Source organism: Triturus cristatus, chromosome 5_1 (genome assembly GCF_964204655.1).
Source record: "Triturus cristatus chromosome 5_1, aTriCri1.1, whole genome shotgun sequence".
NCBI classification, from domain to species: Eukaryota; Metazoa; Chordata; class Amphibia; order Caudata; family Salamandridae; genus Triturus; species Triturus cristatus.
Window position 1 is genome coordinate 596861308 of NC_140587.1, and position 144179 is coordinate 597005486.

Consider the following 144179-nt stretch of genomic DNA (forward strand, 5'->3'; position numbering starts at 1 on the left):
CAGCATAATCCATCCCAATGTCAGGGATAGGTAAGTCTGCATTTTAGCAGACATTATTTTATGGAGAAAACAGCGGTTTTCTCCAAAAACTAACATGTGCTAAAATCCCGTGGGCTTCCTTGTAAATATCGTGATGTGAACATCAGCGATATTTTCAAGGTAGTCCATCCAGGGTACTCCCAGTGACGCACACTTTGCATCTCATTAGAGATGCAAAGGTAGGCGTTGGGAAAAAGGGTACTAACATGCGATTAGGCATGTTAACACCCTCTTGTAAATAGGGCGATAGTTTTATCCCCACTTTTTTTTAGATAAAGCACTTGTAAATATACCCCTAGATGCTTAACCAGAGTTAGTGCACTCGATTTTCACACGATTTGTCTCTGTTCAAGTACTTTTCCCCTTTCATATTGTGTGAGGATTTTTGTGGTGTAAAATATCTGGAAATAATTCAGATATCTAGTATTTACCACAAAGCTCAGAATCCCAAATCGGGCTCAGATGGGCGATTGCATCTGAATAGCGATTTGAAGGGGGAAACAGTTGTAACACCGCTGCCTTAGCCTTGCGTGTTTCGACATCGTAACCATGTTTGCCTTGACCACGCATATGCCTTAACCACGCATGTGCGTGGATAAGGCATATGCACGGTCAAGTGGCTGGCTGCAGCTCGGTGAAAGAGGAGGAAGCAGGAAGAGCAGTTGGGCTAGGGCAGGGGGGAGGTGGGGTAGATTTTATTGGGTAGAGGCTGGTTTTAGGGCTCAGGGAGGGGAGCTCGGGTCAGAGTAGTTTTAAGGGGGCTGTGTTTTAGAGCTCAGGGCAGGGGACATGAAAGAGGCAATTTTTAGGTTGATGGGGCAGTTGGGCTGGGGCAGAGGAAGTGGGGATATGTTTAAGGGGTGGGGGCTGGTTTTAGTTTACAGGGAGGGGGGCTGTGGTCGGAGTATTTTTTAGGGGCTGGGGGTCGAGTATTAACGTTCAGGATACAGGGTCGGGAGGTTTATAAGACAAGAGCGGGTAGAATAGACCACAGGAGGGCCACATTTTAGGTCTCATGGCAGAGGCGTTGTAGTGTGATCTTTATCACACATGTCCCTTTACCAATCATGTCTTTACCACGAAATTGCATGGTCAAAGGCATCCATGGTAAAGACACGGTCATGGTTAAGACCATGTGGTTCAGGCATGCATTGTTGAGGCATGAGTTGTTCCATCACACGACCATTTGAAGGTTATACTAATGGAAACTCTAAAATACCCTAACGTTGCACAATAAGTAAACAAGGAGAATAGGATGTGACATGCCAATACAATTCTAATCACCTTATTTAGAGTTTGGCAGAAAGATGCTGTCACAAACATGGCAGATGTCTTGATTGCTGTATTACAAGTGCAGTATTGCCTATGGCCCCTGATAATAGGGTGAACGTGATAATTGTTAGGTGTTGACGGAGTGTCACAGTTGCCAAAGTGCAACTAAGACCCTAAATCTCTCTACAGACGAAATGCTGGAAATGTTGGAATTCCTGCTTACTACTACCTTGCTAATTTGAATAGCAGTTGCACACGTTGGCACCAAATGAGTTAAAATGTTCACACCCAAGTCTATTCATGATGCAAGTGTCAGAATGTGCACAGGCTGTTACCACCGTAGGCAAGCTACTAAGCATCTGGATTTTAAAAATATATAGATATCTTCATTTGGAACTGAACTACAGTGTCAACAATTTACACATGCTCATTAAAGAATTACTTCACATCTGCTAGTATGGTAGCACCAGAGAGATGCAATGTAGGCACAGCTAGTTAGCAGGAAGCAAACTGTTTATACACTCTGCGCAGATGTCACACAATGGCACCAAGGCCGTGCTCCAACAGAACACATCTGAAAGCAACAGTAAAGGCGCAGATGCTTATGATTAAATAAACAACCACATTAGGAGACCAGAACAAATTCATCTCAAAATTCACACTCAGCATAATTTCAGTGGAAGCAAATAACTTGGCCCATTTTGCAAAAGCCGCTTCAGCCGTGGTTCACAGCATTGCACAAGCCGATGAAAGTGGACAGAGTTGCACACAGCACGTCCATGTCATGCTAAGTGTTAACAGTACAGCGGCCAGATCATGAAGCCAGTCATACCAATACGCAGATTTGTCATCACCAGAAGAAAGTGCAGCTTATCGTGCCCACGCGGCATCTGCAGAATGGGGCTGAATCACCATCTCTCATCCTTGAGCTATTATCACTCATCATCTGCAGATTCACCATATTAGATGATGGTAATGCTTGAGAGCCTACCATCCAGGAACGTCAAGATTATTGCAGCTAGTACTAAGGCCTATGCCGATGCAGATTGCGGACTGTTGTTCTATATGAATGTATTTACTGACTGTGCATGCCATGCCGCCATAAGCGGGTGATTAGGTCCCAGAGCAATTAGCGAATGCAAAATCATCACACCACAAATAACATTTGCTTTGGGTAGCACATTGCTTTTTACACCCGATTTACATCCAATGCATATTTGTACACAAATTATTTGGGGGAAAAAGGTCACAACTGTATTTGTTCCCTCTTGCTCGCAAGATAGCATGTTCAGTTGTGGGAAAGTGCCTATTTTTGCATGGTTAGCCCCCCGTTTTTGTCTGATGCCTGATGTGATTTTGAACTGTAAGTGCACTGAGTCCCTGCTAACTAGGTCCCTAATGCCAGATTTCTTTCCCAAAACAATGTACCACGATTAGCACAACTTCAGTTACCGCTGTAAGTCCCTAGTAAGTGGTACCCATGGTACCTAGGGCATGGGTACTAAAGAGGGTCCTCTGGGGCTGCAGAACTGGTTGTGCAACCCCAGGCCCCCCTCACCAAGACTTTTCACTCCAGCATTGTAGGCTGTGTGTCTTGGCTTAGGAAAATCCGAAGAGTCATCATGGCACACTATGAGCCATGGGAACCCTACACTGCCTAAGATATAGCTAAGTCACCCCTACTGCAGGCATTTAATCTTAAGGCAGGCTGCATTATATCCTATGTGTGCCATATCAGAAAGAGCAGATATGCCCTACAATGTCCAGACCGCTCTGTGATGTTGTACGTGAACAGAGAAGTCATAAAGTGTACATGGGCTGGATCCTTGTCAGCACGGGGTTCCTAGCTCCATGATGGCTTCACTGATTTCTAAGATGTCTGGTAACAAACATCTTGTCTCAATAAATCCTCACTAATGCCAGTGTTGGATTTATTAATACATTCATACAGGAGACCCTTTTAGAGGATCCCCTGAAGCCTAACAAAACACTAGTGGGGTGTCAGGATGGTTTTCACAGGCCTGCCACCACCAGACATGTTTCTGACCTCATGGGGGAGAGCCAGCGCTCTCAGAGGACAGAAACAATACCTGCTCTGGACGGGGCTGTTACACAGCTCCTCCAGGACAGGATGGCGTTCCCCGGCAGGAAGTTAATACCACCTTTGAAATCCAACCCAGGTACCCCCAGATAGTGGGGAGGCCAAGCTCCCATCCTGATCCACTTTTGGCAGGAGGAGAGGCAGGACAATTAGTTAGATGAGCAGGAGGGTCCCCCTTCAGCCTGCAGCACCCTTAGGGCAGGGCAGGCAAGGAGAACATCTCTCCTGAATTCCCATCATCTTGAGATGGTGAGAAAACCTCCAATCAGGGCTAGGGTAGTGCCCCTTCCCACAGGAAGTGATCACTATAGGGTGTAAGCACCCTAAAGGTAGATAGCCCATTGGATATTACCTGTCTCCCCTTTTAACGCCCCTGAATCCACCATTTAGGTTGCTCCCCGAGACCTGAACCTCAGATTCATCAAACCAAAGAAGACCTGCTGCACGAGAACTGAAGTCCAGCTGCAGAAGAAAAAGGCGCCAAATCCTGCCAGTTGCTCCAAGGACTTGACAATTTTACCTGCTATGTTGTCTTGAACCTGCAAGTACTCCAAGAACTCCAGATCACATACAACCTTTCAGAAATCACCGAGAAGCTTCCTTGGAGTGAAGGTAGAACTCTCCTGCACATTGCAGACACCGATCTCATGAAGTCAGGTTTGTCGACTTTCTGCTCCCCATTAACCTCGATGCAGCACCAAAGCAAGAAGAGGTACAACAGCTCTGGAGCATCAGATCTGCCTCCCCACCAAGTTTGGCAGCACCAGGACCTACTGGAGCCATGGTGTACCAATACCTGGAGTGCCAGACCCCCAACTGTAAAAACCAAGAAGAAGAGTTCAGTCCGGACTTCCAAAGCACCAGAAGCAAGTACCTATCAAGAGACATCAAGGCATCTGAGAGTCACTTCCTGAGTGTCCCTGTTGTCCAGAGATTGCCTCTCACAGTTGCCTGCTCCTGACTGCGAGAACCCTGAAAATGCATGAAGCCTGGCTGACCTGTTTGTTCTGCACCCAGCTCCACCGGCCCCAGCTTCGACTAACCAACTCTGCTCCGGGGGTGCCCAGGCCCTTGTGACCTCCTCCCTCTAAGGAGACCCACCGAACTTACCTGTAAGTCCCCCTGTGCAGTGCATTTTCAAATTTTCAAATGTCGGTTTCCATGACTCTTAGCACTCTGCTCCCGCCAGATCTGGAACACTCCTGAACTACTCCTGCTGGAACTTTGGACCTGGTCCCGACATCGACCTAAAACAAGAAGGTGAACTTCGTGAAAGTATTGCCTGACTTTGTATGCATTTTTTTCTCTTTCCCCATTGGTTCCTATGGTGCATAATTGCGCATAAAAGTGATATTTTTTCTAAAATTTTAAAAATCATAAGTCCAAAAGTACTTAACTTAAAAACTTTTTTCCTGGTCATGAAAAAAGAGATACAAATCGACTTTATTTTTACAAATTAGTCTCAGATTTATCCTTGTCTGTCTCATTTATTGCCTCTGTGAGTACAACGCATGCTTAGCACTACCCTCTGATAAGCCTAACTACCACAAAAAGAGCATTATAATTATCTGCTTTTAGCTCTGTGTACCATTTGGGGATTCTCTGGTGTCTCTGCACAGTGTACTTCTTTTTAGTACACAATATAGGAGAGCCAGCTTCCTATATCAGTCATCATCAGGTCCAATCTTATCGTGCTTAACAGTATACACCAAGGAACAGGTTTAATTTATGCTCCACGCCAACATAAATATTCTAATGTTGGCAATTTTCAGGTCTTGAGCAGGATCTTCCCTTCCTCTTTGACTCTCCTTCTTTCCTCATTTTCCTCTTCTCTCCTCTCCTCTAAGTTTTCCTCATATCAGCCCAGCCTCCCTCAAACGTCTCAACCTGGGGGTTTGGCACTTGAGACGTTAGCTCTAGTAGCCCAAGGTTGTTCTTCTGAAGTAGCTGCCAATCTCCAGTTGTCAAGAAAACCTTCTACTTTGCAGTTACATGACCGTCACTGAAAGCATTTTGCATTTTCGTGCAATACCAAGAATCTTTCCCCACCTGCATGTGATCCATTCAGAATTTTGGAATTTCTAAATGATGGCTGTGGCCTGGGTTTGGCACCTTCCAAGGTAAGGGCTCAGTGGGCAGCTATTCAGGTTATTTTTGGAGAGCTGTCATTGCCCCTTTGGCCTCTTGTTTTCTTAGGAATTTGTCTTCAGTGACCTATGGTTCATTGTCCTGTCCTGCCTGGGATCTCCCTTTGGTATTACAGGCCTATGATGAATCCATCATTTAAGCCTTTACAGTCTATGGAACTCAAGTTTCTTTCTATCAAGATCCTGTTTTTAGTTGCTATTTGTTCGGGTAGAAGGATTGGGGAGTTAGGGGCCCTTTTGTCTTCCCATCCTTTCCTTTTTTGTGTTTAAATTAAATTCACAGTAGAAATGTAGCTTTTTTTTATCCCTCTTGTGTGTAATGAACATGATAGAGCTAGACATCAAGGATTTAACTGGTTTGTAGGGAAGGTTAATGGTGTGACCATGTATTATAAGTAATACAGTGCCCTCTGCAATACATTGACCCCTTCGCTGCTAGGCCTTTCCCCCCTCCCCCGTGCTAAGCCTTTTTTTGGCTATTTGGGGTAGTTCGTGCTTAGGCCCTTTTAACTTTTTGACCACATAAGGTAGCCAAGCCAAATTTGTGTCCTTTTCTTCCAACATCATGGGGATTCTAAAGGTACCCAGGGTTTGTGGATTCCCTTGCAGGGGACCCAGAAATTGAAAATTAGTTGAAAAAATCAGCCTTTTGTGTCAGTGTTTTCACCTGTAACTTCTTCTAATTATGACAACTTTTTGAATGCAATATATCATTACATCCGCTGGGCCTTACTGGTTGTGGGGATATATAGGACTTGGAGGTTCACCAAGAACCAAACAAACCTAGAGCCAAAAACTGAGCAGCGTCTTGCAATGTTTTTTTATTATGTACCGGGTATATAGCAATTATTCTGGGAAAATGTAAACATGGAAAAATCGGTATGAAAGACACCTATCTATTTCTGAAATGGGAACAAAATATAGAGTTTAGAAACAGTAAATATTTGCACATTTCCAAAATTGGGACTACTCATACTAGCATGAGAATTATCGGTCATTTTTCAAAATGACTTCTTTTTTACACATTGTCTTTCATTTGGAAGGCAGAAATGCATCGAAAGTCAATGGGTAATAACAGTTGCTTTACAAATCTGAATTACCCGAAGTCTCCCGATAAAAATGGTCCCTCACTTGTGTGGGAAGGCATAGTGCCCACGACAGGAAACGGCTCAAAACGCAACGTGAACACACCACATTTACACAATGAAAAATTACCCTTTTTTTGCAAAGTGCCTAGCTGTAGTTTTTTAACCCTAGCTCTGCCGGCACCTAGAGAAACCTAGCAAACCTATACATTTTTGAATACTAGACACCCAGGGAAATCCAGGATGGGGGGACTTGACTGGCTCTCACCAGGTTCTGTTACCCAGAATCCCTTGCAAAGCTAAAAAATTGTCAAAAATACCACTTTTCCTCACGTTTCTTTGGTGGAAAGTTCTGGAATCTGCATGGATCCACAAATTTCCACCTACCCCGCATTCCCCAAAGTCTTCCAAGAAAAATGGTACCTCACTAGTGTGGGTAGGCCTAGTGCCCGCAACAGGAAACGGCGCAAAACGCAACGTGGACACACCACAATTTCACAGTGAAAAATGACGCTTTTTTGGCAAAGTGCCTAGCTGTAGGTTTTTAACCCTAGCTCTGCCGGCACGTAAGGAAACCTAGCAATCCTATACATTGTTCAAAACTAGACACCAAGGGGAATCCAGGATGGGGTGACTTGACTGGCTCTCACTAGGTTCTGTTACCCAGAATCCCTTGCAAACCTAAGAAATTATTTTAAAAAAACACACTTTCCTCACATTTCTGTGGTGTAAACTTCTGGAATCTGTGTGGATCCACAAATTTCCACCACCCCGCATTTCCCAAAGTCTTCCAATAAAAATGGTACCTCACTTGTTTGGGTAGGCCTTGTGCCCGCGACAGGAAACGGCGGAAAACGCAACATGGACACACCACAATTTCACAGTGAAAAATGAGCCTTTTTTGGCAAGGTGCCTAGCTGTAGTTATTTAACCCTAGCTCTGCCGGCACCTAGGGAAACCTAGCAAACCAATACATTTTTTAAAACTAGACACCCATGGAAATCCAGGATGGGGTGACTTGACTCGCTCCCACTAGCTTCTGTTACCCAGAATCCCTTGCAAACCTAAACAATTGTAAAAAAAAACCATACTTTGCTCACATTTCTGTCGTGGAAAGTTCTGGAATCTGCGTGGATCCACAAATTTCCACCCACCCCGTGTTCCCCAAACTCTTCCGAGAAAAATGGTAACTCACTTGCGTGGGTGGGTCAAGGACCCGCGTCCGGCAAGGGCCCAAAACCTATTGAGGCAACATCAAAATTACCTTGAGCAGTACATACGAGTCTCCTTTAGCGTACCTCTTCGCCAACAGACTCTACATCTCCTACTGGGAAAGTCTTTTGAGGGTGTGGGAGGAATGTGATCAGGAAAGTGGCGATCTTTCAATCTAGCCACATCCTCCACCACTCCAACTGTAGGAACACTTGCCTGTTCCACTAAAACAAGGCTGCCTATTACAGACTCTTGAAACTTAGAAAAACTCATCTTTGACTCAGGACAAGAATCCTTGAATATAACAAAAGCATTAAAGGTTGCCAAGAGGAAAAGATGGATAACCAACTTCTTATACCAAATGTAAGCCTCACGAAGAGCAGCATAAGGTTCCAACCTGTGATCTACTCTGTCAACACCACCATGTGCCTATTATAGTCTAAAATGCTCACAGGTTTGCGCGCTTCAGCAACCTGACCCCAAACAGTCACAGGTGAAGTGCTGTCATCATGGATGGTAGTCAGCATGTAGACATCTCTCCTGTCTGAAAACTTCACAGCTAGAAGCTCCTTGCAACGCAATGCACTGCACTGCCCCGCTCAAGCTTTTGACAAACAAGTTCTTTTGGGAAACCTTTACGGTTAGAGCGGATTGTACCACAAGCAACAGTGTCCACTTTGGCCAATTCCCTGAACAACCACATACCAGTGTAGAAGTTATCTACATATAAATGGTAGCCTTTGTTACAAATTCCTCTACCAAGTTCCCGCAAAATTTTCTCAGTCACTCCAAAAGTGGACGGACAACCAGGGGGGTTAATCCTGGAATCCTTACCGGTGTGCACCCTGAAATTAGAGACATATCCAGTCTTACTGTCACATAGCATATACAGCTAAATTCCATAGTGTGCCCTCTCACTAGGAATGTATTGCCTAAAAACCAAGTGGCCCTTGAACAACCCCAAAGACTCATCCACTGCTATTTCTTTACCTGGAGCATAGATCTCAGAAAATTGATCAACAAAGTGATCAATGACAATTCCGAATCTTAAAAAGACGGTCACAATCAGGGTGATCTTGTGTCAATGCTAAACCATTATCGACAAAATGCAGCATCCGAAGCAGAAGCAAATACCTAACACGACTCATGACTGCTGGAAATATAGCTGTTGCCATCAAGGGACTAGTAGACCAATATGAAGACATTGATGGCTTCCTTAGCAAGCCCATCAAAAAAGTTAAAGCCCAAGAACTTCTTCATCTCTTCCAGATTTGTGGGAGTCCACTGTGTAGCTCTAGAGGGGGGTTTAAGGCTGGCACTGTTGTCCCTCAAAAACTGTTTCGTATACAAATTAGTCTGCTCAACAATATGTGCCAAAAATACATCGTCCATACACAACTGAAAAAATTTTATCGGCAAAAGGTTTTCAGTATTCACTCTACACCATGGAACACCAGTAAAGTCTGGCAATGCCGGCTGCACCATGCCTGGGGCAACCCAGAATTCAGCCCTTTCAACGGGAAGCCTTGCAGCCCCAGGCTACAGCCCAGATGCCTCTTGCCGCACTACACCAACGGGAAGCATTGCAGCCCCAGGCTGCAGACCAGATACTTCTTGCCGCACTATCGGCACATCAATGTCGTCCTCTAACACAGGCACTTCATCCGCACTAAGAGTAGCTTCATCCGCACTGAGAGTTGCTTCATCCTCTGATGATTCCATGTGGAGAGAAAACTCACTGCCTGAATCTTCCCCTCCCTCCTCTGCCTCAGATGCAGAGTCAGTCTCTGAACCATGGTCAGAGGAAGACTCAAAAAGCATACCAACAACCTGTTGAGCAGTAATCCTGCGGCTAGCCATTATCCTTACTAAGAAAGGAGACTACACACACAAGTCAACAACAACCAACACTGTGCAAAATAAGTAAGTAAACAAATGTGTGCCTTTATCACAAAGATCAATATACTCAAAAACTATACGATTCACTTGCAAGAGAAAGCTACACTCACCAGTACCTACTCTGCGACACAGCAAAAACCAACGATATGCCACTAGAAAGAAAAAAACAAAACCAATTACTCACAAGACAACAAAATACACATCGAGCACAAATGCAAAATGTTTTTGACACTCAAAAAACAGAAGCCAAACATACTGCTATTATTACACCATTTGCAAAAAACACATTCATGCAGAGAAATGAAACTAATTTACATTGTACCAAAAAAGTCTCTTACCAAACACATGCAACTACACAAACAGCAGAACCACCAGTAACAAAACTGCAACCTGTAATAGTCTAAACAGCAAAAGACTTGAACTACAACAAAAAGGGAGAAATAAAGCATTACAATTGCAATTCACAAGAAATAAAACAATTAACATTATAACACGCTATGTCACTACCCAAATGGTCAATCAGCGGGATCAGTATTCAAATAAGCTGAGAAAAATGGGAGGTGATCTTGCCCAAGGGATCGGGTGAGGTTGTCTGCCAGGCCATTCTGTCCCCCAGGTAGGACAGAAAACAGCAGACAGAAATGTGCCCTCCTTGCAAAAGTAATAAATCCCTGGTGCCTAGTAGGGTTTTCTGCCTCCCCCCTCCCGCCTAAGGTAGAAAGGTAAAAAAAAGGGGCAGATCTGTCCCCAGGAGGGGCAGAAAAAAAATTAACCAAATGTTACCCCTTGGAAGCAACCATGTCACTTCCATTACACAAAAAACAAAATCCCTGGTGCCTAGTGGGGTTTCCTACCCCTCTGGAGGTAGAAAGGGCAAAACAATGGGCTGATCTGCCCCCAGGCAGAACACACATATAAAAAAATCTGCCCCCTGGAAGCGACCCTTGCCCAAGGGGTCGCTTCCATTTTAATTTTAAAATGAGTCCCTGGTGTTTAGTGGGATTTTTTGCCCCCCCCCCCCCCGGAGCAGAAAGACCCCAAAAAACGCTGATCTGCCCCGGGGGGGGGGGGGGGGTCACTTCCATTTCAATTTAAACTAACTCCCTGGTGTCTAGTGGGGATTTGGGCTGATCTTCCCTCCGGGGGGGGCACTATTCCCATAGTAAAATAATTGTCCCCCTGAAAGCGACCCTTGCCCAAGGCTTCGCTACCGTTTTAATTTTTTAATAATCCCGGGCTCTAGTGGGCTTTTCTGCCCCCCTCCAGGGCCAGAAACGCCAGCAAATTCAGGCAATCTGTCCCGGGGGGGGGCAGAAAAGTCTGAAAATAAATTAGCCCCCTAAGGAAACAAGCCTTGCCCAAGGGGTCACTTCCTTTAACTAAATAAGGGATCCCTGGTGCCTAGTGGGGGCATTCCTGCAGCACGATCGCGATGCTGTGCGCGAATGTGCTGCAGGAATGCCCTGCATTGAGACATCAGGGGAGAGGAAATACTCTTTCCTCTCCCCCAATGCCTCAATACACTGAAAAAGGCCCCACCAGAGCACACAAACTTGCCTGCTCCTCCTGGACGCGCTGGAAACAAATGGTTTCCAGCACGTCTAGCGCTTCCTGATGACGTCGGCGCGCGCTGTGCATACTGATTTCATGGGATTGCGTGGGGGGGTTGGGGGTGGCTGCCATCACCCTGTTCTGTTGAGTATAACATGGCAGAACAGAATGCATTTAAATAGTGTTTCTGTAGGTAGATGCATAACAAAATCATTAATTGTTGTTCTACAGGCCATTCATTTTATTGCCTGCCTGCCTGCTGTGTCCCGCTGTGACATCCGCAACACCGCATACCGTGCCTGAGAGAGGGGAGAAGGACTGAAATTCCCGGCACCATCGAGTGGTGCGCACGCCGCTCCGTCACATTTTTGTGCCTGGAGGCACCTTATCACCGGCCAGGGCTCCCGCACCGCAGGAGCCCGTTAATTTTATTGCCTGCCTGCCTGCTGTGTCCCGCTGTGACCACCGCAATACTGCATACCGTGCCTGAGAGAGGGGAGAAAGACTGCAACTCCTGGCACCACCAAGCGGTGCGCACGCCGCCTCCTTCACATTTTCACGCCTGGTGGCGCCTTATAACCGGCTAGGGCTTCAGCAGCGCGGAATGCGTGCAGGCGTGCCCGGGCCGGGCACAGGCAAAGCCCGGCCCAAGGGCGGGCCCGTCCTCACCCGTCTGAGACCATATGAGGCTGGGCTGGGCCCACACTCTTGGTCCTACACTGGAACTTCCCTCAAAAGAGAGCCCAACTGTTTTACCCCATTGATGAGCCTTGCCCCTGTTCTGCTGTGGCCGTGTCTCTGCGATACACACATCGGTTGAGGCGGTTGAGGTGGTAGGACGGAGTTGTTTATTGCCCCCTGTTTACATCTGCTCTTGTTCTATCTACATGGACTGTAGGGAAGCTTGTGTCTAGAGTGTTTGTTTTGTGTCCTGGGTATCCCAGCAAGACATTTTGTTACACCCAATTTGGCTTGTTCTTTTATTATTTATGGTGTAACATTGGAGTTTTCTTTGGCAAGCTGTAACGTTCTAACCCACTAACTTTGAAACTTTATAAACTGGACAATGGTTCGGCGCAAGGCAACGCTGGCACCTGCAAGGGCTAAGACTGGTACCACAGCTTCAGTGTCTACTATGGACTCCTTCCTTGAGCGGGTGGCAGCGGTGATAGACAAGGAGATCGTGTTGGTTAATAGACGCCATTCTAGGTCACCAACCATTGCCTCTTATCCCTTGCATGTTGACACACATGTGTCCCTGATTGGGGTTGATGATGAACTTTTGAATCTGTCTAACAAAGATGGGTATCACAAGATCACTCAGGACTATGTCGGGATATTTAGCCAGCCAATAGTCCACCCCCGCCCCTGCCCCTTTCTCCTGCTGTTATAATATGTAACAAGGGGGGTAATGAAGCACCTTTAAATCAAGCGAACCCTGCGATCACCACCAGTAAGCAACCAGAAACACCAATAGCTACTAGGCAAGGGAACTTTTTTCTGGTTGAGAAGGGGGGGCCCATGGTCAGGTGTAGGTACCAAAAGGAAATCCCAGGTAATAGGGGGTAAAGCTAAGAAATTAAAACCCAACATGTTACTAAAATCTTCGGAATCCTCCCAAATATCACCTATAACGGATCTGACGGGTGCATTGGAATCCTTCCAGGTAGAGATAACAAAACTTGCTGGACTCAAAATTGGGCCCTATAATCGATAGTTTGACATTGATAAAAAAAAGCTTATCAGCCCTTAAACACAGTGTCTCTCCTTGACCAACGGTAGGGACAAGGGTCCAACCTGGACAGGGTATTCCAATGGGTCCCCTTACACAGACAGTGGTCAAACACAGCCACAGCCTCGATCACGAGGGGGGGGGGGCAAGTAATTAAGAGCCAGGCAGTATCCACACAAGGTGTAAGCCAAGGCCCAAGCGATAGCAGGGACAGATTGCCAATGCAGGCTCGGGCAGGAAATCAACCTACAGGTAGTCGGACCCCAAAGGGGAAGTGAGGCCCAGCTGCAACGCCTACCAGTTATCGATGTGCCACCAGAATCTACCCCCTATGTAGTGGTTTTGGGGAACGTACCAACTCTCCCACAGGGTACAAAGGAGGATTTTTTCCAGTTGAAGAATAAAGTTCTTCACTGATTATCGCACAACACAACATTGGGATTAAGGGTGGAGAAAAATATGAACATGGTGCGCAGAGTTAGCTGGATATGTAGTACCCATAAATTAAGCATGGGGGGCTGTGTCATTGTAAATTTTAAGAGAAAACATTTAGCAGAAAGTATTCTGTTTACGGACTCAATCCTGTTCCTTCTGGCTTCAAGTCGACCATTATGGTTTTACCACTTGGATACTTTTATAAACCAGATTTACCAGGGTATACCCACATGAATACCAGCATCGCGTCCCCTTTATACGGTTTGTCACAGAGATTTCCATCTGTTCACTCTCATCCGCTCCCTCCTATAGCTCACCTAAACCAGATGCCCACATGTTCACAGCATTTTGTCCCTCCATCTCTGGAGCTGACTAACATGTTTTCCCCACTGGCTTTGATGGAGGAATGTGATCGACTCACTAGTGCCCCACTGACTGACCCAGTGATTCTGTCAAACCAGAAGGATTCCACAGTGCAAAACAAGCGGTGTTCATGTGTAACTGACAATATTATAATATCCTGAAATATTGCAGGTCTGGCTAATATGTTTTCTGACCCTATCTGGATGCAATTTGTGAAACAATTTTGTGTGATTTGCCTTCAGGAAATGTGATTAGTGGATTGCAGTTATTTCTGGAGGGCTATAAGGCTTTCTTTGTTCCAGCCTCCCCTTCGATGGCTGGCAGTCCTAAGGGTGTTCTTGTTATCTATATCTCCCTGGTGGTAGATTGTCAGATACAGGTGCTGCCGTCGACAAGCCCAGGTCTACAGTCTTTGGTTCTAAGAAGGGGGCTAATAAACTGGGTCTCATAAACTTTTATAATTCTGTATCAAGTTCCCCAGGTGGATGTAACACCACATTGCTGGGTTCTTTTATAAGGCAACATCGCACCGCCGAACTACAAAATCTCATGGTTTTGGGGGACTTTAACATACAGCCATGCGGAGACCCAAGGACCACAAGCTCAGCTGAATTAGGCTGCCCACGGGTGAGGGGGATCCATTTTGAACATTCTGTTCAGGGTGAAGCATTGAATTACCTCCTACATGAATTCAATTGAATATCCCTCATGTTATTAACTGACCTGTGTAGTAAGGCGCCTGCCCCTTCCTTTAAAGGGAGAGGTAGTGGCACTTTCATAGATTTTATTTTAATCTCATCCATTCTACAATCTTTATTTTGAGGTTTTATTATCCTGGAAAGTGCCTATAGTGACCACAAACCTCTCTGCGTCCAAATTTGTGGACCAGTATTTTTTTTCTTTATAAAACTTTTTATTAACATACATTAGCTTATTGATTTCAATACAGAGAAAGTAATAAATCAGGCATCATGGAGACAATAGGTAAAATCAGTTAATGCAATATATCACTTGGAGGATCTAGGGGAAAGGGGGGGTCATCACAACTGACAGTGAGGGGTGGTTGACATATATCCCCACAATAGGAATTCCACAAACCCCATATGCGGGTCCACTTCTTAGGGCAACCCTGAGCCATATACACTGTCTTCTCTCTAAAGATGGACCAATCCAGGTCTTTGTTCCAGTTTCCTACTGTAGGAGGATGTGATGCTCCCCATAACTGAGCGATGTTTCTCTTAGCGAGCATAAGCCCCAGAATGACCCACTGTGTCAGGTAAACATTCAAATCTGTTGGTTCCCAAATATTCAATAAACATCTACGAGCTTCAGGGCCGAGTTGGGTGGATAGAACTGTGTTGATGGTGTCATGTATCTTACGCCAGTAGGGTTGAATAATGTCGCATTCCCAAATAATGTGCATAAAAGTACCCACCTGGCCACATCCCCGTCTGCAATCCCCCCGTCCACTTTACCCATCCGCTCCAGCTGGGGTCCCATCACATATACCCTATGGAGGATTTTAAGTTGTACTAGTCGGAGTCGCGCTGGTATTGCCACGAATCTGGGTGAGGAAACGGCCTCCTGCTATTCTTTGTCATCCATCTCAATACCGCCCCTGACCATTTTTCCCGGAGTGAGTGAAGAGGGCCTAGCATATTATTTATCATTTTTTTATATATCAGAGAGATAGTTTTATCAGGGAGGTGTCTATCTAGTACCCTATCCTCCAACGGGGAAGACTCAAGAAGGGTGGTACCACGCGATGAATGGGAGTGCAAAGCGTGTCAAATCTGCGTGTAACGAAAGTATTCTGTGTCAGCTAGTTCGAATTGTTATTGCAGGGCGATGAATGGTTTGACATCCGACTTTTCCCATAAATCACCTATATGTGAGATACCAATAAAGTCCCACTTGTCAAACCCCTTGGATTTCCATAGGCTACCCAGCTGCTCTGAATCCCATAACGGAGTCGCAAGCGTAAGTCTGCGATCCCAGCCAAGGCATTTAGTGGCAGTATGCCAAACATGTACCGAATGTTTGGTGGGGCCCGTGAGTTTAGAGTGCTGAGGTTTGGAGTAAAGGGCTCTATTGTAGTTCCCACCGGAGAGAAGCCATTTGTCCATGATATAGCCTGGATCTCCCGGTCGGGCGTAGGTGCCATGGTTGATGGCAACTAGGTGGGCCACCAGATAATACTTTTTAATATCAGGGAGGCTAATGCCCCCATCGTACCAGTTCAGAGTGAGCTTATTGAAAGCAATACAAGGCTTTCCATCCCACAGCAGGTCCCACTGAAGGCCCTCTACCTCCCTGAAATAAGACGACAGAACAGGATCTAGGGAATTCTGCAGGGCGTACAAAAACCGAGGCAAGGACATCATTTTAATAAGAGCCGCTTTACCCAGTAGGGAAAGGGGGAGAGACTTCCAATTATTTATATCTTTCCTCAATCTGGTCAGAGCCGGGAGCAGGTTCTGAGTGTATCGGAGTGATGAATCTAAGGAGAGAAAGATCCCGAGATACTTAAAGCCCTCCGTACGTATTTGTATAGGGCACCCCTTCGGTGGGGTAGGCGGTTCTCCCACTATAACAAACAGCAGGGATTTACTCCAATTATTAGAATATCCAGAAAATCTACCAAAGATGGCCAGGATATCCAAGATGACATTCAGGGACCGTCTTGGGGAGGACAGATAAAGTAGGATATCATCGGCATAGAGTGAGATGCGGTCTTCCCACTCCGGGGACCAACGCAGGCCCCGTACTGCCGGGTCACTGCGTATCCAAGCTGCTAATGAATCCAATGCCAAGGCAATAGGAAAACTAGGAAGCCGTCTGCCTATACAAAATGATATAAATAAGCCCAAAATAGGGTCAGGATTAAATAAACAACCAAATACCACGACTGACACAGGGGGCTAAAAGGACAAGAATAAAAGGATTTTCAAAAACAATTTATTTCGATATAGAGAATCAGGATGATTATCAATTAAGAGACAAATAAATAACAAATAGCACAATACAGGAATATATAGGTCCCACACAAAAACACTCATACACACAATCATTCCCACAACATACTCATTTAATCAACAAACACAAAATTCAAAGACAGATCATTTCATACAAGGCTTAAAACCAACAAAATTCAAGGCATAACAATTCCAAGGGATAACAGTTCCAGTGGATTCGTGCTCTCCCGATTGTATATGTAGACGGGTTCTTCAGGTAGGCACTAAATAATATAAGCCAACGCACATTTCGGTGTTACGCCCGGGGAGGGCTACAGCTTCATCAGGGCAATGGTAATTACAATCGTGTGGGACACACAATGAACACCTAGGATCAGGTGATTCGCTGCTAATAGCCCTCAGAAAGAGGGAAAAATAAACTTTTCATGGCCTCAAAGGCTCAGAAAGGCAATTCCAGGGACTGAAGGACACTGCAAGCAACGAGTTTGTTAATAATATAGCAGTATCCAATCGAATATCCAGCGAAAGAGGCAAAAGAACCCCCGTATCTAATACCGATGGAAATGATTGAAGGGCGTCTGTCAAACACCTCGTAGGACGGAATATGGTAGATCCCTGGGATAATCTAGCATCGACATAAAGGATAATCGAAAGGCGTCTTCAGGGTGAAGGCAAAGGCTCCAATGCCAAGGCAAACAGGAGGGGGGACAGCGGACATCCCTGCCGGGTCCCCCGGCTAAGCTCAAAAGTGGCCGACTTCTTATTATTAACCACCACCTGCGCCAGAGGTTTAGCGTATAGGAGCTGTACCCATTGAATATATTTCGGGCCAAACCCCATTTTTTACAAAACTGCCCATAGATATGGCCATTCAATGGTGTCAAAGGCCATGGTTGCATCAAGGGAGACTATTATAGGTGGTTCCTGGATGGAGGCTGCTCTGTCTAGTACCCCTTGCACCCTACGCAAATTAAGAGCCGTGTTGCGATGAGGAATAAAGCCAGATTGGTCTGGGTGAACTAGAGTCCCAATAACAGTGACCAGGTGGTTAGCCAGGATCTTAGCCAGAATCATGGGCTCAGCATTCAAGAGAGAAATTGGTCTATACGACGCACAGTCAGTTTTAGGTTTCCCTTCCTTGTGGATAGTGATTATGGTGGCCGTCCTCTGATCAGCCGGGAGGATCCCCCTGATTCTGGATTCCTCAAACATGGACTGAAGATATGGGGCCAGTTTGTCCGGCCGAAGTTTGTACAGTTCGATCGGAAGACCGTTTAGGACCGGAGGCCTTCCTTGAGTTTAAGGACCTGATTGCTTTCGCTATTTAGTCGTTAGATATGTCGCTATCCAGAAAGTTACAGTCCTCTACAGGTAGCTTGGGCAGCGTTATGTCAGCTAACAGTTCACGGGAGTCCTCTACAGAATAGGGAGCGACAGAAGAATAAACAACGCTGAAATGGTCCGCAAACATGTCCACAATGCCTTGCGGATTCATGAGAGGGCTGCCTCCCTACCCATTTAGTTCTGGTACTAGCCGGCTCGCCCATTCTTTTTTGTCCAGCCACGCTAGTAATTTGCCTGCTTTATCCCCCAGATCATATAACCGTCCTTGCGTGGCTCTCCCCAAGATTTTGGCCTGTTCAATCGCTAATGCCTTATATTCCTGCTGTCGGAGCTTAAGATAGTGAACCTTGTCTGGCATGACCTCTGATTCCAGGTCAGTCTCTAGTCAGCTAATCTCAGCCTCAATGGCAGCTATCTCTTTCTGGTGTTCTTTCTTTGTTCCGGAGATCAAAGATAAGGCTTGACCCAGGATCACCGTCTTAAAGGCCTCCCATAGCGTCTGCGAGGAGTCCACTGATCCATAATTGTCAGTAAAATAATTATCTATGGCTGCGAGTAGTTCCTTGCGAATTTTGGGATTCCGGAGATACCATGGGTTGATAGGGGCCACCCTTCCCACCTGTTTATAGTTAAGAACTAAGCGAAGCCAAACCGGTGAATGGTCAGAGATACCCCTGGCCAGGTGTTTAATCTCATGAATATGTGTGACCTGAGATGCAGGGACTAAAAAGTAGTCTATGCACGAAAGGCTCCCATGGGCCCCCGGATGAAAGGTGTGCTGCACTGTGTTTGGGTGATAGGCCCGCCACCCATCCACCATCCCCATGGTCTCAAGGAATTCAGGAAGCCAACCTGTTGTTGTACCCACCTCTTGGGGGGATGACGATCTAGCTCGCCCGAGACCACCGAGTTTAAGTCACCCTCAAGTATTAGCAGGCCCTCTGGAATAGCAAGCAAGATAGTCCCTAGGTCACTGAAGGTGGTGGCTTGGAAACCAGGCGGTATGTAAAGCAACAGAAGTGTGATGGGGTGCCCCTCCCATTTGCCCGAGACCCCAATGTACCTGCCCCGGTCATCTGTCCAGGTGGCCTGTACCACCAGCAGGAAGGATTTTTCTCATAATGATACCCACTCCTAGCGAGCTGGAGGTGAATCCCGCATGAGCCAACATGGTGTAACCCCTCTGTGCATTGCTTTGCATGCATTTCTGATAAGATGTGTTTCTTAAAGCAATACAAAATCAGAGGCCTAACGCTTGATGTATTGGAGGGCAACACTGTGTTTGATTTTATCCCCCAACCCGTTGACATTCCAGCTTAGAATTTTTATCCCACGGTGTAGTCATGATGGATTAGAGAATGTCCCTACTTCCTCTAAGAGAGTTGCAGTATACGTTGCTGATGCAATAATTTCAACAAAAACCAAACAACACACCCCCTCCCAACGACCCCCTCCGCTGCCCTGCACTCTGGGCTTAGAACTACCCATTTGAAAGTTGCAGAGTGCCTGTCGCCCTCGTATGGAACTAAAAGTAGAAGAAAAAGAGGGGTAGAGCGCTCCGCTTCCCTGTCCCCAACAGATTCAAGTGTACTTCCCCAAGTAAGTAAATATGTCTAGTCTGTAGGAGTCCACCACTGTAAAAGTCCAGAAACAAGGTAACCCCCCTCCTGAGCCCACCCCGCTCCAGGCCCCATTTACTCAGTTCAGGTTCAGCTGCAGGCTTGATCTCATCCTCAGGAAGGCTGATTGATTTCACCCTCCCTGTTTTTGCGGTCGTTTGGGCTTCTAACTCCCTGGTGTTCAATCCAATCTGCCACTGCTTCCAGATGTTCGAAGAACCAAGCTCTCCCCTCTGCTTCGACCCGGAGACGTGCTGGGAATAACATCGAATATTTCAGGCCCCTTTCTCTGAGATCTCGTTTCACCGCAAGGAACGATCTCCTCTGCCTTTGTACCCTCTGTGTGAAGTACGGGAAAAAGGTTATGTCAGCATTTTTGTAGCGAAGGGAGGCCCCCATCCTGCCGTTCTGAAGGATAATATCTCTGTCTCGGAAGTTCAGGACTCTAGCTAACATCAGTCACAGGGGAGCACTCGGCTTGGGACGGCCGCCCGGGACCCTATGAGCTCTTTCAATAACAAAGAATTTGCTGAGGCCTTCAGGTTGCAAATGTTTCAGGATAAGGGCTTCAACAAAGAGGTCGGGGGACTGTCCCTCCGACTTTTCCAGAACTCCCAAAATGCGTAGGTTGTTACGCCGAAGGCGGCCTTCATAATCGTCCAGCTTTAATTCTGTAAATTTGAGGAAATCTTGTAGTTCGCGGACTTCTCCTTAGAGCTGTGTGAAATCCCGACGAGACTGGTGGCAGTGATTTACACCTGTTTGACTTTCTCGTTCAGTTTAGCTAGATCAGCCCTGATGAGATTCACGTCCATTTTGTGCTCTAGGGAGGTTTTGACTCCGGTAATGGCATCCATGACATCCTTCAGTGACAATTCCTGCTCCTCTTCTCCCAGGCCGCCTAGGGAGGCATCTCTCGACATTCAGTTCGGTTGCGTGTCCTTGGGTATAGTGTAGCGGTCAAGTTTGTTGGTTTGTGCCGCCTTGAGCCCCCGGGCCCCTGAGGCCTTGCCACGGTCCATTGCACCGCCTACCGTCGACACCGACCCTTGCCAGGGTCAAACAGGGGAAGTGGCGGTCACTGCACCTCACCGCACTCCCACAGTTGGCGATCCTGAGTGTTTACTGACCCCGATGTCCAGATGCAGGGTGAACCAGTCCGATCTCTGTCCCTCTAAGGGACGCCTGCCGCTGTTCGGCTTAGCCTCCATCAATTGATGTAAAATGGCACTTAGATCTGGGCCTCCCCAGTCCAGGCAGGCCCTTCCTTGCGGATCACCGCCGGCACCTGGCCCTGCACAGCACGGTCTTCCCGGGGGGACCTCTCACACCTCTCTCAGAGGCGATGGTCCTCCAGGTCCCACGTCGCCGCGGGAAACAATCCGCCAAGCTACGTCACTCCCTTGGCCTCTGGCAGGACTGCAGGTCCCGGCTCCAACACGGGGAGTAGGCCCCGATCCGGAGGTCCCCGCAACTACGGCCCTTGACATTGGCCGCGGGCAAAGGAGCAGAATGAGGTGCCACTCGGTCCCCAATGCACAACACCGCTATCAGCGGAGTTTCCGCCAATTGAGTGAGGATGGCGCTCAGGTCCGGGTCACTCCTGCCCAACCAGAGCCCTCTCATTGGATTTCTGCTGGTGCTAGGCCTCGAAGAGTCTCAATCCGCGCAAGGAGATCTCGCACTCCACCCTCTATGGCGATCACCCCCAGGGTCCCGCGTCGCCGCGAGAAACCGTCAGTGCGGCCGAGTCACTTCCTCGGCCTCCGGCGGTACTGTGGGTCCCAGCTCCCGCTCAGTGAGTAGGCCTCACTCCACGGTCTCCGCAACTTTGGCCCCAGATGTCGGCTGCGAGCCGGGGTGGCAGGGATAGGCACCGCTACTTCTCCGATGAACAGAACAATCTTTGGGAAGTTCGGATAAAAGATTCGGATAGACGTGGGGAAGATTAGGGTGACAGAGCTTCACTCTACATGGCCATCAAGGTTCGATTCTTGACCACGCCCCTTGTCGACCATTATTGACTAACAAAAGAGGAGCTGTATATAAAGGGACGACAAGACCAATGGACGGTAGAAGACAGCTAAGATGGACACAGATCTCTCCAGAAGTTTTTTATAAATCAGTAAAAGAATCCCGTGTCAATGAACTAGCACTGTGCACCTCTACATGTACAGCACCGGAGGAGGTTAGCAGCACTTTAAACATCATCTCCACTAAAGTAGGCAAACTCTTAAGTGCTCCGGCCTGTAGAACAGCTATCCGGACCCCAAGATGGTTTGATACGACTTGCTCTCTGGCGGCAAGAAAGCTGAGGGAAGCCCTTGATGAGAACCCTAGAAATCAAGCCCTGGTTAGAGCGTGCTGTAAAGAGTTTAAATTGACACTGGCAAAACGCAAATCGGTCCTGAAGGAGGAGACTTGGAGGGAGCTGACTAAGGCAAGTACCCTGAGGAACAGCTCTAGGATTTTTGAGTATCATTAATAGACTGTTTTTAGAGTATGACTAAGGCAGCGAATTGGGCACACATATCACTGAGGATGAATGGGTCCTCTACTTTAAAACCATGTTTGATAGCCCGCTTGAGCAAACATGTCAGCCAGGCCGAGAGGTAAATTCCCCCGTATTAACCTTTGGACAGGGGGAGGTTGAGATGGGCATTGCTGGACTAACAAGTAATGAAGCGCCGGGAACTGATGGCACCCCCCCGGATCTTTTTAAATGTGATCCATCTTTTTGGGCACCGGTCCTTGTGGCCGTAATCAATGCGGCGGCCAGGAAAGGCTGCCCTGAGTCCTGGGTCACATCGATGACAGTGCCCATTTTTAAAAAGGGTTATCGTGACAGCACACATTGCTACAGGCCGATTTTACTGTTGGACTCGGTGGTCAAGGTTGTGGGCCACGTGTTACTCGACAGACTGGCCACCTGGGCAGAGGAATATAATATACTTTCGGACGTACAGTTTGAGTTCCGACTAGGTCGGTCAACCGTGGCCCAATGCCTCAACCTAACCATGATACTCAATAAATATACGGTTGCAAGTTCCGTTACCATTTATTTAGCCTTCATGGACTTGTCCTCTGCGTTTTACTGCGTGAACAGGGTAAAACTGTGGCAGTCCATGAAGGACATTGGGGTTGACAGTAACATCGACCATTTTTTAGAGGACCCTCATAGGGCAAACAAGGCCAACGTCAAATTTTCGCAGGACCTTTGCGTGTCACGGAATTTCGATATAAAGAGGGGTGTACACTAAGGATTTATCCTGGCCCCCTTCCTGTGTAACCTCTATATCAATGACTTAAATAAAGTCCTATTATCTACTGGGGTAGACTATCCGTATGCAGGGCGACGAGGTCTCCCTGTATTACTTAATACGGATAATGCAGTTCTTATATCTAGGACTGCTAGCAGGCTTCAAACCCTGCTTGAAGCTTTTTCCGACTTCATGTCAACAACTCCAAATCTTACGTCATGCAGGTGGGGACACGCCCCAAAAAATGTTTCCAATTTAGGGTAGGGCCTGCCAAGGTACCCCGCACAGATGTCTTTTCATACCTGGGGGTCATACTGGATGATCAAATAAAATGGGGGCCCCTAAAACAAAGAAAAAAGGGGGATTTGGTGCTGGTGAACTTTGCCTCTAAATTTGGAAACAGACCTATTGCCGCCCTGTTGAAAGTATATCAAGCCAAGAGCATAGCTTCAGCCTTTACGGGAGCGAAATTTGAGGGTATGTCTCCACTAACGTTTTACAGGTGGTTGAGAATTCATTTTCGAAGCGCCTGCTTGGAGTTCCCCCATGGTTCGTCTAACCTAGTGGTACACAAGGAGTTGGGGGTGCCCTACTTAAGCGATACTCTGGCACTTCACCCCCTCACGTTCTGGCTAAATAGTTGGTTGAACAAGGGATTAACGGTGAGCCAGCTGATTTTAAAAGAGTGTATGGCCGTCGACATAGTGCTCAGCATACCCTGGCTCAGATACATTAAGAGCTGTTTTGAGAAGCTAGGATGAGCCGATCTATATACCAATCCTGAATTAATAACTAAAAAGGATGTGGGGATAACAAGTGTATCCTACAGCAATCTAAGGAAAGGAAACTGGAAAGGGAAGAGCTGGAATTGCGGAAACCTAGTGTACGCAAATTTTTAATGCTAAAGACAACTCCACTAGCCGAGCCTTATCTTCTGAGGCTTTTATCTGTTTATGAGTGTTTTTTATTGAGCAGGTTTCACCTGGATCTTTTTCACCTCCTGCTTGCCATACCCAGAGGATTCAGTAGAGGCCAGTTGTTAGCACCCTGTGGCTGCGACGGAGAGTCTCCAGAGGATCTGCTACACTTCGTGTTTTTTTGTAAATTTTATGAGGTTCCCCGTAAGCATTTTTTAGTCCCAATTTTAAAGAAGATGAATTTTAAGCAGGCTAGTCCAGCTCTCCTGTACCTACAACTACTGAAGGATGAATGTATCTTCTTTGTTGTTGGCTATCTGAAATCTGCTATGAAGTCTAGGGCTTGTCTCGACTAAAAGCTTATAAGGCCCAGGATTTTAGATCATTTTTATGACACATATGTTTTGTGGGACGGGATAATTTTACTTGAGTGTGTCGATCAAAGGGAAAGATTACCTGTACTTGAATTTAGCTTTTTATTGTTATTGATTGCTATGGGATGTTGTGCAATATATTTTAACTATGATTAACTAGGTTTGTTATTTTATGGAATCATGTAATTTTATGTAATTCGGATGTATTATTAACTTTTATGGTTTTATATCTTTGAAACCATATAAAGTTTATTTGACTTGACTTGTTCTACAACGCTTGATTCGTTCCTGTTTCTTACGTAAAGGTTGTCTACTTAGGATACCTGTACATATTCAGGAAAATTGAAAACTATTTTTTAGCACAGGCAAAATCTTATAAAAACTCACCTTCAATCACATAATACCCCATACAATTTGACTCGTCTTTAGAGCACACTTCATCAATTCTGCTACAACCTTAGTCACGTATTTCGACATACTTCCAGTTACCCTGGGCATAACAAGATTCTATAGTTAAATGGTAAATTTCTTGGGTTAACCCTCTCTTAGTCTCACACTCACAGAAGTAAAGAAAATTAAATCCCATCTCGTCTTCCAGAAAACAGGAACCTGCAAAAGAGGAAAACGTGTCATGATGTTCATGACTTAAAATATCGGCAAAATAACTTAGCTTTCAAATGACCTTCCTTACTACTTTACATGCTTAGGTCTGCACTCCACCTGTCTCTCCTCAACAAAACCCAAAAGAGAGGAAAGTTAAAAAATATTTAATTAAAGATCATTGAATCCCAGGTAATTAAACGGTTTATGACTTAGCTCACACATTTGTCAAGAATAGCCAATGATTTTTGGTTGCTAAGATGAGTATATTATCAATGGAGATTTTGCAAAGGCTACAGATCCTCATTTTTAAAGTTGTTTGTAATATATCCTTGCAGGATGACTGAGTGAGTTAAACGTTTGATGCTGAGGTATGTGGTTGTTTGCAGGTCACAAATTCAAATCCCAGGAAGACTAACTCCGGCTTCCAACCCGCAGAGGCCAGTAAATTAAGTACCATTACCTTTGGAAAAGAGTAACACATCTCAACTAGAGCACATGGAAATGGTAGAAGTGTAATTTTTCAAATGTTTCACATAGAGTTGATAATGTTCTACTACTGCTGAAACTTGCACCTCATTTCACAAAGGGGAATTGGTCCAAATAGGACCTTTTCCCCTTTGTGACTACGTTACCGACCCACCTTGGGAGTCGCTAACTTTTCCACAGTTTGCAACTGCAATTCAATTTGGAAATCATTAACACATCTGGTATGTAATGGGAATTTAAATTGGATTCCTACAACACGCCTCATCTAAATCGTGATTCAGTATACAGTTGCAAACTCAATTTAGATGTCAGTAAAATTTTACCAGCTCCTAAACTGAATTTTGTACATGGGGAACAACTTTTTTTGCTGTTGCAAACTCCAAATTGGAGAATTTGTGCCCTCATATAGTTTACCACATCTCTCCCCATTAACAAAAAAAATACTGGATGTACTCCCTGCTTACCTTTGTATTAAATCAAGTGCTGCAAAGAGAATGGGAATGTACCACTGAGGAACCAAATAATAAAGGAGATCCTAATATGGATTTGGCAGTTATGGGTAGACATGATTGCAATGTTCAGAAAAGGCATGTAGGCATTCACAAGATAAGTCCATCCTCATTTTCGTCTTCCTATGATATCCAAATACTTTCAGAAATGGCACATGGTTCAATTGTTGCTTAAGTTACGACTTTGATGTAACTCTATATGGGGCGCTTTTCTACCCACAGGTGACACAGATGGACTCGGTTCAATGCACCAGCGATGGATGTGAAAGACAAGTTAGTGTAGGCCCCACAAACACTCCTCAATGTGTAATTGATATAGAGGTATTGCTTTTGGGTTACTAACAATCCCATATAGGGATCGGGGCACTGTGGAAAAGCAACAAACCTTATTTCATTATTCACAGTATCACACACACTGTACTAAGAAGAATGAACACTTTTAAGTTAGAAGTATTTATTACTTCAGGAACAATCTGTTTCTCAGTACATCTAAACCATTTACACAGAATATCATAAAAACAGCAACGAGACACGTTATCAATAATGGGAATTAAATAAACAATTATAGCATTGATACAATGTCATTAAAATGTCAGCTAGAACCTAATACCATAATGCCAATGTCTTTGCGCTATACTATGAGAGCTTGAAAGGCAGAGCAGCTTACAGACCATACCACTATCTGCACCTACGGAGATCGCTCAGAGCGTGCTGCGATTATTACTGCCATTTGAACGCCGCTTTCACGCGCAATTCGCGCTTTTAAAACAACCTGTTTAGCTATTTTATTTAATTTGAGTTGTTTACCCTTGTTTTTAATTGACGCCCCTCACCTGCACAATAATTGTACTGGTAGTCAAAACTCGGCGGCCATCTTGGGTGAGTAGGACGCCTGACGGCACCACTTTGCTTGACGGTCTAGACGTCACAAGGACGCTAGACCTCTACTTAAAGGGGTCACGCTAACGCGCAGTGGATCGCTGAACTTCCGCCAGAGTTACGCCTGAGTTCAGCCCGTCTGTGCCCGTCCGTGCCAGACCGGGCCCAGGGGCCATGACTCTTACCACTAGCTCCTGTGGTAGTTTCTTCTATTCAGGTGAAGTTTTAGAATCCCTACGTCCCACTCCTCATACAAACTGTACTGTCTGCTCTCTCCCGACTCATAATTTTGAATGTGCTGTCTGTAGTTTTCTTACTGGCAGAATGTCCAATTGTAAAGCAATACGTCGTTGTCACACTTGTGGTAGACGGAGGAGATTGCATACACATCTTAACAGCTTTACACTCCAATTTTGGAGTATTAATTGCCGATCCCTCCCGGAACACAAACATTACATCTACGACTTCATTGTCGAAGAGCAGCCCGATGCGTTGTTTCTTACTGAAACTTGGCTTCAGGATTGCTCCGGTCCTGACACCGCCGTTGCTGTCCCTAACAACTATGTAATGGTGAGACTGGACAGAAACTCCGGAAAAGGTGGGGGGATTGCCATAATTTTTAAGTCTACCTACACATGTAAGCTTGAAGCCCTTCCCATGTCTGGAAGTGAGACCGCACTTTTTAAATTAGTCATCAATCCCCAATTCACTTTATCGGGCCTCCTGATCTACCGCCCTCCTGGCAATGCTCTTCCTTGGGTATCTTCACTAGCTGATACTATAGCTCCCCTACTCCTCAGGGCAGCCAATTTTACCATTCTTGGCGATCTCAACTTGCATCTTGAAGACCCACAGTGTACCACCAGCAAATGCTTTTTATCTGATCTGGAGGCTCTCAACCTTTCCCTGCTCAATGTTGGCCCCACTCACTCTGCTGGACACCAATTGGACCCCATTCTCTCTAATCTCTCTTTTGATTGCTCTCAGAGTGCTCGCCCTTTGGAGTGGTCCGATCATTTCGCAGTCCACTTCTCCTTACTCTATACCAAGAACCAGGAAAATAGTGGCCTCGACAAGGGTGCACCAACTCATTGTTGGGGTAAACTTGATATTAATAAGTTGAACCAGCACCTCTTGAATACCCGTCCTGAGGAATGCGAGGCTTCAGTCGCGGAGTTGAACACCGCTGTTTCCCACTGGCTTACTAACGCTGTAACTACCCTTCTCCCGCTCTCTTCGAAACATTCCAGGTCACACCGCCTTCCGGCACCATGGTTTTCCACCGACCTGAAGGCCTTGCGTACCAAATGCAAGGCCCTAGAACGGAAATGGAGGCACTCTTACTCAGTCTCACGGAAGACTGTTTATAAAGAGGCTCTAAAGGAATACCACTCAAAATGTAAAATCACGAGAGCTGCCTATACTGTAGATACAGTAACACAAGCTCAGAACTGTCCTCGCACTCTTTTCTCCGTCGTCAAAAAATTGACAGGAGCGGACACTATCCCGACACCTCCAGTTTTAGAGGAGGCCCAGTGTAATTCTATTGCGAAATTTTTCATTTCCAAGGTTGAGCGCATATACGACTTTATGAGCACTCCCTTGAACGCAAAGGAACTTCATTCGGGACAGGTCGCAGGGACCGAACAGCCCCCTCCTACGGTGAAGGTAACGCACTGGCAATTGTTTGATGACACTCGTTCTTCAGCTGCTTAAGCAGTATAAGATCTGGCTCACCTCATGATCCTGTACCTGCCAAAATCCTTAAATTGCTGGATCTTGAACCTCGACGGGTTCTTATGAGACTCCTAAATGCCTCATTACTTAAGTCCCATGTGCTACAGGATTGGAAGCACGCAATGGTCGTTCCTCTCCTAAAAAAAGCTGGAGCCGATGTGTCCAATCTCGCCAATTTCAGACCGATATCCTTGCTGCCTGTACTTTCCAAAGTGCTGGAAAGGCACGTTAACACTCAACTATACCATCTAGTGGAATCTTCGGGATTTTTACACCCATCCCAGTCTGGCTTTCGTGCTCACTACTCCACAGAGACCGCCCTTCTCGGGGTGACGGAGAGTTTAAGACACGGTATCGACCGCGGGGAAACATCTGCGCTCATCCTTTTGGATTTGAGCGCGGCGTTCGATACCGTGTCCCATTCCATTCTTTTGAACTCTCTTCGATCCCTGGGAGTGGACGGTCCGGCTTTGGCCAGGATTGCCTCCTTTTTAAGTGAGCGCACTTTCCAAGTCATTTCCGCGAAAGCCACATCTTCCACTTGTCCATCGGCATATGGCGTTCCTCAGGGGTCCATACTCAGCCCTTTGTTGTTTAACATCTATGTGAGACCCCTGGCCTCCATTGCGGAGGACGCGGGGCTGTCTATTTTTTCATACGCCGATGACACCCAAATTGTTTTCTCCCTTTCCAGCAGCGAGAGCAACGATATATCGGCTCTGAAAATTGGACTGTCACGTATAGCTGAGTGGATGCAAAGGCATCTCCTCAAACTAAACGGTGACAACACCGAAATTCTTATCTTAGGGAAGCATAAAGATCTATGGGGCCCTCAACATTGGCCTAGTGAGATGGGACCCCTTCCTCAGCCATCTTCTGTGGTCCGCAACCTCGGTTTTCTTATAGACGACAAACTCTCCATGAGACAGCAGGCCACAAAGGTGGCCGCCATATGCTTTGCCATCCTGCGATGGCTCCAGAAAATTCTTTGGATGCTGCCTCTTGCCACCAGGAGAACCGTTGTCCAGGCGTTAGTAACATCTCGCCTGGACTACGGAAATGTCCTCTATCTCGGCGCCGATGTGGCCACCGTAAACAAACTCCAGGTTGTTCAGAACTCGGCAGCCCGACTTCTCTGCAATATCCTGAGGAGATCATCGGCCATACAGGCTCTGCGCGATCTACATTGGCTCAGGATCCCCATCCGCATCAATTTCAAAGCCATATGCTGTCTTTTTAAAATCAAGCAGGGCTCGGCCCCAAAATACTTGCAAAGTCTGGTCCAACCCTACAAGCCTAGTCGCACACTTAGATCCTCTGCCAATTGCGACTTTGTTGTCCCTCGATTCAAGCTTGTAAGGATGGGGGGACGGGCCTTTTCCTATCTAGGTCCTAAATATTGGAACGCGTTACCCACCACTCTGAAAACGGAAACCAATTTTCTCATTTTTAGAAAAAAACTGAAAACTTTACTTTTCCAATGATCTTCATGCCGCCTTAGTTAATTCACGGTGCTGTCTGAGAGGTTTGTTTTCTCCTTGAGTCTATCCCTTGCGCCGGGAAACCCACTGCGGGTAGCTGATGCGCGTTATAAGTTTAAAATAATAATAATAATAATAATTAAGGAGAAAAGTTGCACTGCATATCTTGTTGACAGCAAAGGCTGTCCTTATTGGTGGAGGTGTGAAGACAGTGTTCCCCGTGAAGTGCAAGCACCCAATGAGGTAGCAGTGAGTAGTCAGTCAGTCTTCCTCCGGGACTTGACTTTATCAGCTTCATTCTTTAGGCGAGATGCATCATTTGTGTAGTGCGAAGTGTGTTGGCAGCAGGTGCGACTGACCCTGCAGAATCACAGGCGATAATCTGGGTGAAGGACCTATCCTGACAAGTGGTCGAGTAGCAGTCCTTATATCCTAAATCTTATCAGAAGTTGGAATTTCTGACATAAGTTTAGGAATGTCTGACATAGGTTATGTAGATCAAGATTTGCATCCCAGACGTTTCCTTATGAATTTATAAGGTAAAAGGACGTCAATTCCTAATACATTATTTTGGTTATATGTCTGTTTGTAATCTTATTAAACCATGACATGGTGAAGAGGAGACATTTGACCCAGACAAATGTCACAGTAGATGTATCTATGTCATTAATCGAAGAACTTGATGATATCACAGTTCTTAGAAAGATAAGGTCTGGCAACATCTGCGTTAAAAGGCAGACATGACTATGAATGTGCAAAAACCAATGATTATTGTGATGTCCATTGTTTTAGTTGAGGAAGATGGTGACTTCCATGGACTAAAATGGAGTTGCGGCCTACATAAGATAAAGTTGGACCTTAGAGATTTTAAGTCACAATGACCTATTAGCCATAATAGTGAGAGGGGTGATGATGTTCAGGGTTATCTTTGGAGTGCCTCAGGGCATGTTTCTGGCACCACTATTTTTAGGTCGAGTATTCGAGACCTCGTGTATATACTTTAGTATATACTTATATAAGTATGTACTTTGTGAGGTCTGGAGATCAGCCCTAGGACTTGTCTTCTTCCGCTTAGGGAATTTTTTTTTCTGTTCAACTGCCTCAATTTAACTGTTTTGATAGAAAACAACCAGTAGAGGCCAGTAAAATACAAGAATTGCTTTCTGCTTGTTCAACTGCCTCTATTTAACTGTCTTGATAGAAAACGACCAGTAGAGGTCAGTAAAATACCAGAATCACTTTAGCATTCTCTAGATTCCAGTCCATAGAAACTGTCTTCCACAAGCACCCATACACAATATTATTTTCAAATCTTTTATTCTCAGTGATATGACCATCGAAGGCCCTGATTTTATATTAAAAACAGAGCTTTGAACTATTCAATTTCCCGCTGAAAGGCAATATTTCTCTCCATGTGTTCCCATACCTGGCGTGTCACGCAGTTTGGTGCTTACTTTCCCTCCATGTTAAAGAACAGTAGATTTTTCAGCACTCAGGCTAATGTGCTGCATAGCTAAATACATATAAGGTCCCAAAGGCGAGACCGATTGCATTGCAAATGCTTGTTTTACATTTATATTCTGCATGTGTCTCTCTAATAAATTCGTATAGGGGGAGTTTTTATAATTAATTGCATGCTTTTGGAAATATAGAAAATAGTCGGATATTTTGAAACTATGTTTCATAACAGCAATAATGTGTGATAAAGTATAAATCTGTCATAAAATATCACAAGAGCTGCAATGTTATTTCTTAGTCCATAGCTAAAAAGTTATTTGTGTTACGCAGCGAGGATTATCAAGTTACAACCATATGCCAGACGTCAACGTTGTCCTCCTCCTTTTAAATCATGGATACTTGGATATGAATCACAAAACTAAAACACAACTTAAAGCAAACAGCTCATAGAGATCCGGGTTTAGCTGCTGACGATTGACTTATTTTAATCTTTGGTATCATCAGGGTGCAGGAGGTAGCAAATTGAAGCACACAAAATAATTGGTAAAACTGGAAGAGTTCAGAAAATGGTCTTTCACTAGAAGAATGTATATTGTTTCTGGCTCATGCAAAGGCATTTGAATGCAGTTTTTTTGCCCATGGGTAACCAGTGCAAAGTGGTGGGGAAATTTGAATTCAGTGAGGCATATTTAATAGAATTCAGGCAGCACGTTTTTGGAAACTCTGAAGCCGATTAATGAAATATTTGAGGAGTCCAAAATATAGCCAATTGCATTCATCTGAGGCGGCTCAATTGTTGGCTTGAATAGCAAAGAAATGTGTCTCCTTTGGTTAACATTTACAGGGGATTTTTATCAGTGAGAAACAGTGGGTGTATATTTTGAAAATATGATTTGCAAAGGAAGGAGCATCAACAAAAATGATGCCAGAATTACTTGCAGAGATAACCGATGATAGTAGGCATATCACGTGCTATTCATCTCTAACACTTTTGGCCCCTTTTTCCCACCACAAAAGCACCATACAAATGGTTGGTCTTCACTGCGTAGTCTTTTTTAATTCTCAGATAACGCCATCTTTATTTGCTGATGCACTGTCAACATTAGACCAATTTTTTATTAGACCAAACCAATACACATTGATAAACATAGGGTTGCCAGTATTCATTTGAGTCACAGGTTACAATTTTATTTACAATTCTGGATCTCCCGAGCCACACTTGAAGCGGGTTACACCAGCAGGCCACAACCCGTCTCCATTGCTTCCATTTGAGGTAACTGTCCAACATCTACCCCCTAGATGCGGCCACCAGGGCACTGCTTTGCGCTTTTCTTGAGCACCAGCTCTTACAAAAGTGCGTCCTCCAAGCACCGGCATCTAGGGTAGGGCCGGAGAGTCCAGGACCACCAGCAGGACAGCCCCTCTCCAGCCGGCCCAGAGCCCCATTGACTGCCCTCCCTGTTCCTGGATCAGACAGTCGCCACCAAAAAAGGAGTCCCTGCCATTTCTCTTGCCATGGACCCCTCCACAGGACGAGGAGACTACTGGCGCTCTCGCCCTCCCCCCAAAGCCTGCTTCACCTTCCAGATCTGAAGCTATGGCCCCCAATATAGGTTGGAGGAATTATTCCAACCCTGTGTTGGAAAGCTACACCCTATCTGCCAAATACAATTCCGATTTTGATGCCTGTATCAAGGTGCCTAATGGAGCGTATCGGCGAACTTGCCAACAGCTTAGCCACCTCCCGATTTAAATTCCTAACAGACCTGTTCACCGCGATTGGTTGCGCATTGTCCCCCTAAACTTGATGTGGGGTCACTTCTGACCAAAATATGGTGGTGCCCGGCAGGTAGCTCCTTACCCTGGAGAGTGTAAAGAAGAGTTCCTCCTTCACCCCCCTTCCGCCTGCCGGGATCATGTTATTGTCTCCTGCATGAATCACCAGCACGTCTGGAATGGCCATGCCCTTATCAAGCGCTCCCCGTAAATGGGTCGTGAGATCCCCCAACTGTTGCTCCCTAATCCCTATCCAATGATGATCAATTCCCTTCACCCTTTGTGCGCTTTCCTCCCCGGAATTTGCCGAAAAATTGCCCTGCTCTGCATATACCTCAGATACAAGAATCTCCACACCAGCACACCTGCGTCTGATGCCTTGAAACCACTGTTTGAAAGACAACAGAATAAAAAGAAAAAGGCACTGTTAAGACGCCGCTGTCCCTCGGCCGCCGTTCAAGCTAGCTGTGGTCTCACATTCCGTTCAAAACAAGAAGACCTCCATCTGCCCACCCTTTTGATGGTTTCTGATGACAGACCTAAAGTGGATGCTGTTGTAGCAGTCCCAATGCAGAATGAATGAGATGTGAAATGGGCAGTCTCCTCCCCACCAACCCAAGAGAGCGCTTGACATTCGCATGAACTGAAATCTTGTCAAAGGTCTTCCATCCGCATGCAATAAAAGACTGCCGTCCCTCTTACCAGGCCGGATCTGCATGAACTTCCCCATCAATGCCACTGGGCAATAACAAACCCCTATCACTGCCCTTAGCTGGACCCAAACACTTTTCCCTAATGGGTCTGTCTTTGACTTCCTCACTCTAACCTGGAATAAGTCACCTACCAGTAACAAATCTGCCATGCTGATCCCCCCCTGTCTATCCACCTTTGAGGCAGGTATAAGTTCCAATATTTGGAAGGCACCAAAAAATGCCAAAGAATAAGCCAATCTCAGCAGATGCGCCTCATAATGGGATATGCAACCCTGCGGCAACATTCCCAAGATGCTTGCAAGCCTCCTGGCGTCTATGGGTCTCCTGTTGTCTTTCACCCCTGAGGCCAGACGTTCCCAACCTTTCACTGCACGCCTGACCCTAGGATCTTTAGTCGGATCCGCCACCCCTTCCAATCCTGCAAAGAAAGCAATTGCTGACAACTGCCTCCTAACCAGAGACAGTGACCTTCCATTCTCTCTCTGACGAACTGTGAAAAGAAGCACCCCCTGCGGTGTAAATTTCTCCACACTCCCTGCCCCCTCCAAGACTTCTAAGTATACCTGCCATGTCTTCTCATACATACTCTTAGTCTTGGGTGCAATAGAAGCCGCTATCAGGTCAGGAGCCATGGGGCACCATGCTTCCACAGGCTTTCCGGAAAGAACATCATCTGATCATCCGATTGCAGCCATCGAGCTGTGAATTTTGTCAACTTAAAACGAGACAGGGTGTCAGCTACTGCGTTGTCCACTCCATGGACATGTTTGGCAATAAAATATACATTGTAACTGAGGCATCCCTGCACTAATTTCTTAAGCAAACGGAGCACCCACGGACATTTTGCCCTTTGACTGTTCACTGCCATCACTACAGACATACTGTCAGACCAAAACAAGATGCGTTTATTTTCCAGCAAGGTGCCCCATAACTTCAGTGCCACAATGATGGGGAATACTTCTAAGAATGTGATGTTGCGCATTCTGATGGCCAGTGCTTCATACACCACTTTGAGCCAAGGACTGCCCCGAAACCAACACTACCAGCCGCGTCTGTGTAAAGCTCTAGTTCTATGCTCACCTGTGCTGGTTGTTGCCAAATCACTGATCCATTGAACCGCACTAGAAATTCTTTCCATGTGCCCAAGTGGCCCTTCAGTTCCTCGGACAGCCTAGTGTGATGGTGTTTTGCCCTTAATCCTGACATTGCCTTGACGATATTTCTTGAAAAGGCCCTGCCCATGGGTATCACCCGTAATGCAAAATTCAACTGCCCCACCAAGACCTGAAATTGGTGCAAGGTGACCTTGCGTGACGCTAAGCACTCATCTATTGATGCTTCAAAGGCCCTTACTTTCTCTTGGGGGAGTCTGCATACCCCCTCTACCATGTCTATCTCAATGCCCAGGAAGGTTAAGCGAGTCGTTGGGCCTTCAGTTTTTTCCCCCGCAAGGGGTACCCTGACCTGAATACCTCTGCTAACCGCTGGAAGCCCAGCAGGGCCTTCCGAGAAGCAGGTGATCTAGGAGGACCCATAATAAGGAAATCATCAAAGTAATGCACCACATCTTGTGTTACCACCAGGACCTGCACTGCCCATTCCAAGAAACGACTGAAAGTTTCAAACACCGCACACGCGATGGAACACCCCATTGGCATGCATAGGTCCGCGAAAAAATTACCCTCAAATGTAAAACCTAGCAACCTAGTGTCTTCTGGGTGCACCGGCAGGAGTCGAAAGGCATCCTCAATATATGATGTGGCCATCAGGGCACCCTCACCTAATCTCTGGAGTTTCTGAATAGCAGTATCAGAAGTGGTATACCAAACAGCACATAGTTCCGGATCCAACCTATCATTGACTGACAGCCCAGGTGGACTTGATAGGTTATGGATGAGGCGCTATTTCCCCGCCTCCTTCTTTGGCACCAGACCCAGTGGTGAACACACCAAATCCTGCCTCGGTAACTGCTGAAATGGCCCAGCCACCCTCCCCAGCGCTACTTCTTTCATGATTTTTTCTCTGGCCGCCCCTGGATTTTGGAGAACTGAGCGCTGATTGAGTGGGGGCACTGCGGAAGATGGAGCACTAGACAGGATTTGGAAGCCAAATTTAAAACCTTGATACAACAAATGAGCCTCTTGCCGCCTCTCGTATCTGCTGAGCAGGTGTGCCAAAACATGCAGGCATATGGGAGTGGACAGGCCTTTATGATGACTGGGCAGGGCGGCCCTTGCTCTGTGCGCTGGCAGGGGTGCGCTGTTCCTTAGGTTTCCCCACTTTTTTATAACAATTATTCTCTGGGTGACCTTGCATTCCACAGAAGGAACATATATGTCTGAACTTGCATGCTGCTCCCCTATTGCATTCGTTCTTGTTGAACTGCCAGCACGCTTGTTTCTTATCACCTGCTCCCTTGTCCCCTGAAAGGAATGAGAGGGCTTGCTGACTGGCGCAGCCAAATTAAATTCAGCATGCCATATATTGATCTCCCGCTGATCCCAAGCCACTTCCAGCCGTACTGTCTTCATTTGTTTGAATTTGATGTCGTATTGCAGCCAGGCCATGCCCTGAAATTCGGAAGCTGCCCCATGAATCAATGATATGAAGCAAATTAATTGGGCCCCCAGTTTTGGGAACCGTTCTACCATAATTGCAGCGTAAATAGCAAAACCAGTCATCCAATTCTTTATTGACCATTCCACCCAAACTTTCTTCTGTTTAAATTCTCCCTCTTTGCCTGCTCTGCTCTTCCCTGGAACCACTCCCGCATTGATCATATCAAATATATCTACAAATTCTCCCCTGAAAATCTTTTCTCTGGTTTCCGCCGGCACATGCCATGTAATACTTGCTGATGGTGCCACAGCGAGTCACGCAGGACCATACAGCATTGGGCTCTGTGACAGGGGAGCTTGCTCTGATACCACTGCCCCCGGGGGCACTGGTGGCACCGTTGTGGTAGATCCAGTCCCTGCTGAACCCATATTATTGATTGGACCTTCTGACGTCACAGCGACTACCAAGGGAGCTTGCGCCACCCCTCCTGACTGGACCCACACCTGTGCCACCCCACTACCTTGATGCGCTACTACTGGGGCTGGAACCTGCGCGGTAAGTGGCATGGTGGTCACTCCTGCCCCCTGTGGGGCCTTGATTTGGTATGTATGCACCGCAACCGGTGTTGGCATTATGGAAGGAGCCGCGGTCTGGGAAAGACCCCCTACTGGTGGCAACTCTACATCCGTCTGACCCTTCTGCGCAGCTGCGTCAGAAACCTGATTATTGTCTGTGCACAACAGGGGCTGGCCCACTGCCACTGCCTCACCTGAGGTGCTCGTCTGCGAGTCCGCGACCTGTTTAACCTTTTCCTGCTGCACATCCTTAAAGCATTCGGGCATCCGCCTTGTGCGTTTAGTCAACGGGGCCTCCTGCTGCGAACTTGTTTCTGTCCCCTGCGTTAACGTCTTCAGCACCCAATCGATGCTGCCTTTCTTCGCAACCTCCCACAGTGCTGACAAAGATCAAAATTCCTCCGCTGTCGCTGGGGCCTCCTTGCCCCCCCGTGCAAGCTTTGACGGCATCCTACTGACTAGAGAAATAAAAGACAAGGAAAGTTACATGCTGGCCAATATCTCTTTCCCTACCCCTTGTTGCTGGGCCTTGGGACTGCGTGCTTGCATCCCTTCACATCCACATGCTTGTCTTTCCCCTTTGGCTGGGCACTAGGGATACTTACTCCCCCAGTGCCCCCCTTGCGCTTCTCTCATTCATTAAGCTGCATCTCCCCCACCTCAGGATACTCAGCCTACTCACTAGCTGAATGGCCCGGGTTGTCATGCTCTTCTCCCAAGCATCCGCCTTTCCCTGCCATGCTCCACATCACACCCCCTCTTGGGCGCGCTCAGTCTGCTAACTAAATGAGCGCCCCCTGATGTCATGCTTACATGCTGCGCTTCCGACCCCCAAAGCCATGCGTGACAAATCCAGGCCCCTTTTACTGTCTTTGCTCCTTTTCCCCCTTCCAAGACATTAAATTGAAGTTGACCAATACGCGCCTCGCGCCTCTACCACTGCGATACTTAATGTCAGTATTGATGCTCGAATCTCTTCCGCTTTGCACATACTTCCTAATTAAAGATGGGACTGATGCTCGAGTCCCTTCTGCCTTTGCCCATGCTTCAGAATTAATGATGAGATTGACGCCCGAATCCCTTTCCCTTTTGTGAAAGGTGTGCTGTGACCCACTAGCGCTGCAAGCCCCTCCCTTTCTCAGCACGAGCGGGCGCGTTGCATCTTTCCTGCTCGCAATTCCGCAATCTGCATCAGCTTGCTCTTAAATAATGCACAGGTGTGCTGCGCCTTTGAATTTCCCCCGCTCGCAAGTCCCTTTTGCTTTTGCGAACGTGCGCTGAGCGCTGCTGGCGCTGCGAGTCCCTCCTTTTCCACCGACGAGCAGGCGCGTCGCACCTTTCACGCTCTCAATCTCTTGATCTGCATCAGCTATGAAGACCAGCACCCTTTGCTTCCATTATTGCACCGCTAATAGGCGAGCCCTTCACGCCTTTAATGCTCACATCTATTTTGCTGCGAGCACTTCCGCATGTTCCCCCTACAAGCATCATTACCTTGTGTGCTTTATGTATTTGGGATTTTTACTATGCGGTGCGCCTCCTGCCGCTACCACTTTCGTCTCCAACGAGCGGGCTGCTATCATCTGTGACTTTAAAAAGGCGTGCGCCTTGCGCCACTACGGCTTTCCCTCTCCCTGGGCTTCACGCCACTAGCGCTCCGAGGCAACCCACGTAAGATTCCTTACTTCCTATAAACAGAGCTCCTCCATCCCCATGCTACGCTCTGAGGCCCCTTACCTGGGTAACCAACCGCGAGCACCGCACACCAGCGGCTCAACTTGCTTCAGGGTGCGACCCGCTGGGCACCCGAGGCAAGAGGACAAAGAGGGCTTCTCCCTCGTGTCTCGTGTTTTTATCACTTTCTGTGGGGGGTCACCCTGCTCTGACTTCTCACATTTCCTGGCGACCCCTCCCACTCCCCTTGACCAGATGTAAACTAAACTGACCCAGCCTCTTGCAGGAAATGCCACTAACGGCACCCCGCCCCTAGGTGTGGGGGTGCCTCTCAAGGGCAATTTCCAAATTCAACTGAACGCTATTTGTTGACCAATTAGTAGGCTTAAAACCAGACTTAGCATTTCGCAGACAAGGTATCTCATCACAATTTTTTTGGGGCACTCTGTCCTCCAAATCCTTGGTCTGTGCTCAATCCTGAGTCGGGCAGACCATCCGTTTTCCTTTGGCGGTGCCCCCATTGGCTCAAACATCGAAACTCCGACGGCCCAATGGAATAGAGACTGTCAGAGTGAAGGTACCAGGCTGCCTGCCATATTTAGAGAAGATGGATCTGATGTCATTTTTGTTCCATCTGTCTCCTCCAGTTAATATTTGGCAGTCACAAACCGAAAAAAACAAAATAAACACATCACTCCCTGGGACAAATCTCCCAGAACATGGTGACCATTAGATTTTTCCTTTGGTAAACAAACTTCTGCTATGTTAGTATGTTTGTGAACCACAAAAAGATGGCACCATACACCAAACTTCCAGCGCCTACACTATGAATGCACATAGAATATGGCAGTCCTCTCACCTCATAATAATACCCTCCACCACCATAATGGACAGAGGTGAACCACAAAACAATATATATCTGTCCTTCAGAGCTGAAGGTGTTTCCCACTGTCTTATCTAAAGATGGTTGTTGGTCATCCAACTAAATACAAGAAACATACTAGTTTGAAAATTAGTCCTAAGGAGATTTTAATTTCCATTAAGCTATAGGGCTATCTGTGCATCGACAGAATAGCATCTGAGTACAAATCCGAAAAACAAATCTGCTTTGTTAAAGGTGCTACGTAGACTTTGAAAAGGGTGCAACTCAGAAGGGAGCCATATAAAACCCACATATAATGATTAGCACCAGAGAAACATAGGGGCATATCAGCAACAACCGGTGATAATTATCCCTAAGCGCACTTAGCCTTAAGATAATTATCGCTGGCTAATGTGGATTTTTATCGCTGAGATAGCGTGCTGTTAGCAACGCTTATCTCAAAAGCGATAAAAATCCTAGCGCTAATTGCCTAACGTGAGATTATCGCTGGAAACCCGGCAATAATCTCAAAAAATGTGGCGTTAGCTTGTTGATAGGGCCTCACAAACTTAGCCATGATATCCACCTTCCATAGGATATCTTGGCTAAGTCAGTCTTGAAGCAGGCATAAGGAAAGTAACGATGACAGGGGTTATCGCTACTTTTCTTGCCGCTATGCTTCATAGCGTGGGGCTTGATGATAGGAGAAGTGTCGCTTAGCGACATTTCTCCTGTCATGTTAGGTCAGGAACGCCCACTTTGCATCTCATTAGTGATGCAAAGCTGGGCGTTAAGATTTCGTGCGCTAAAGCAAGGTTTCACGCGTTAGCGTGACATTGCTAATTAGGCGATAAAATTATCGCCGCTTTTCGGCCGAAAACGGCCGCAAAAGCGGTGATAATTTTCTATTGCTGCCTTGTAGATATGCCCCATACTGTTCAAGTTTAATGGCTTTCCTACGTTCAGATAAAAATGTCATAAGCCAGTCTAAGGCATTTGCATCCAAATCCGATGTCTGAGAATCGATTTATAAGAGGGATACTGTATAAAAGGCAGCTGACCAATATAACAGAATCATGTCTGCTGAGCTCCTTTTAAACTGTAGCCAGAACAACTTCATTTACTACGAGCCTCTCTGAAGCCTAGCAGTGCAGAGTCAAGGCTCTCATAATCCTAAACATCACAGAAAGCACAGGCACCACTTTTCCTCCAGGTCTAGTGAGTCTTCCTTTGCTATGGCCATGTTAATATCTATGATTGATTATATGTTTTCTTCTGCTATAGATAAGCACCACCCACCACAGTCTCTTCTCATTAAACCGTCCATGGAACCTCAGAGGGAAATATCCCATTCAAGATCTGGCCAAAAAGTTAAGTATAGTGGCATAATATGCATAATATCAGGATTTTATGTTTTTCCTGAAATTACGCCATTACGTCACATCATGTCATTACAATAAAAGTTTACCTCAAACACACGCAAGCAACAAAACGATGCCCATAGTGCCTTTGTTTTTTGTACTACTTTTTAGCATGAAAGGATTCCTCGCATCTAAAATTAATGCCAGGACACATTTTGCACTAAACTATAGTGATAAATGATAGATTCTGGTTTCTTGCAATTATGTGAAATTTGGCCAAAACTTCTTGACATTATGCAAAAGCATAATATATGAATTTCGCACACCCATAATAAGGATGACACTCATGGGTTGTAATATAGGGGTCATTTTTATTAAAAAGGAGGTACTCAGGGCTTTAAGTGGGATGAAAATACTGGGGGGTATCTCAAAGGGGCGTGGCCAATGCAATTAATGGCATGGCTTAAAAACAGTACGTTAAAAATCTGTGTTTAGCATAGTGTTCCGCCCGATTGTATTTTGCTGTTTCTGTCATTGCACCCAGATATGATACAACAAGTAACATCATACCTACAAGTCAGGACTATTGGCTTTGTCAATGGGTGTTAGTTGCGTAATATAAATAAGCAGCAGCTATGGCTTGTTTAGAATATTGAAAAAGCTTCCACTTAAAGCCCTGGTGACACCAGGACAGTGTTGCTGCTCCTGAGTTTCAAAAAGAGAAGGGCAATCCAGAGAGAAAATGACTCTCTTTAAAGGATTTCCCTTCCCCCTACAACGCTCACCTGGCATGACGCCATGCCGTAATTTCTCCACTTGTGAGTAGTGTGAGCAGGGTACATCGATGTGCCTGCTGTCTCGAAACAGGTCTCTATCATGCTCTGTTTTGTGCCCTCGTACTTTTTTCCAGACTGCAGTGAAATCAGACTGCTGTCACTGCAGTCTGGAAAAAAACAGACTGTCTGTGCCAACGCACAAAACAAAGCACGATAGAGACCCGTTTCGAGGCACCCTTAAACAAACTGCCGGTGCTCAGACCCGGTGGGACCCGGCCCACTTAAAGCCCTGGAGGTACTGGAAAAACTGAATGCACACCTCTGTGCTAATGTGTGTTTGGAGTAGCCTTCTCAGCCCTCGTTGTCAGAGGAATCTAATGTGTTTTCAAGATATCTTCCTTTAGATTCAGTAACTCTTCTTTTACACCCGACTTACACAAGTTTACACTACCGGATTGTAGTGTCTGAAGGAGTTTGACCAGAAATGTCCAGATTGTCTTAAAAGAGACTCTTTTCCACCTTGTCTTATGGCTCGCTTATTTATAGTTGCCACGAGTTTTGCTCTTTCTGATAATATTGATAAAAGTGTTGTGGTAGATATGACATCCTTTGCATTTTACCACCCCAAATATTTGTCTTCACCTCTCCTGTTTGCTGAATTTCATTTTTGTTGGCTTTAGGACTCTGTGCACTTCACCCCTGCTAACCAGTAGTAAAGTGCTTGTGCTCTTAAATATGGTAAAAGTGGCCTACACCTAATTGGCACATTAAATTTACTTGTAATTCCCTAGTAAATGGTACTGTATGGACCCTGTGCCTGTATATTAAATGCTATTAGTGTGCCTGCAACACTCCTTTTCCTACCCACTAAAAGTAGCATTTCAAAACATGTCTTAGGCTTACCACTGCAGCATGTAGTGCAGTTTTAAACTGCCATTTCGACCGATGAAAAAAAATCTTTTGCCAGGCCTAAACCTTCTTTTAATAGGTATAAATCGCCCCTAAGGTGGGTCCAAAAGGTTCTTTGGGCAGGGTGCATTATATTTAGAAAGTGTCATGACAGTTAAAGACTCCTAAAGTCATTTTTCATTGTTGCAAGGCCTTTGACTAACACTGGGTTACTTTATTACATTTAATGGGTGTTAACTTTAGATTCGGAGCAGATAGAGATCTGCTGTTTACACTCAAATAATTTGAAAGTTAGAATTCTTTTTTATGGTGATGTTGGATTTTAAGTTACAGTTTTAAAAATGCCACTTTTAGAAACTTGCCATTTTCTTGTACCAAACAACTGCACCTTTCTGTCAGTGTTCTGGGTAATGTCTGTGTATGAATCAGCTGTTTAGGTTTGTGTATTACTTCCTGGCAGTGAGACAAAGAGAGCTTAAGTGTGGGCAGGATGGGACATCATGACAGGATGACTGGGGAGGAACTATACCCTGCCCCATTTACACTTTGAAGGTCTTTGCATACAGCATACACAAAAGAACCGGACACCACACTTGTGCCGCCTCTTGTCAAATTTCTTGATTGATTGATTGATTGTCCCCCCAGAAAGTTGGGATCCTTGTCTAGGGGAATGGGGAGAACTTCCCAGACTTAGGGGTCGGTTACGATATCGGTCAGAAAGGTTCCTAATGGCATTCGGTTCATCCGAATTCGTGTTGGAAGCCTTGTTTCAGACCGACTCAGAAACATTTCCGACCAACCGATTACGATGGTTCCGAGTCTCATCCAAACGGCATTTGGTAACATGGAGTCGGTCAGAGCCGACTCGAGTGTCTCTATGGACCACATTTCTGACCGAGCGATTACAATGTCGGATTCTGACAGCCTCTACAATTCGATCTGTCCAACATGAAAAGGCTATCGGAGACTGACTTTGGGGGCCTGTAGTGGGCCCCCTGTCACCCAGAGGCTTCTGAATGGGCCCCGTTGGGGTACCCATGGGACTCCTCTTTCCAACCATGCACAGGGTGCATGGTTTTCCTGGACAACCACTTTTTTCAATGGGAGCCTGTATTGTGGGTCAGAACACAGGCTCCCATTGAAGTCACTGGGAGCCAGACTGAATGGTTATTGGACACATTGTAATCGGTCAGTCAGACTCCCCGCAACCGAGTCAGTCAGAAAGCATTCTGAAACCGAGTCAGAATGCTTTCTGACCGACATTGTAATCGACCTCTAAGTTGTGGAGGGAGGACAGGGAGTCCCCCACTCAAAGGCTGGCACTAGGTATACATTTTGGACCTCCTGAGTCACTCATCAAACACTCCTTGACCTGTGGAAGATTCAGATGAAGAATTGCCCTACTGCCAGACAATTTCCCTGCTGCATGAGGGACTGCCTTACTGTCTGAAGAAGGTAGACTGGACTTGCTAGCCTTAATGTAAAGATACCCAGAGTGACTCCAAGGGTCGGTCAGTTAACTGACCTCTTTTGTGAGTTACAGGAACACAACAACCTTAAGAGGCCTCCCAGCAACTGTACAGCTGCAACTGGATCTGTCTGAGCCCTGCTGCTGACTTCTGCTGGAGAGAGTCCTAATCCTCAAGAGGTGCCCCCCAGGTCCTGGACCCTTGTCTGGCATCAGTAGAAGCTCCTCCAAAAAGAAAATTCCAAACATCCTGAAGTTTGGGCTCCCATGACTGTGAACGGGCCTGTTCATGCTGAAACCGTGCCATGATGACCATCAAGCAAAGAACCAGTATTACCTATTCTTTATGCCAACATTCACCATCCTTAATGACCAGCAACGGGAGACCCCCACTTTGCGCTATAGCAACAACAGCCCAATATGATAGCCAATGCAAATCTCGAGTGATAACTGGAACTTCGCGCTATAACAAAGATCATCTACAACACTCGACCTGCTCTTCACACTGAAAGCCTCCTCCTTGCGGCCTTCTTTAACATGAACAGAATTCTTCACTCCAGATTTGAGAAGGTAAGTTCTCAGTGTGATTAACATGGTCCTGATATCCAACCTGAGTTCCATCACAACTGGCCCGATCTTGGCACTTTCCCCCAGTTTAACTTGACTGGATGACAGTCAGTGGTGCTTTGTGCTTTTAGGCACTATTTCACTTAAAACTTTCAAGATGAATATGTCTCTGGTTCCACTGATTGGATGTTTGTCATTCTTGTATAATTTTATTTACTTTAAGTTTAGTGCAAGAATACTGAATGGAAAAGAAAATGTATACTAGCCAGATGGGACCACGTTTCAAGTGTAAATAAAATCTGACACCTGAGTGAGGGAAAAAGCGTGAAAAGAACAATTTTGCGGCCACATCAGAACTACGAACACAGTTTGGAGCCATGCCCCAGAGAAGTAACAAGTGTGTAGACAAGTGGTCTGACTTTACTTCCAGTTAAGCGTTATCAAGCGCATGAGCAAAGAGAACAGTTATCGTTTCACATCCATGATGTTTTCGTACCATATGGACATCATCCACTGACCCGCTACATTCTCACATTAAGACTTTTCGGATATCATTAGAGCATGACTTTGAAGTACATCTTCCGCATTTTACCTATGATGATCCTGCATTGATTGGACATTTTCCACTGACCCTTTACTCCTGCATTTAAGATTTTTCGGGATAATACATAGATACTATTCGCGCTCTTGTTTTACTCATACCGAGCGACATCACATGCACCTCTTATGATATTCTTTGGATTCCATTGCACATAACTTTTTTTGTATATAGCCTTGAGAAAGTCTGTAGTACTAATATTGTACTGACGAAACACGTGTTGGCTGTTTTCGCTTTTGGATTTTGATTCTGATATAACTATCAAATAAAAGAAAGTTTGGCATCACAAACAACTTGGACCTTTCATCCTACTCTATCTGAACAGAAGATTCCTACAGATGAACTCTTTGAGATATATATATATATATCTGTTTCTATGTCTGAATAACGCATGAGTGTACTATTGGTTATTCGGTTTGACTTCATTTACACTATTTATGGTTGTGCTGTAATAGCTATATTTTTTCATGTTATATAGGTTGATTTTTCATCTACCTTATTGGCACTTTTGGGTAGTGAGTGTACATAGCTAACTAAGCACCCAAAATCTATTTCCTATACAATCAACTGTTTTACGCCTTTTTGACTTAATTATAGACAACTGTGTGCTTTTTGATGTGCAGGTCTTTTCCTTTTTAGGAACACCACTACCCTCTCTCATTTGTTTGTAATGTATATTATCAACTTCAAACAAAATGCTGCACTCCAAACAAACAAGAAAAGAGAGTGATAACACCTGACTGCAGCTGCCAAAATATACAAAATGAATACATACTAGGCTATACGAATTAAATATAACACATCAACATTCACTCCTTGCTTGAAAAACAGAAAACTAAGAAGATCTTGCCACAAGTTAAGCCCAGTATCAGTCACAAGTAGACAAAACAGAAGAAGGACTATGTCCACATAAAAACAGACAGAAGACTATACAACTAACATAAAAAGGAAAAGAATGAAAAAAACTTCAACTTTTTTATTTAAAGTTTGTATTGTAGTTATTTATTTTAGTCCTGGTATATTAGTTATTTACTTTAGCAAATAATTTTAGTTTATGACTGTTCTTTCAGATGGGGCAGTAAAAAGTATGGCAGCACCACCAACATTTTATACACCACACTCCTAGTGAACTGATAATTCCTTGGAAAAGATGGAAGAATGTATTCATAATATATGTGTTAAGTATAAGAGGAGATAAATATGGGTCAGCCAAATAAGCTATTCCATTACACCACATAGGAATAGAATGAAGGAGACTGTATGACGACCTCCTAGAATTTAACTCGAACTGGGAAATGGTCAAGCTGCAAATGTTTATGAATTGTCATTACAAGTGCTGGGAAGGATTGTATGCCAAATGCTAACATTAGCATTTGAAAGGCACTGTTGCAGGGATTCTGCTTATGCACAGAACTATGCACAGGAAACCAGGACCTCAGTGAATTGTGGTGTACCAAAAACTCACCTCAGAACCCAGAACCCCCTATCCGACCAGCATCAGTGTCCCATTCGTTATCCGAGTTTTATCTCGGCGGTCCCAATGTATAGACAACCCAGAACAAGCGACTTAGGGTATTCTCAGGAATGGTGGGAATCAGAAATACCTGTTGGTAATTATTCTCATAGCAGTCCACAACAGAATAAACAGAGACACGGTAAAGTTTAAAGAGTTTATTTTATAAACCTCATGTCCTTAGATGCAGTACTTTGGCTAACATAAGCAGACAAATTATTAAGATCAAAACCATCAGCATAGTTACAATACCATAGAAAATGAAAGGAGTAATCATAATAAAATGACAGTGGATGACAGCCACCTTCCTTTCGCTAGTAAACTAATATTATTATTATTACTAATAAAAGGTCTCTAGGCTTGAATGGGGAACTCCATACTGTAAAGATCAGCTTAGTGGAATCACATCACAGGTTCAGCTAGACTCTGCTCCTGGGAAAGCTCTTCTTCCGAATGAATCTAAAACAAGCAGCCTGCAATATTAAATGCACTCGACTTTCAGGTATTTGCAGCTGCGTGCGTGTTATGGCTAAATAGTGGGCCGATCAACCTGAACCCAACAACATGCACCGTCTAGCGACCCAGACTGTTTCTTTACACAATGTTCAGACCAAGGTCGCTGCTCACTGTTAGGGATGTGAACAACAGACAGTTCTCATGTGAAGCAAAGTCGAGCAAGCATTTCTCAATTAATAACATCTGACTACAGTGTTGTGTGCAAAAGCAGCAAAAGCGGCAAGATGGCTTTCTAACATCTAACGCGGTTGTGCTAACTTAGCATTGTACGTATATAGACATTAATCTTCACTACACCCCCCCCTTGATCGGACCACTAACCAGTAGTGGCGCACTTGCAAGAACGCAGAGTTCAAGTTTGATAGAACGGAACCAAGGGCATAAATTGTAAGTCCATATACGGTAAGTGAAAAAGTTCGAAGAGAAAAAACTGAGAAAAAAAATAAAAAGGATTGAAAAAAAAAACATTCAAAGGGGAAAAAAAAATATCATCGATGGATGTGTAACGAAATGAAGGGGGAAAAAAGTCAATCCATCAAGGTATAGGCACAATAAGTTGCAACAGCTTCCAAGAGGAAATCATTGGAACGTTCTGCAAAATTATCTGCCATCCAGTTCAGCAAGGGGAAGGAACACACATGTTCCTCGACAACCGGAGCCTCCAGCACCACTCGAGGACAACTGGTGTGTTCTTCAACATAACTTCTCGCTAAGAATTCAGCTGCAGCCGTTCCGATGTCCCAATTCCCTAGGACTCCATGTGCTGCTCCACAGGCCATAATCCTGACGCCAGAACAGTCCAACTCATGAGCCACTAAGGGGCTCATTAGCCGATCATAATACGGGGCAGGAGACACCGAGTTTGACAGGCACAAATCCAGATCCCATTGGAATGGACAATCTAGGCAATGAAAGACAGGCTGCATACAAGTAAAGTAGGGAAACCGGAAGGACAATCCATAGGCAATGCTTAAAGTCGCCAGTGGTAACGTGCCATAGTATTCAAGCATCCGGTTATGAAGGTGGAGCAGCCGGGACATGCTGTTGTGTGACGCAAGTTGTGCATCCATAGCGCAGTACGCAGATCAAAAAAGCACCCCAGCTATGAGGACGAGAAGCAAAGGGAGACCTCCGAAGATGCTGGAAAAAATAGAATGAAAAAATGCCGGGATCACACCAAAAATAGTTTGAAAGGAGGTCACGAGGCCGGAGTCCACAATTTAAAAAAAATTAGCCAGGCCACTTGTTGACGAGGCATTAAATATAGTCTGAATTAGGGCCCCAAAATGAAGTGGGAGATCAGTATTCAAAAGCGCTTGCACCTATGTGCGCGTATTAGCTACGTGAAGGACAAATGTTTCCCGGGACGAAGTCAACCCGACTTCTTTTTGAGACAATAGAGCCCTTATTCTGCTCATCTTGTTGAACTCTGCTTTCAAGGTTGGAATGGAAGGCCAGATGGATACATCGAGCCATCCATGCGGGCGTGGGAAAAGGACATTATTACAGCAGACTACTCTCTGTGATACAGTCACTATGTAGGGAATTCCCACTAACATCCCACAGCAAGCTTCATTATTTAATAGCAAATAACTGCCGTTAGCAAGCATGGTAAAAGACGGTGTTATAACTGGCACCGGAATCCCATTCAGGACGCAAGCTAAATTAGGAGCGTTCACATTACACGCACCATGCAATTGAATGTGTCGACACACCACAGAGTGATCTGGAGTGGAAGTGCACTCTTCACCTTTTAAGTAAACCTCTTTTCCGTCCCTCACACATCTGTACGTGAAAGGGAGGGACCAAACTTCGTGCAGGAAGGCAGTACCAAGTTTTTCATATCTGCCAAGGGCATAATGTTTCATGCACGAACTGAACTTAAACAGGGGGAATGGTAATGTGATCAACCTGTGGATAAGCCACACAGCGGAGTTTAATTCGTCAACAGAGAAAGGTAAAGGTTCTAACTTTTCAATATGCAGCAGTGAGTATGTTGCATCTTTCATGGACATGAACTGTTGTTTCGCCGTTAAATTAAAAGGATGGAACAAAATGAAGTATTCATGTAATCCCAAGGGATTTTCCCAGCTTTTAACGTTTGCAATGTCCATGCAAACTGCATAATAGAACGCAATTGATTTTGACCATGATAAAAAATAGACAAATCATCCTGCACAATGTCAACCACAGATGAAACAATATTATCTAACGTATAAATTCTGGAAGACAGGGTGTTAATGCTATTACCTATGACAGCCAATACCTTCTTCATATTGGCTTGATCAATAGTTTGTAATCTGGATGCAGCTTCAATCTGTGATAGCTTCCAAACTTCGTTATAAACAGCATATACCCATCTTTTGGACCTGCCAACCGCAGGACCCTTAACAAAATCATTCAAATCTATTTTGTCGTTTAATTGTGATAAATGAAGTTTGACAGATGCTAAGGTGGAATGTTGCTGCCAAGATTGGCATAACTTCCCTACTGAGTAGGTAGTTACAGTGTGAGAAGATTCATAACGGGGGTCTACACGAAATTGTGTATACCCCGGTGCTAAATCCAGAAACCGATGTTGACAGGAATCTGAGCTCGTTTGCCATACTAACCACTCTTCCGGATTCAATTCAGAAATATTGAAGGATGTGTTAGAAATGTATGACTGCAACGTAGCAAGGGACAGATCCGTATGTTATCCCAATCAGGATAAGCACCCAGACCCGGAATGGAGGGAGAATTTAATTTTTTAGAAGTAGCCAATCCAAAACAGGTGGTCTGAAAAATTGACGAATTCAAAAATAACATGTGGTTCGGGATGAGGCAGGCACGATGCAAAGCTTCTGTTCCTTGTACCTGCCATGGTTTAGAACCCCAAACTGATTTAAGATCGATAGTAGCTTTCCACAGATCATATCCTCCGATTGCCAATTCGTCCATAAAGGACTTAGAATATAACAATTTGGTGTGTGTCAGTCTAACTTTAGAAGCAGACTCAGCCGCAACCTTAAAATAAAAGGAGGCCGGATTGCGGATTCGCCACACTGAAATCAGAAAAATATGTGAATTTGTCCACTAACGTGGTTGAGCTGCCCTGCCTAGGGGCTGGACAGTGTTCCCATTGTGTATAATTTACAAAATTTCGAAACGTATTTGCTTTGTGTAGGAAATGTGTGCCATAATGTTGGTAGCAGAATTGCTCATCATAATTAGCAGTATCTAAATACAAATCTTCAGCATCAAATGCAGCATAATATTTCAAATCAGAAAACAGTGCTTCTATTGCTTGTACATCCCAATCATCTGAGTGGATGTTCTGCTTAACTACATCACCCATAGAAACAGGAAATACATTTGGCACATTGATTACTTCAGTGGGGCCATGAATTTGAAATTTTACAGCATCCCAAGCGATCCAATCACGTACAGGCCAGGCAGTAATGTTCACAAAAGTCTGGTCCCTTTTCATAATATGTGATGAGGAGTGGGGAGCCAAAGTTCCATCAATTAGTCCAATTGTAGATCTTTCTTTCAGGTAGTGTCCATTTATAAGTCTAAAAAACACTACCACAAAGCCAATGGACATAAACAAAAAAATACATATGAGCACCAGACAAATGTAAGTCCAAGGGGGAATTAAAAAATGTCTTTTGAACCAGGCAACAAAAATCAAAACTTTTTACGGGGCAATGGAATTCATCGAACCAATGTCAAAGGAGTAGCGCGACTGGGTAACTGTGGTGGATTGTAAAACAGGCAACGGGACATCTGCAGGATAAGCATACTCAATATCTTCAGGTATACCACCAGGTGTCGGTGGCAATAAAGGACCAGTAACTGTATGCATCTCGACGGCAACATCAGGCAAGGTGTTAGAAGCTGGGGCCACAACAGAATTTCTCAGCATCGAAGGGCAAGAAACCGCTGGTGTCATACTAAGAAGAATCGGCCACTCGCTGTAGCTTGACATTGTCAATAGAGATGTACCTGTTATCCTTGCGACCAGGAAGTGGAGGTAAAATGACTGTACGTGTACCCTGTACTCCAAGCAACGAAACTGGTGCACGATAAGAGGGGCCGAACTCCTTCTTGTTCTCCACCTTCTCACAGACCAGATCACCAACTCGAGGTAGCCAGCCGACTACCGGAATCTGAAGCGCAGCATCAGATGTGAAGTGTACGTGTTCCTTCGCTAGACTGTCTATGGCTTCTTGAAGATTCTGCAATACAGCACAGTGATCATCTACGTCAAAGGGTGCGGCTGACGCCGCCATGTCTAGACCATCAAGGTCCGGGACAAACATTCGTATGCCAAAGATCATCATGTATGGGGTCCGCCCACCCAGAGACCTTCTAGGGAGATTATTAAGTGCACGTTGCACGTCATACAAGTGGGCTAGTCAGTTCCGGCCAGTACCTAAATCCCTGGCTGTCAAAGATTGATTTAAGTCACGGTTCATTCGCTCCACCACACTATTACCCTCAGGTCAGGATGGAGACGAAAATTTGACTTGGACCCCCAAATTTCTCATGGCTTCCTTGTACGCCTTAGAGGCGAACGCAGGGCCCTGATCAGAATGAAAGCTACCACATGCAAAACTTCCATCAAAGACACGCAAATCCTTGATGACAGTACGGGCATCAGCACTCCTTTGTGGCCACACCCACAGAAAACGTGTGCACGAATCCACTGCAACCAAGATGTATTTGTACGCAGTATCAGAGGTAAATGGACCGCAATGATCTAAATAAACACAACCCAGTGGTTTATTAGATATGTACAACTGAGTTTGTGGTGGGCGCGCAGCAGTTGAAGGTTTTATCTGCTGGCAAATGTCAAAATTAAGAACATAAGCTCGAGCTTGTTTATATAAACCGCACCACCAGTAACAGAGATACAGTAGCTGCAACGCCGGCATGCGCGGACGCCATGCCCTCGTGAGCCGCTAATATCAAAGATGGTCTGCAGTCCGCGTTGGGAATCAATCTGTCACCAACGTCGTTAATCCTCACTAATGGAACCTTATCAGGACTTAAGCGATAATGGTAATGAGAAGGGAAACCTCTTGGATATGTTGTTCCCTTCTCTGTAGCAGCAGTAGCTGCCAAGATGTCATCATCGATCTTACTTTGTGATCTTGTAACTGCTGCTACTAAGTATGTCGCCACTGCTGTTTTTGCTGCCTCATCAGCTAGGCTGTTGCCAACAGCATGGACACCAACTCGTTGTTGACCAAGAGTGTGAATAATATTCACGAGAGGCAGATGTTCTTTAAGTTTTGCCACTCGAACCCAAAGCGTTTTATGCTTAATTGTGCTACATTTGTAATCATGATAGTCATTCCGAGACCAAAAATGTAGATTGTCGTTGTATGATTGAACACAATAAAATGAGTCACTTACTATAAGAGTAGTGACTCGGGGATCAGCAAACTCCAGTGCAAACACCAGAGCACGAAGCTCCGCCAACTGTGCGGTACAATCACCCAATGACTGCGTATGCACGACATCGGATTGGAATTCACCATTCACGAAAGTATCGACCACAATTGCACAGGCCGCTGAGTAGGCATGCTTCGATCCAGTCGTCAGTTGCGCAGAACCGTCAGTGTAAATGACATAATGGTAATCCTCGAGCGGGTGCAAAGACAGAGGAGCTGGCGAACGAATTCATACTGCAAGAACTCCTGAGTCTGTAGAGCCGCATCAAAGATATATGTCACGTCGGGCGATGTCAAGGAAGTGGCCCATTGTATCCACCTTGGATGCAAAGCCTTAGAATTAGGTACACTTGCTTTCGTCACCGCCTCAAAGGCAGGATATGGTGTTACCACCAACATGCGTTTACCTTGCGATAGCGCTCGCTCTTTCAGAATCGCCATCTGCACTGCCGTCAGAACTTTCTCGACAGCGGAAAATCGCAGTTCAGCCGAAGTGTACAGGTGTGATTTGTAGGCAATGGGGACGGTGTCGCCCTCATTGAACGTTAAGTATGTGAAACCCACTGCGCCCGGCACAATTCTTATGACCAGGTTAGTGTGGTTATCACGCGTCAGTAAGTATTTAGAAGCAAGAAGGTCAGCTTGCAATGATTGCAATATAGCTGAATGCTCTGGCAGCCAACATGATTTGGAAAAAGTAGGTTGTACCAAGGCATAAAGCGGCTTGATACGCTGGGCATAATCAGGAATGTACGTTCGACCGAAATTCAGAAAGCCCAGCAGAGATTATAATTTCTTCAGTGTCGTGGGAGCACGTAGGCATGCGCATTTCTCTAGGAAGTGCGGAGCTAATCCTTGACCTTCATTGTTGAGTTCGTATCACAAAAACAACACTGTATATTCTGCAATGTGAGACTTCGCAAAGTTGAATTTATAACCGAAGTCTGCAAACAAGACAATTATGCGATCAACGCGACGCAGATGCGCCACAACTCGTCATCTGTGAGATAAATATCATCCACATACGAGTACGCATCAGGGTCTATGCTCTCTAACAGAGAGACTACACGAGCGGCAAAGACACCAGGGCTGTTTTTATAGCCCATCGGTAATATTTTGAAATGTTTTTATTTGCCACCCGAGGTAAATGCCGTCCACTCACTATTAAGAGAGGACAGGTTATGGCTGTAAAAGCCATTGGAAATGTCAAGTGTGGTTTTAAACCGTTTTCTCACGAGACTATCGACGAGAGCTGAACTGTGGGTATTCTGTACCGCGCATGTCCGGCAATGAGAGTTTAAATGCCGGTAAAACAAAACCAAGCGGTACGACCCATCAGGCTTCGTCACAGTGAATAAAGGATTATTCATTGGTGACACACATGTTTCAATTACACCTTGATATTACAATTGTTCAAGGATAGACGCGACGTAGGTCTTGCTTCGCGACGCATGGGATATTGGGGTTGTGGCTGGGGCGAGGACCGCAACGGGCTCTCATGGCTAGGAGACAATTTATCCCAACCTACCTGATTACGATACAAAGCAGGTGCAAGTACCAGGGCCCATTCCTCGGTGAACTTCTTAGCTTGGTCCTTTGGCACTGTGTGCGTAAAGGACGGGAGGATCACCTCCTCCCCTCTAGGAGCATCTAAAACGAAAGCCGGGGGACAATCAGCCTCTGCCAATAGAATATCATAGGAAGAGGTCAGATTATCTCAAAAAATCCCTTTAATCGTGCGTTGTATGTCACCTTCTATTAAAAGGACTATATTATATAGTCTGTCAGGGGGAGCCACTCTAGTGTCAGCAGTTTCTACAGTTATGAACGTATCAGTTGCTGTCGCCACCAGATATGGACGCAGTGCTTGTCGCACTACTGTAACTTCCGCCGCGCTGTCGAGCAGCGTTAGTGCCCTTGTCAGGTTCTGAAGCTGCGTTCGCACCATCTGTGGCATACCTCGCTGTTAGCGCAGCAACCTTCTTCTTCTGAAACATGGGTCGTTGATGTGCAGACTCGTCCTGCTTGCCTTTGCCGTCAGTCTGACGGGGTTGCTCACGACTTTGGGTACCCCTTCCTTTCCCACGGTCTCCGCCACCGGATTGTGAAGCCGATGTTTCCTGTGAAGAACGAGGAGAGCGTTGTTCAGAAACCTGAAATCTATCAGGTGACTTAATACGAGATCGATTGCGCAGATCATATGTGCATTCGCTAGACGACTGCACGGGCGAGGCAGGACGAGACCCCTGTTTCTGTTGCTGCTTCCCCTGTTTCTTTGCTCGCCAACTTTGTTTAGGAAAATTTGAGCGTTTGTCTTTAGTAGACGAGCTCACCTTAGTTTGCTGTACTATATCAGGAACTACCACGGTTGTTTTAACACCCAAGGCACTACGGCCCACGGTCCTATAGGCTTGCACAATTATTTTAGCGAACTCCTTAGGCCTGTCGAGTTCATCCACGCTTTCCAACTTATTAGCTACTTGGAACTGCATGGCATCGCCTTTGAGGTTGCCCATTGCCATGGAAGCCACCACATCGAACACTCCGACAAGCCTCATTCCTAATTCAACAGCAGCCTCCGCTCCGTGATTCTCTTGAACACGTTTAATGACGGAGGGTAGTACAGACATAGACGGAGTGCCGAAGCACTTCGAGTAGTTCGCTGCAAAGACCTTGCCCCAGTTTGTGCAATTGGCCATATCTGGGACCAAGTCTTTCGGCAAACTAATGGTGAGAATCCTGTGTTTCTTCACAGGAGTGGTATGCGGAAAAACCGCCTCCAGTTGGTCAAATTTCTCAGCAAGCCAATAAGGAAAATCATCCTTATTTTGGGGGTGCTTGCCCATCACCGAATTAACCATAACAGGAATAATAACCACCGCATGGTGGTTCGTTGGTTGTCCCGCAACAACAGGTGCCCCCACCTGTACGTTGCGTGACACGTACTGCACTAAAGCCCTATGAACTGTAATCAGGGCTGTGTGTAGTACCCGCAACTCAGCCACCGCCACCGTGAGGTAGCGGGGATGAGGCGTAAATCCGGCCAGCACCGGCCATGTGGCCCCTGCAATAGACAACGGGCCCATTCTAGCCGGTGCAACCGCATGGGGAAGGGCGCCATTAAACCAAATGGTATGCTGCCAGGCAGAGATTGGAATTTCTTGTGTCCTATACGGTGTATAGACCGCAGGAAGCTGCGTGGGAGTAAAGGAATGAAACGTATCATCGTCATCCACTGCCGGAAAAGTCACCCAAGAGTAAAACAACTCATATGGGTAAGACGCATCCGCGCTCACCACAAAAATAACAGCCATCCCATCATCTGGCACCCCATACGTCGTCAAATGACGGCGCAGACGTGTACGACTATGCGCGGCTATTTCAACCGCCATAAGGACACACTAAAGAGTATCAACGATATCAACAGTAGCACTGGGGTTCAGTAAAAATAACCTTTTTAATGATCAAGCTTGAAAGAACCTATTAGTCGAAACACAGGTAGGTTAAACCGTCACTCCCATTAACCGGAAACCAGAGTGAGGTTGTTGTGGACTAATATAAGCACTACTAAGGTGTTTCAAATCAATAGACCAAACGTTAGGTGCGCCGTGTTGCAGGGATTCTGCTTATGCACAGAACTATGCACAGGAAACCAGGACCTCAGTGAATTGTGGTGTACCAAAAACTCACCTAAGAACCCAGAACCCATTATCCGACCAGCATCAGTGTCCCTTTCGTTATCCGAGTTTTACCTCGGCGGTCCCAATGTATAGACAACCCAGAACAAGCGCCTCAGGGTATTCTCAGGAATGGTGGGAATCAGAAATACCTGTTTGTAATTATTCTCATTGCAGTCCACAACAGAATAAACAGAGACACGGTAAAGTTTAAAGAGTTTATTTGATAAACCTTGTGTCCTTAGATGCAGTACTTTGGCTAACATAAGCAGACAAACGATTAAGATCAAAACCATCAGCATAGTTACAATACCATAGAAAATGAAAGGAGTAATCATAATAAAATGACAGTGGATGACAGCCACCTTCCTTTCGCTAGTAAACTAATATTATTATTACTAATAAAAGGTCTCTAGGCTTGAATGGGGAACCCCATACTGTAAAGATCAGCTTAGTGGAATCACATCACAGGATCAGCTAGACTCTGCTCCTGGGAAAGCTCTTCTTCCGAATGAATCTAAAACATGCAGCCTGCAATATTAAAAGCACTCGACTTTCAGGTATTTGCAGCTGCGTGCGTGTTATGGCTAAATAGTGGGCCGATCAACCTGAACCCAACAACATGCACCGTTTAGCGACCCAGACTGTTTCTTTACACAATGTTCAGACCAAGGTCGCTGCTCACTGTTAGGGATGTGAACAACAGACAGTTCTCATGTGAAGCAAAGTCGAGCAAGCATTTCTCAATTACTAACATGTGACTACAGTGTCGTGTGCAAAAGCAGCAAAAGCGGCAAGATGGCTTTCTAACATCTAACGCGGTTGTGCTAACTTAGCATTGTACGTATATAGATAGTAATCTTCACTACAGCACAGATTATTTTCCAATTCATGGAAGGCAGGTAAACTTATTATAATTTATTCAAGTACTCTGTGAGATTAAAACCTACCAAACTTGTTGATTTCATATCAAATTGTTAGATGTATGAGCAATAAAAAGTACAGTAGAAGTTGTTATCAAAAGATCAAAATCTAGAAGAACCCCTCCAAATAGCAAGAAGCATGGAACATACTGCAGAATGACTTAAATAAATTGATATGCATGGAGAATATGTCAAAGAAATACAAAAATACGAAATGGTTGAAGTCAAGGACCTTAGGGTAAAAAGTAGGAAAAGCAAGAGAAAGCAAACAGAAATCATTTTGGTGAACAGAGAACTACAATGTGTTACAGATGTTACAGTCTTGGACACTTTAGTTCAAGTCCCATTTCTGATGCAAGAAATGGGGGTCCTCATTTCAGAGGTTTTGCTATAGGGCAGTGCCGCAGGCCTTCCTGCTGTGCTGCCCTATGGCAAAAGAAAATGTCAGGAATGCGCATATTTATCAGTTACGGTGCATTCCTGTCCTTTTTCCCTGCGCCGGCTCACAATGGGCTGCTGTGCACCAATGGCAGTACACCACACATCAGGTGTTTTCCTTAATTACGTTTTCTGAATGTTATTTGTTTTAATCCACTTTTTATTATTAGTTTTTTAATTTTGCTTTGTCCCTATATTATGATCTTTTTGTTTTATTTCCTTTCGGGTGAGGAGTGATGTTTTCTTATCCTCCTCGTTTATGTCCATTGAGAGACACGTCAGCTCACGTATTGGCGTCCTGCTAGTCCGCTTTCCATTGTGACCAACGTTAGTATTTTTACTTCCGCGTCCTTGGGTCACGGGATTCCAAGTGGGAACCGCACGGAGAGCTCTATTCCAGTGAGAGACAGCACACCTATTCCATTTCCAGCGAGAGTCTACATAGGATGCAAGGTATGGCTTGCTTCGCAGCCTCTGGCCGTGCTTTAGAACTTTGAAAGGCCCGATTTTTTCATTTGGCGCGCCACAATTATAGCTCTTCACCTTTTCTTCCTTGTTAGATTGTTATAGATGAATGGACTATCACACGACGACAGGAGACATTGGCCCTGCACACAGTGTACTGACTGTGGTTGCGTATGTCCAATAGGTAAGACTTGGGTTCTCGTCCTTGTAACGCGCCCTTACCATATATGGGTTATGGTATCTTTATATTTAGATCTGATTTAGTCCCCCATTTTCTATTTAGATTATTGTTCTCGTCACAAATAATTGGCTGCTCTTCAAAGAAACTTGTGGAATTGCTGCGGATTTTGGTAACTTTTATGTACTTTGTAAACGGCGTTTTCACGTATCTGGAGATTACACGCGTGTGTTTGGCTGGCCTTTTTCGTTTTTTTTAGTAGCTTTTTTGGCTAAGTTGTCTTTTTACTACACGGGTGTCATCATACTGTTTTGGTGGTAGTTTCTATCTATTTATTAAGAGATCTTCACAATTGGTGTTTATTGTTGACTGCTTTACACTGCCACCCTTAGAGAGGTTCTACATATCATTTAGATTTTGTATATAATTTATGTACATATATAGATAGGTGTACATATTGTAAAATATGTCTGTGTTTATATTTTAGATATTGTGCCAGGAGATATATCCTTATATACCCTAGTCCTGATGAGGCCCCCAAGCAAGTTGGGCTGAAACGCGTCGACTATTGTTTTGTATTAAGAGCCCCGGAAGAATTTAAACTTTTGATCGAACTGAGATATAGACAGTACCAATAAGTTATATCGGGGGGTAAAACCGTTTTCCTCTCCCCAGTACTGTCCCATGGGGCGACTCTAATGCTATGGAATGATTATGATAATAATGGTTGCATCCATTATGTATATATTGTTTGTAGGGGAATAAGGAATTGACTAAATGTCCTTTGTTTTGTATGTTTTTTTGAGTAATGGATTGTTGCTTATTCAATTTTGTATGAGATGAATATTTGAAATTGTCTTGATATGTGGATAAAAAGAGATTTATCGAGCAAAACTGTGTCCGAACAATGATATACCCAACGGATGATTTATTTCAACATACAAGTAATTTTTTGTGAAGGAGTAATTTATGGTATCCTTCATGTTGTAAAGAAATATCTTTTTGATCTGTTCCGTCGCATCATTTTGTTTTTTGTTAGTTCCTTCACCCAGATGCGTTTGGAATATTGGGTGCCCCCCTTATTTTTCAATATGTGCGCCAACGCCGGCACCTTTGCACCATGGTGAAATGGGATGATTATTTTTGTGCAGGAAGGGAAACCTCATTCATAAGAGGCTTTTCCCTCTTTCTAAGGGTGCTGCAGAATGACGCGGTGAAATAAAGATATTTCTCCTCATTGTGTCTCCCTTATGCCTCCCTTGGGGAGGCATACATTGTTGGTGCTGCCTCAGACTTATGATTTCTCATAAATCTGGGGTAGTTATTTATTTGAAAAGTTTTATAGAGCGCCTTAAAATAGGATCAGCGAGTTATAGGTTACATAGTTACATCAATTAAATCAAAGAACCACGGAGAGAGGAGGAGGGGGTGGGAAGGAAACACAACAGGGAAATGAGGAAAACAATGTCAGATGACCAGCTGGGTAGGTGACGGCCGAAGGGGTGAAAACCCGGGTCAGACTCCTCTATAGCTGCATATGACAGCTCAACCGGGCATTGGCCAAGGTTGCTCGTGCACCAAGGTAAATACAAACAGTTTTGGTATCAGCCCAGGGGGCATCGTCAAAGGTCCATCGAAAGTTCCATCAAAGTTCTACCGTGCATTGGCCCTGTTGATCTGGCTCCGTGGTGTGTACAATGTTCAAGGTTTCAGAGGATCGGCGAGTTACAGGTTACACAGTTACAGCAATTAAATCAAAGAATCATGGAGGGAGGAGGCGGGGAGGGAAGGAAACACAACAGGGAAATTAGGAAAATAATGTCAGATGACCAGCTGGGTAGGCGTTGGCCGAGGGGGTGAGACCAGGACCAGACTCCTCTATAGCTGCATATGACAGCTCCACCGGGCATCGGCCAGGGTTGCTCGTGCACCGAGGTAAGTACAAACAGTTATGGTATCCGCCCAGGGGGCATTGTCAAAGGTCCATCGAAAGTTCCATCAAAAGTTCCACCGGGTATGGGCCCTGTTTATCCAGCTCCATGGTGTGTATAATGATTAAGGTTTCAGTCCAGGGGGCATCCACAGCAGGGCGAGGTGGGGGTCAAGGATGCAGAATTTAGAAGCGAGCAGCATTGAGGTAAGGAATGGTTCACTGTGTCAAAGAAAGTGTGGCAGTTAGTATTGCATAACTGATTGATGTGAATGAATGTAATGAGGGAGAAGGCTCCGAAGGAGGTTTACAGGCACATTTAATTTTGCTCACAGGTCACCTTTCACGAACAGAATGTTCCTCACAGCCGGAACGACACGGGGTACCTTCAGTGACCCTGGGAAGCCTTGAGTAACCTGCCCCAGTGTCATCCACTGCTGGACGCTTTGGCCTAGAGGGGGCACGCAGAGCCTGACTTGGGGTCTGTGACCATTACTAGAGTGCAGATTGTGGTGATCGGGGCACATAGTATGCGATAGAGGCCTCGCCTTAGGTGTCCATTTCGTTGAGCGCAGCATCGCCCTCGTTACTCCGTTGAGAGATTTCCTTGTCTGCAGCAGCCTTTGTGGTGATGGCGTCCTGGCCCCAGTTGCTAATCTGCTTTATGAATGGAGCCCCCAGAAAGGGATGGGCATTCCTTGCATTTTCGGCTCTTGGACTGAAAAAGTCGTGGATGTTGCTGAGAACGTCCCCAGCAACACTCATTGAATGCCCCTTTAACACAGAAAATTGCATTAAAGGGAACGATATTTATGAGGCAGAATTAAGCCAAAAAAATGGCTTAGTGATGACTTGTAGATATGGAGCAGGCTCCTGTGCCACAGAACTTCACAAATGTTGGCGGTGGCACAAGAGGACTCATAAATGAGGCCTGCGGTTTGAAGAAGGTGTGACAAGAGAGTCAAGGTAGGCAGGTCAAGAGAAAATGTCCAAAGTGTGAAAATGGTGGAGGATATATGTGAAGATGTTAGACCTTAGGATGGTCTTTCCCCAAACGTTTCTGCCTACTTTCTTCCATTGTTTTGCTGAAATTCTTTTTTGTTGACCTTAGGACTCAGCGCATTTTAACACTGTTAACCAGTGTTTAAGTGCTTAAGGGCTTGTGCTCACTCTCTTAAAAATGATTTGATTGGCTTACACCTGATTGGCATATTAGTCTTGTTTCTAAGTTCCTTGTAAGTTCCTTGTAGAGTGGTATACGTTATACCCAGGGCCTGTACACTAAAAGTCTACTAGTGGGCCTGCAGCACTTATAGTACCACCCACTTAAGTAGCAAGTCTTACTGCATTTTTAACTGCCAATTTGACTTTGCAATATAACCCCTTTCCCAAGCCTTAAACTCCCCTTTTATTGCATTTAAGTCACCCTATGGTAGGCCCTAGGTAGCCTATAGGGCAAGGTGCATTGTAATTAAAAGGTTGTATGTGCACTTTTAGGTTTACAAGTCCTGGTAGTAAAAAACTCCTAAATTTGAGTTTCACTACTGGGAGGCCTAGCTGTCCCATAGGATAACATTGGGTTGTCATGTTACATTTAGTAATTGCAAAATGTTGTTTGGGACCAGGTAGCTAGCTCATGTTGGGTAGCTATGAAATTATAAGCGAATATCCTCTTTAATGTTAAAGTCAGACGTTTTATTACAATTTTGAAAATGCCATTTTTAGAAAGCTATCATTTTTTTGCCTTTAGCCCTTTTATGCCTTCAGTCTCTGTTGGGTCACATGACTGGATGTAACTGACAGTTAGACCTTGTGATTCCTCCCAGAGAGTCATACAATAGAGGGATTAGGTGTGCTGTATGGTCCATTTGCTGGCAGGATGTGATTTGCTTTCACACAAATGACGTATCACTTCCACATTGTCAATGCAGCCAGATTGGAGCCAGGGAAGGGGAGTCAGGAAATTCCATGCGCTGCAAATAACCTTTCTAGAAGCATCTCTCACCTTGCAGAGGAAGAGCAGTAGGGTATGAAATTAGGACCTGGCCCACCCTGGGGCCTTTTTTTAAACAAGCACTAAAGACCGAGCTCGTTTTTTTAAATCATTTTTGCCATAGATTTGTGACTGTTGCAGAAACAAAAAATGCTATGTGTCCAGGAGGTGTCCCAGGGGGTATGCCTACACTGCCCCCTTTCTCTTTTTTTTAATGTTTTTTTGGCGACTCCTCTGAAGCCGTGTCCCAAGATGGCTGCCAACACTTCCTGGTTGAAGCGTTGTCAGACAATCAGATATCAGCACTGGGACTGTTGGATCCTCGGAGTATTTGTGTCCCTAGATATACAAATTTGGTTTCCATGAAAACCACTGAACAAATTTTCTCCAAATAGCAAAAGCATGAATTCTAGACCAAGAGCTACCTTTGTCCCAAATTTGATGTAATTCCATCCTGCAGTTTGGGCTATAGTTGTGTTCAAAATCTCTATTGTAATTAACATAGAAAACACACCTTTGTTGATTCCCCCTTTTTCTCAGCCCCCACTTGACGGATCAGACCGAAGCATTCCATACACAACTAGATTGACCGGTACACTTTTTTGGAAAATTTTGGGAAGATTTGTCAACCCGCACTAAAGTTAAATGGAAGTTAAAAAACACTTTTTCTACGGAAACATGGCCCTAACTATAACCAGGAAGTGTTGCCAGCCATCTTGGGGCTCATCTTCAGCTGAGTCCCACGAAAAACATTAAAGATGAAGAAAAGGGGGCACGGTAGGAATATCCTGACCCCCCTAACCCTGTGATGCTGCCAGGGCAAAGCACTTTAAAAAAAAAAATTTGCTGTCTGTGAAAATGCAATGGAGTTTGGGAATCCACAGCAAAAATAAAAAATAAACAAGTGCAGTCCCTCATGTCTGTTTTCATAAAAGCACCCGGTGGGCCAGGCCCCAGGGGCATGTACACATACATATATTTTTTTTAAAAGGGTGGGTTGCACGGGCCCCCGCGTAGGGCTGTGTTTAGCCTTGGAGACCACCACCTTCACAGGACTTTATTTCACTTTGGTGGAGGCAGAATCAAACCCCTTCCATTGGGCTTATTGAGCCCCAGGGACCACCACCTCCCTGGGGCTTTTTAGACTTAGTGGATGGGGGGCCTCGCAGACCGCCTCCAGGAGCTTCAATATGCTCGGGTGACCACCACTCCTCCCAGGGTAAAACAATAGCAATGGGGGGCTGTGCAGACCCCCTCCCTGGCCCCAGGGACCACCACTTCCTCGGGGCCAGCCCGTGCATTCCAAAGAAGGGGAAGCTGCGTGCCCCCCTTCTGGAGCCATTAACAGCCCCCCGGGGACCCCCACACCCCAGGGCCAGCTCCTGCTATGTCTTGGGGTTCCCACCATCGGGACATAGCACTTTGCTTAGCATGAGCTGACAGCCCCAGCAAGTGAGAGCAAATATAAGTACACTCACAGCAAGCGGGACCTGTCAAACCTGTGAGTGGGTGTGTGAGTGTGTGTAGATAGCCCTTTGCTTTTGCTTAGCAGGAGCTGACAGCCCCCGCCAAGTGAGAGCAAACATAACTCCACTCACAGCAAGCCGGAGCTGTCAAACGAATCCCGGTTGCTGGTATCAGAGTTTTCATCTGATTCTTTCACCCTTGTCATGCTGGCAGGGAAATATATGAAACGATTGCTCCCACACAAGGAGCTGCATTTCTAGCAGCTCACTGTGTGTGAGAGCAATGCCAACTCCTGCAGATGGCAGGGAACCAGCTGGGAATGCAGGGGCCTTGATGCTCATCATGGGAGCTAACTATAACTTATGCCCTGCAATGTACTGCTTATGACCTCACATATTACATCACTCATGACATGGTCAGTGACACAGTGACATCACTCATGGCATCTGAAAGGAGATCATTGATGATATCATCCAGTGGCTGTGAGTGTTCTTAAAAAGTGTATTGGTGTTAAATATATATACCAAGGTGTATTGGTGAATCAGTGGGTGTATGAGTACCTGTATGGATGAGTCAGTGGGCATGTGACTGACTGTCTAAGTGAGTGATTAGGTGTCTCAGTGAATGTATGGGTGAGTGAACGGTTGTGTAGATGTCTGTATCAGTCAAAGAGTCAAAATGTACTTTATTCGGTTAACAAACAGTAACCATAAAAGCAACAAAAATACAAATACAATTAAAAATAACTCAATACATAGTTGCTATTACAGGGGAGAAGTGCAAATTTTCTATATGGACGGTTAAAAATTATCCATCCATCGATTTACGCAGTTTAAAAACATATTTAAAAAATTCTGTCAAAGAAGCAACAATAAATACAGTGTCCATTCTTTGCAAATCTAAAAACGCTGGACGGCATCTTTTTGCCATCATCTCTTTAAGAATTGGGACAATAAATTTCCTACGGGGCAAGGTATAAAATCTGCAGAAAAACAGCACATGAATGTCAGACTGCGAAGATAGTTCATCACATGGGCATAAACACAGTTCCTTGGACCAAGAGTTCATTTCTGGGAAAGTTAATAATCTAAAAACAATATTAAATCTAAAACGTGTAAGGCAAAATCTATCATAGTTTGACATAGAGAGGCATAAGTATGGTTGTAATTTAGCACCACTCAGTATCATCTGATGAGAACACACTGGTGCCAATTACGATCCGGTAAAAAAAATTCCCGTACGACTCGTATCCGGTCTTTTTACCGTACGAATCGTACAAGTGCCGTACAAACTGGCAATCACGATTCGCATGGTAAAAAGTCCATACGAACTGCCTTGGGAATTATTCCCCACACGTCCTCGGGTCGGAAAATGTGTCCGACACGTCCTCGGACGATTTACCGCACAAACTTGAAAAGCGAAGTCCGACCGGGGAATCACGATCCGTCCCGGGCGTCTGAATGTACAACCGTATGGTTAAAAGACCGTTCGCACCGAACTCCAATAGCAACCATGGAGACGTCCAAACAGGTGCCCGGTACGCGCCGTACCCCCCCAGCCCCCGCATGTACGCGCCGTACCCCCCCAGCCCCCGCATGTACGCGCCGTACCCCCCCAGCCCCCGCATGTACGCGCCGTACCCCCCCCAGCCCCCGCATGTACGCGCCGTACCCCCCGTGTATGTACACCCGAGTACGTGTCGAACCCCCCGTGTATGTACACCCGAGTACGTGTCGAACCCCCCCGTGTATGTACACCCGAGTACGTGTCGAACCCCCCCGTGTATGTACACCAGAGTACGTGTCGAACCCCCCGTGTATGTACACCCGTGTACGTTCGAGTCGTACCCCCACCCGTGTATGTACGGTGCGTACCCCCGACACGTACTCGGGTGTACATACACGGGGGGTTCGACACGTACTCGGGTGTACATACATGGGGGGGTTCGACACGTACTCGGGTGTACATACACGGGGGGGGGTTCGACACGTACTCGGGTGTACATACACGGGGGTTCGACACGTACTCGGGTGTACATACACGGGGGGGTTCGACACGTACTCGGGTGTACATACACGGGGGGGTTCGACACGTACTCGGGTGTACATACACGGGGGGTTTGACACATACAGTTCGACACGTACTCGGGTATACATACACGGGGGGTTCGACACGTACAGTTCGACATGTACTCGGGTGTACATACACAGGGGGGTACGGCGCGTACATGCGGGGGCTGGGGGGGGTACGGTGCGTACATGCGGGGGCTGGGGGGGGTACGGCGCGTACATGCAGGGGCTGGGGGGGGTACGGCGCTTACCGGGCCACCTACTCTGGTCGTTTCGCGCCGTACTTCGCTTTTCCGGCACTTTTTGGGTGCCGTAAAAATATTGCCGTCCGGACTGCTGTCGGTTCGAATCGTAATTCCTGGGTCGCCTGAGAGCGTCCCGACGTCACGTCGGCGCATTCCCCGGATCCCATTTGTATGTATCTTTTCGTCGGTCGGTGTTTTGTACGACTCGTACGGAAATGGTGTTTCCGTGCGAATCGTACTTGCATGTTTGTAAAGTTTTACGACTGGGTACGAGTCGGACGGAAAAAAGCCTCCGTCCGACGGTTCGTACCCGGTTTTTGCCGGATCGTAATCGGCACCACTGTCTTTTTCTTTATTTCCTCTAACAATCTTTTTTCCCTGAGGTGTTCCTTGCATAGTTTTTTCAGTAATTTTCTAGAGATGTGTACCATTGAAAGTGGATCCTCAAAATATTGTTGACAGTGAGTTTCTGTCAGAAAGGTCTTCACATACTTTAACCATTTGAAAACATTTACGTTTTCAAGTTGTAGCACATCCTGAAGTATAGCACGATTTACAACACACTCATTGACAGTCCAAATCCTGTGCCATAGTAAAATGGGCTGAATTCTTATTATATCTGAGATATACAGCTGCCCCAACTCTTCATGACAATTAAGGGTTGCAATACTATCGGGTACAGACAGCATGTACCGCATAAACTTATTTTCAATTAATTGCCTAGCGTTTATATTGGCATACCCCCAGAGTCCTGCTCCATACACAGCCACCGATATACACGTTGCATTATACACAGTTAAAATTTCCCTAAAGGGCTTCTTTCCCAGTTTCTGTATAAAGCTTTTTAAAGCCATTATTGTCTTTGAGAACAAAAGTGTTCTTGCCCTAATCGCACTTGTCCATGAGCCAGTCTCATGAAACAAGATGCCTAAGTAAGAAAAGGTGGGCGTGTTTTCTAAGCAAACATTATTTATTTGCATAGTTTTCATCTTCTTCTTGGATCGTGTTCCACAGTTCATGGTAAAAGTTTTAGTTGATTTTTAAATCCAAACTGTGCATGAACTTATTGAAGGATACTATTAAATTTTGTAGGGCAATTGGTGTTCTCGCCATTAAGACAGCATCATCCGTATACAGGAGCACAGGGATACGCCGAGTACCAACAACAGGCACATCTCTGCACTCCTGCAGTAGGCGACCCTCCAACCCATTTATGTAGATCAGGAAAAGGAAAGGGGCCAGGACACAGCCCTGGCGTACTCCACGCCCTATCCCAAAAGATCTACTACATTCCCCCCCTTTTCCATAGCGAACAGTAGCTGTAGCCCCAGAACACAGCTCCCTCAAGAAGCAAATAATCGAATCATCCACGCCCATCCTTTGCATCAGTTTCCATTATTTATCATGGGACACACAATCAAAAGCAGAAGTAAGATCGACAAATGTAAAATATAGGCGCTCCTTCTTTATCGATATATACTTCTGCTGTACAAGAAATAGATTTAAGCACTGCTCAATAGTTCCTATGCCCCTTTGAAAACCAAACTGTAGGTCACTTATTACCCCGTTTTCCTCCGCCCAGTTTTGTAATTTTGCTAAAATAACTCTACCGAGGATTTTTATAGATGAATCGAGTAGGGATATTGGCCTATAACATGCACAATTTTGTCTATCTCCCTTTTTAGAAATGGGAACGATAATAAATGTAAACCATGATGGACTTAAGCCCCTCGCTAAGGCTGCATTAAAGAGCTGTACCAGAATGGGGCCCCAGAAATCGCTGTTTGATTTATATAGATCAGCTGGGATCCCATCTGGACCTGCTGCCTTTCCGCTCTTTGTAGCTTTCAGGCTCAGTAAGACCTCAGGCAGGGTAACCACTATTTTTTCGGCAACCCCCCCTTTCTCCCTTAGGATCTCCAATGGAGTAACCGCTACCTTTTGTACATCCATCCCTTTCTCACATAGGGCCATATGTAGGTGGCATACACTTTACCGATTCTTAAATACCGAATTTTACCGATTCGGTATTTAAGAATCGATAAAGTGTTTGTAGGTAATAATTCGGTAAATGTTACAGAATCGGAGAAATTCGGTAATTACCGAATCGGTATTTACCGATTCGGTAATGAGGCATACCTTCCCATTGCTTGAATCAATGGGAAGGTATGCCTCATTACCGAATCGGTAAATACCGATTCGGTAATGGGGGGAGCACATTCAAGGGTGGCAGGGTCTCACATTGACACCCTGTTGCACCCATGATTCCTGCATGAGTGCACATGTGGCGGACATACATGCCCTAAGGGCATGTATGTCTGCCACATGGCACTGTTATTTCAGCAAAATATTGCTTTGTGCAATGTATTCGGTATTTAGCACCAACCTATATTTGGTGCTAAATACCGAATTCTTTTTCCTAGACATCACTCATTTGAGTGTTACCTACATATCATTTCAGGATTCGGTATTTACCGAATCGGTAAAATTACCGATTCGGTAATTTTACCGATTCGGTAAATTACCGAATCCTGAAATGTGCCCCCTACATACCAAAAGCCTAAATACCGTTCGGTAACGGGATATTTACCGAAAATCGGCCGTTACCGACCGGTATTAGGCTTCCTACATATGGCCCATAGTGAGGTAGAAACTTTATGTGAGCTCTGTTCTAAGCACATATAGAGTCTGTCAGTTGGTGTCTAAGTGGCTGTATGGGTGTATGAGTAGGTACAGGAGTGACTGTCTGGGTGAGTGATTGGTTGTCTGAGTACATGTATGAGTGTCCGTTTGGGTGGGGGAAGGGATGTGTTACTTCCTGTATGTGTGAATGAGTGGGTGAGTGTGTGGCTGTATGTTTTAGTGAGTGCATGTGTGAGGGGTTGTATGGTTGAGTAAGTGTGTGTATGGCTATGTGGGTTAGTGCATGAATGTGTTAGTGGTATATGGGTGAGTAACTGGGTATGTGAAAGGCAGCATAGGTGAGTGATGGGGTATATGAGTGACTGGGTGAGTGAGTAAATGTGAGAGTGGCTGTATGAGTCAGTGTGTGCTTGTGTAATTGACTGTAAAGGTGAATGAGTGTTAGTTACTGTATGTGTAAGTGAGTGAGTGTGTGTTTATCAGCATGAGTGAGTAAGTAGATGTATAATCAACTGTATGGGAGAGTTATTAGGTGTGTGAGTAGCTCTATGGGTGAATGTGTGTGAGTGACACTATGAATGTATGAGCGGATATGTCAGTGGTTGTATTACTGAGTGAGTGTATGAGTGGCTGTCTGGGTGAACGAGTGGATGTGTGTGTAGATCCATGAATCAATTAGTGTGTGTGTAAGTACTGGTATGGGTCTGGGTATGGGTTTCTGAATGGTTGTGTGTGAGTGGGTTATGAAAGGTTCTATAGGGGTGTGAGTGGGTGTGTCAGTGATTCTGTTGATGATGTCTTCAGTGATGTCCTTTGAGATGTCAACATTGATGTCATCAGTGATGTAATATTTGAGGTCATAAGCATAACATTGCGGGGGTGCATGTTATACTTAGCTCAGCTAACTATAACTGCTGAATTTCACTGGATTTGTATGAGTGAAACTTGAGCCTAAAACAATGTCCCTGTGACCTTATTTTTTTCAGTAAATTTCTACGTTTTTTTCAAAATATATTTCCTAACTATAACGGCCCTGTAACCTATTCTTTTTTCAGTGAATTTCTAAGGCATTTTAAATGCTAATTCCTAACGATAACGTCCCTTTAACCTTTGTTTTTTTTTCAGTAAAGTTCTATGGTTTTTTATGTAGTAGTAACATTTGCAGATAGGTGGAGAAAGAGGGTGGGGCCTCCAACCAGCTCTTTGAAATCCCACTGTGCAGGACTAACTGGAGGTACCAAGAGGGCTCCTTGGTCCCAAGGTCCTTCAGCATCCAAGAAGACTTCATCCCCCAACCAGCAGTGCACCAGGTGGTACATTTTCAGAGTGGTGGAGAAAGAGGGCATGGCCTCCAAACTCATCTAGCAATCCCGCTGTGTGGAACTTACTGGAGGTAATAGGAGGGGTTGTTCACCCCCAAGGACCCTCAGCAGCCAAGGGGACTTCATCCCCCAACTAGTAGTGCTCCAGGAGCTGTGTTTGCAGAGTTGTGGAGAACAGGGGCATGGCCACCGACAAACTCTCAGAAATCCCTCTGTGTGGGACTTACTGGAGGCAACAGCAGAGGCGGCTCCTTTGCTGACCCAAAGCCGCACCACTGTTTTTAGCAATAGAAATAAAGGAAAAATAAAATGATGATAACTGGACATTTTTATCACTTCATTTGTTCCTGCTTCTTTGCGGGTAGAGCTGCTCTGCTCTCAGAGCAGGGGAAGAAGTGGTGGCACTCTGTGAAGTGTGCATGATTGTTTGACCAGCCCTCTCTGGCCAGCCAAACAGTCATGCACACTTTGCATGGTATCCATGCTTGCTGCATTACAGCCTGCATGAAGAACAGCCCAGGCCCCCACTCCTCATCTGAATGCCGAACCACGGCGCTCAGAAAAATCACAACACTACATTGCAGTGTTGTGATTGGTCAGGAGAACCTGGGTACTTACCAATCACAACTCTGCATTTCAGCATTGTGATAGGTCAGGGGAGCCTGGCTAGTTCCTCTTCCAGCTGGAGCAGAGAGACATACAGAGGGATATCAAGGAGAGACACGAGGAGGTACGTTTTCTTTTATTTATCTTTACTAAGCCTGGGCAAAGCACCACGCTAAGCTCGCGTAGTTTGTGAAGTTTGCGGTAATTGGCACTACGCAAATTGCAAGTAGCACAGTGCAAACACGTGTAGCATAGCGTTGCGTAGTGCAGTGGTAATTTTTTGCTTGCTCGCGGTCCTCAACATCAAGTTGGCGACCGCAAGCAAGTAAAATGACATCCCGGCGAGACTTTTTCCTCGTCGCGATCAGCAACATCAAGTTGGCGATCGCGAGCATGGAAAATAAACATCCCAGCGAGATTCTCAACGCGGGGAGGTCAGGTTTCTCATTGCGAGTGGTCGCGTATGCTCGCGACCGCTCGCGATGAGAAACTACCAGTCCGCGTTGAGAAAGCTGCCGCTCGAGTAAAAATCAACTCGAGCGGCAGAAAACTACAGCTCACACTGTGCAAGATGCTGTTTTCAATGATTGCACAGTGCCGGATGCTTGTCCGCACTGTGCAATCATTAAAAACGGCATCTTGCACAGTGCGAACAGGGTACTATGCAATTCACGAAGTGCTACGCGCAGCTCGCGTAGTGCGAAGTGCAGTTTGCGTAGCTTTGCGTAGTGCTACTTCGCAAACTACGTCCAGGGTTAATCTTTACCCCTGCCCGCCCTGCCACACCCGATTCATGGCAGCTGCTATTGGGTAACAAGAGAGGTAGTTGGCCCCCAAGGACCCTCAAGGAGTAAAGTGGACTTCATTCCCCAACCAATAGTGCCCCAGGAGGCGTATTTGCAGAGTGGAGGAGAAAAGGGTCTAGGCCCTAAGGCCTTTCAGCAATCCCACTGTCAGGGACTTACTGGAGGTAAAAGAAGGAGTTCCTGACCCCAAGGATCCTCATCATCCAAGGGAATGTCATCCCCCAACCATCAGTGTGCCAGCAGGCAAGTTTTCAGAGTAGTGGAGAAAGGGGGCGGGGTCTCTCGTGACTTGCCGGTCCCACATTTTCTTTTTACAGGAGGGGTATTGCATAGCCCTTTTCCCTGCACTGATTTAGGCCCCGTGGACCCTATCACCAGTGGCTTGGCATTTTGTTAATAAGGGAGGTGGACTGCGCAATCCCCCCTCTGGGCATATTTCAACCTTATTCTTTCTTCTTTTTAGAAAAAACAAGGAGAGTGGGGCCATGCAGTCCCACTCCAAGGTCAATTTTGGTCCCGGGGACCCTATGCCCCTGGGCTCGACCTCTAGTGTAGGTGCTCTGGTCCTACCCAAGGCACCCACTTAGAAATGTTGGGGACAGAGGGGGGATCCTCAAGGCCCCCGCGGTCCCAAGAGGCCACCTACATACTATTACATATGCCCCTGGCAATTCTTTGAATTTACTACTATAAAAAGCACAATGTATATGTGTATGTATATATCTATCTATATCTATTTGTATATTTAATTATATACATTTATATGTGTGTATGTATGCATATATATGTATACATAAATGCATAAATGCATATATAATCAACTGCTGATGATGTCACATATTACATCATTCATGACATGCTCAGTGACATCACTGATGACATCTCAAATGACATCACTGATGACATCACTGATGACATCATCCAGTGAATGTGGTTTGATTTGTTATTTAAATATGTATTATATATATATAGCAATTTGCATTGAAGAATGAGTGGATATATAAATATAAATATCTGGATGGAGGATTTAGTAGCAGTGTGATTGACTGTTTACTTGACTAATTTATAGTGTCTCACTAAATATATTGGATAGTGACTAACCTGTGTGAATATCTGTATCACTTTGTAAGTTGTTGTGTAAACTGCTGCACCAGTTGGTTACTAGCTACCTGAAAGTCTATATTATTTATTGATTAGTTAACTAAGTATTTGTATGGGAGAGGGAATGTGTGTGTGGTTCGGTGGGGGGTGTGTATCTGCCCAAAGATGTGTGAATAGTTGATTCAGTAGGTATATGAAATTAAAACTACATGTTATAACAGTTGTTTGGGTGAGTGAATATCTTTATGGGTGTGGTGATGAGCCAATATATGTCTCAATGGTACATGTCCAACAAACTAGGAAAATAAAAGCCAGTGTATGTGTCAGTTGTTGTATATAAATAAGTATATATATGACTCAGTGATTGTATGAGTTACTGTATGGATAACTGTATACTTGTAATAGTGTTTTTATAACACACTAAGTATGATTTATTATCTATATGAATAGATGAAGTGGTGTTTTTATAAGTGTCTAGTTAAGTAAAAGTAAGTATAATCCATTGTTTGCATAAGTGAGTAGGATGATTTCATAAGTGATTAGGATGTGTGCTGGTGTGTAATGTCGATATAGGTGTATAAGTGATAGTGTTCTATTGATCATTGACAGCATGTATGAGTGAATCTATAGGTAAGTGATTAGATGTGTGTATAGATTTAGGAATCACTGAGTGGGTGTTTAGAAACTTCTTTTGGTGTGTCAATGGTTTTAAATCTGGCACTCTGTAGTTTACAGTGAGTGATGAAAGGTTATACTAGTGTATGATGAGGTGTATCTGATTGTCATGTGGATGATGCCATCAGTGATGTCATCAGTGATGTCATTTGAGATGTCATCAGTGATGTCACTGACCATGTCATGAATGATGTAATATGCGACATCATCAGCAGTGGATTGCGGGCGCGCAAGATGTAGTTAGTACAACTAACTATATCGGAGGAATTTCAATGGTTTTGTTTGAGTGAAATGTCCAGCTAACTATAATACCCCTAAAACCTATTGTTTTGTCAGTGAATTTCTAAGGTTTTTTAAATGCTAATTCCTAACTATATCAGGCCTGAAACCTATGGTTTTTTCAGTGAATTTCAAAGGTTTTTTAAATGGTAATTCCTAACTATATCAGGCCTGAAACCTATGTTTTTTTCAGTGAATTTCAAAGGTTTTGTAAATGACAATTTTTAATGTAATAATTGTTATACTGATTTTTTTTATACTGATTTACTTTATTTTTAGATATATATTTTTTAATTACATTATACATTACAATACAAAATATACTTTCTCAGAATTAATTACTTTAGTTAAATACTTGGCAAATAGGCAAAAGACTTTTAAGTACAGTAGTTACAGTTGTTGCAATGGGCAACACAATTACAAACACAAAGCAACATTGAGCTCAATGTGAATTTCTAGTTAAATGCAATTAGTTACTTTATGTATTACTTTTCTAACCACAAGACTGGATCCTAGATTCACTCCTTCGACATCTCCTGTATACAGTTGAGTAAAATCGTTTTGGTTACAGTAGTTATTTTTAAGGAATATTATTGTATTTTAAAAGTTGACATAAAATTTTTCACATAGAATCACCAATGTTATCCTATGAAAGAAAATTCACTTAGCAGGTAAGTAGTGTTATCGTTACTTTCTCTTACTCAGTGGTGGAGCCAAGATCCAGCACTGGCCCACCTCCTGTAAACAGTTGAAAGAATGTGTTTAAGTCATACAGACGATTTTTTAGGAATATTTTTAGTTTGTGAAAATAGACACTTAGAAACTTTTCTGCTGAAAACCACACAATGGATTCCTATGGAAGGAAATACAAGTTACTGGTAAGTACGCTTAGAATTACTTTTCAGAGTCAGTGCTGGTCTAAAAGATGCAGTCGTGGGTTCTCTCCTGGTAACAGGTGAGTAAATCGGAATTCGTAGTTCGGCTGATTTTAGAGGAATATTTGTACAATGGTGAAGGAAGGGGGCGGGGCCTGAGGTGACGTGTGCAAATACACCCTGTGGTGCATTTTAAGTTGGGGAATTAATTCCTCTTCAATCCTGAGGTCCCCTGGGGGCCAACTAGCCCACCAGGTACCTCCAGTGTGCGCCAGGGATGCCTTGCAGAGAGGTGTTCAGAGGCCACGCCCCTTTTTACAACACTCTGCAATGCAGCTCCATGGCGCTTACTGGAGGTACCTGGTGGGCTAGTTGGCCCCTAGGGGACCTCTGGATTGAAGAGGAATGAATTCCCCAACTTAAAATGCGACACAGGGCATGTTTGCACAGTATCACCTCAGGCCCCGCCCCCTACCTTCACCACTGTGCAAACGTGCCCCGTGGCATGTTTTAAGTTGGGAGATTAAGTCCCCTTGAATCCTGAGGGCCCCTGGCTGCCAACTAGCCCATCAGGTACCTCCAGTAAGGGCCACAGGGCTGCCTTGCAGAGAGGTGTAAAAAGGGGCGTGGCCTCATTACACCCCTCTGCAACGCAGCCCCCTGGCGCATACTGGAGGTTCCTGGTGGGCTAGTTGGCCCCCAGGGACCCCCAGTATTCAAGGGGAATTAGAGTGGTGCAAGGAGGGGGCGTGGCCTCTGGGCCGATCCATCTTATTTTTTTTATTATTTTTTCTAGAAGGGGGGTTGTGTATCATCCCTTCTTTTTCTGATTTCTTGGCCCTGGGGACCCCATCCCCCAGGGCCTGCCCCCATTATTTTTTAATTTTTTTTAAAAACAAAAATCGGGAAGGAGGCCGCGTGGCATTTGGTAACATAGTGTATTTGCTGACAGATAACTGTTTTAAAATCGGTCATGTTGTCACGTTTTAGTAGCTTTTAAAGCTATTCTTTGCTTATTCATTGATAAAATGAGTCAGGGTTTGACACTAAATTGCAGTACCATGTACTATTCTCTTCACTGTGCCAGAACTGAAAATTAAAAAGTTTTACCCAGGCACTAACCTAGCAGTAGTCTGATGATTTTGTCAGTTTCCAAGTACTCGTGTTGTGAACCATACATTACCACATAGATTGCTTCAAATGTCTATGCAGTATGCATGCAGTCTTCTAACATACTATACACTTGTCTTTCACATTTTCAATTCCCTAGTCAGTATCCATACAGTCCAGCAAACATCCTGTCACTCCCTTTGCACTCCTCTAGTGACCCATTCAGTACCAAGTACTAATCCATTCACTGTGTCAAAAGCCAACCACTTATAAAGTCACCCAGGCACTCTCCTTGCAGTACTCTAATCATTCCGTCAGTTCCCAAGTACACATGCAGTGAGCCAGGCCTTAGCACATAGACTGCTTCAAATGCATATTCACTATGCATGCAGGCCTCTAATCACCTACACAGTTGTCTTTCACACCTTCAATTCCCTAATCAGGATTCATACACTTCTAGCAAGCACCCTGTCACTCACCCTGTGTCTCTCCTTATAGTACTGTAATCATTCAGTCAGTTATCATGTACAGGCAGATGCATCAAAGAAAAAACCGGTTGCAAACAGGCAGATTCTCAGAATCTGCCCCTTTGCGACCGGTATTTTTGCATTTGGGGTGCATCATCCCAAATGCAAAAATCCCAATTTAAGGAATCTCTCAATTGCGATTACTTAAATTGCAATTGCATTTAAGGAATCCCAAATTGAGATTCCTTAAATGCAATGCATTAAAGTAAAAAAAAAAATAGCGATTTCGCTAATAGGGGGAGCAAATTACCATGAAGTTGAACTTCATGGTAATTTGCAAAAACTTTGAAAAATGAACTTTTGTGCATTTTTCAAAGTTTCATGTTGCGCACACACATGCCCTTAGGGCATGTGTATGTGTGCAACATATGTGCACAGATCTATTTCAGGGGTGCAATAGGGTGTCATTTTGACACCCTTGCACCCTTGAAATTGCATGAGCTATTTGCGAGAACCTACTGATACTCGAAAATTGCTCATGCAATCTCCAATTCCTTCCTATGGGTCAGGAGGCCCATAGGAATGAATGGGATGGCATTCCTTAATTGCGACTCGCAATTTGCGAGTCGCAATTAAGGAATGTGTAGGAATCGCTATTTTTATAGCGATTCCTACATGCATAGGCTTTTGCAAATCCTTAATAATCGCAATTAAGGAATCGCAAAAGCCTACGTTGATGCATGTGCCAGGTAGTCTTTTAGTGAGGTAGGCTTTAGGGCATTAACTGCTTCAAAGTAGTATGCACTATGCATGCAGTGTTTTAACGATCGTCACACTTGTGGTTCAGGGCTATAATTTCTTAGTCAGTTTTTATATAAAATGTGTTTGTACAGTAATGGAATAGTATAAATTTGAAAGTTATTAATATACATTTATTTGTGATTCTTTTTTACAGATACAGAACAGGAGTGTTTCTCATCTGTTTGCACTCTTCTCGTGCAAGATTGTTGGGATGAAGGGTCCTTCGGTGTTTCATCATACTTGCCGTGCCGTACGAGTATTTCTTGTTAGGATCCCCTTGCAACAGAACTCTTTTGCAAATCTTGCACGTGACCAAGGTGGCATTGGTCTTTGTTTGCCCCTCAAAAATTAATCCTTAGATTCGGTGAATATTTTAAAGCGACAACATTTACAGTTTTTGTAAGTTAAACTTATAACATTTTGTTAGCTGGAAGCATTTTATATATCTGTGATTTGTATCTTGTGGTATTTTGTTGAGAATAGCATGTTGTTTTTTTTTAACAATCTTTGTGATTGTTTTTTTTTTGCCCGCTGTTAAGTGATGAGTACGATTTAAATCACTATTTTTAGTGAAATTTAATATATTCTGAGAACAGCAAAAAAGGCAAACAAATTACTTTGTGAAAATTATGCTGTGTTGTAAAAAATGTATTATTACATGTTATAATTTTTTTTTCCTTTTTGTTTCACAGATCCAAATTTTTAAATTATCAATGTATATGAATTTAGATTGGAATGAAAATCTGAACAAAATGTATACCATTTTCTATTCCTATTACTGTGAAGGTAAGCTTAACTAAGTCTCAATATGCAGAATGAGGAGGTCTGCAAGAAGCTACAAAGTTGAAACACGTTTCTAAAAACACTATGTAGTTTTGAAATCTGACCGTAATCAGATATCATGTGACCTGCAAAAAAAGAGATTTGAGGGGTTCATAATATATATTTCCCATTTTAGCTATTGAAGGAACGCAATTATTTCAATCATTCTTCTTTGAACATCTTTGCAGACAAAACTCTTAGCTTACCTTCTATCATTCGCAAGGAATTTTAAAAACGGAAATATGTCACTTTTTGTAACATAGTTATTGTGCAATAGGGTGTCATTCTTTCATATCTCTTTCATATTTACAAAGAGAGGAAAAGGCACACTGTGCACTTTTTATATTCCATGTAAATACAACCTCATCATGCACACCACTTTGTGTTGAAAGGGTGTTCTATAAGTGTTGTTGTGCATGATTGCACTTAATACTCATAGAACAAGACACATGTCTAGATTTATCAGAAATCATAAATCTCGATATGTGTGTGAATGCTGCACCATTCTAAAATTGGTGTAAGAAAGCACAACAAGAAGAATTGTTTTAATTTCTCCACATTTTTATATCTTCAATGCATGCTGAAATGTTCAGCATACATTGAAGGAGAAAAATGCATTTTCTCATTGTTTTTGTGCAGGAAGGTGTGTCTTCCTGTAGAAAAATAAGGAGCACATGACACAGATATCCTTGCACTATGGTGCAAGGGTGCCTGTGTCACCACATGGCTGCAGTTTAAGCAGCCGTGAAGAGAGAAGCATAGATTTGCAACATACTTCGGAAGTACTGCAGCACAATGCAGTTAAAGAGGTTACTGTGTGATGCTGCAGCACATCCTCATAGTTCTGCACTTATACATTCACCATACGCTACTAATGCATTCATTCAGTCAATTACGTACTACACATACATTCATCTAAACTTTCACACACTAACAAAGAAATGTAGCTCTTTTTTTAAACCAGGAAAGTTAGTTTTTACAAGAACTTTTTTTTTCTTCTTTCTTCTTTTATTTTTTGGGGGTTTTCTGAACAGTTTGTAATTTTTTTTGCACAAAAAAAACAAAAAACAAAACAGGAGGAACCAAACAATGAACTTCAGGGAACAATAAAAAATAAAAAAATAAAAAACTAGCAAATGTGACTTTCTTGCCGGCGGCAGATCAGATCGATCGACTGCTCACCATAGCACAAAGTCGCATTGCACTTAGTGCAGAGTATTTTTAAATATTGACATTGAGGACTGATGTCCAAATTTTGGGCTGATGGATGCACTCTTGAGGTGCTCGGCTGCGATGAGGTGAAAGGCGCAGGAGCAGGGCTGTTTCTCATCCATTTGCACTCTTGTCGTGCAAGATTGTTTGGATGAAGGGTCCTCAGGTGCTTCATCATACTTGCCATGCCGCATGAGTATTTCTTGTTAGGATCCGCTCGTGACAGCACTCTTTTGCAAATCTTGCACGTGACCAAGGTGGCATTGGTCTTATTCTGCCCCTCGGGAAAAGTAAAAATTTCCACACCACTGAAGAAAAACGTTCTTTGGGTGGTGCCTCCACCAAAAATTCATCCTCAGATGTATGAGGAGAGGCAGGTGATGCCTGCTGCCCTGAAGCCATTTTTAGGTGAAAAAACTTAGAGCTAAGTGTAAACTTAGTCTAAAAAATCTCCTTCTCTGCAAAGAGATGCTCCTCCAAAGAAGGTCAAAGAAGAATGATTGAATTGGCAGGCGTCTTTCAATAGTTAGAAGAGGAAGTGTAATGAACCATTCAAATCTCTTTTTTTGCAGGTCACATGGGATCCGCGCACCCTGCGCTTACGCAGCACGCACCCAGCGCGCATCCGCGAAATTGAATTAAAAAAAATTATAGGATTAGATGTAAAAATATATTAGTTTTAAAACTACTTTAGAGTTTGTCTTCAATTAATATTCACATGAAATACATATATATATGTTTTTTTAAATGATAAATATTTCGCGGGATCTGCGCACCTACCGCGTCATAGACGCAGATGACGCATCGCGGAAGCGTGTAAAAGTCACGTTACGTACATCGAACGTGTCGCTTATAGGCTAGGAGTCGCGTACCAGTCGCATTGCGATCGCGCACTAAACATGTACCTGACGCATACCATGCGCGGATGCTATCGCGTAGGGATCGGGAGCGGTGCGCTTAGGGTGCGCGGATCCAAAAACATGGAAAAAAAATATGTAAAATAAAGTTTTGAACATACAGTTAAAAAAATATTTTTAAAAATATAAAAAAATATGTTTGAAAAACCCATTAAATTCAAATAATATTTTTTAATTTTTAAAAGGATTAATTGAAAAAATAAGTTTAAAAAACGATGATAAAAAAGTATTTAAAAAAAATAAATAATGAAATTGACACACTGAATTTGAAAAATATAGAAATCCTATCAAAATCATTAAACCTGATATCTTCAGAGATAAGTTAAAGATAGGAATTAGCATTTAAAAAAACCTTTGAAATGCAATGAAAAAACCATAGGTTTCATGCATGTTATAGTTAGGAATTGGCATTTAAAAAACCTTTGAAATTCACTGAAAAAACCAAAGGTTTCAGGGGCGTTATAGTTAGGAATTGGCATTTAAAAAACCTTAGAAATTCACTGAAAAAACCATAGGTTTCAGGGGCGTTATAGTTAGTTGGACATTTCCCTCGAACAAAACCCAAGAAATTCCCCAGTTATAGTTAGTTCAGCTAACTATAACTCGTGCCCCTACAATGCACTGCTGATGACGTCACATATTACATCACTCATGACTAGGGGTGGGCGTAATTTGCGTAATTGCGTTACGCAAATCTCCGCGAAACGGTAAAAAATCTCCGCGAACACGCAGAAATTCCGCGAACACGCGGAATTGCTTGTTCGCGATGCTTTTTTCCTGTTCGCAATTGCTGTTTGCGTGCTCGAGGAGAAATATCTCGCGAACATGCATTTTGAGAACGCGAACAAGCATAAATTTCGCGAAATCGCGGAAAGCAGACTTTTGAGCAATTTCGCGTTCTCCGCGGAACGCGAAATTATGCAAATTACGCAAATTCCGCGAGCGGAACGGTTATTTGCTGCCCAGGCCTACTCATGACATGGTCAGTGACATCACTGATGACATCACTGATGACATCTCAAATGACATCACTGATGACATCACTGATGACGTCATCCATGTGATAAATTAGTGCACCTTCTCACACTCTAATATAACCTTTGAAACACCGACTCAAAATTTCAGACGGCCATTTTGAAAACCATAGATACTCCAATACCAATAACTACATACCCACTCATTGACTCTTCGGTCTACATACATCTCCACTCACTTACCTCTACAGTCACTCATGCTTACAGTCACTCCGTACAGGACTATCATATGCATTTATACACCTATATAGACACTCACACACCACCAATCATCCATTGAGGTACTGACACACCTAGTCAGTCATGCAAATAAATAATCACAGTCCAATTTACTCACCTTTACAGTTAAACACACTCAAGTTCACTTACTCATAAAAATACTAACAAATTCTGATGCTCTTATACAATTACTGATACAAGCACACACTCATCCATACAGCCACTTCCGCAATCACACACTCTCACATATAGATAGTTAAATACTCTTACACACATATACACTGCGTTTCACATATGTAGTTACTGACACATGTACAACTGGGATATACATTCAATTACTAACACACCCTTACATACAGTCACCCAACCATACAGTCCATCACAGTCCATCACAGTTGCACTTTTAAAACCATGCACACATAGCATCACCTCACACATCTATGCACAGAGTCACACATTCCCTACCCACACAAACACTCAGGCACCCATACAGATACTCAGACAACAAATCAATAAGCCATATAGACACTCATATTCCTATTCACAAAACCATGCAGCCACCTGTACACCAACACACAGACACATACAGACATTCACACAGTTTAGTCACTAGTCTGCAGTAAGATACATTTAATGACTCACTTATAGAGTCAGTTACACACCTAGAAAATCATCCATTCACACACTTATACACCCACTCATTCTTCCACAGGCCATTCACTATAAATATATAAAACATATTTAAACTTTCCAGAAACACACAGTCACTGGATGACGTCATCAGTGATGCCATAAGTGATGTCATTTGAGATGTCATCAGTGTTGTCACTGACCATGTCATAAGTGATGTAATATGTGACGTCATCAGCAGTGCCTCACACATCTGTACGTGAAAGGGAGGGACCAAACTTCGTGCAGGAAGGCAGTACCAAGTTTTTCATATCTGCCAAGGGCATAATGTTTCATGCACGAACTGAACTTAAACAGGGGGAATGGTAATGTGATCAACCTGTGGATAAGCCACACAGCGGAGTTTAATTCGTCAACAGAGAAAGGTAAAGGTTCTAACTTTTCAATATGCAGCAGTGAGTATGTTGCATCTTTCATGGACATGAACTGTTGTTTCGCCGTTAAATTAAAAGGATGGAACAAAATGAAGTATTCATGTAATCCCAAGGGATTTTCCCAGCTTTTAACGTTTGCAATGTCCATGCAAACTGCATAATAGAACGCAATTGATTTTGACCATGATAAAAAATAGACAAATCATCCTGCACAATGTCAACCACAGATGAAACAATATTATCTAACGTATAAATTCTGGAAGACAGGGTGTTAATGCTATTACCTATGACAGCCAATACCTTCTTCATATTGGCTTGATCAATAGTTTGTAATCTGGATGCAGCTTCAATCTGTGATAGCTTCCAAACTTCGTTATAAACAGCATATACCCATCTTTTGGACCTGCCAACCGCAGGACCCTTAACAAAATCATTCAAATCTATTTTGTCGTTTAATTGTGATAAATGAAGTTTGACAGATGCTAAGGTGGAATGTTGCTGCCAAGATTGGCATAACTTCCCTACTGAGTAGGTAGTTACAGTGTGAGAAGATTCATAACGGGGGTCTACACGAAATTGTGTATACCCCGGTGCTAAATCCAGAAACCGATGTTGACAGGAATCTGAGCTCGTTTGCCATACTAACCACTCTTCCGGATTCAATTCAGAAATATTGAAGGATGTGTTAGAAATGTATGACTGCAACGTAGCAAGGGACAGATCCGTATGTTATCCCAATCAGGATAAGCACCCAGACCCGGAATGGAGGGAGAATTTAATTTTTTAGAAGTAGCCAATCCAAAACAGGTGGTCTGAAAAATTGACGAATTCAAAAATAACATGTGGTTCGGGATGAGGCAGGCACGATGCAAAGCTTCTGTTCCTTGTACCTGCCATGGTTTAGAACCCCAAACTGATTTAAGATCGATAGTAGCTTTCCACAGATCATATCCTCCGATTGCCAATTCGTCCATAAAGGACTTAGAATATAACAATTTGGTGTGTGTCAGTCTAACTTTAGAAGCAGACTCAGCCGCAACCTTAAAATAAAAGGAGGCCGGATTGCGGATTCGCCACACTGAAATCAGAAAAATATGTGAATTTGTCCACTAACGTGGTTGAGCTGCCCTGCCTAGGGGCTGGACAGTGTTCCCATTGTGTATAATTTACAAAATTTCGAAACGTATTTGCTTTGTGTAGGAAATGTGTGCCATAATGTTGGTAGCAGAATTGCTCATCATAATTAGCAGTATCTAAATACAAATCTTCAGCATCAAATGCAGCATAATATTTCAAATCAGAAAACAGTGCTTCTATTGCTTGTACATCCCAATCATCTGAGTGGATGTTCTGCTTAACTACATCACCCATAGAAACAGGAAATACATTTGGCACATTGATTACTTCAGTGGGGCCATGAATTTGAAATTTTACAGCATCCCAAGCGATCCAATCACGTACAGGCCAGGCAGTAATGTTCACAAAAGTCTGGTCCCTTTTCATAATATGTGATGAGGAGTGGGGAGCCAAAGTTCCATCAATTAGTCCAATTGTAGATCTTTCTTTCAGGTAGTGTCCATTTATAAGTCTAAAAAACACTACCACAAAGCCAATGGACATAAACAAAAAAATACATATGAGCACCAGACAAATGTAAGTCCAAGGGGGAATTAAAAAATGTCTTTTGAACCAGGCAACAAAAATCAAAACTTTTTACGGGGCAATGGAATTCATCGAACCAATGTCAAAGGAGTAGCGCGACTGGGTAACTGTGGTGGATTGTAAAACAGGCAACGGGACATCTGCAGGATAAGCATACTCAATATCTTCAGGTATACCACCAGGTGTCGGTGGCAATAAAGGACCAGTAACTGTATGCATCTCGACGGCAACATCAGGCAAGGTGTTAGAAGCTGGGGCCACAACAGAATTTCTCAGCATCGAAGGGCAAGAAACCGCTGGTGTCATACTAAGAAGAATCGGCCACTCGCTGTAGCTTGACATTGTCAATAGAGATGTACCTGTTATCCTTGCGACCAGGAAGTGGAGGTAAAATGACTGTACGTGTACCCTGTACTCCAAGCAACGAAACTGGTGCACGATAAGAGGGGCCGAACTCCTTCTTGTTCTCCACCTTCTCACAGACCAGATCACCAACTCGAGGTAGCCAGCCGACTACCGGAATCTGAAGCGCAGCATCAGATGTGAAGTGTACGTGTTCCTTCGCTAGACTGTCTATGGCTTCTTGAAGATTCTGCAATACAGCACAGTGATCATCTACGTCAAAGGGTGCGGCTGACGCCGCCATGTCTAGACCATCAAGGTCCGGGACAAACATTCGTATGCCAAAGATCATCATGTATGGGGTCCGCCCACCCAGAGACCTTCTAGGGAGATTATTAAGTGCACGTTGCACGTCATACAAGTGGGCTAGTCAGTTCCGGCCAGTACCTAAATCCCTGGCTGTCAAAGATTGATTTAAGTCACGGTTCATTCGCTCCACCACACTATTACCCTCAGGTCAGGATGGAGACGAAAATTTGACTTGGACCCCCAAATTTCTCATGGCTTCCTTGTACGCCTTAGAGGCGAACGCAGGGCCCTGATCAGAATGAAAGCTACCACATGCAAAACTTCCATCAAAGACACGCAAATCCTTGATGACAGTACGGGCATCAGCACTCCTTTGTGGCCACACCCACAGAAAACGTGTGCACGAATCCACTGCAACCAAGATGTATTTGTACGCAGTATCAGAGGTAAATGGACCGCAATGATCTAAATAAACACAACCCAGTGGTTTATTAGATATGTACAACTGAGTTTGTGGTGGGCGCGCAGCAGTTGAAGGTTTTATCTGCTGGCAAATGTCAAAATTAAGAACATAAGCTCGAGCTTGTTTATATAAACCGCACCACCAGTAACAGAGATACAGTAGCTGCAACGCCGGCATGCGCGGACGCCATGCCCTCGTGAGCCGCTAATATCAAAGATGGTCTGCAGTCCGCGTTGGGAATCAATCTGTCACCAACGTCGTTAATCCTCACTAATGGAACCTTATCAGGACTTAAGCGATAATGGTAATGAGAAGGGAAACCTCTTGGATATGTTGTTCCCTTCTCTGTAGCAGCAGTAGCTGCCAAGATGTCATCATCGATCTTACTTTGTGATCTTGTAACTGCTGCTACTAAGTATGTCGCCACTGCTGTTTTTGCTGCCTCATCAGCTAGGCTGTTGCCAACAGCATGGACACCAACTCGTTGTTGACCAAGAGTGTGAATAATATTCACGAGAGGCAGATGTTCTTTAAGTTTTGCCACTCGAACCCAAAGCGTTTTATGCTTAATTGTGCTACATTTGTAATCATGATAGTCATTCCGAGACCAAAAATGTAGATTGTCGTTGTATGATTGAACACAATAAAATGAGTCACTTACTATAAGAGTAGTGACTCGGGGATCAGCAAACTCCAGTGCAAACACCAGAGCACGAAGCTCCGCCAACTGTGCGGTACAATCACCCAATGACTGCGTATGCACGACATCGGATTGGAATTCACCATTCACGAAAGTATCGACCACAATTGCACAGGCCGCTGAGTAGGCATGCTTCGATCCAGTCGTCAGTTGCGCAGAACCGTCAGTGTAAATGACATAATGGTAATCCTCGAGCGGGTGCAAAGACAGAGGAGCTGGCGAACGAATTCATACTGCAAGAACTCCTGAGTCTGTAGAGCCGCATCAAAGATATATGTCACGTCGGGCGATGTCAAGGAAGTGGCCCATTGTATCCACCTTGGATGCAAAGCCTTAGAATTAGGTACACTTGCTTTCGTCACCGCCTCAAAGGCAGGATATGGTGTTACCACCAACATGCGTTTACCTTGCGATAGCGCTCGCTCTTTCAGAATCGCCATCTGCACTGCCGTCAGAACTTTCTCGACAGCGGAAAATCGCAGTTCAGCCGAAGTGTACAGGTGTGATTTGTAGGCAATGGGGACGGTGTCGCCCTCATTGAACGTTAAGTATGTGAAACCCACTGCGCCCGGCACAATTCTTATGACCAGGTTAGTGTGGTTATCACGCGTCAGTAAGTATTTAGAAGCAAGAAGGTCAGCTTGCAATGATTGCAATATAGCTGAATGCTCTGGCAGCCAACATGATTTGGAAAAAGTAGGTTGTACCAAGGCATAAAGCGGCTTGATACGCTGGGCATAATCAGGAATGTACGTTCGACCGAAATTCAGAAAGCCCAGCAGAGATTATAATTTCTTCAGTGTCGTGGGAGCACGTAGGCATGCGCATTTCTCTAGGAAGTGCGGAGCTAATCCTTGACCTTCATTGTTGAGTTCGTATCACAAAAACAACACTGTATATTCTGCAATGTGAGACTTCGCAAAGTTGAATTTATAACCGAAGTCTGCAAACAAGACAATTATGCGATCAACGCGACGCAGATGCGCCACAACTCGTCATCTGTGAGATAAATATCATCCACATACGAGTACGCATCAGGGTCTATGCTCTCTAACAGAGAGACTACACGAGCGGCAAAGACACCAGGGCTGTTTTTATAGCCCATCGGTAATATTTTGAAATGTTTTTATTTGCCACCCGAGGTAAATGCCGTCCACTCACTATTAAGAGAGGACAGGTTATGGCTGTAAAAGCCATTGGAAATGTCAAGTGTGGTTTTAAACCGTTTTCTCACGAGACTATCGACGAGAGCTGAACTGTGGGTATTCTGTACCGCGCATGTCCGGCAATGAGAGTTTAAATGCCGGTAAAACAAAACCAAGCGGTACGACCCATCAGGCTTCGTCACAGTGAATAAAGGATTATTCATTGGTGACACACATGTTTCAATTACACCTTGATATTACAATTGTTCAAGGATAGACGCGACGTAGGTCTTGCTTCGCGACGCATGGGATATTGGGGTTGTGGCTGGGGCGAGGACCGCAACGGGCTCTCATGGCTAGGAGACAATTTATCCCAACCTACCTGATTACGATACAAAGCAGGTGCAAGTACCAGGGCCCATTCCTCGGTGAACTTCTTAGCTTGGTCCTTTGGCACTGTGTGCGTAAAGGACGGGAGGATCACCTCCTCCCCTCTAGGAGCATCTAAAACGAAAGCCGGGGGACAATCAGCCTCTGCCAATAGAATATCATAGGAAGAGGTCAGATTATCTCAAAAAATCCCTTTAATCGTGCGTTGTATGTCACCTTCTATTAAAAGGACTATATTATATAGTCTGTCAGGGGGAGCCACTCTAGTGTCAGCAGTTTCTACAGTTATGAACGTATCAGTTGCTGTCGCCACCAGATATGGACGCAGTGCTTGTCGCACTACTGTAACTTCCGCCGCGCTGTCGAGCAGCGTTAGTGCCCTTGTCAGGTTCTGAAGCTGCGTTCGCACCATCTGTGGCATACCTCGCTGTTAGCGCAGCAACCTTCTTCTTCTGAAACATGGGTCGTTGATGTGCAGACTCGTCCTGCTTGCCTTTGCCGTCAGTCTGACGGGGTTGCTCACGACTTTGGGTACCCCTTCCTTTCCCACGGTCTCCGCCACCGGATTGTGAAGCCGATGTTTCCTGTGAAGAACGAGGAGAGCGTTGTTCAGAAACCTGAAATCTATCAGGTGACTTAATACGAGATCGATTGCGCAGATCATATGTGCATTCGCTAGACGACTGCACGGGCGAGGCAGGACGAGACCCCTGTTTCTGTTGCTGCTTCCCCTGTTTCTTTGCTCGCCAACTTTGTTTAGGAAAATTTGAGCGTTTGTCTTTAGTAGACGAGCTCACCTTAGTTTGCTGTACTATATCAGGAACTACCACGGTTGTTTTAACACCCAAGGCACTACGGCCCACGGTCCTATAGGCTTGCACAATTATTTTAGCGAACTCCTTAGGCCTGTCGAGTTCATCCACGCTTTCCAACTTATTAGCTACTTGGAACTGCATGGCATCGCCTTTGAGGTTGCCCATTGCCATGGAAGCCACCACATCGAACACTCCGACAAGCCTCATTCCTAATTCAACAGCAGCCTCCGCTCCGTGATTCTCTTGAACACGTTTAATGACGGAGGGTAGTACAGACATAGACGGAGTGCCGAAGCACTTCGAGTAGTTCGCTGCAAAGACCTTGCCCCAGTTTGTGCAATTGGCCATATCTGGGACCAAGTCTTTCGGCAAACTAATGGTGAGAATCCTGTGTTTCTCCACAGGAGTGGTATGCGGAAAAACCGCCTCCAGTTGGTCAAATTTCTCAGCAAGCCAATAAGGAAAATCATCCTTATTTTGGGGGTGCTTGCCCATCACCGAATTAACCATAACAGGAATAATAACCACCGCATGGTGGTTCGTTGGTTGTCCCGCAACAACAGGTGCCCCCACCTGTACGTTGCGTGACACGTACTGCACTAAAGCCCTATGAACTGTAATCAGGGCTGTGTGTAGTACCCGCAACTCAGCCACCGCCACCGTGAGATAGCGGGGATGAGGCGTAAATCCGGCCAGCACCGGCCATGTGGCCCCTGCAATAGACAACGGGCCCATTCTAGCCGGTGCAACCGCATGGGGAAGGGCGCCATTAAACCAAATGGTATGCTGCCAGGCAGAGATTGGAATTTCTTGTGTCCTATACGGTGTATAGACCGCAGGAAGCTGCGTGGGAGTAAAGGAATGAAACGTATCATCGTCATCCACTGCCGGAAAAGTCACCCAAGAGTAAAACAACTCATATGGGTAAGACGCATCCGCGCTCACCACAAAAATAACAGCCATCCCATCATCTGGCACCCCATACGTCGTCAAATGACGGCGCAGACGTGTACGACTATGCGCGGCTATTTCAACCGCCATAAGGACACACTAAAGAGTATCAACGATATCAACAGTAGCACTGGGGTTCAGTAAAAATAACCTTTTTAATGATCAAGCTTGAAAGAACCTATTAGTCGAAACACAGGTAGGTTAAACCGTCACTCCCATTAACCGGAAACCAGAGTGAGGTTGTTGTGGACTAATATAAGCACTACTAAGGTGTTTCAAATCAATAGACCAAACGTTAGGTGCGCCGTGTTGCAGGGATTCTGCTTATGCACAGAACTATGCACAGGAAACCAGGACCTCAGTGAATTGTGGTGTACCAAAAACTCACCTAAGAACCCAGAACCCATTATCCGACCAGCATCAGTGTCCCTTTCGTTATCCGAGTTTTACCTCGGCGGTCCCAATGTATAGACAACCCAGAACAAGCGCCTCAGGGTATTCTCAGGAATGGTGGGAATCAGAAATACCTGTTTGTAATTATTCTCATTGCAGTCCACAACAGAATAAACAGAGACACGGTAAAGTTTAAAGAGTTTATTTGATAAACCTTGTGTCCTTAGATGCAGTACTTTGGCTAACATAAGCAGACAAACGATTAAGATCAAAACCATCAGCATAGTTACAATACCATAGAAAATGAAAGGAGTAATCATAATAAAATGACAGTGGATGACAGCCACCTTCCTTTCGCTAGTAAACTAATATTATTATTACTAATAAAAGGTCTCTAGGCTTGAATGGGGAACCCCATACTGTAAAGATCAGCTTAGTGGAATCACATCACAGGATCAGCTAGACTCTGCTCCTGGGAAAGCTCTTCTTCCGAATGAATCTAAAACATGCAGCCTGCAATATTAAAAGCACTCGACTTTCAGGTATTTGCAGCTGCGTGCGTGTTATGGCTAAATAGTGGGCCGATCAACCTGAACCCAACAACATGCACCGTTTAGCGACCCAGACTGTTTCTTTACACAATGTTCAGACCAAGGTCGCTGCTCACTGTTAGGGATGTGAACAACAGACAGTTCTCATGTGAAGCAAAGTCGAGCAAGCATTTCTCAATTACTAACATGTGACTACAGTGTCGTGTGCAAAAGCAGCAAAAGCGGCAAGATGGCTTTCTAACATCTAACGCGGTTGTGCTAACTTAGCATTGTACGTATATAGATAGTAATCTTCACTACAGCACAGATTATTTTCCAATTCATGGAAGGCAGGTAAACTTATTATAATTTATTCAAGTACTCTGTGAGATTAAAACCTACCAAACTTGTTGATTTCATATCAAATTGTTAGATGTATGAGCAATAAAAAGTACAGTAGAAGTTGTTATCAAAAGATCAAAATCTAGAAGAACCCCTCCAAATAGCAAGAAGCATGGAACATACTGCAGAATGACTTAAATAAATTGATATGCATGGAGAATATGTCAAAGAAATACAAAAATACGAAATGGTTGAAGTCAAGGACCTTAGGGTAAAAAGTAGGAAAAGCAAGAGAAAGCAAACAGAAATCATTTTGGTGAACAGAGAACTACAATGTGTTACAGATGTTACAGTCTTGGACACTTTAGTTCAAGTCCCATTTCTGATGCAAGAAATGGGGGTCCTCATTTCAGAGGTTTTGCTATAGGGCAGTGCCGCAGGCCTTCCTGCTGTGCTGCCCTATGGCAAAAGAAAATGTCAGGAATGCGCATATTTATCAGTTACGGTGCATTCCTGTCCTTTTTCCCTGCGCCGGCTCACAATGGGCTGCTGTGCACCAATGGCAGTACACCACACATCAGGTGTTTTCCTTAATTACGTTTTCTGAATGTTATTTGTTTTAATCCACTTTTTATTATTAGTTTTTTAATTTTGCTTTGTCCCTATATTATGATCTTTTTGTTTTATTTCCTTTCGGGTGAGGAGTGATGTTTTCTTATCCTCCTCGTTTATGTCCATTGAGAGACACGTCAGCTCACGTATTGGCGTCCTGCTAGTCCGCTTTCCATTGTGACCAACGTTAGTATTTTTACTTCCGCGTCCTTGGGTCACGGGATTCCAAGTGGGAACCGCACGGAGAGCTCTATTCCAGTGAGAGACAGCACACCTATTCCATTTCCAGCGAGAGTCTACATAGGATGCAAGGTATGGCTTGCTTCGCAGCCTCTGGCCGTGCTTTAGAACTTTGAAAGGCCCGATTTTTTCATTTGGCGCGCCACAATTATAGCTCTTCACCTTTTCTTCCTTGTTAGATTGTTATAGATGAATGGACTATCACACGACGACAGGAGACATTGGCCCTGCACACAGTGTACTGACTGTGGTTGCGTATGTCCAATAGGTAAGACTTGGGTTCTCGTCCTTGTAACGCGCCCTTACCATATATGGGTTATGGTATCTTTATATTTAGATCTGATTTAGTCCCCCATTTTCTATTTAGATTATTGTTCTCGTCACAAATAATTGGCTGCTCTTCAAAGAAACTTGTGGAATTGCTGCGGATTTTGGTAACTTTTATGTACTTTGTAAACGGCGTTTTCACGTATCTGGAGATTACACGCGTGTGTTTGGCTGGCCTTTTTCGTTTTTTTTAGTAGCTTTTTTGGCTAAGTTGTCTTTTTACTACACGGGTGTCATCATACTGTTTTGGTGGTAGTTTCTATCTATTTATTAAGAGATCTTCACAATTGGTGTTTATTGTTGACTGCTTTACACTGCCACCCTTAGAGAGGTTCTACATATCATTTAGATTTTGTATATAATTTATGTACATATATAGATAGGTGTACATATTGTAAAATATGTCTGTGTTTATATTTTAGATATTGTGCCAGGAGATATATCCTTATATACCCTAGTCCTGATGAGGCCCCCAAGCAAGTTGGGCTGAAACGCGTCGACTATTGTTTTGTATTAAGAGCCCCGGAAGAATTTAAACTTTTGATCGAACTGAGATATAGACAGTACCAATAAGTTATATCGGAGGGTAAAACCGTTTTCCTCTCCCCAGTACTGTCCCATGGGGCGACTCTAATGCTATGGAATGATTATGATAATAATGGTTGCATCCATTATGTATATATTGTTTGTAGGGGAATAAGGAATTGACTAAATGTCCTTTGTTTTGTATGTTTTTTTGAGTAATGGATTGTTGCTTATTCAATTTTGTATGAGATGAATATTTGAAATTGTCTTGATATGTGGATAAAAAGAGATTTATCGAGCAAAACTGTGTCCGAACAATGATATACCCAACGGATGATTTATTTCAACATACAAGTAATTTTTTGTGAAGGAGTAATTTATGGTATCCTTCATGTTGTAAAGAAATATCTTTTTGATCTGTTCCGTCGCATCATTTTGTTTTTTGTTAGTTCCTTCACCCAGATGCGTTTGGAATATTGGGTGCCCCCCTTATTTTTCAATATGTGCGCCAACGCCGGCACCTTTGCACCATGGTGAAATGGGATGATTATTTTTGTGCAGGAAGGGAAACCTCATTCATAAGAGGCTTTTCCCTCTTTCTAAGGGTGCTGCAGAATGACGCGGTGAAATAAAGATATTTCTCCTCATTGTGTCTCCCTTATGCCTCCCTTGGGGAGGCATACATTGTTGGTGCTGCCTCAGACTTATGATTTCTCATAAATCTGGGGTAGTTATTTATTTGAAAAGTTTTATAGAGCGCCTTAAAATAGGATCAGCGAGTTATAGGTTACATAGTTACATCAATTAAATCAAAGAACCACGGAGAGAGGAGGAGGGGGTGGGAAGGAAACACAACAGGGAAATGAGGAAAACAATGTCAGATGACCAGCTGGGTAGGTGACGGCCGAAGGGGTGAAAACCCGGGTCAGACTCCTCTATAGCTGCATATGACAGCTCAACCGGGCATTGGCCAAGGTTGCTCGTGCACCAAGGTAAATACAAACAGTTTTGGTATCAGCCCAGGGGGCATCGTCAAAGGTCCATCGAAAGTTCCATCAAAGTTCTACCGTGCATTGGCCCTGTTGATCTGGCTCCGTGGTGTGTACAATGTTCAAGGTTTCAGAGGATCGGCGAGTTACAGGTTACACAGTTACAGCAATTAAATCAAAGAATCATGGAGGGAGGAGGCGGGGAGGGAAGGAAACACAACAGGGAAATTAGGAAAATAATGTCAGATGACCAGCTGGGTAGGCGTTGGCCGAGGGGGTGAGACCAGGACCAGACTCCTCTATAGCTGCATATGACAGCTCCACCGGGCATCGGCCAGGGTTGCTCGTGCACCGAGGTAAGTACAAACAGTTATGGTATCCGCCCAGGGGGCATTGTCAAAGGTCCATCGAAAGTTCCATCAAAAGTTCCACCGGGTATGGGCCCTGTTTATCCAGCTCCATGGTGTGTATAATGATTAAGGTTTCAGTCCAGGGGGCATCCACAGCAGGGCGAGGTGGGGGTCAAGGATGCAGAATTTAGAAGCGAGCAGCATTGAGGTAAGGAATGGTTCACTGTGTCAAAGAAAGTGTGGCAGTTAGTATTGCATAACTGATTGATGTGAATGAATGTAATGAGGGAGAAGGCTCCGAAGGAGGTTTAGAGGCACATTTAATTTTGCTCACAGGTCACCTTTCACGAACAGAATGTTCCTCACAGCCGGAACGACACGGGGTACCTTCAGTGACCCTGGGAAGCCTTGAGTAACCTGCCCCAGTGTCATCCACTGCTGGACGCTTTGGCCTAGAGGGGGCACGCAGAGCCTGACTTGGGGTCTGTGACCATTACTAGAGTGCAGATTGTGGTGATCGGGGCACATAGTATGCGATAGAGGCCTCGCCTTAGGTGTCCATTTCGTTGAGCGCAGCATCGCCCTCGTTACTCCGTTGAGAGATTTCCTTGTCTGCAGCAGCCTTTGTGGTGATGGCGTCCTGGCCCCAGTTGCTAATCTGCTTTATGAATGGAGCCCCCAGAAAGGGATGGGCATTCCTTGCATTTTCGGCTCTTGGACTGAAAAAGTCGTGGATGTTGCTGAGAACGTCCCCAGCAACACTCATTGAATGCCCCTTTAACACAGAAAATTGCATTAAAGGGAACGATATTTATGAGGCAGAATTAAGCCAAAAAAATGGCTTAGTGATGACTTGTAGATATGGAGCAGGCTCCTGTGCCACAGAACTTCACAAATGTTGGCGGTGGCACAAGAGGACTCATAAATGAGGCCTGCGGTTTGAAGAAGGTGTGACAAGAGAGTCAAGGTAGGCAGGTCAAGAGAAAATGTCCAAAGTGTGAAAATGGTGGAGGATATATGTGAAGATGTTAGACCTTAGGATGGTCTTTCCCCAAACGTTTCTGCCTACTTTCTTCCATTGTTTTGCTGAAATTCTTTTTTGTTGACCTTAGGACTCAGCGCATTTTAACACTGTTAACCAGTGTTTAAGTGCTTAAGGGCTTGTGCTCACTCTCTTAAAAATGATTTGATTGGCTTACACCTGATTGGCATATTAGTCTTGTTTCTAAGTTCCTTGTAAGTTCCTTGTAGAGTGGTATACGTTATACCCAGGGCCTGTACACTAAAAGTCTACTAGTGGGCCTGCAGCACTTATAGTACCACCCACTTAAGTAGCAAGTCTTACTGCATTTTTAACTGCCAATTTGACTTTGCAATATAACCCCTTTCCCAAGCCTTAAACTCCCCTTTTATTGCATTTAAGTCACCCTATGGTAGGCCCTAGGTAGCCTATAGGGCAAGGTGCATTGTAATTAAAAGGTTGTATGTGCACTTTTAGGTTTACAAGTCCTGGTAGTAAAAAACTCCTAAATTTGAGTTTCACTACTGGGAGGCCTAGCTGTCCCATAGGATAACATTGGGTTGTCATGTTACATTTAGTAATTGCAAAATGTTGTTTGGGACCAGGTAGCTAGCTCATGTTGGGTAGCTATGAAATTATAAGCGAATATCCTCTTTAATGTTAAAGTCAGACGTTTTATTACAATTTTGAAAATGCCATTTTTAGAAAGCTATCATTTTTTTGCCTTTAGCCCTTTTATGCCTTCAGTCTCTGTTGGGTCACATGACTGGATGTAACTGACAGTTAGACCTTGTGATTCCTCCCAGAGAGTCATACAATAGAGGGATTAGGTGTGCTGTATGGTCCATTTGCTGGCAGGATGTGATTTGCTTTCACACAAATGACGTATCACTTCCACATTGTCAATGCAGCCAGATTGGAGCCAGGGAAGGGGAGTCAGGAAATTCCATGCGCTGCAAATAACCTTTCTAGAAGCATCTCTCACCTTGCAGAGGAAGAGCAGTAGGGTATGAAATTAGGACCTGGCCCACCCTGGGGCCTTTTTTTAAACAAGCACTAAAGACCGAGCTCGTTTTTTTAAATCATTTTTGCCATAGATTTGTGACTGTTGCAGAAACAAAAAATGCTATGTGTCCAGGAGGTGTCCCAGGGGGTATGCCTACACTGCCCCCTTTCTCTTTTTTTTAATGTTTTTTTGGCGACTCCTCTGAAGCCGTGTCCCAAGATGGCTGCCAACACTTCCTGGTTGAAGCGTTGTCAGACAATCAGATATCAGCACTGGGACTGTTGGATCCTCGGAGTATTTGTGTCCCTAGATATACAAATTTGGTTTCCATGAAAACCACTGAACAAATTTTCTCCAAATAGCAAAAGCATGAATTCTAGACCAAGAGCTACCTTTGTCCCAAATTTGATGTAATTCCATCCTGCAGTTTGGGCTATAGTTGTGTTCAAAATCTCTATTGTAATTAACATAGAAAACACACCTTTGTTGATTCCCCCTTTTTCTCAGCCCCCACTTGACGGATCAGACCGAAGCATTCCATACACAACTAGATTGACCGGTACACTTTTTTGGAAAATTTTGGGAAGATTTGTCAACCCGCACTAAAGTTAAATGGAAGTTAAAAAACACTTTTTCTACGGAAACATGGCCCTAACTATAACCAGGAAGTGTTGCCAGCCATCTTGGGGCTCATCTTCAGCTGAGTCCCACGAAAAACATTAAAGATGAAGAAAAGGGGGCACGGTAGGAATATCCTGACCCCCCTAACCCTGTGATGCTGCCAGGGCAAAGCACTTTAAAAAAAAAAATTTGCTGTCTGTGAAAATGCAATGGAGTTTGGGAATCCACAGCAAAAATAAAAAATAAACAAGTGCAGTCCCTCATGTCTGTTTTCATAAAAGCACCCGGTGGGCCAGGCCCCAGGGGCATGTACACATACATATATTTTTTTTAAAAGGGTGGGTTGCACGGGCCCCCGCGTAGGGCTGTGTTTAGCCTTGGAGACCACCACCTTCACAGGACTTTATTTCACTTTGGTGGAGGCAGAATCAAACCCCTTCCATTGGGCTTATTGAGCCCCAGGGACCACCACCTCCCTGGGGCTTTTTAGACTTAGTGGATGGGGGGCCTCGCAGACCGCCTCCAGGAGCTTCAATATGCTCGGGTGACCACCACTTCTCCCAGGGTAAAACAATAGCAATGGGGGGCTGTGCAGACCCCCTCCCTGGCCCCAGGGACCACCACTTCCTCGGGGCCAGCCCGTGCATTCCAAAGAAGGGGAAGCTGCGTGCCCCCCTTCTGGAGCCATTAACAGCCCCCCGGGGACCCCCACACCCCAGGGCCAGCTCCTGCTATGTCTTGGGGTTCCCACCATCGGGACATAGCACTTTGCTTAGCATGAGCTGACAGCCCCAGCAAGTGAGAGCAAATATAAGTACACTCACAGCAAGCGGGACCTGTCAAACCTGTGAGTGGGTGTGTGAGTGTGTGTAGATAGCCCTTTGCTTTTGCTTAGCAGGAGCTGACAGCCCCCGCCAAGTGAGAGCAAACATAACTCCACTCACAGCAAGCCGGAGCTGTCAAACGAATCCCGGTTGCTGGTATCAGAGTTTTCATCTGATTCTTTCACCCTTGTCATGCTGGCAGGGAAATATATGAAACGATTGCTCCCACACAAGGAGCTGCATTTCTAGCAGCTCACTGTGTGTGAGAGCAATGCCAACTCCTGCAGATGGCAGGGAACCAGCTGGGAATGCAGGGGCCTTGATGCTCATCATGGGAGCTAACTATAACTTATGCCCTGCAATGTACTGCTTATGACCTCACATATTACATCACTCATGACATGGTCAGTGACACAGTGACATCACTCATGGCATCTGAAAGGAGATCATTGATGATATCATCCAGTGGCTGTGAGTGTTCTTAAAAAGTGTATTGGTGTTAAATATATATACCAAGGTGTATTGGTGAATCAGTGGGTGTATGAGTACCTGTATGGATGAGTCAGTGGGCATGTGACTGACTGTCTAAGTGAGTGATTAGGTGTCTCAGTGAATGTATGGGTGAGTGAACGGTTGTGTAGATGTCTGTATCAGTCAAAGAGTCAAAATGTACTTTATTCGGTTAACAAACAGTAACCATAAAAGCAACAAAAATACAAATACAATTAAAAATAACTCAATACATAGTTGCTATTACAGGGGAGAAGTGCAAATTTTCTATATGGACGGTTAAAAATTATCCATCCATCGATTTACGCAGTTTAAAAACATATTTAAAAAATTCTGTCAAAGAAGCAACAATAAATACAGTGTCCATTCTTTGCAAATCTAAAAACGCTGGACGGCATCTTTTTGCCATCATCTCTTTAAGAATTGGGACAATAAATTTCCTACGGGGCAAGGTATAAAATCTGCAGAAAAACAGCACATGAATGTCAGACTGCGAAGATAGTTCATCACATGGGCATAAACACAGTTCCTTGGACCAAGAGTTCATTTCTGGGAAAGTTAATAATCTAAAAACAATATTAAATCTAAAACGTGTAAGGCAAAATCTATCATAGTTTGACATAGAGAGGCATAAGTATGGTTGTAATTTAGCACCACTCAGTATCATCTGATGAGAACACACTGGTGCCAATTACGATCCGGTAAAAAAAATTCCCGTACGACTCGTATCCGGTCTTTTTACCGTACGAATCGTACAAGTGCCGTACAAACTGGCAATCACGATTCGCATGGTAAAAAGTCCATACGAACTGCCTTGGGAATTATTCCCCACACGTCCTCGGGTCGGAAAATGTGTCCGACACGTCCTCGGACGATTTACCGCACAAACTTGAAAAGCGAAGTCCGACCGGGGAATCACGATCCGTCCCGGGCGTCTGAATGTACAACCGTATGGTTAAAAGACCGTTCGCACCGAACTCCAATAGCAACCATGGAGACGTCCAAACAGGTGCCCGGTACGCGCCGTACCCCCCCAGCCCCCGCATGTACGCGCCGTACCCCCCCAGCCCCCGCATGTACGCGCCGTACCCCCCCAGCCCCCGCATGTACGCGCCGTACCCCCCCCAGCCCCCGCATGTACGCGCCGTACCCCCCGTGTATGTACACCCGAGTACGTGTCGAACCCCCCGTGTATGTACACCCGAGTACGTGTCGAACCCCCCGTGTATGTACACCCGAGTACGTGTCGAACCCCCCCGTGTATGTACACCAGAGTACGTGTCGAACCCCCCGTGTATGTACACCCGTGTACGTTCGAGTCGTACCCCCACCCGTGTATGTACGGTGCGTACCCCCGACACGTACTCGGGTGTACATACACGGGGGGTTCGACACGTACTCGGGTGTACATACATGGGGGGGTTCGACACGTACTCGGGTGTACATACACGGGGGGGGGTTCGACACGTACTCGGGTGTACATACACGGGGGTTCGACACGTACTCGGGTGTACATACACGGGGGGGTTTGACACGTACTCGGGTGTACATACACGGGGGGGTTCGACACGTACTCGGGTGTACATACACGGGGGGTTTGACACATACAGTTCGACACGTACTCGGGTATACATACACGGGGGGTTCGACACGTACAGTTCGACATGTACTCGGGTGTACATACACAGGGGGGTACGGCGCGTACATGCGGGGGCTGGGGGGGGTACGGTGCGTACATGCGGGGGCTGGGGGGGGTACGGCGCGTACATGCAGGGGCTGGGGGGGGTACGGCGCTTACCGGGCCACCTACTCTGGTCGTTTCGCGCCGTACTTCGCTTTTCCGGCACTTTTTGGGTGCCGTAAAAATATTGCCGTCCGGACTGCTGTCGGTTCGAATCGTAATTCCTGGGTCGCCTGAGAGCGTCCCGACGTCACGTCGGCGCATTCCCCGGATCCCATTTGTATGTATCTTTTCGTCGGTCGGTGTTTTGTACGACTCGTACGGAAATGGTGTTTCCGTGCGAATCGTACTTGCATGTTTGTAAAGTTTTACGACTGGGTACGAGTCGGACGGAAAAAAGCCTCCGTCCGACGGTTCGTACCCGGTTTTTGCCGGATCGTAATCGGCACCACTGTCTTTTTCTTTATTTCCTCTAACAATCTTTTTTCCCTGAGGTGTTCCTTGCATAGTTTTTTCAGTAATTTTCTAGAGATGTGTACCATTGAAAGTGGATCCTCAAAATATTGTTGACAGTGAGTTTCTGTCAGAAAGGTCTTCACATACTTTAACCATTTGAAAACATTTACGTTTTCAAGTTGTAGCACATCCTGAAGTATAGCACGATTTACAACACACTCATTGACAGTCCAAATCCTGTGCCATAGTAAAATGGGCTGAATTCTTATTATATCTGAGATATACAGCTGCCCCAACTCTTCATGACAATTAAGGGTTGCAATACTATCGGGTACAGACAGCATGTACCGCATAAACTTATTTTCAATTAATTGCCTAGCGTTTATATTGGCATACCCCCAGAGTCCTGCTCCATACACAGCCACCGATATACACGTTGCATTATACACAGTTAAAATTTCCCTAAAGGGCTTCTTTCCCAGTTTCTGTATAAAGCTTTTTAAAGCCATTATTGTCTTTGAGAACAAAAGTGTTCTTGCCCTAATCGCACTTGTCCATGAGCCAGTCTCATGAAACAAGATGCCTAAGTAAGAAAAGGTGGGCGTGTTTTCTAAGCAAACATTATTTATTTGCATAGTTTTCATCTTCTTCTTGGATCGTGTTCCACAGTTCATGGTAAAAGTTTTAGTTGATTTTTAAATCCAAACTGTGCATGAACTTATTGAAGGATACTATTAAATTTTGTAGGGCAATTGGTGTTCTCGCCATTAAGACAGCATCATCCGTATACAGGAGCACAGGGATACGCCGAGTACCAACAACAGGCACATCTCTGCACTCCTGCAGTAGGCGACCCTCCAACCCATTTATGTAGATCAGGAAAAGGAAAGGGGCCAGGACACAGCCCTGGCGTACTCCACGCCCTATCCCAAAAGATCTACTACATTCCCCCCCTTTTCCATAGCGAACAGTAGCTGTAGCCCCAGAACACAGCTCCCTCAAGAAGCAAATAATCGAATCATCCACGCCCATCCTTTGCATCAGTTTCCATTATTTATCATGGGACACACAATCAAAAGCAGAAGTAAGATCGACAAATGTAAAATATAGGCGCTCCTTCTTTATCGATATATACTTCTGCTGTACAAGAAATAGATTTAAGCACTGCTCAATAGTTCCTATGCCCCTTTGAAAACCAAACTGTAGGTCACTTATTACCCCGTTTTCCTCCGCCCAGTTTTGTAATTTTGCTAAAATAACTCTACCGAGGATTTTTATAGATGAATCGAGTAGGGATATTGGCCTATAACATGCACAATTTTGTCTATCTCCCTTTTTAGAAATGGGAACGATAATAAATGTAAACCATGATGGACTTAAGCCCCTCGCTAAGGCTGCATTAAAGAGCTGTACCAGAATGGGGCCCCAGAAATCGCTGTTTGATTTATATAGATCAGCTGGGATCCCATCTGGACCTGCTGCCTTTCCGCTCTTTGTAGCTTTCAGGCTCAGTAAGACCTCAGGCAGGGTAACCACTATTTTTTCGGCAACCCCCCCTTTCTCCCTTAGGATCTCCAATGGAGTAACCGCTACCTTTTGTACATCCATCCCTTTCTCACATAGGGCCATATGTAGGTGGCATACACTTTACCGATTCTTAAATACCGAATTTTACCGATTCGGTATTTAAGAATCGATAAAGTGTTTGTAGGTAATAATTCGGTAAATGTTACAGAATCGGAGAAATTCGGTAATTACCGAATCGGTATTTACCGATTCGGTAATGAGGCATACCTTCCCATTGCTTGAATCAATGGGAAGGTATGCCTCATTACCGAATCGGTAAATACCGATTCGGTAATGGGGGGAGCACATTCAAGGGTGGCAGGGTCTCACATTGACACCCTGTTGCACCCATGATTCCTGCATGAGTGCACATGTGGCGGACATACATGCCCTAAGGGCATGTATGTCTGCCACATGGCACTGTTATTTCAGCAAAATATTGCTTTGTGCAATGTATTCGGTATTTAGCACCAACCTATATTTGGTGCTAAATACCGAATTCTTTTTCCTAGACATCACTCATTTGAGTGTTACCTACATATCATTTCAGGATTCGGTATTTACCGAATCGGTAAAATTACCGATTCGGTAATTTTACCGATTCGGTAAATTACCGAATCCTGAAATGTGCCCCCTACATACCAAAAGCCTAAATACCGTTCGGTAACGGGATATTTACCGAAAATCGGCCGTTACCGACCGGTATTAGGCTTCCTACATATGGCCCATAGTGAGGTAGAAACTTTATGTGAGCTCTGTTCTAAGCACATATAGAGTCTGTCAGTTGGTGTCTAAGTGGCTGTATGGGTGTATGAGTAGGTACAGGAGTGACTGTCTGGGTGAGTGATTGGTTGTCTGAGTACATGTATGAGTGTCCGTTTGGGTGGGGGAAGGGATGTGTTACTTCCTGTATGTGTGAATGAGTGGGTGAGTGTGTGGCTGTATGTTTTAGTGAGTGCATGTGTGAGGGGTTGTATGGTTGAGTAAGTGTGTGTATGGCTATGTGGGTTAGTGCATGAATGTGTTAGTGGTATATGGGTGAGTAACTGGGTATGTGAAAGGCAGCATAGGTGAGTGATGGGGTATATGAGTGACTGGGTGAGTGAGTAAATGTGAGAGTGGCTGTATGAGTCAGTGTGTGCTTGTGTAATTGACTGTAAAGGTGAATGAGTGTTAGTTACTGTATGTGTAAGTGAGTGAGTGTGTGTTTATCAGCATGAGTGAGTAAGTAGATGTATAATCAACTGTATGGGAGAGTTATTAGGTGTGTGAGTAGCTCTATGGGTGAATGTGTGTGAGTGACACTATGAATGTATGAGCGGATATGTCAGTGGTTGTATTACTGAGTGAGTGTATGAGTGGCTGTCTGGGTGAACGAGTGGATGTGTGTGTAGATCCATGAATCAATTAGTGTGTGTGTAAGTACTGGTATGGGTCTGGGTATGGGTTTCTGAATGGTTGTGTGTGAGTGGGTTATGAAAGGTTCTATAGGGGTGTGAGTGGGTGTGTCAGTGATTCTGTTGATGATGTCTTCAGTGATGTCCTTTGAGATGTCAACATTGATGTCATCAGTGATGTAATATTTGAGGTCATAAGCATAACATTGCGGGGGTGCATGTTATACTTAGCTCAGCTAACTATAACTGCTGAATTTCACTGGATTTGTATGAGTGAAACTTGAGCCTAAAACAATGTCCCTGTGACCTTATTTTTTTCAGTAAATTTCTACGTTTTTTTCAAAATATATTTCCTAACTATAACGGCCCTGTAACCTATTCTTTTTTCAGTGAATTTCTAAGGCATTTTAAATGCTAATTCCTAACGATAACGTCCCTTTAACCTTTGTTTTTTTTTCAGTAAAGTTCTATGGTTTTTTATGTAGTAGTAACATTTGCAGATAGGTGGAGAAAGAGGGTGGGGCCTCCAACCAGCTCTTTGAAATCCCACTGTGCAGGACTAACTGGAGGTACCAAGAGGGCTCCTTGGTCCCAAGGTCCTTCAGCATCCAAGAAGACTTCATCCCCCAACCAGCAGTGCACCAGGTGGTACATTTTCAGAGTGGTGGAGAAAGAGGGCATGGCCTCCAAACTCATCTAGCAATCCCGCTGTGTGGAACTTACTGGAGGTAATAGGAGGGGTTGTTCACCCCCAAGGACCCTCAGCAGCCAAGGGGACTTCATCCCCCAACTAGTAGTGCTCCAGGAGCTGTGTTTGCAGAGTTGTGGAGAACAGGGGCATGGCCACCGACAAACTCTCAGAAATCCCTCTGTGTGGGACTTACTGGAGGCAACAGCAGAGGCGGCTCCTTTGCTGACCCAAAGCCGCACCACTGTTTTTAGCAATAGAAATAAAGGAAAAATAAAATGATGATAACTGGACATTTTTATCACTTCATTTGTTCCTGCTTCTTTGCGGGTAGAGCTGCTCTGCTCTCAGAGCAGGGGAAGAAGTGGTGGCACTCTGTGAAGTGTGCATGATTGTTTGACCAGCCCTCTCTGGCCAGCCAAACAGTCATGCACACTTTGCATGGTATCCATGCTTGCTGCATTACAGCCTGCATGAAGAACAGCCCAGGCCCCCACTCCTCATCTGAATGCCGAACCACGGCGCTCAGAAAAATCACAACACTACATTGCAGTGTTGTGATTGGTCAGGAGAACCTGGGTACTTACCAATCACAACTCTGCATTTCAGCATTGTGATAGGTCAGGGGAGCCTGGCTAGTTCCTCTTCCAGCTGGAGCAGAGAGACATACAGAGGGATATCAAGGAGAGACACGAGGAGGTACGTTTTCTTTTATTTATCTTTACTAAGCCTGGGCAAAGCACCACGCTAAGCTCGCGTAGTTTGTGAAGTTTGCGGTAATTGGCACTACGCAAATTGCAAGTAGCACAGTGCAAACACGTGTAGCATAGCGTTGCGTAGTGCAGTGGTAATTTTTTGCTTGCTCGCGGTCCTCAACATCAAGTTGGCGACCGCAAGCAAGTAAAATGACATCCCGGCGAGACTTTTTCCTCGTCGCGATCAGCAACATCAAGTTGGCGATCGCGAGCATGGAAAATAAACATCCCAGCGAGATTCTCAACGCGGGGAGGTCAGGTTTCTCATTGCGAGTGGTCGCGTATGCTCGCGACCGCTCGCGATGAGAAACTACCAGTCCGCGTTGAGAAAGCTGCCGCTCGAGTAAAAATCAACTCGAGCGGCAGAAAACTACAGCTCACACTGTGCAAGATGCTGTTTTCAATGATTGCACAGTGCCGGATGCTTGTCCGCACTGTGCAATCATTAAAAACGGCATCTTGCACAGTGCGAACAGGGTACTATGCAATTCACGAAGTGCTACGCGCAGCTCGCGTAGTGCGAAGTGCAGTTTGCGTAGCTTTGCGTAGTGCTACTTCGCAAACTACGTCCAGGGTTAATCTTTACCCCTGCCCGCCCTGCCACACCCGATTCATGGCAGCTGCTATTGGGTAACAAGAGAGGTAGTTGGCCCCCAAGGACCCTCAAGGAGTAAAGTGGACTTCATTCCCCAACCAATAGTGCCCCAGGAGGCGTATTTGCAGAGTGGAGGAGAAAAGGGTCTAGGCCCTAAGGCCTTTCAGCAATCCCACTGTCAGGGACTTACTGGAGGTAAAAGAAGGAGTTCCTGACCCCAAGGATCCTCATCATCCAAGGGAATGTCATCCCCCAACCATCAGTGTGCCAGCAGGCAAGTTTTCAGAGTAGTGGAGAAAGGGGGCGGGGTCTCTCGTGACTTGCCGGTCCCACATTTTCTTTTTACAGGAGGGGTATTGCATAGCCCTTTTCCCTGCACTGATTTAGGCCCCGTGGACCCTATCACCAGTGGCTTGGCATTTTGTTAATAAGGGAGGTGGACTGCGCAATCCCCCCTCTGGGCATATTTCAACCTTATTCTTTCTTCTTTTTAGAAAAAACAAGGAGAGTGGGGCCATGCAGTCCCACTCCAAGGTCAATTTTGGTCCCGGGGACCCTATGCCCCTGGGCTCGACCTCTAGTGTAGGTGCTCTGGTCCTACCCAAGGCACCCACTTAGAAATGTTGGGGACAGAGGGGGGATCCTCAAGGCCCCCGCGGTCCCAAGAGGCCACCTACATACTATTACATATGCCCCTGGCAATTCTTTGAATTTACTACTATAAAAAGCACAATGTATATGTGTATGTATATATCTATCTATATCTATTTGTATATTTAATTATATACATTTATATGTGTGTATGTATGCATATATATGTATACATAAATGCATAAATGCATATATAATCAACTGCTGATGATGTCACATATTACATCATTCATGACATGCTCAGTGACATCACTGATGACATCTCAAATGACATCACTGATGACATCACTGATGACATCATCCAGTGAATGTGGTTTGATTTGTTATTTAAATATGTATTATATATATATAGCAATTTGCATTGAAGAATGAGTGGATATATAAATATAAATATCTGGATGGAGGATTTAGTAGCAGTGTGATTGACTGTTTACTTGACTAATTTATAGTGTCTCACTAAATATATTGGATAGTGACTAACCTGTGTGAATATCTGTATCACTTTGTAAGTTGTTGTGTAAACTGCTGCACCAGTTGGTTACTAGCTACCTGAAAGTCTATATTATTTATTGATTAGTTAACTAAGTATTTGTATGGGAGAGGGAATGTGTGTGTGGTTCGGTGGGGGGTGTGTATCTGCCCAAAGATGTGTGAATAGTTGATTCAGTAGGTATATGAAATTAAAACTACATGTTATAACAGTTGTTTGGGTGAGTGAATATCTTTATGGGTGTGGTGATGAGCCAATATATGTCTCAATGGTACATGTCCAACAAACTAGGAAAATAAAAGCCAGTGTATGTGTCAGTTGTTGTATATAAATAAGTATATATATGACTCAGTGATTGTATGAGTTACTGTATGGATAACTGTATACTTGTAATAGTGTTTTTATAACACACTAAGTATGATTTATTATCTATATGAATAGATGAAGTGGTGTTTTTATAAGTGTCTAGTTAAGTAAAAGTAAGTATAATCCATTGTTTGCATAAGTGAGTAGGATGATTTCATAAGTGATTAGGATGTGTGCTGGTGTGTAATGTCGATATAGGTGTATAAGTGATAGTGTTCTATTGATCATTGACAGCATGTATGAGTGAATCTATAGGTAAGTGATTAGATGTGTGTATAGATTTAGGAATCACTGAGTGGGTGTTTAGAAACTTCTTTTGGTGTGTCAATGGTTTTAAATCTGGCACTCTGTAGTTTACAGTGAGTGATGAAAGGTTATACTAGTGTATGATGAGGTGTATCTGATTGTCATGTGGATGATGCCATCAGTGATGTCATCAGTGATGTCATTTGAGATGTCATCAGTGATGTCACTGACCATGTCATGAATGATGTAATATGCGACATCATCAGCAGTGGATTGCGGGCGCGCAAGATGTAGTTAGTACAACTAACTATATCGGAGGAATTTCAATGGTTTTGTTTGAGTGAAATGTCCAGCTAACTATAATACCCCTAAAACCTATTGTTTTGTCAGTGAATTTCTAAGGTTTTTTAAATGCTAATTCCTAACTATATCAGGCCTGAAACCTATGGTTTTTTCAGTGAATTTCAAAGGTTTTTTAAATGGTAATTCCTAACTATATCAGGCCTGAAACCTATGTTTTTTTCAGTGAATTTCAAAGGTTTTGTAAATGACAATTTTTAATGTAATAATTGTTATACTGATTTTTTTTATACTGATTTACTTTATTTTTAGATATATATTTTTTAATTACATTATACATTACAATACAAAATATACTTTCTCAGAATTAATTACTTTAGTTAAATACTTGGCAAATAGACAAAAGACTTTTAAGTACAGTAGTTACAGTTGTTGCAATGGGCAACACAATTACAAACACAAAGCAACATTGAGCTCAATGTGAATTTCTAGTTAAATGCAATTAGTTACTTTATGTATTACTTTTCTAACCACAAGACTGGATCCTAGATTCACTCCTTCGACATCTCCTGTATACAGTTGAGTAAAATCGTTTTGGTTACAGTAGTTATTTTTAAGGAATATTATTGTATTTTAAAAGTTGACATAAAATTTTTCACATAGAATCACCAATGTTATCCTATGAAAGAAAATTCACTTAGCAGGTAAGTAGTGTTATCGTTACTTTCTCTTACTCAGTGGTGGAGCCAAGATCCAGCACTGGCCCACCTCCTGTAAACAGTTGAAAGAATGTGTTTAAGTCATACAGACGATTTTTTAGGAATATTTTTAGTTTGTGAAAATAGACACTTAGAAACTTTTCTGCTGAAAACCACACAATGGATTCCTATGGAAGGAAATACAAGTTACTGGTAAGTACGCTTAGAATTACTTTTCAGAGTCAGTGCTGGTCTAAAAGATGCAGTCGTGGGTTCTCTCCTGGTAACAGGTGAGTAAATCGGAATTCGTAGTTCGGCTGATTTTAGAGGAATATTTGTACAATGGTGAAGGAAGGGGGCGGGGCCTGAGGTGACGTGTGCAAATACACCCTGTGGTGCATTTTAAGTTGGGGAATTAATTCCTCTTCAATCCTGAGGTCCCCTGGGGGCCAACTAGCCCACCAGGTACCTCCAGTGTGCGCCAGGGATGCCTTGCAGAGAGGTGTTCAGAGGCCACGCCCCTTTTTACAACACTCTGCAATGCAGCTCCATGGCGCTTACTGGAGGTACCTGGTGGGCTAGTTGGCCCCTAGGGGACCTCTGGATTGAAGAGGAATGAATTCCCCAACTTAAAATGCGACACAGGGCATGTTTGCACAGTATCACCTCAGGCCCCGCCCCCTACCTTCACCACTGTGCAAACGTGCCCCGTGGCATGTTTTAAGTTGGGAGATTAAGTCCCCTTGAATCCTGAGGGCCCCTGGCTGCCAACTAGCCCATCAGGTACCTCCAGTAAGGGCCACAGGGCTGCCTTGCAGAGAGGTGTAAAAAGGGGCGTGGCCTCATTACACCCCTCTGCAACGCAGCCCCCTGGCGCATACTGGAGGTTCCTGGTGGGCTAGTTGGCCCCCAGGGACCCCCAGTATTCAAGGGGAATTAGAGTGGTGCAAGGAGGGGGCGTGGCCTCTGGGCCGATCCATCTTATTTTTTTTATTATTTTTTCTAGAAGGGGGGTTGTGTATCATCCCTTCTTTTTCTGATTTCTTGGCCCTGGGGACCCCATCCCCCAGGGCCTGCCCCCATTATTTTTTAATTTTTTTTAAAAACAAAAATCGGGAAGGAGGCCGCGTGGCATTTGGTAACATAGTGTATTTGCTGACAGATAACTGTTTTAAAATCGGTCATGTTGTCACGTTTTAGTAGCTTTTAAAGCTATTCTTTGCTTATTCATTGATAAAATGAGTCAGGGTTTGACACTAAATTGCAGTACCATGTACTATTCTCTTCACTGTGCCAGAACTGAAAATTAAAAAGTTTTACCCAGGCACTAACCTAGCAGTAGTCTGATGATTTTGTCAGTTTCCAAGTACTCGTGTTGTGAACCATACATTACCACATAGATTGCTTCAAATGTCTATGCAGTATGCATGCAGTCTTCTAACATACTATACACTTGTCTTTCACATTTTCAATTCCCTAGTCAGTATCCATACAGTCCAGCAAACATCCTGTCACTCCCTTTGCACTCCTCTAGTGACCCATTCAGTACCAAGTACTAATCCATTCACTGTGTCAAAAGCCAACCACTTATAAAGTCACCCAGGCACTCTCCTTGCAGTACTCTAATCATTCCGTCAGTTCCCAAGTACACATGCAGTGAGCCAGGCCTTAGCACATAGACTGCTTCAAATGCATATTCACTATGCATGCAGGCCTCTAATCACCTACACAGTTGTCTTTCACACCTTCAATTCCCTAATCAGGATTCATACACTTCTAGCAAGCACCCTGTCACTCACCCTGTGTCTCTCCTTATAGTACTGTAATCATTCAGTCAGTTATCATGTACAGGCAGATGCATCAAAGAAAAAACCGGTTGCAAACAGGCAGATTCTCAGAATCTGCCCCTTTGCGACCGGTATTTTTGCATTTGGGGTGCATCATCCCAAATGCAAAAATCCCAATTTAAGGAATCTCTCAATTGCGATTACTTAAATTGCAATTGCATTTAAGGAATCCCAAATTGAGATTCCTTAAATGCAATGCATTAAAGTAAAAAAAAAAATAGCGATTTCGCTAATAGGGGGAGCAAATTACCATGAAGTTGAACTTCATGGTAATTTGCAAAAACTTTGAAAAATGAACTTTTGTGCATTTTTCAAAGTTTCATGTTGCGCACACACATGCCCTTAGGGCATGTGTATGTGTGCAACATATGTGCACAGATCTATTTCAGGGGTGCAATAGGGTGTCATTTTGACACCCTTGCACCCTTGAAATTGCATGAGCTATTTGCGAGAACCTACTGATACTCGAAAATTGCTCATGCAATCTCCAATTCCTTCCTATGGGTCAGGAGGCCCATAGGAATGAATGGGATGGCATTCCTTAATTGCGACTCGCAATTTGCGAGTCGCAATTAAGGAATGTGTAGGAATCGCTATTTTTATAGCGATTCCTACATGCATAGGCTTTTGCAAATCCTTAATAATCGCAATTAAGGAATCGCAAAAGCCTACGTTGATGCATGTGCCAGGTAGTCTTTTAGTGAGGTAGGCTTTAGGGCATTAACTGCTTCAAAGTAGTATGCACTATGCATGCAGTGTTTTAACGATCGTCACACTTGTGGTTCAGGGCTATAATTTCTTAGTCAGTTTTTATATAAAATGTGTTTGTACAGTAATGGAATAGTATAAATTTGAAAGTTATTAATATACATTTATTTGTGATTCTTTTTTACAGATACAGAACAGGAGTGTTTCTCATCTGTTTGCACTCTTCTCGTGCAAGATTGTTGGGATGAAGGGTCCTTCGGTGTTTCATCATACTTGCCGTGCCGTACGAGTATTTCTTGTTAGGATCCCCTTGCAACAGAACTCTTTTGCAAATCTTGCACGTGACCAAGGTGGCATTGGTCTTTGTTTGCCCCTCAAAAATTAATCCTTAGATTCGGTGAATATTTTAAAGCGACAACATTTACAGTTTTTGTAAGTTAAACTTATAACATTTTGTTAGCTGGAAGCATTTTATATATCTGTGATTTGTATCTTGTGGTATTTTGTTGAGAATAGCATGTTGTTTTTTTTTAACAATCTTTGTGATTGTTTTTTTTTTGCCCGCTGTTAAGTGATGAGTACGATTTAAATCACTATTTTTAGTGAAATTTAATATATTCTGAGAACAGCAAAAAAGGCAAACAAATTACTTTGTGAAAATTATGCTGTGTTGTAAAAAATGTATTATTACATGTTATAATTTTTTTTTCCTTTTTGTTTCACAGATCCAAATTTTTAAATTATCAATGTATATGAATTTAGATTGGAATGAAAATCTGAACAAAATGTATACCATTTTCTATTCCTATTACTGTGAAGGTAAGCTTAACTAAGTCTCAATATGCAGAATGAGGAGGTCTGCAAGAAGCTACAAAGTTGAAACACGTTTCTAAAAACACTATGTAGTTTTGAAATCTGACCGTAATCAGATATCATGTGACCTGCAAAAAAAGAGATTTGAGGGGTTCATAATATATATTTCCCATTTTAGCTATTGAAGGAACGCAATTATTTCAATCATTCTTCTTTGAACATCTTTGCAGACAAAACTCTTAGCTTACCTTCTATCATTCGCAAGGAATTTTAAAAACGGAAATATGTCACTTTTTGTAACATAGTTATTGTGCAATAGGGTGTCATTCTTTCATATCTCTTTCATATTTACAAAGAGAGGAAAAGGCACACTGTGCACTTTTTATATTCCATGTAAATACAACCTCATCATGCACACCACTTTGTGTTGAAAGGGTGTTCTATAAGTGTTGTTGTGCATGATTGCACTTAATACTCATAGAACAAGACACATGTCTAGATTTATCAGAAATCATAAATCTCGATATGTGTGTGAATGCTGCACCATTCTAAAATTGGTGTAAGAAAGCACAACAAGAAGAATTGTTTTAATTTCTCCACATTTTTATATCTTCAATGCATGCTGAAATGTTCAGCATACATTGAAGGAGAAAAATGCATTTTCTCATTGTTTTTGTGCAGGAAGGTGTGTCTTCCTGTAGAAAAATAAGGAGCACATGACACAGATATCCTTGCACTATGGTGCAAGGGTGCCTGTGTCACCACATGGCTGCAGTTTAAGCAGCCGTGAAGAGAGAAGCATAGATTTGCAACATACTTCGGAAGTACTGCAGCACAATGCAGTTAAAGAGGTTACTGTGTGATGCTGCAGCACATCCTCATAGTTCTGCACTTATACATTCACCATACGCTACTAATGCATTCATTCAGTCAATTACGTACTACACATACATTCATCTAAACTTTCACACACTAACAAAGAAATGTAGCTCTTTTTTTAAACCAGGAAAGTTAGTTTTTACAAGAACTTTTTTTTTCTTCTTTCTTCTTTTATTTTTTGGGGGTTTTCTGAACAGTTTGTAATTTTTTTTGCACAAAAAAAACAAAAAACAAAACAGGAGGAACCAAACAATGAACTTCAGGGAACAATAAAAAATAAAAAAATAAAAAACTAGCAAATGTGACTTTCTTGCCGGCGGCAGATCAGATCGATCGACTGCTCACCATAGCACAAAGTCGCATTGCACTTAGTGCAGAGTATTTTTAAATATTGACATTGAGGACTGATGTCCAAATTTTGGGCTGATGGATGCACTCTTGAGGTGCTCGGCTGCGATGAGGTGAAAGGCGCAGGAGCAGGGCTGTTTCTCATCCATTTGCACTCTTGTCGTGCAAGATTGTTTGGATGAAGGGTCCTCAGGTGCTTCATCATACTTGCCATGCCGCATGAGTATTTCTTGTTAGGATCCGCTCGTGACAGCACTCTTTTGCAAATCTTGCACGTGACCAAGGTGGCATTGGTCTTATTCTGCCCCTCGGGAAAAGTAAAAATTTCCACACCACTGAAGAAAAACGTTCTTTGGGTGGTGCCTCCACCAAAAATTCATCCTCAGATGTATGAGGAGAGGCAGGTGATGCCTGCTGCCCTGAAGCCATTTTTAGGTGAAAAAACTTAGAGCTAAGTGTAAACTTAGTCTAAAAAATCTCCTTCTCTGCAAAGAGATGCTCCTCCAAAGAAGGTCAAAGAAGAATGATTGAATTGGCAGGCGTCTTTCAATAGTTAGAAGAGGAAGTGTAATGAACCATTCAAATCTCTTTTTTTGCAGGTCACATGGGATCCGCGCACCCTGCGCTTACGCAGCACGCACCCAGCGCGCATCCGCGAAATTGAATTAAAAAAAATTATAGGATTAGATGTAAAAATATATTAGTTTTAAAACTACTTTAGAGTTTGTCTTCAATTAATATTCACATGAAATACATATATATATGTTTTTTTAAATGATAAATATTTCGCGGGATCTGCGCACCTACCGCGTCATAGACGCAGATGACGCATCGCGGAAGCGTGTAAAAGTCACGTTACGTACATCGAACGTGTCGCTTATAGGCTAGGAGTCGCGTACCAGTCGCATTGCGATCGCGCACTAAACATGTACCTGACGCATACCATGCGCGGATGCTATCGCGTAGGGATCGGGAGCGGTGCGCTTAGGGTGCGCGGATCCAAAAACATGGAAAAAAAATATGTAAAATAAAGTTTTGAACATACAGTTAAAAAAATATTTTTAAAAATATAAAAAAATATGTTTGAAAAACCCATTAAATTCAAATAATATTTTTTAATTTTTAAAAGGATTAATTGAAAAAATAAGTTTAAAAAACGATGATAAAAAAGTATTTAAAAAAAATAAATAATGAAATTGACACACTGAATTTGAAAAATATAGAAATCCTATCAAAATCATTAAACCTGATATCTTCAGAGATAAGTTAAAGATAGGAATTAGCATTTAAAAAAACCTTTGAAATGCAATGAAAAAACCATAGGTTTCATGCATGTTATAGTTAGGAATTGGCATTTAAAAAACCTTTGAAATTCACTGAAAAAACCAAAGGTTTCAGGGGCGTTATAGTTAGGAATTGGCATTTAAAAAACCTTAGAAATTCACTGAAAAAACCATAGGTTTCAGGGGCGTTATAGTTAGTTGGACATTTCCCTCGAACAAAACCCAAGAAATTCCCCAGTTATAGTTAGTTCAGCTAACTATAACTCGTGCCCCTACAATGCACTGCTGATGACGTCACATATTACATCACTCATGACTAGGGGTGGGCGTAATTTGCGTAATTGCGTTACGCAAATCTCCGCGAAACGGTAAAAAATCTCCGCGAACACGCAGAAATTCCGCGAACACGCGGAATTGCTTGTTCGCGATGCTTTTTTCCTGTTCGCAATTGCTGTTTGCGTGCTCGAGGAGAAATATCTCGCGAACATGCATTTTGAGAACGCGAACAAGCATAAATTTCGCGAAATCGCGGAAAGCAGACTTTTGAGCAATTTCGCGTTCTCCGCGGAACGCGAAATTATGCAAATTACGCAAATTCCGCGAGCGGAACGGTTATTTGCTGCCCAGGCCTACTCATGACATGGTCAGTGACATCACTGATGACATCACTGATGACATCTCAAATGACATCACTGATGACATCACTGATGACGTCATCCATGTGATAAATTAGTGCACCTTCTCACACTCTAATATAACCTTTGAAACACCGACTCAAAATTTCAGACGGCCATTTTGAAAACCATAGATACTCCAATACCAATAACTACATACCCACTCATTGACTCTTCGGTCTACATACATCTCCACTCACTTACCTCTACAGTCACTCATGCTTACAGTCACTCCGTACAGGACTATCATATGCATTTATACACCTATATAGACACTCACACACCACCAATCATCCATTGAGGTACTGACACACCTAGTCAGTCATGCAAATAAATAATCACAGTCCAATTTACTCACCTTTACAGTTAAACACACTCAAGTTCACTTACTCATAAAAATACTAACAAATTCTGATGCTCTTATACAATTACTGATACAAGCACACACTCATCCATACAGCCACTTCCGCAATCACACACTCTCACATATAGATAGTTAAATACTCTTACACACATATACACTGCGTTTCACATATGTAGTTACTGACACATGTACAACTGGGATATACATTCAATTACTAACACACCCTTACATACAGTCACCCAACCATACAGTCCATCACAGTCCATCACAGTTGCACTTTTAAAACCATGCACACATAGCATCACCTCACACATCTATGCACAGAGTCACACATTCCCTACCCACACAAACACTCAGGCACCCATACAGATACTCAGACAACAAATCAATAAGCCATATAGACACTCATATTCCTATTCACAAAACCATGCAGCCACCTGTACACCAACACACAGACACATACAGACATTCACACAGTTTAGTCACTAGTCTGCAGTAAGATACATTTAATGACTCACTTATAGAGTCAGTTACACACCTAGAAAATCATCCATTCACACACTTATACACCCACTCATTCTTCCACAGGCCATTCACTATAAATATATAAAACATATTTAAACTTTCCAGAAACACACAGTCACTGGATGACGTCATCAGTGATGCCATAAGTGATGTCATTTGAGATGTCATCAGTGTTGTCACTGACCATGTCATAAGTGATGTAATATGTGACGTCATCAGCAGTGCATTGCGGGGGCGCGAGTTATAGTTAGCTGAACTAACTATAACGGGGGAATTTCTAGGGTTTTGTACGAGGGAAATGTCCAGCTAACTATAACGCCCCTGAAACCTCTGTTTTTTTCAGTGAATATATATCTATACATATATATATATATATATATATATATATATATATATATATATATATATATATATATGTACCGCAATGCCCTCGAGCTTTCCAGGACGCACTCAGTGGTAAACCAGCCATCCGGCTTTCAAGGATATCACTCTTCAAAAACCCAGGTAAATTGTAGTGCCTGACGCGTTTCAGGGCTTGGCGCCCCTTAATCATAGGCTGCTCTGTGTGCAATTTCGAAAGGCTCTTTTATTTTAAATTTCTGCATGCTTTTCATTGGTTCCCAGCTCGTAGTGATCTTCACTTCATTCGTGTCCCTTTGCATTGCATGCTGGGAATTGTATTATTCACAAGGAGCCAGAATTATTTCCCTTTAGTAGGTTGTATTATTTCCTTTTAGTAGGTTCATTATTGCAGACTTATATTCAAGAGTTTATACAATCCTGCAGTAGGATCCCGGGAATTATGAGGAGTTATTTTCATCAGGCTCACCACGCTTTGCAGATTGAAATCGTTTCAGTCTACGGCCTCTTCAATCCATTTCTCACGAAGATGGTGAAAGAAGATGGTGCAATCCTGACGCGGCAAGGCCGCCGCATTGTAAATATGTACCGCAATGCCCTCGAACTTTCCAGGACGCACTCAGTGGTAAACCAGCCATCCGGCTTTCAAGGATATCACTCTTCAAAAACCCAGGTAAATTGTAGTGCCTGACGCGTTTCAGGGCTTGGTGCCCCTTAATCATAGGCTGCTCAGTGTGCAATTTAGAAAGGCTCTTTTATTTTAAATTTCTGCATGCTTTTCATTGGTTCCCAACTCGTAGTGAGCTTCACTTCATTCGTGTCCTTTTGCATTGCATGTTGGGAATTGTATTATTCACAAGGAGCCAGAATTATTTCCCTTTAGTAGGTTGTAATATTTCCTTTTAGTAGGTTCATTATTGCAGACTTATATTCGAGAGTTTATACAATCCTGCAGTAGGATCCCGGGAATTATGAGGAGTTATTTTCATCCGGCTCACCACGCTGTGCAGATTGAAATCGTTTCAGTCTACGGCCTCTTCTATCCATTTCTCACGAAGATGGTGAAAGAAGATGGTGCAATCCTAACGCGGCAAGGACGCCGCGTTGTAAATATGTACCGCAATGCCCTCGAGCTTTCCAGGACACACTCAGTGGTAAACCAGCCATCCGGCTTTCAAGGATATCACTCTTCAAAAACCCAGGGCATTGCGGTACATATTTACAACGTGCCGTCCTTGCCGCGTCAGGATTGCACCATCTTCTTTCACCATCTTCCATAAAAACATTAAAAAATAGGGGTCAGGCCCTGGGGGATGGAGTCACCAGGGCCCATAAAATAGAAAAGGAAGGGAGCCACACAGCTCCCCTTCTTTAAAAAGACAAATAAGAAATGTAAACGCGAACGTGCCGGAGGCCCAGCCCCCTCCAGCAACACTCTGCAAACACGCCCTGTGGCATGTTTAAAGTGGGGAATTAATTCCGCTTCAATACTGGGGGTACCTGGGGGCCAACTAGCCCACCAGGTACCTCTAGTAAGCGCCACAGGGCTGTGTTGCAGAGTGGTGGGCCAGGCTACACCCCTTTTTACACCTCTATGCAACGCAGCTCTGTGGCGCTTACTGGAGGTACCTGGTGGGCTAGTTGGACCCCAGGAACCCTGTGGATTCAAGGGGACTTTATCCCCCTACTTAAAACATGCCACGGGCGCGTCTGCACAGTGGTGAAGGGAGGGTGCGGGGCCTGAGGGGACATATGTGCAAACACGCCCTGTGGCACGTTTTAGTTGGGGGATTAGATCCCCTTGAATCCTGAGGGTTTCTGGGGTCCAACAAGCCCACCAGGTACCTCCAGTAAGCACCACAGAGATGCGTTGCAGAGAGGTGTAAAAAAGGGTGTTGCCTCTCAACACCTCTCTGTAAGGCAGCTCCCTGGCGCATAATACATTTCTCTTCAATCCTGAGGGTCCCTGGGGGCCAACTAGCCCACCAGGTACCTCCAATAAGCGCCACTGCGCTGCGTTGCAGAGGGATGGCCCAGGCCACGCTCCTTTTTACACCTCTCTGCAATGCAGCTCAGTGGCACTTACTGGAGGTTCCTGGTGGGCTAGTTGGACCCCAGGGACCCTGAAGATTCAAGGGGACTTAATCCCCCAACTTAAAATGCGCCACAGGGCGCGTTTGCACAGTGGTAAAGGGAGGGGGCGGGGCCTGAAGTGACATGTGTGCAAACATGCCCCATGGCTCGTTTTAAGTTGGGGAATTAATTCCCTTTCAATCCTGAGGGCCCCTGGGGGCCAACTAGACCACCAGGTACCTCCAGTAAGTGCCACAGACCTGCGTTGCAGAGAGGAGGTCCAGGCAAAGCCCCTTCTTACACCTCTCTGCAATGCAGCTCTGTGGCACTTACTGGAGGTACCTGGTGGGCTACTTGGAACCCAGGGACCATCAGGATTCAATGGGACTTAATCCCCCAACTGAAAACGTGCCACAGGGCGTGTTCACACAGTGGTGAAGGGAGGGGGCAGGGCCTGAGGTGACGTGTGCAAAGACGCTCTGTGGCACATTTTAAGTTGGGGAATTAATTCCCCTTCAATCCTGAGGGGCCCTGGGGGCCAACTAGCAAACCAGGTACCTCCAGTAACCACCACAGGTCTGCGTTGCAGAGAGGTGGCCCAGACCACGCCCCTTTTTACACCTCTCTGCAACGCAGCTCTGTGGCGCTTACTGGAGGTTCCTGGAGGTCTAGTTGGACCCCAGGGACCCTCAGGATTCAAGGGGACTTAATCCCCCAACTTACAACATGCCAGGGGGCGTGTTTGCAGAGTGGTGGAGAAATGGGGCATGGCCTTTGTCTACCTCTCACCAATCCCACTGTGTGGGGCCTACTGGAGGTAAAAGGTAGGCTAGTTGGCCCCTAAAGGACCCCCAGCAGTGAAGGGGACTTCAATCCACACCCAAAAGCGTGCCAGGGAGTGCATTTCTAGAGTGGTGGGCAAAGTGGGCATGGCCTGGTACGAGTACTTATCAGTGCTGCTCTGTGGGACTGACTGGAGGTAATAGTTTGGGAAGTTGGACCCCAAGAATGTCCTTGGGGGACAACTACCCCTCTAGTTACCTACTGTAAGTCCCACACAGTGGGTTTGCTAAGACGTTTTTGGAGGTCATGGCCCCCTTTCTCTACCACTCTGCAAACGTGCCTCGTGGCAGACTATGGGATGGGGGTTGAAGTTCAATTTAGTCCTGAGGGGGTTTGGGGGCCAAGAATCCCTCCTGGTACCTCCTGTAAGTCCTACACAGCAGAATTTCTGAGCGTTGGTTAGACGCCCAGCACCCTTTCTCCACCACTCTGCAAATGCGACTACTAGTTAAATTAGCATATTTCTGCTCCTCTGACTTAGAGGTAATTTTAACCACCCAGCCCTATTATGTACTAGGGGCTTACAGAGGAGGTCAAGCTAATCATAGGGGTACCCCAATGCATAGTGTTCCCTAGTGTATATAGGTGTTCGTCAGAGTCAGTTACCACCAGTACCCATCAGAAAATGTTGTGGGCACAGGATAATTTTGCAACAAGGCCTCTTTCTGCTCTGTTGGTTCTTTCTGCACATGTCTTGCTTCTTCCTGCATTTTTGTTCGTCTTTTCGGGCTTCTGTTGCTTCTTTTTGCATCTCTTTTGATTCTTTCTGTGCGTTTTTTCTTCTTTCTTCACATGTCCTACCTCTGTAGGCATAATTAGAAACAAGCATTTAAAAAACCTTTGAAATTCACTTAAAAAACCATAGGTTTCAGGCACGTTATAGTTAGAAATTAGCATTTAAAAAACCATTGAAATTCACTGAAAAAACCATAGGTTTTCGGAACGTTATAGTTAGAAATTAGCATTTGAAAAACCTTAGAAATTCACAGAAAAAAACATAGGTTTCAGGGGCATTATAGTTAGTTGGACATTTCACTCATACAAAACCATAGAAATTCCCCCGTTATAGTTAGTTCAGCTAACTATAACTCGCACCCCCGCATTGCACTGCTGATGACATCACATATTACATCACTCATGACATGGTCAGTGACATCACTTATGACATCACTGATGACATCTGAAATGGCATCACTGATGACTTCACTGATGTCATCATCCATGTGATAGAGTCGCAGACCTCCTCTCACCCTAATATAACCTTTGATACACACACTCTAAAATACAAAATACCATTTTCAAAAGAATGGACGCACCAATACCAGTTAAAACATAGCCATTCACTAATTCCAACATCTACACACACATCCACTCATTCACCAAAAGTCCTATACAGTCAGTCATACATGCACTCACTCATCATATGTACTCATACACCTATACATACAGTGCCACTCATCCATAGAGTTACTCACACACATAGTCACACATGCAAAGAAAGTATCAAACATCCATTTACGTGCGTATACAGTTATACATACACCACCGAACTTACTTCTACAGAAACTAACACATACTTACTCTCTTAAACAATCACTTATACAGGTACTCTTCCAATCTCTCACTTTCACATATACTCACTTACATACACCAATACCCACATATACTTGTTTAAAACATTTGTAGTTACTCATAAAGACACTACTGAGACAGTCATTCACTCACCAACACACCCATACACACACTCATCCACCCATACAGGCCTGCACACATGCTGTCTTCAACACATACAAACAGTGACTCACTCATTCATGCATCTATGCACAAAGTAATACCCCCAACAAACCACCCAGACACTCATACAGATACTCAAAAAACCAACTAATAACCCATATAGACACTCATGTAGCTACTCACCAACCCATGCTGCCACTTATACACACATTGAGAGACTGATACAGATATTTACTCATTTAAAGATTACTCACTAACCCATGTATTCACTAAGATACACTTAATCAGTCAGTTATACAATCAGTTTCACGCAAACAAAATCATCCATTTACACACTTACATACACCCTGATTCTTCCATCGACCTCGACATATACATATATAAAACATATTTAAATCTCACAAAAACACATATTCACTGGATGATGTCATCAATGACGTCATCAGTGATGTCATTTGAGATGTCATCAGTGATGTCATGAGTGATGTCACTGACCATGTAGTGAGTGATGTAATATGTGACATCATCAGCAGTGCATTTCGGGGGTGCGAGTTATAGTTAGCTGAACTAACTATAACGGGGGAATTTCTATGGTTTTGTACAAGTGAAATGTCCAACTAACTATAACGCCCCTGAAACCTATGGTTTTTTCAGTGAATGTATATATATATATATCCTAGGGGATTAAATTCAAGTGAGGATTTTCATACTCATTTGTAATTTGGATATTCATCAGTTTATGAGAAAAGTAATATACAGTTTCAATGAATTTTAGATGTATGCTGCTATTTCCCTGTCTCGTAAAATTGCACTGATTTTTAATGTGAAAGATATTTATTATATACACTTTTTTGCACAATGGGTTAATGCTTTTATAGAGAATATATATTAGATTTTTTATAAATTTGGCAATGTATATTTATTTGTAAATAGGTGTCACGGATGTGGCTCTGAGTAACAGAAATGTGTACTTGCACGAATTTGCACAATTTGCACAGTCACTTTATTGCAATAGGGGGCTTTATGGAAGGGCCCACATGGGCAGTATTAAGCTAAATGAAAATAGGCAATAAGTCCTGTCTACAGAATGTGACTAGGACTTATCAATTCTGTCGTTTTCCTTTTTTGTTGAGACATTGTTGAAAACATGCCATTTATGTGTTTTTAAATTGCTTAAATAATAAGATCATTATTTATATTTTTTTAATGAAGTAACTAGCAATTAGCGGCTCTGTGATGAAATGCAGTATTTTAATTGTAAATACGATGTATTTAACAAGCTATTGCTAAATGTGATGGGCATTGTTTGGTGAAGACAAACTAACAATGTATGCGCTACGTAAACTTCTATTTCCATGATTGATCCCCATTTGTGCATGTGACTCACTCTAAGCATATTTAAAAGGTGGATCCGTTGTGTTGCGCATCATGTGACCAAGGCCTGTAACGGGCTGAAACGCGTAATGGCAGCGGTGGTGTCTATTATATTTAAATAAATAATTGGAATTCTTTTCACCGCACCTTGGGTTTGCTTCTGTTTCTTGAGGAGAGATCTTCAGTTCACGAGACGGAGTGTTTTTATAACAATGCCCGCCTGTCGATAAATTCATTCATTATTTGTTATCATGTTTTTATTTCTATTTGCATTGATGAACTTTACTAAATAGAGTAAAAAACAAATGGACTGCACTAAATATAAAATGTGTTATAAATATATTTCTTCTCAATGTTAGCACAGTCCGAGATATAATGTGAAGTCTTTTTACTCTGTTTATGATTAAGTGAACCGGAATTAGAATCCATGAACCGCATATAGTATTGCTCGAACAAGCTGCACTTTGTAACTCAGTCCAAAAAGGCGCGAACACCGAAACACGTCCTGGTGTTACTGCTGTTTTCTCGAATATGGAATAAAATAATTGCATCGAGAAACCTTTCCGTGTGCGGACCCCTTCATTCGCAGAGTGGAGTTTTTTGGAGCTAAATATATATATATATATATATATATATATATATATATATATATATATGAGTCCAACAAATTGTCCCTGCGGGAGGAGCACTGTATAGCTGGTGCCGGCGGCGAGGTAAGGACAGCCTCGCATATGTATCCAAAAGCAAGCTTTGATGAAACAAAGACGCCGCACTCTTCCTGAATCTTTAAAGTTTAAAGTTTTATTTTCTCTTCACCTACGCGTTTCGAACTATGGCAGTTCTTGGTCACGGTAGTATACATGAGTCCCTTCTCACTTTCATTATTTATACCAATTCACCACTATTACCCGCAATGAGGCATTGTGGGTATGGTAGTTCTTTACACACAAAATGTATAGCATACATTTAGGATTTGCGTCGAGTCTGAGTGACTGTGTGGGCACCAATGTCAAAGGTTAATATCAGGGCCTCAGTGGCAAGTTTTGTCTATTAGATGGGCTGACATACCAAAAAGACACTTGTAGTAAATGTCTGATTTTTGCGTTTAGTTGCAGTTCATATACACGAGAGCTTATGTGTATAATGTCAGAGTGGCTGGAAAAGTTGGGGAGAAGCCGCCTAAAATAATAATCACAATTCTTGTGAGGATGAACCACTAAAGCCATTTAATAAGCCTGGGCTTTACCATCTGGTAGCTTGCCACAGAGCAGTCAGGCTTAATGTAGAGGCAATGTGATTTATGCAGTACTGAAACAGCAATAGAGTAAAAATACAACACAAGACAATTCCCAAACCAATTTCGAAAGAAAAGTATGTTTTAATAAATAAAATTACAACAAAAAGACAAAAATGCAATAAGTAGAACCGATCATATGAATTTTTAAATTTTGAATTAAAAATAAAGCCAAAAAGCACAAACCACCAATTGCGGATATTAGGTCGCGCTAGATCATAAAGTCAAAGGTTTTGGCTGACGGGGATGGGTCACTGGTTGGGTACTGCAACCAGATGCATCCCAGTGGAAAGTTTAACTTCTGACTTTTATGGAGAAAAAGTGGTCATTGACAAGATGTCCGCAGGAAAGGCTGCAAGCAGGATATGAAGCTGGCCTGAACGACGATAAGTTTCTGAAGAGCAGTCCCAGTGCAAATTTCGACAAAGGTGGGAGAGCTCTGAATGGGTGAAGTATGGAGTCTGTGCATAGAAAACACTTGATGTCAATCTAATGATGTTTGGTGTTGGTCCTGAAGAAGTCCTCTATGTTTGGTCTTTTTTGGAGGTCAGATCTCTGTCAGCGGGGCAGAGTAGCAAGCTGACGCCAACCTGTCCTTGTCTCTGTGGGTTCTCCAGAAAGAACATTTCTAAAGATTCTAAGGGGCTGTTTACGAGTTTGGCGGTCCATGGGACCGCCAAACTCACGGTGGCATGGCGTGAAACACTGCACTGGAGGTCTGACCACTGAATTACGATGCTGTCACAGGACAACTGTAACTGCTTGGGATTCGTGAACCCTCAGTGGTAGCATGGCGGTCTGGCCCATCAAAATGCTGGCAGTGCCGCTGCGGCACGATCAAGCTTATTATGAGTTTTCTCACAGCCACAGTTTTCATGGTGGTGAGCCTGCCATGAAAACTGTGGTGATAAGGAAAGCAATGGGCCCTACATGGCCCCCTGCTGCCTCTGACCAGGGGATGCATGCATGTCTGTATGTACCCCCAGTTTCTGCACAGCATGGACTTCACAGTCCATGCCATGCAGGAACGTGCATTGGCACGCCAGACCACAAATTAACTTCTAATCCAGAGGAAAGTGTGCAGCAAGTTTGACAGTGTAAGAGCGGGGCAGTAGCATGGCACACTGCTCCCACACCACCAAACTCATAATCAGGCCCTAAGTCTTACTTTTTACATGTTAGGGACAAGAGAAGTACACCCTACAACAGTCAAGAGTCTAGAACCTGGAGCCCCCACTTGAGGGCTAGGTGGGGGTTAGGACTCACTCCAACATAGGCCAGCAACAGGGTCCAGGGCAGGTCCAGGGGGAACTGGTCTGTTGTGCAGTCACAGGGAGAGAGGCCTCTGGTAGTGTGTTGTGCCACTGTAGCTCATACAAGCAAGCAGGCGGACTTTTTCCTCAGGTTTTTGACAGCAAGGCAGTCCTTCTTAAAATCTTCACAGGTCCAGGAGTGTTTTGATGTGAGGTTCTGGGGCTGCCACTTTTATACCCAGTGCCAGCCTGTGGGGGAGGGTAATCCACTCCCTAGATCAGTCAGGTAACAGCTGGACACTGGCAAAAAAACCTTTGGTTTTTAGGCAGGAAAATTAAAAGTTTCTAAAATTCTAATTTCCAAAATAGTAAGAATTCTGACATGGCCATTAAGTTGGATTTTAAATAACTACTAAAATAGTTCCTAAACCATTTTTCTAGCTACTCTCTAACTGAATTTAGTACTTACTAAAAGTAATAGTGTAACCAGTGTTAGTCTATGGGAGAGCCAGCCTTGACACAGTCAAAAATAACTTTGAAAGCTTTTCACTCCTAGTACATGTAAAACATTAAATATATGTATCCTACTTTGTAAATACCATGCATTCTGTCATGTGAGCCCTTTCAGCCTACCTTGGGGTGATATATAAATAGCAGAAAGCGAGGTTTAAGCCTGGAGACATATTTTACATTTCTACTTTAGTAGGTGACACAATCAGTGCTGCAGACTACTAGTTGCATTTAATTTACAGGCCCTGGGTAGCTATTGTACCATATATTAGGGACTTACAAGTAAATTAAATGTATCAACGAAAGCACTTTACCACTGGTTAGCAGGAGTAAAATGTGTTTAGTCCCACGGCCAGCAAAAACTGGTTCAGCAAAAGAAGGTAAAATATCTGGGGAAATGCCATGCAAAACATAGTAATTTCCAGCTATGTAGGACCTTGTGGATTGCCACTACTCTAGGTTCTTCTAAACTGCGTGGATGATTTCCATCCGTATAAGCAGAAACATAATTTATTCATCAGTCATGAGTTTCAGCAAAAACAGATTTTGCCACACTGTAGACTCACTCATTGTCACAGGCATTGAAACATTAATGAGGTGTATGGGGTAGACACAGCCCCATCTGAGCAGTAGAGAAGGCACATGTTTACACAAGTGATTATTGGTGAACAAACATGATGTCACCAGTGGAGGAGGGAGTGTCCAACCTCCGTCTGGCCTCTTGTTGATTGGTTAATTTTTTAATTTAAGTTTGTGTTTGTGCATATGGTTGTTTGGTTGCCATCAGTTATATTTCAGGGAATAACTATGGGAGGTACGCTGTTTTAGAGTAAAGTAATGGTTGAATTTCCTTGGTAGTTATTTCTTGTCTTTTTATTCGTCAATGAATATTTAAACACGGGGCATTTTATCGAGCAATTTATCTCTGCTTTAGCTGCGCTTTTGTGCTGCTAATGCAACGTTAATTTATCACCCTATCATCAAGCTGTCGCTAGCAAGCGTTAGCAACAACTTTCTGGCGATCGCGGTCAATTTTCCTATCGCCGTGTATGCCAGCGATAATTTTCGCGAATGATATGTCGGCGTTCCTTCTCAAAATTTCACAAAAAAAGTCGCTAACACCACATCGCACTATTGGCAATGATGGCCCGGACCTGCGAAGCTATAAAAAAGTCATGCTAAGGCTCTTTAACAGCAGGAATTTAAGACCAGAAAAAAGCAAGACTAATAATTGTGAAAAAGGGAGGTATATTAGGGAAAGTAGGCCAGAGACCCATCTGAAGAGGCACTGACGCCATGGAGGTACTATTCATTCAGCTTGAAGCACCACAAAGGCAACAACCACCACCGCCACTGCCACCTCCCCCAGGACCACCACCAAGGCAGCACCGAAGAAGACTGTGGGCCCTGTGCAGACGTGTCAGCCTCGCAGACCTAACGCCAGAGGATGTTATTGCCCACTACAGACTCAAAAGGATATCCATCCAACACATCCTGAACCTGATAGCCACAGGATGACGGCACCAACACAGCGAACGAACGAACATTCCTCCGCAGACAAAGCTGCTAGCTATGCAGCACATGTTGGCCTCTGGGACCTTTCAACCAACAACGGCCAGAGTCGGTGGAGTATCACAGGGAATCCTTTCAATCTTCCTCCCTACTGATGGCATACTTAGCCTGATACCCCAGCACCTTCACTTCCCCAACACTGTGCAGAAACAGATTGAGACCAAGCAATGCTTCCATGCCATAGCCGGATTCCTGCCGTTCTTGGGGGCAATTGAGTGCACACATGTTCTATTTGTGCCCTCTGCGGACAGTGCACACATATACCGCAACAGAAAGCACACACATTCTATGAATGTGCAGACAATAGTGGACCACTGGGGACTGCTCACCAATGTCGCAGCCAAGTTTCCTGGGAGTGTGCATGATTCCTACATCTTCCGACAGTCCATCATAAGTCAGCTCTACCAGGATGGCACATACGGAAATGCAGTTCTTGTTGGTAAGTACCAACTTAACACACCACATGCCTCAACTGCACATACGTGCAACTCCCAATTGTTAGAATATACATTTCATAATTTCTAATACAACACGTCAATCAACATGCCCAATCACCAGCTACAACAACACAAGGAACTGTGGAAACTGTGGCTAGCTATGTAGACTAACCATCCCCAAAATCTTAGCCCCTCTGCAACTCATTTGCAAATGTGGGGAGAGGTGGGAACCAAGTATGTGTGACGGAGGGACTTGATCCATAATGAAAGTATGTACACAAGGCACAGTGTGTCGGGGTTGTACTGGACAGTCGGGACTAAGCTGAGTGCACACCTGCACATGTGGGCATATAGTGAGTTTCTGTAGTCCAGCATGATGCCAATGACTGTGTGGGTGACTGTCTTACCTGAAAATGGGGGGGTCAATATGAAGGTTGCATGTAAGATGCAGAAGCAGTTGAAGCAGCTGCAGGCCACTGCGTAGATCTATTGGTTCATGGAGAGGGAGGAGTCACATACAGTGCCTACGTACCTAGGCTGGGGGGGGCTGCTGAAGCTGTCGTCCCACCAGGTGATGCCACATGCTGATGGCTTCGTTATGAGGATGAGGACTCATGTCTCCTCTGTGTATAGCACCCCCAGCTGGTGTTCATTCATGTAGCAACTGACAGCAGTCCCTCCTGGAGGCCAGGTGTGTTGTGTAGGCATATGGTTGATGGCGAATATGAGCTTTGTGTCCTTGTGGGTGGTGATGTTTAATGGTATCCTCAATCTTGTACCAGTTCTTCTCCATGTGTCAGCAGATGCATCTGCCATCTTTGAGTTTGTTCATGACCGAAGTGGCATTTCTTGCCTGCTGTATGTTGCAGTTGCACAGAGGTGCAAGTGTGTATGCGTAGTTTGAGATACAGGTCAGTAAAATTTGATCTAGCGCCATTGGTGACTACTGCAGCATTGTGGATGTTACTGTTGATGGTGGTGTGTAGCATCACCTCGTTGACTGCGCTGCACTAACTGTGTACAGGTCTGCATGTGGTCTAGGGTGGCTTGGGGTTGACCGACGAGAAAGTGTATGCATTTGTGATCACTACATGTGCATTTAGTGGGGCTACTAGTCGAAGTTTACACATGCTAAGAATGTGTCAAAGGTGTGCCCTGCCTTGTGGATCATTGTGGTAAAGATTTTGAATTGTCTCATGTCAGCAAGCATTTCACAGATCCTAATGGATTTTGTGTATTCGTGGTATGTGATTTGGAGCCTCCGCTCAGGAATGCGTACGTAGTCCATGGAGTGGATGGTGTGGCGTCTGATGATGTTGATGGTGTGGGTGAAGCGTTCCTGCCCTCAGTGGTCCCTGCTGGTGATGGGGCTGCTTAGTGTTGCTTTCTGGCAGCTCTGGATATGAAAAAGCTTGTGTTGTGCGGTCAGGCAGGTCTTGCGGCAGCATCAGAAATTAACGTGATCCGTGACTGGTGTGCCCTATTTCCATTTGAAAGTTATCATGCCATTGAATTTGTGGACGGAGGATGAGTGCAATGGCTAGACGCTAGGAGAACCAGGTTGTCTGTTGGTGTGTGTGTTCTGTCTGCAGTTCTGCGCAGATGGCCTCAACATTGTAGTACAGTAGGAGTGCCAGTGAGGCAGCCGCCCAGTGTACACAATCAAAATGGCTCGGGATGGAGGATCAACTGTTAGGCAACACAATTAGCATTGATGCTGGTAACCAGTCTGAAGCGACACATGGCTAACATGAAATCCAACATAGCACAATTCGAACAACACAAAACCATTAACACTAACAACACATCCTGCATAACCAATAATGAACACATCTCTCCATCACATGTTACATGTGATCAAGAATATGCACTATGCCCGTGGCTGATGACACCCTTCTGAAACCCCACCACCCAGGTACAGAGGTAGTATAATGCGGTCCACAGACGCACCCGGTCAATTGTGGAGCGCACATTTGGCGTGCTAAAGTCACATTTCCTTAGCCTGGACATCACAGGTGGCAGACTGCTGTACAGCCCCGAAATGGTGCGCAAAATCATCCTAGCATGTTGTGTATTGCACAATATATGTGTGTGCACCAGTGCTCCATGGATCCAAGTGCCTGCTGCACCAGACAATGACCAGGATAAAGATGAGGCAGGTGGAGCCCACACCACATTTAATGCAGCAGGAACTGCCCGAAGGAACCGAATAATGAACAATATCTACAATTGAGCACGTCACATTGTGACAGTCCCCATCAAATGTATATCACTGCAAAATGACCCCAAACACGGTTTGTGTCAATACAAATACACTACACACATACCCTGTCTGCATTTTACTGTCCTGCATAGTACATCACTATGAAAAGAGTACGTAGCACAATGATTGCAAAATACATCACAATACTCAATTAATGGTGGGAATGTCTCCTCAGTAAAGAGATGCTCTTCAAATGTGCCAAAGTACACTTATAATTGTGTAAATTGTGGTAACAAACTCTAATATTTGGTGTGCCCTGTTGTATAAATCATGAAACATAGGTTGTCCTCTGTGCACAAACCCTAATTGTAGGGTGTCGTTTTGGGGCAAATAGAAGTTAAAAAATGTGTGCGAAATGGGGTAAAAGATGAAAAATGGGCGTAAAATTGGGTCAAAGATGAAAAATGGGCGTAACATGGGGCAAAAGATGAAAAATGGGTGTGAAATGGGGTAAAAGATGTTTTTGAGGGTGCCATCTGCTATGACCTTTGAACCCACTTCCATCTCAATTTCATAAACCACTAAGACAAATTGCTGGATCACACACCGGACATGGCAGCCGGACCACCCGCAGCCCTGAGACACCAACCAGACCACCACACCAGGCACAGATGAAGACACCACCTACACCATGAAAGTGATCCACTCAGGGACCCACACAGAGCCCTGGACCCCTCACAACTACCACAGAGCCGCATCTGCCAATGCACACGAACCACTAAGCAACATCAACACCACCTTCAAAACATGCACCTGCACAGACAAATGGAAGCGTGCTGAAGTAATTGCCCTGCGCAAGAAGCACACAGCTGACCCCATCGGCCTCAAGAATTATTGGACCATCTCACTCCTCAATTTTGCAGCCAAAGTCACAGAGAAAACAGTCAACAGGGAACCAACAAGATTCATCAAAGAGAACACCATCCTCAACTCATCACAATCAGGATTCAGAAGCAAGCACAGCACTGACACCGCCCTACTTGAAGCCACAGACGACATCAACACACTCCTGGACCAAGGACACTACGCAGACCTCATCCTAATCAATCTTTCAGCAGCCTTTAACAACGTCTCCCACCGCACAATAGTCACCAGACTACATGGCACAGGGATCCATGGTACTGGATCCAATCATTCCCCACTGTAAGAAGGCAAAGAAGCAGACTGCCAGACTTCATCTCTGATCCCACGACAATCACCTGCAGAGTCCCACCGGGCTCATCACTGAGCCAGAGCCTATTTAAAATATACGTGTACCCCCCTCACAGACATTGTCCAACAACAAGGCCACAATATCCTATCCCATGCCGACGACACCCAGCTCATCCTCTAACCCACCAAAGACCACTCCACCGCCACTTTCAACTTCCTGAAAGGAATGCAACACGGGGCAGTCTGGATGACCAACAGCTGCTTGAAGCCCAACCCCAAGAAGACAGAAGACCTCGTCCTTGTAACCAGCCCTTCAGCATGGGACAACACCTGTTGGCTCACGGCCCTCAGAAGACCACCTCTCCCCGCAGACCATGCTAAAAACATCAGCATCATACTCGACTCATCACTCAACATGAACCAACAGGTCAGCGCCATCACCTACAGCTGCTTCAACACACTCAGCATCCACTGGAAGTCCTTCAAATGGATCCCCCCTGGGTCAAGAGAGAAAGTCAGCCATGCACTCATCACCAGCAGACTGTACTATGTGAATGCACTTCATGCTGGCATCAGCCAGTCCATGCTCTGCAAACTACAGACAATACAGAACACCGCCGCCAGACTCGTCCTCGTCATCCCCTGGCACAGACACATCAGCCAACACCTACAGTGACTCCACCAGCTCACAAAGGGAGAAAACAGTCAGCTTTAACATCCTCATCTGATGCCTACAAATGCCTACACAACAATGGACACTAATACCTCAATTACAGAATCAACTTACACCTACCCAAAAGAAAACCACAATTTACAAAACTATCACTGGCCAAAAACCCTTGCATCCACACAGCCTGAGCATGCGGAAGATCCTTCTGTAACATTGAAGCCAAAACCTGGCCCAAGCTAGCAACAAACATCAGACACACTTCCTCCATGAACACGTTCATGAAGCCCCTCAAGAGCTCACTCTTTAGCCAACGGATCTGCGCACCACCACCCCAGCACCTCGTGACCCCCATGGGTGTGTAGCACACTTACAATTCTCCTAATTGATTGTTTTTATTGTAGTGAAATATGCAATTATGGTGTCAGCTGGGGTGAAAGTTGCAATTTAGGGTGTCTTTTGAAACATCATATTTAAGGTGTCATTTGTGTGCTAATCAAGCATTTCATGTTGTTATAGGTGTCTAAAATGAACTTAGCTCTACGATTGTACATCTGTGTATGAATTTGCTGTAAGATTTTGCCGCTACAACGATAATGCAATGTTTTTTTTACTCGCCCGATCAAAAAATACATCGCTCAACACATTGTACAATGCAAAATATTACTCATGAGCCTATTTGCATGCAGATTTTACCACTTTCCCCAAAATGGGCTGCATTGAGACAGGAAGTGATGTCTGCATGCTTCCTGTCTACTGGAGTAGTGTCTTGCACTTTCACTTTCTCTTTTGAGCACATTGCTGGTGATTGTGGAGAGTGTTGGAGGTGTTTGGTGGTGTGTGTTGCAATGTTGAGATTTTGAGAGTGTTGCTGTCTTCTGTGTCCTGTGTCCTGTTGATAGTGTCTGTGAAGTGTTGTATACTTATTTTGTGTATTTTTTTGTCACTTGTACTCAAATTTGTCGGGTGTTTGTCTGGGGTAGTTAACTTTCTTAGTAGTTTTTGGCGATATTTTAGAGGGTTATTATTTTTGGCTGTGGGCTCTAAGGTGTGCAGGGAGATGCCAGGTGTGGGCAGGGAGGGCAGGATGTCTGAGGGGGCATTGGGGAGCTTCCTCTGGATGATAAAATTCTACCTGCCCTCGATGCTGGAGAGGGGAGGCCGTATCCTTCAAGGATACAATGTCAGTCTGTGGAAGATGAGGCGGGAGCGTGTGCGGGTGCAGATGCTCTGGTTCTTTGGAGTGGACCGTACCATGTGCCAGTGGAAGCACCGCTGGCAGGATCTGCTGGCCCGTGAAGCTGACCTCTTGGACTACACGGGAGTCATGAATGGCATACAGGGTGGTAAGAACAAACTCTTCATTTAATTGTGATTGCTTTAACTAAAATAAATTAGGACGTGTGTGACACTGGTGTCACAGTGAAACAAAGGTTGGTGAGTGAGGTGGGATATGTAATGCACTCATGCATAACAATGGCACATCTGAGACTCAAAGCTGCATCATATTGATAAGCATAGGATGCTAGTATGTGTTCACCACTGAGCATCAGCAACACTTAGCGCTGTTGTGCCATAGCTGGCACACCTGCACAAAAAGTAGTGTGTGCATGCAGAATATTGTTTGTGTACAGCACGGGTGACTGTACATGCGGTATCCAAGGAACTGTTCATGTGAGCAGTGCGTTGGCCAAAAGATAGTGTTAAAATGCTTTCCTCATGAATTGTGCTATGTTACCTACGATGCCCTGTGAACATAGTTGATGTGTGATAATGTATTTAATGGGGACAAATGGTCAAAGGAAATTGGACATGTCCAGATTGTCATACACCAACAAGCTCGGTGAAACTGCTTGGTGCGATCGGCAGCAATGCAATTATACAAAGAGCATGTATAACATCATGATGAATGTAGTAATGCTGCCTTGTGGATGACTCACACCACTAGCATGTGCATGTTAGCTAGCATTACAGTCTGGTTTGTCCCGACTCAGCATTCACTGTTCTGTTGTGAATGGCAGTCAAAGTGGACAAAATCATGCATCCAACATGAAACGCAACACTACAGTTACGTAGCATTTTCAGTTATGGTGATGATTGGTATGAGGAATATGACACAGCCGATTTAATGACTGATACCAACACATATATTTTTTCTTGTCTCACAGATGGTTGGCCACCAATCACACAGGGGGACATTGACAGCTTCGAGGACCCACACACCACTGGTGAGTTGGGACCAAATATATTGGCATAGTGCGGTGTCATGGTTGTCTGGGTCAAATGATCAACATTGTAGTATGCAGTATGGGTGTGTATCACATGTCCCTTACCTTCAGTGTGGTGATGTATTGTTGAACTCAGAAGTGTGCACAAATCACTAAGTGAAGTATGAGCAATGCACTGGTCTCACTGTTGTAACCTTGCCCATCCCCAGTCTGTGATACACATAGTAAGTAAGGTGCATATCATCGAGACCCTATTGCCAACACAACATCACTTTCATTGAAGTGGTGTTGTCAATAGGGGCCTAGCATCATGAGCGAGCCATCTTTAATCCACTTCACGTGTAATAATGCTTCATTTGTAATAAGGCACACTTTCACACTGTGTTTAGCGTGAAAGTGGTGTGCAGTGGGTGTTGTGGTTGGCGTTCAACAGCAACTGCCATTGCATTTGACGTTCCCACCTATGTGTAAGTGCGGTATTGACAGATGGCAGCGCACAATTTACCAACAGTGACAATCTGGTCGTAATCTGCCTAAATGAGGATGAATCTTTTTTTCTCATCATATTTTCTTTTTACATGTGAGCTGCCTTGTGCAGCACACACTGAGTAAGCAAAATGACATGAATTGTATATGTACAGGACGGTGACCCTTTCTGTCCATACAGAAAAACTTTACAATAATCAAAATTGTATCTTTCCTATGTGCTGCATGACTCAGCACACATGAAAGTTACAATATCGTATACTAGGATTGGTTATGGCCATGAAGGGGCACCTTCCAGTACAGAAACAATATCTCCCCTGCACACACACATCCTTGCACTCTGGTGCATGTGTGCCTGCCTAGCCACTAAATTGTGAAACTTGCCGCCATCGCCGGGGGGAACGCAAGTCTGCACCACATCTTTGGTAATATGGTGCAGACTTGCGTTTCCAAATTGGCGGTGAGAGGCTTTAAGCCAAGGAGGCTAACGCCTGTCTCCACCACTTCCTTGTCAATATGCCCCTAGGTCTATGGGTACTGTCACCACAGCACATGCCGGCGGATTGCACAGAACACTGATAGGAGAGGAGACATGTAAGTGGGGTTGCTGATGACTATCAGATGACATGGAATGCATCTACATCCTTGCATGAGATGACTGTGCAAGTGTGCCCGATGATGCACAAGAGGGCATTGGTTTTCAGTCTGTAACTGTGCAGACACAGTTTGACATTGTGAATTTTTAGGTATGCTGCATGCCATCTTCAAAGAAGTGGCAGTGTGTATCTTTGAGCCAAGCATATCAATGGCACATTCCCCAAACACACAGCAAAGGTGGCCCGATGAATCTCATTGGCATGTTTGTCCCCTGTAATGGTGTCGACAAGCTGTCTCCTTGACTCTGGACCAGGTGTGGGAACTCCTCTGTCCCAAGTGTTGTCATTACTGTGCATGCATTTCCCAAGCATGGTTTGGCTCTGCCTCCATTGCTGTGCCATGTATTTTACAATGCAGGGCTATCAAACGCTATATGTGAGAAAGCATTACCCCTAATAACACTATGAGCATCATGACTGAAGGGTGCCATTACAACGGGGAACGCATTGTGATTTTTTGTGTTGTAAAGGCATGCTTATATTGATTCACAACGGAGTGAGCTTAGCGGATGCAAGACATGCATGAGTGATTGAGAATTTGGAGGAAACGATGTTTCCCCCTCTCTGCGGCAACACTTTACATATTGTGTAGTAGTGTTGGAGAGCGGGACAGCCCATCATGTATAACTCAACGTTCATCCATACAACGTATTTACATGTGTGCTGCATGATGCAGCATAGTTGAAAGTGTGAGTAGGGCTGTTCCTGGATAGCTCCAGAGCAGGTTGGATAAACTTCCTAAACATTTACCAGGCCCCCAGCACACCGACACCCATACACTTTTGTGCAAGAGTGCATGTGTTGGAGCTAACTTGATGAATTGCACACAGTTGCTAGGGTACACACAGGCCTGCACATGGGCATTGCACATATCATGCAGCACTGTGCCACAGGAGAGGACAAGGGTGGTGCTACACATGGACGGAAAATGCCTCCCTCCTCCGATTGCTTGTACATGTCACCCTCAGTCTGGGTATGTCATGGCACCATAGTTTGACACTGTCAGTCCCATTTGGTTGTGACAGTACATGTCCCATGCCATGCACTGTCATGTCAGTCTCCAACGGCATGTAGTCACTGATCCATGCTTCAACATTTCGTTGTCCAGATCACTCTCTGACTTCACATAGTTACGCTGGAGAGTGTAGGCTCCCATGTTTAAGTGATCTTGTATTACAGATGTTATTGCCGAACTTTGACATTGTCTAAAGGACTCAAAATTTCCATTGTTGATATTTTTGAGATGACATGACGCCAGCAGAACAACATGCCTTCCAGGTGAGGAAGGACCGCTTCAAGCACGTAAAGAAGGTAGCAAAGGGTTACCGCAACATGGCTAAGAGGCACGAGGAGGAACGCAAGAAAGGGACATGGAAGGCGGTGCCCGAGATTTCGACAACTGGCACACAGCCAATCCCAGGCCCCTCTGGCATCAGTGGTGGGTCCCAGCCTGGACAGGTGTCACATCCCCCTACAGCCACAACCCCCCAAAGGGTCAATCCCACCTGCACCTGGTGATTAGGTGGTGCCATTTACAGTTAGGGACAGGAGGGTGATTTGTGACAACAATGTGTTCCTGGCAGAGATGCGGCGGGCAATGGCTGATATGAAAAGACATTTAACGGACCTTAAAAAACATATTGGAATGCCATGATGCCTGGAGATGTTGCCCCCCCCCCCCCCCGTCCCGCTCTTCTCCCTTCCCTCAATGTTCTAAGATCTGTTATTAGGTAGTGTTAGGTTAGTTCTTTTAATTGTTAGGTAGTGTAGTTTTAGTTAAGTTAGTGTTAGCTTTTAAGGTAGATTTTAGATATTTATTATTATGCCGTATTTGGGGATACGTTTCCTTTTCCTTTGGGTGGGGGGTTGATGTATTTTTTGAAAAATAAAATACAAAAAAATAAAAAAGATATATCTTTGTGTAAGTTACATGTATTGTTAGTTTGTGTATAGCTTAGATGTCTTTGTCCCGTCTCATGGTGTGCCTGAAGGGTGGGGGGGGTTGATGTCTTAGATATGTTGTTGTGTGTTTACAATTAGTTAGGGTAGATAGTTTAGGTAAGTAAGATTTTTCTAGTTAGTTTAGATTATAGTAGTAGTTGTAGTGTTCAGTGTTAGATTAGGGTCGTTAATTATTTTTACTGTTTATATAAAAGTGTAAAAATGTGTATTTCAGCTTGCCCTTCTGTCAGGGATGATGTTGGGGAGTGTGGCTTATTGGCTTGTATGCAACTCATACCATCACTGGACAATCCATGGAATGTGTAAGTCTGGTCATGACATGTTACCTAGCATGATGTATTGTGTCAGAATACCTTAGATGTGACACTGTGAACTTGCATGGATGGCAGGGTGGCAAGTAGTATTTATGACCTAGTCTAGGGACTGTTGTTTGTCACGTTCTACATCTTAAGTGTGACTCACATAGTTGTACAGCACATTGTTGCACATTTACAACACAACCTAGGGACTTGGCATTGAGAGTATATATATTTTGCTAATGTTATCCATCATTGAGATGGATGTATGCGCAGGGTAACACAGATTCCGTCACAAACCTCCATATCAGATGCTCCTGGCGCTGAGTCCATCTACATTGCACTGACCTTTGCACACTTTCTGCGTATTGCCAGTGTGTCAGCTTTCTCTGAATTATATGTTCCTGTGTATGGACGCTCAGGCACATGCATGATTTAGTAATTTTTTGTGTCCATTGTGTACGGCACATGGCACAACAGTCATCCTGATTCAGATAAGTAATCTGAGAGTAAGTAATGAGTTTACATTTTACGTTATTCACAAATGGCATTTATGGGTAGTATAGTTAGGTATACTGACTTCACTTCTCATTATTGCCTTTCGTGACTCATTTAATTTTTCAAAATGTGATTTTGTCACAGGTAATGTATTGTTGCGTGCACACAAGGGGGTAAATGTTGCATTGCTCCCTGTAGTGACAGTGTCATAGCCACTTGTCTCAGCTGTTCCTCTGGCATTGTCTCATAGTGATGCCCCCCTTGAAATGTTGGCCTTGAATCTGACTATATGCTAAGTGCAGTGCACCACGCATCGCTAGACACATTGCCCAATACGCTCACAGTTATCAAAGCATGAGAGGGGTAAAAATGTGTTGTGCATTATTTGTCCACAGGAAGGGGCTGACTGACGCCTTGCACTTTGGTGTGGGTTCCTATTGGCAACTCAATGTCACTGAGACAGACATTGTGGTTCCATATGTGTATGATAGACATGTGCCCTTACGTGTCTTTATCAATGTGAATATGGTGTGCACCATCTTGGGATGTGACACCATCACAACATGCTTTGTTCACCACGTAGAGTGTGAGTAGATATGCCAAGAGAAAATTGTTTACAATTGTTAAGAGGGACACTACTTGTGGCCTGCCACAAACTTTGACATTTTAGCACACATGCCAATTTCCGTATTGGACGTGGGTATAGGTTGTGATATAGCTAGATTGTATTTCTTTTGCAATTAGGGCACAGATAGTTGACACATACACGGGCATCTCACTGCCTATCTGTGTCAGGTTAAACATGTACATTGCTCGTATTTCCCTTGGGGTACCTTCAGGTGGATTCATTGTCCATACACTTTTTACAGACTTCTATACTTGATTGGTCATAGACAACACACAACAGTGTGAGTTCAAGATTTTAATGTACATTAACAGAATGAAGACTGGACCAGTGCTTAGTCATACAACCACACATTGCATGGATGCCTGTTAGAGGGCCAGACAGAGTCCTTTGTTGGTAACAGGTCCAAGGGAAGAGGCACAGTTCAGTCTGCAGGCTGATTGCAGTGTCATTGGTAAGAAAAATATGATTTGGCAGTCCATGTGGAGATCCAAGGTGACTTCCGGGGTACAGTGGAAGACAGTGGAAGATGATCTTCCGTGGCATGATACTAAACCCAGAACCAAGAAGAAACAGGCCTTTTGGCGTCAATGTTTGCTACCGTTTTCTCCTTTGCAATAATGCACTATCATGCTCATATTCGTCCTCTGATGTGTCATCTGCCTCACATGTGGGTGGTGGTATAGTGGGTGCAGCACTGTGAGGCACTGACACATCAGGGGGCAGAGCTGAGGATGTAGAAGCAGCAGCAGTTTTCATTGACACCAGACCTTGGGGCAGCAATGCTGTGATGAGCACCTGCAGGGCATGAGAGATTCCAGCAACATCGCGCTGGTGTTCAGCCCTGGCAGCTAATTGTTGTGCCTGGATCTGCTCCATGCTCTCCATTATCTTATGGCTGTTGAACAAATCCTGGCCGAGATTGCTGGAGCCACTCTGACCAGACAGTTGGTGTTGTCTCAGAATCATGACTCCAGCAATGTCAGCCATGGACCGTGCTCTCCATGCCACTGGAGTCAAGCTATCCTGGCTGATGAGGGCTGAAAACCCGAACCCGGACCTAGGATGTATGTTTCTAGTCCAGGGAGGATCTGGCCTGGCAGTTTGGGCTGGACTGTTCCCATTGGGCACAGGGTCCAGACTGATTTGCATATGGCTGGGTCCAAACTGGAATGGCGAGCAAAAGCACAATGGATATAGGCCCAGATCTCTGTACTGGGGTGAATGTATGACATTGTTCTGCATTCTGTCCATCAATTGTTCTTTTTGCTTTTGTAAACCCGAGTGGGACGGGTATGCCCAGACGTGGGTCCTGTGCTCTCCATGCCACTGGAGTCAAGCTATCCTGCCGATGAGGGCTGAAAGCCTGAAACCGGTTCTAGGATGCTTGCTTCCAGTCCAGGGAGGACCTGGCCTGGCAGTTCGGGTTGGACTGTTCCCATTGGGCACAGGGTCAAGACTGATTTGCATATGGCTGGGTCCAAACTGGAATGGCATGGTGAGCAAAAAAAGGATGGATTTAGACCCAGATCTTTGTACTGGGGTGAATGTATGATATTGTTCTGCATTCTGTCCATCAATTGTTCTTTTTGCATTTGTCACCCAGAGTGGGACGGGTATGCCCAGACGTGGGTCCCGTGCTCTCCTTGCCACTGGAGTCAAGCTATCCTGGCTGAGGAAGGCTGAAAGCCCGAAACCGGTCCTAGGGTGCTTGTTTCCAGTCCAGGGAGGACCAGGCCTGGCAGTTCGGGCTGGACTTTGCCCATTGGGCACAGGGTCAAGACTGATTTGCATATGGCTAGGTCCAAACTAGAATGGCATGGTGAGCAAAAAAAGGATGGATTTAGGCCCAGATCTCTGTAGTGGGGTGAATGTAAGACACTGTTCTGCATTCTGTCCATCAATTGTTCTTTTTGCATGGACCGTTGGAGAGCATCAAGAGGGCTGTGGGTGTCCGTGAGCTTCTGTATGTAGTCCTGGATGGGACTCAGACACCCATGTATGGCATCAAGTTTGGCCACCAGCATCTCAAACCCCACCGGGGTGCATTGATTACTGCCCTCCTGTTGGCTTACCCATTGTGAGAATGGTGCATAGTGAGTTTCTATTGTTGTTGCTGCTGTCTAAACTGACAGTGTCAACACCCATTGCCCTCAAGGTTGACCCAATGCATGGTGTGTAAATGGTCTGTGATTTGATGTATGTGCATTTCATGATGCCTATTTATGGTGCTCAGGCCTTGTTACCGCCACCCTCAAAAGAGATGCAAATGGCAGGGATGTGTGTTTGTAAATGTGCCACACAGCTGCTGACATGGATGATACATGCTGTCCTGGTTCTGGTTATCAATGGCTGGCTTAGTGTGTGGGTTATAACTACCTGACTGCAAAATAGTTCACTGACACAGTTGACTTACCAAACAGTTAAGTTTAATTGCACATGAATGTTGTGATGGGCAACTCAGATCAAGACTGATGTGGAATGCTGATTTCTGTATGGCAGATTTGTAGACTTGGGGGTGGAGGAGTACAATTTAACCTAAGGGTTGAGGGTGACAATTCTGACTTTCTCTTTCATTGTTGCAACTTTGCTATCCTTGCTTGTTGTCATACTTTGGTTGTCATACTGCTTTACAGGCACATTTAGGTTCTGTGAGTATGTCACACATACAAGGCATGCAGTACATAATTGTGTGACACATTCCTAATCTGCATTGTCCACGTACTGTGGTGTTGTAGGCATATCCCCCCTGCAAATTGTATTCCATCGCAATTTGAGTCAAGTCTACTGTTTGTGTGCATTTTTGGATCTGCATTTTTAGCCAGCGGCCTACATGGTCACTTTGTTGTGACATTTCATGTGTGTCTGGTATGCAGACTTACTAGATGCTTCTCCACTTGATGTACACAGGACTGCATCTCATGTACAGGCAAGTGTACACATTGCCTGGAGATGCGTGAGGATGTCATGATTTACCCCTTGCCTCATCAGCACATGTATACCAATTGTCTGCACAGGGACACATTTCTCTCTGATGCCAAAATGATAATGCACTGTGCAGGTGACTGATCATGTGCATGAGTAGGCATGCCACCACCAATGTCAGCACACCTGCAACATTGTGCACATGTGTCTGAGTTGTGTGCAAAGTTGTGTATGTGCAGTAAAGTCCACCTATTTGCACATGCACATTCCTGCACACAACTCAGACACACGTGCACAATGTTGCAGGTGTGCTGACATTGGTGGTGGCATGCCTACTTGTGCACATGATCAGTCAAATTCACAGTGCATCATCAATTTTGCATCAGAGAGAGATGCGCACTTGTGCAGGAAATTTGTATATGTGTGGTGATGAGGCTTGGGTCCATTTTGCCACCCTGCCACATCTCAAGTTAATGTGCCACTTTGCCATTTCCTGTGGTATTTATTTTGTGGTCTGAGGGGGATCTTGGACTATATTTTGCTTATTTTTATGTGCACATTTCAAAGTCTGTGTGCCCGCCAATATGTGTCTTGCAATGTATTGTTTGAGTAGGGTGATATGTGTCTGTGCCACCATGTACAACAGTATCCAGGACATGATCCACAGAAATTATGTGTAAGCACTGCAAGATATCTAATTGTGCATGAGTGCCTTTGGGCCCATCCGCCCGTCCCGTCAAGTCCCTGGCTCTTACTCACTCTGCTGTTGGTCACGGTCAGCTGTGCCCTGGCCCACAACTCCAACCACCGTCTCCTCCCTGATGACTCGGGAAACCTGCTCCTCCAACTCATCCAGCTCCTCCTGGGGCGCTGGACCCCACCTCCAGTCTGCATTGCTGCTTTCAGGTTGGCTGCTAGTTTCTCCTTGGTCTTGTGCTTAGTATCATGCCAGCGCTTCTTGCAGTCATCCACTGTCCTCCTCCTCTCTCCGAAGGCATTCACCTTGGCCACAATGTCCTGGCAAATTTCTTTTTTTCTTGCCAATGTCACTGTGGAGGTGACAAACATTTCTTGTTTGTGTTCAGTCACCTCTGATCTGATTTTCCTGCAGGCTGAACTTAGGGTTCCTCTTCCTCTTGGCCTTCACATGGGGCTCTGGCTGGTCCTCCTGGGTATTTGTGGGGTTGTTGGTGGCCTCTGCACTGGTCCTAGCTTCATCCCTGGCTCCTCTGCTATTTTCTATTTTTTAATTTTTATTTTTCCTGCTTGGAGGGTCTTTTGTAGTGCATTTTCACGCCGAATGTGAGAAATGCAGATTCCGTCGCTAAGTGGCACATTGGCACTTTTTTTACTTTAGCGTCAGGCTTTTTATCGCCGTTGTAGGTTTCAAAATAATCGTAGGGCTATGCCCTTTATGTTATGCTATCTAGATTAGCCTTATAGAGCTAAATATAATAACAGTAGTCATCCATATTTATAACCTACTGAGCTATAATAATAATAAAGATGTTTTGTAGAATAGGTTGGTCTTGGACGGGTGGTAGCTCTTTTGTGTACTGGCTGCCATCTTATATTATGGTTATGAATAAGCACACAGTAAGCTCTAAAATTGCGAACGAGGTAGGCCTAGTCAGAGCTGCGCCATGACACTTGTTGTTCACCTAATAAGTATACACCCAGTTTAGTTCTCCTTACTCAATAAGGGGCGCATCTTCGCTTATGAATAGGCCTTTCTGTGTGTGTAAGCAATATTCTATTTGTAGCACCTCTCCTACGCTGGGGGGAGTAGGGATGCAGCTGTCTGACCTTGACTAAGAGATACTGTGTGCCTGTCTCGGGCTGGTAGTGTACGCCCCTCTGCCTCCCAAAGATACTCATCCCCAAATCTGTAACTTTCCCTTCTAGGCATACTCTGGGGGTTATGACGTGTTTAGTGTATTATACTATGCAGTGCATCAGTATCGAGTGAGTCCTCTTGTAAGCATTGCAAGCTCCAGGCTGCATTTGGGCTCCTCTGCAGAGTATAGATAATAAACTGCTTGTTTGTATTCTCTACTGGCTGACAGACTCTTCATCATAATAGGTAAGGTCGAGAGGTGGTTTAGTAACCCGAGTGACCCTATTCGGGTCACTTCCTTCACCGTCACGCTAAATCTATCGCCGTCCTTTTCCACCGGAAAGGGAAGCTATAGCCTGTTAGCAGCGTGTTGCTAATAGGCTGCTAACACGGCGATAGATTCCAGCGTTCAACGGTGATAAAAAATATCGTGCTAAACACGTTTAGTGATAAATATCACCATTTGTTGCTAATATCCCCCATGGTGCTTAATATTTAGGATATTATGGATTTAAATCAATTTCTTATATTTAATCCGACTCGTCGTGGATCGGTGCATATCACGTTCATAATAGTCTGTACATGTGTCTTGTATAATTGATATTTAAATAAGTATGAGTAGGTATTTAACCTGTAGAAAAACACTTTTTTGCCATGGTAAAGATGTCTCCATGAATACAAACTTGGCTAAAGGTTGATAGCTTCGCCTGAGCAGAGGTGATCTTCAGAGAAAGGGCATGCATCTGAAATGTTATTTAAATTTTAAATATGCATATTTATTAGGAAAAATGAAAACAATAAAGACAAACAACAGATAGAGGCGTGGTAAAAGAAAACATATCAAAAGTGAACATTCAATAGTGAAACACATTTATTTCAAAATCAGTGGAAAATGATCCTGAAAAACAAAGGTCAATGGCAAAGATGTACAAAAATCCAGTGGAAACTCCGAATTAAAAGATGCCCAAAATAAATGTTAGCAACAACAATTATTACATTTTAAAGTAATTTAAAATCAATAATAATAGGATGAAGTTCAATGTCAATTCAGGATAAAGCAAATAAAATAACATTAAAAAAATGCTGTCCTAAAAATGTAAAAGCATCAGAAATAGTGAGCATCTGCAGCCAGTTACAGGTTGGGGGTTTGGTCCACTAAAGAATTTAACTTTTATACATCGAAAGAGTAATGGAGCCCAAAATCCACTGTGGGACAACTAGGTGCCAGATACTGTTGATATAAGGATTCACTTATAGTATATGCTGTGAGTGAAAACTCTGAGAGGTATATTCACAAGAACTGCAGCTAACTAACGCTATGGTTAGTTGGCGGCAGTATTCTTAATGCAGCCTATCACAGAAAACAATTGCCTTGTTAGCGATGTATTTATAATACGTCGCTATATGGTGATAGTTTCAGGTAGCCGCAGTGAAAACTGCAGCTAACACTAGCGTGAAGGTGATACAAATTCTGGCGTTAGCGGGCTAAAACTGACGAAAGAACAGCTTGCGGGCAAAAAGCTCATGTTAGTCCGCAGAACTTCACCTTTTTTGACTCTAGAGCAAAAAATAGGCAATAAGTCTAACTCGAATGAAAAAAAGAAAAGAAAAACAATGGAATGCAGAATGGAGCAGCTGGGGACAAGTGCAGCACAGATCAACAACCTCCCCAAACCCCTCAACAGCCAGGATGAACTACCAGAGTCCCTGGGAAAGAGGAAATGCAGAATCAGGGCTACATATAGGAAAAGAGGTGCATTGCTGGGGTTTTATATGGGTGTTAGGGTCATTCTCGACATTGCTAAGTTAGCATGAGCTCTGTGGCCGTGATGCTGCTTTGCACACGTTACTAAATTACTTTTTTTGCAAGATTCTGTTTGTGCCTTTCACATGATAAATGTCTGCTTTCTGCGTTCTCTGATGCTCCTGGAGTTTAGTCTGATCATGATGTGCAAGATCGATAAACATGTCCCTTGTTATTCTGTTCTGGTCAGTCCCCAGCACCTAGACAAAACATGCTAAACACAGCTCAACTGCTGGAAAGCTCGTGCTTTGATATTACGGGGATGCATGTTGTTCACACATACTTAGAGAGAGACCTTTCCTTGGAGAAGAGCTATGCTGTTCCTATCATGTAAACCTACCATCAAGGTTCTAAGGTATGGAGTTGGCTGACAAAGCCCAGAGATCTTCCTTTATATAATAAACCTCAATTTACCAAGGGGAGGGTGGTTAAGCCGTATAATCCTTAATCCACTGTCTCTATATGGTGACATCCCCCTTTACATTCTATGGTATTGTAACAATGCTAAATGTTCTATGTTTATGCATTTTGCTGCTGGTAGTAACTCGTATACTGCATTATACAGCACGATAGTTAAAATAAACATTTTAAACTTTACAGTGACTCTGACAATTCTTATGGTGGACAAGTACGAGTGAGTGAGCGAAAGGGTAAGTCTTGCTACTGCGATTCCTGAGAGAGTCGGGAGTGTTGTGTTCTGGGTTGTCTAATAATTTGTAGCTTCATGATTATGTAGGAGAATGAATGAGACACTATAGCTAGTCGGTTTGGGGATTTTGGGTGCTAAGGTGGTAGGAAAGTACAACCCC